This window comes from Tamandua tetradactyla, chromosome 9 (assembly GCF_023851605.1).
Source record: "Tamandua tetradactyla isolate mTamTet1 chromosome 9, mTamTet1.pri, whole genome shotgun sequence".
NCBI lineage: Eukaryota > Metazoa > Chordata > Mammalia > Pilosa > Myrmecophagidae > Tamandua > Tamandua tetradactyla.
In genome coordinates, this window is record NC_135335.1 from 1,848,275 (window position 1) to 1,984,991 (window position 136,717).

Below are 136,717 nucleotides of genomic sequence, written 5' to 3' on the forward strand. Positions count from 1 at the left end.
GCCTTCTTGAACCAAGGTATCTTCTCCCGGATGCCTTAAATTGGACATTTCTATAGACTTGTTTTAATTGGGGCATTTTCTTGCCCTGAGAACTGTAAACTAGCAACTTACTAAATTCCCCTTGTTAAAAGCCATTCCATTTCTGGTATATTGCATTCTGGCAGCTAGCAAACTAGAACAAAGCATCAAAGCAAGAAAACCGTGGTGGCCGTGCCACTGCCAGACAGAGAGGCTCTGGGAGGAGACGTGCTGCTCATAAAAGAGAGGGACATGTCATAGTGATGAGAGGGTCAATTACCAAGAAGTCACAAAACTCATAGATAATTTGTTCAGATAGTTACAGAGCTGCAAACCATGTGAGCAGCGGGCTGGCCGAATTAAAGGAAGGAAAAGACAAGTCCATAATCTCTGTTAGATATTTAAAAACTCTTCTTTTGAGAGACCAACTAAATAAAAAAATGAGCAAGGTTGTAGAAGAGTTTAAGACGTTATCGGGGACCCTGAGGTACCTGACATCTCTAGTGCACGACAGCCCCTGCAGAGCGTGCCGTCTTCCCCTGGGCACGGACGCACGGTAGGCTGTGCGGCAAGGTCACAGCTTTCAGAAGTTTCAAGTCTCATACAGTGTGTTCTCGGAACCTAACAAGAAGTTAGAAACCAATTTTTAAAAGAAATGTAGAGAAGTCTCAAATATCTGGTCTGAACAGAAATCACAGGAGGAATTAGAAAATATTTGACCCAAATAAAAATGAAAATACAACACATCAAAAATTGTGGGCTTAGTGGTAAATGAAAGCGAGGGGTAAGGGGTATAGTATGTATAGTCTTTTTTTTCTCTATTATCATTTTATTTCTTTTTCTGTTGTCTTTTTATTTCTTTTTCTAAGTCGATGCAAATGTACTAAGAAATGATGAATATGCAACTATGTGATGATATTAAGAATTACTGATTGTATATGTAGAATGGAATGATATCTAAATGTTTTGTTTGTTAATTTTTTTAATTAATAAAAAAGTTAAAAAAAGAAATAAAAAAATAAAATAAAATAAAATAAAAAATTGTGGGCTGCTTAGAAGGAAATGTGTAGCTCTAAATGCATATAGAGCAAAGAAGAAAGGTTTAAAATCAGTTATCTTAATTTCCACCTTACAAAGTTAATAAAAAAGGACAAATTAAATGAACTTTAGTAGAAGGAAGGAAATAATAAAACAAAGGGCCCGAAATTAATAAAATGAAAAGCAGAAAAGCAACAGTGAATGACCAACAAATTGTTTAAACCTTAGGTCGACTAATAGAGAGATGGAGAGAGAGAGGAGAGACACAGAGAGGAGAGAGAAAGGAGAAAGAGAGAGAAGAGAGAGAGGTGAGAAAGGAGGAGGAGAGTGAGAGGAGAGAAAGAGAAGGGAGGGGAGAGAGAAGAGAGAGAAAGGAGAGAGAGAAAGAGGGGAGAGAGAGAAAAGAGAGAGGAGAGGGGAGAGTAGAGAGGAGAGGTGAGAGAGGAGAGGGAGGACAGAGGGGAGACCCAGTCTGCCGATAGCAGGGCTGAAGGAGGGTGCTGGGAGGCAGGGTGGGCCTCTGGTGGGGATATTTCTCTCTGCTGTGTTCACTCTTTCCAAGGAAGGACGGTGCCTTCCTTGGGGTCAGAGGGTAGGTTTGTACAGACTAATACCACACCGCCTTCCTCCAGGGCAAGACTTTCAGGGTTGCTAGCAGCTCCCTAAGTAAATATTGGGGTTTCCCAAACTTGGGACTCCGCAGTGGGACTCCGCAGCCGCCCTGGGTTCTGCACCCCCCACCGTGGGGAGAGAGATGCATCCCTGCTGTGTCCACAGCGCCTTGTCCCTGGGGTCCCCGGCTGCAAGGGGGAGCCTAAGTGATGGGAGAGAGGGACCCGGCCAGCACCGGGTGGCTGAGGCTGTGTCACTTTCATGCAACCCCAGGTAAAGCACCAGTGGGATTCTCAGACTTGTGTGGGGCGGCACTCAGCTCGGGGGGAGCACGGGGCCGGGGCGGCACTTGGCTCGGGGGGAGCGGCACTCTGTGAAGCAGCTGCAGGAGCCAGGAAGGTGCGAGAGGGGAGAGGCTGGGCCGTCGAGGCCGGGCGGGACACACGTGCACGCATGCACCCACAGAAAGACGGCCAGCGGGTTTTGCTAAAATTCTTTATACGTTCGAAAAAGCTGTAAGAATTCACAGACTGCTCCCTCCACGTTTTGTGGCGCTTTTTCCACTGTCGATTCGTGGGAAAGTTCTCAAAACCAAGAGGTCGCTATTGGACACTACCCGGAACTGAAGTGCGGGTTTCCTTCAGATGTCACCAGTTTTCTCCACTGATGTCCTTTTTCTGTTCCATGTGCATTTAGGATTAACTCTAAGTGTTATATTAAAATAGACAAATATAAGCCTAGGTATACATTTCTTATGTTTTTAGCTCACATCACTATAAGATCAAACAAGTTTGTGCATTATCTTCAAGCAGAAATTTAAAACACCAAAGTTGGTACAACTCAAACCAATTTTGTAACGTGAGGGACATTGTTTTGATGAAATCAGAGGCCGATTTGCTACTAAACTACGGCTCGGCATGGCTTCTTTTGCATTCTCTGTGCCTCCGTGCCAAGTTCCCTGGGATGAGTTCATACTTTGCGCCACTGTCTTTTTTTTTTTTTAAGAAAGAATGAACATCCCTTTTCGTTCCGGCACCTTAGCATAATAAAGTTAACCAGAATAATCAATACTTGTTAAGAAGCCAGCCACATGGCCAATGGATTCCTGCAGTCATCTTGGAAAGCCTGAGCTTGCAAAATCTCCTCCTGTGGCCCCACCACCTCCGGTGCGTCTCGCTGGGTCTTTCCCACACCGAGCAAGCCCTGTCGCGAGTGGGCAGGTGGGGTCTCCACTCGTCACGCCCCAGCTTTCGTGAGGGCGGCGGCAGAGCCACTCCGGGTCAACCTTTAAACCTCTTCTAGGTGTGTAAGCGAGAAAAACCCTGTCTTTGGCTTTGTAGTTCAGCCCAGCGGTATTTGGCACCAGTTGTCAAATACGAGATTCGGGGAAGTCGTCAGCACGTGAAGCGTCATCCACGCTTCTGATTTCCATGGGACTGACGGCCGCGAGCCTGTCCCTGCGTGGCCGCAGTCTACACCTTCAGAACTGCTGCTTCTGCGCCACTATTTCCAACTCTGTTTTCAGAATCGATACAAGATCTGAGGATGAAGTCTCTGCCCCTCTGAGAGATAGGTGCCTCTGTGGAAAAGCCAGAGTTTCTTTCTGGTCCGTCACTTTTCTGAACATCTCTTGAGGTGTTTAGGTGGAAATCCTAGTAGCATTTCACGCATAATCCCCCCCGAAGGCTGCCAGCCTCACGCTTTGTTGTAACCAGCCTGCAGGAATACTTCTGGGGTAAGGGGACCTCACGTCCCAACCATGGACTCTGTCAGCCACCTCCTGTTCTGCTTCCAGGGTCCTGCTTTCCTCTCGGAATCCAGATTCTGAAGTGAGAAGTCACTTGTTGGATTGTGTGTGAGGTTTCTGTAGAATTCAGTCCTGTGCGCTTTCCTTACTGCTGAGCCTAAGCCAAAATCGGGCGATTTTACATGAGCTTGGCATTCAATAAAAGGTCGTCTGGTTTGACATCCTGATGGACAAACCCACCTGGTGGTCTGCATCTGCTGCCAGGACGGTCTCTGAAATGCAGGACCGCGTTTCTTCTTCTGTCTGGGTATCTTTCTCCATTAGCAATGCCATCATGTCACCTCCAGAGAGACACCCCAGGATTGGATGACGCTGAAACAGCTTCACCATCCAGGCACCATCTGCTTCTACCAGAATATCTCTTTCTGCTTGGGTACAGGCCGCCTGCTGTTTTTCAAGCATATCAATCTTTCTGAACATCTTCATTGCGGAGCCTGGCCTGTGACTTTCCCCTGGACGAGACAAACCTGTCCAAAATCTCCTCTTCCTGTGACTTTCAGAGACTCAAAGCCATCCAAGCTGAGTCTGGCCCTCTGGAGCCTTAGGAGCTCTCTTCCTTGGCTGGCACGTTGTGATCAGTATAACTTTTCTCTTCATCTGAGAATCCTCCTTCTTCCATGCCCACTTCCAGTTTCTTCTGCCTGGTTTCTCTCTCTTCATGCAGTAAAATTAGGTGGCTGTAAGAATTCTCCCGTGTGGGCTTGGCTACCGTCACTCTCTCCTGGGTCTGGTTGTGCAGAGGGAAGGCTGTCATAATAACAGAAATGGCAGTTATTGCATTTACCAGCGTTTGTCCGCTCCTCCCTGGGTGCTGCGCAGAGTTCCACTAGACGCCGAGTTTCAGAAGAGCTGATTTCGACAACAGGGCTCCCTCCTCTGCCATCTTCCTGCAGCCTCTGAAGTCAGTTTCTTTGCCAGGGTGTTTCTGCTGCGGCGTCTCCAGGATTGCAGTGGAATCGGGGGAAATGTGTTCAAAACTTCCAAATTGTAAAGTAGAATTGCAAGGACTCCTGCGGTCGCGCCCACTGCTGGCTCAGCGCTCATGTGGACTCCTGCCTTCTCCCAGCCCCGTGCCCAGCACCATCTTTTATTTGATCTACTGCAAAGGGTCCAGACAGCTTTGGCTCAGCCTTGTCATTATCGCGTCACTTTCCACGGCCCTCCCCTCCTTTCTCCTCCTGAGCCTAAGCCTAGACAATAAAAGCAGTGGCATTTGGCACTTCTGACCCGCAAACTTAAATGCAAACTGGCCAACTGATTTTTTTTCCCCATGCACAGTTTTATTTATTTTCTCACTAGCACTGACCTACCACACTTAAAAATTTCCGTCACACTGGAAAATAATTTTATTTCAGAAGAGAGGAAATATTTAAATACCATTTGGCATCTGTTTGTATTGTTAAGATTTTTTTCTAGGCTGGAAACACTTCTAGGCTACCCTTTAGTGGGTCTCATTTTGAGACTCATTTAGTGAGGCTGGGCAGAGCTACTCTTCGTGTCATTTTACAGTAAGAAGGAAGAGTGAAGCCAACTCACTCTTCCTCCTGGAATTTTCCCTTCGTGGGAGGCAGCGCTTTCTTTTCCCGGAACTCTTACCCCCACACACCCAATGCAACCTGTGTTCAAAAGCAGGCATGGGAAAGAACAGAAGCTCAGCTGCGGGATGGAGCTGACGTCTTAGTTGTGTAGCTTTCAATGCCCTTAAAAATGGGCTGGGGTGGGCCACGGTGGCTCAGCAGGCAGTGTTCTCGCCTGCCATGCCAGAGACCCAGATTCGTTTCCCGGTGCCGGTCCATGCAAAAAAAAAGGGGGGTGGAGAGGGAGGGCTGGGCATTGGGCTCCTTTTCCACGAGAGGCCAAGGGAGGTACGTCCAATGTGGTTTTCAAAGCTCATGGAGACACATGCCATCGTGGAGAGGCACCTGGTTTTTTCAGGCCAATCATAGCGCTTGGGGCCACTGGAAACATTTGCTTGTTTGGGGTTTGCTTGTTGCGATGTCGGTTCCCAGACCCCCCCAACCTGGCTCACCTGTTAAAGCGCCATTCCCAAATGAGAGCACGTAGCCCGCGAACATGTAAGGCTCCCGGCAAGGGCTTCACAATCTCTGCTGAGGAATCCAGCGCTTTCTCCGCCAGTCTTTCATGAGTAAATGCCCAGGCCTGGAAAGCATGAAAGGAAAACTCACGTTCACACAAAACCTGTGCGTAAATGCTTACAGCAGCGTTATTCACAACTGCAAAATATCGTGAACAACCCAACGTCCTTCAAACTGGACAATGGATAAAGAACTGAGCCGGGCCCAGCAGTGGAGATTACACAGCCACCAAAAGGGATGAAGCTATGAGACAAGCAGCGATGCTCTGGAGCTTGGAAGCACGGTGCGTGATTCCTTTTCTATGACGTTCTGGAAATGACAGAATCATAGGGACCAAAAAGCAGACCCATGGCTGCCAGGGCTGGGGGGTGTGAGCCCCAAAGGAAGCTCGGGGAATATTTTGCGGTGACCGAATTGTGTTATACTCTGATGTCGCACTGGTTTCCGACTCTGTGTGTGGGTCAAAACTCAGCACTGTAACAGAGGAGTGAAATTTACTTGTGTAAAATTGAAAAATACATTAAAAATATAATATTCATTATATTTGCTAACTTCTGCATCCTCCTCAGTGATGAGGGTGCCTTACCCTCCTTAAACTTTGATTTCTTACAACTGTTTTATGTTTTTTGTTAATTGCAAGAAGTTTATATCTACTTTGTTTTTAACTCCTGCAAATTAGCTCCTTTCTTCTTTTACAGTTATTATTTGTTGAGTTTTACCAAAATATTTACCAATGTATTAACTCACCATTTCTTCTTGCATTTATTCAAACAATCTGGCTAGATTTTTTTCCCCCCAAATAGAACTCTTAGCAGTTTCTTTAGTTGACAGTGTTTTAGGGGTACACTCAATTTTGGTACATAGGTAAGGCAACTTCCTTTTTCTCCCAGATTGAGGGTAATCATCTATCTGGATAAACAGCTGATAGCTATTATTCCACATCTTTCAGACATCTGTTTTTGCTAAGAGGTCTGAACTGTCACCCTTTGGTTGACTGATCTGTATTCTATTTCTCAGACTGATTTTACCACTTTTATTTATTGGTGGTATTTTGTTTTTCCACTTTGATGTGTGTGAGTGAATTTTTAAAATTATCTTATTTATTCTACATTTTTATAGCGAACTATAGCATATACCAAAATATACAAAACGCAAAGGCCCAGGCAACAAGACATTACGACGTGCAAATCTGTGTGGCCGCTGCCCTTCCCTAGAAGCCCTGCCAGCGCCCAGGGGACCCGGTGTCCTAGTGAGACCCTGTCCCCTCTGCAGCCAACACCGCCTTGAATTCTGGGAGAACTGTTTTCTTACCTAACTTGTAGTTACTTCACATGAGTGTGTCCCTAAACCTCAGAGCCTGCTTTCTCTTCTTTTTGCACTTTAGGGAAGCGGTGTCTCCCTCGTGCCTGCTCCTGGCCTTGCTTCTTGCCTCAAGGTCCTTCCGTCCAGGGGGCATCCGTAGTTCCTTGTCGGTCACCACCTGGTCCCGGATGGACATTTGCTTCATACTGGGGCTGTCAAGAAAACTGTTGTCCTGACCTTCCATGCCTCTGTGCCCTGACCTTTCACACTTGCATGCCCTGATGCACACTTTATGAATTCCTCAAGGCTGCCGCCCCCAGGAGTAGAATTACTTGATAGGCACAGGGTGTTGTGTTTTCAGTTTCCTGGACAGTGCCCGCTGTGTGCCCAGGCATGGTCCGTCTCCACTGCCGAGGGTCCTGTGGGAGCTCCTGAGGTTCGTACCCTTGGCAGCGCTTGGTCTTGTCTGGCATTGACCGTTTGCCTTCAGGAAGGGTGCGTGGGCTTGCAGCTTTATGGAGACACAGCCCACCCACGACGCGGTGCACAGTTCACAGAGCTGTGCAGCCGTCACCCCTATCTGATTCCAGAACATGTCATCACCCCCAGGAAGAAACTCTGCACCCAGCTGTCATTACCACCCCCCCCCAGCTCTCCCAGCTTAAATGTGCTCAAATATGTTGTTTTTGGTTTGCTAAGGCTGCTGGAATGCAGTACACCAGAAATGATTTTTTAATAAAGGGGATTTATTTAGTTGCAGGTTTACAGCTCCTTGGAGGAAATGGGAAGGCACATGGCGAGTCTGCTGGCTTCCAGCTTTCCTCAGGGCGAGTTCTTTCTACGTCTCCAAATGTCTAGATCTGCTGCAACGAGCTGCTGAGAGCACCTCTGATTCTTCCTTTAAAGCATCCAGCTGATTAAATTAAGCACCACTCATTGCAGAAAGCACCCCCCCCCAGGTCACTGCAGACATAATCAGCCATGGATGAATTTCACGTGCTGATGATTTAAGTCCAACACCTGACAACATCCCCTGGGCAAGCTGACACCGGAACCTAACTACTACATATGCCAATTCTCTTTTTCTTCCCAATACGGTTCAACAAATGTTTTCTTATCTTGAGTCAGGAAAATATTTTGCTAGAGTCTCTTCTAAATATTTTTAGGACATTAGTCCACCTACAGTAATTTTTGCGTATTTAGTTTTACCCATGTAGTATCTCCTTGTCCCAGCAGCATATTCTAAAATGACTGTCCTTTAGTGCTAGCTTTGCCGTGTATCGAGATTCAAACATGCCTGGGTTGGTTTCTGAGATCCGCATTTCCTTCTGTTCTTAGCGGTTACCACTTACCACTTATCAGATGCCTTAATTATATCTTAATTATGGCGGCTCCACGATGCCTGCTGCGTGCTTGGGGGAAGTTCTTTTGGAGTAACAGAAATTTCTAGAATATTAGGGATGTGAAAAATAGATGTGCCTTTATTCAGTAATGTGTCCATCCATCTATTATTGTGAAATACACAGAAGCAAGCATGTAGCATAGGCGCACCGTTGAATAAATAATCACAATGCAAACACCCCAGAAAATGCTTCCTGTATCTGACCCGGTCACAACTACCCTTGCTCAGTTGGTGGCCACTGGCCATTCCTAAAATTCTAAAGAAGGCTTGCCTTTCTTTGACCCCAAATAAATGGTATCATATTACATTAATCCTTTTGGACTTGCTTCTTTTTTGCAACATTGCTTGAAGGTTTATCCAGAATGGCATATGTGTCTGGAATTCATTCATTTTCATTGCCATACCTATAGTGTTGCATCGTTTATTTGTATTTATCCATTCTGCCATTGACAAGTGTTTGAGTCTTTTACGAAGAATTCTGCAAATACAGTATTGGTACAAATATTCTTGTACATGCAAACAAACATGCATATATCCAGGAAACACACCTGTATACATGCATACATATATGCATGTGTGTGTACATAGATAGATAGATAGATAGGTAGATATACGTGGGTAAATGATTAAGTTACACACATAGTTGTCAATATCTGACACATTTCAACATACACGATGGCATTTTCAGCATTCCACACTATTTTCCAAAGTTGTCCACAAGTCAACACACCTACCAGCAGTGCATGAGGCCTTCTGGGCCCCACATCTTCCCCAACGTTTTCACTTGGAATCACTGCCAATCTGATGGGTGTGTAATAACTTATTATTATAGTTGTACTTTGCATTTCCCCAGCTACCAATGAACACTTTTTCATATGCCTGTTGGACATTTGCTGTGCTATTTTGTGAGGTGCCTGTGGGAGCCATTTGCCCATTTTCAATGGAATTATCTGCCATTTTATGCTTGATTTCCAGGAGCCCTTGTTATTCCAGATACTGTTCCTTCCTCAGCTATGTGGTAAGTATTTTCTTTAGACCAACCAGATGGTCTTTTCACTGGTCGTGGGGGCTTGTTTTATCAACTCTATTGAGGCATAGTTAAAAAAAGGAAATGCACAGATTTTAAGTGTATGGTACAACTAGTTTTAAATACATATATACTCTCTTGCCTGTGATGCTGGAGACCTGGGTTCGATTCCCGGTGCCTGCCCGTGCTGAAAAAACGAAAAACAAAAAACAAAAAAGGTATATACTCACTTGGCTGTGAGTGCATTAGCACATAAAACTTCCATTCCTCCAGGAAACTCCCTGAGGCCCCTTTGCTGCCTGCCCCTTCCTTTGCTCTGGGCAACCGCCAACCTAATCTCTGTCAATTACAAATGAGATCTGCCTGGTCTAGAATTCCGTGTGTTCATCTTCTCCTATTTCCTGCACTCCAAATGATGGCTATGAGGGTCACCCGTTTTGCTGAGTGGTTCAGCAGTGTCTCCACTTTCACTGCTGAGTGTGGCTGTAGCACAATTTTTTTATTTACTCTAAGTTGACAGAAATTTGAGTTTTTCCAATTTTTGCTATCATGAATAAAGTTGCTGCGACTATATAGAAGGTTTTCGTTTTTGTTTTTTTGAGGACATATCTTTTCACATCTCTTGGGTAAATACCTGAGATAAACGGATATTAGAATAGATGTATGCATAACATTATAGGAAACTATAAAACCACTTCCCAATCTGGTGGCTCCATTTTCTGTATATGTGGCATGAATGTATGTATTTACTTGTATTTGTTGACTTAATTTTTCATTAGTCAGGCCTATACTGTAAAATCAGAGCCAGAAAACACTTTTACAAGACTCCCTGAATTCACCATTATAAAACTTCTTGAATTCTTTTTTTCAAAGAGATCACTATCAAGGTATAATTGACATATAATGAACTGCAAAATTAAAAATGCACAGTTTGACGCCTTTTGACCTACATGCAATATACACACAATTAAGATCATGAACGTATCCACCACCCCAAAAGTTTCCTCGTGCCCTCCGGTACCCCGGTTCTCCTCCCTAACCATCCCCAGGCAACATCTCACCTGCGTCCCATCACTGTAGACCGAAGGTGCCCAACCATCCAGTGTCTTAATGTTTCCCTGTAGGCAGGACATTCTATCCAGTGTCCCCATTAGCCTGAAGAATGCCTTCCTTGTAGTGCAGCTTTGCTGGCAATGGTTTCACCCAATCTTGTTTCTTTATGTTCTTCAGACTGAAGAATATTCATTGATCTGGCTGCATATTGATCAACCCCCTTGTGCTGGTTTGGAGCTGTCATGCTCCTCCAGAAAAGGCCATGCTCTTTTAATCCATTCCTGTGGGAGCACCTGTTGTGGGCGGGAACTCTGGTTTAGGTTACTTCAATTGAGAGGTGACCCAGCCCACTCAAGGTGGGTCTTAACTTTTACTGGTGTCTTTTATGAGAGGATAAAAGGCAGGACATCTGGAGAGAGCTTGGAGAGAAACACCCCAGGAGAAGCCAGCAAGGAACCACAGACACTGAAATAGCCAGAGCTTGAGAGCAGTGAAACCCGGGGGGAAGGACTGGCAGATGCCCCAGGTGCCTTCCCAAGTGACAGGGGCGTCCCAGAGGCCGGCAGCCTGTCTTCAGAGACAGTGTTGTCCTAGCAATGCCTTAACTGGGACAATTTCATGTCCTCAGAGCTGTAAATGTGTAAGCTAATAAATCCCCATTGTAAAAGCCAACCCATTTCAGGTATACTGCATTCCGGCAACTTTAGCAAATGGAAACTCTCCTCTTCTGTCGTCTCCTGACCGCTTTCAAGCCCATCCGGAAATTTTTCATTTCAGATTATTGTCCTTTTCAGTTCCAGAATTTCCATTTCATTCTTTATAGCTTTCACTTATCTTCTGAGTTTTCCTTTGTGTCACTCACTAAGACCATGCTTTACTTAAAATTTTAGAACATATTTATCAAGTTGCTTAAAGTTGCCAAATCCAACATTGGGTTGTTTGGGGTCTATTTACATCGACTGCTATTTTTATTTACTATGGATTATTTTAGAAAGTTTCTTTGCATGTCTAGACTAGCAGGTGATATAATACAGACTAGATTCTGTTATCCTTCTCTGGAAACTGTTTATTTGTGTTCTGGTAGGTAGTTTAATTGCTGGCTGATTACCTGGAATGTGTGTAGGCTTGGTATTCACTCTGTTAGGACAGATCCAGAATTTGTCAAGCTCTCTGCTTTAGAGGACTCAACTCTAGACTTCAGCCCTCTGTGGTCTTAGACAGGGTTTGCTTTTAGGCCTGTTGGGAGGAGAAGGTCTAGAGAAGGAGACCATTAAACCTTCTCTATAAAGGGCCAGATAGTAATTATTTTAGGCTTTTCTGGCTCTATATCCTCTGTTGCAACTATTCAACTCTGCTTTTATAACACAAAGCATCTATAGACGATATGCAGATGGATGGGTGTGGTTGTATCACAATAAAACCACACCCATCTTGTTTTATGATCTATAAAAACAAGTGATTGGCTCTGGTTCTGGCTGGGCTGCAGCTCTGACACAGCCCAGCTTTTTGTGGCTCTTTACTCCTTACCACCAGGTTCCCGAGAATCACACGAAGTCTAATCCTACGTAGTGCCGCTCAGTCTCCAACCAAGGCCATGCAGGGAATTCCCACACTGAATCCTAGGGTCGCTATGGTGGAGAGTCACGTGCCAACTTGCCTAGGTCACGGTGTCCAGCTGTCCACCCGTTACTGTGGAGGTATATTATAGGTGGAACTTGCATCTACAGCCACAGACTGCGTCTACAACCAACCAAGGAGACTGCCCTCAGCAAGGTGCGGAGTCTCTCGTCTACTCAGCTGGAGGTCTTAAAAAAAACAGAACGAAGGGTTTCAGAGATCAGAAGAACAATTTCTGCCCCATTTTCAACATGGGCTCCTGCTCGAATTTCCAGCCAGCCAGCTCGCCCAAGGAGTTCAGCATCACCTTCATTGGGGTTTCCGGCTTGTGGCCTGCCCAGTGGAGTTCAGACTGCCCCCATGGTCCGGCGAACGAATGCCTTATAGTAAATCTGTGTAAGGGGAGGCAGGGGGTGGGGGTCGCCGGTAGGATGGCATTCCTTATACAGCACGTGCGCCCGCTGGTTCTGTGTCTCTGGAGAACGGCTCATGCACTCGGTGAGAGCTCAGCCTTGGATCACGGGCCCTGGAGTGCTAAGCTCCTCTGTTTTCACGGCAGTCTCATGGAGTATGAACACAGCTGTGCCCTCGTCATTGGGTTCAGGGAGAAGCACGTTCCACACTCAGGAATTCTCTCCCACCCTTAAACTGCATGACCCAGAGGCTGCCGGCTGCGCGTGGAGCGTGCTTCAGGTGGCCGCACCTGTGGGGCTGGAGTGCCAGTGGATGCCCACGGAAGGGGACAGAGCCCCCTGCTTAGCTTCCTGATGGCCGGGCCTGGTCAGTGGGGGCTGTGGACGCTGAAGCTGTGTTGGGACAGCACCCTCAGGCAGCGTGGAGAGGCGGAGGGGAAGGCGGCCCAAGGGGGTTGCTGAGAGCAGAGACCCCACCATCACCTCGTGCTGGGGAGAGCTCATGTGACTCCTGGGCAGTGGGCACTGGCCTGGGCCGCTGGTCAGGAGCTGAGAGGAAAAGGACCGGAAAGGTGGACATGGGGAGGCCCGGGAAGGAGGCGAGCTGCTGGTCAGTGGGCGTCAGGTGGGGACCGGAAGCACTGACCCTGGAAGCGCTCCAAACGGCCAAGCTGGCAAACGACTGGGCCCTCGTGGGCTCTGCGCTGGGCCTCCGTGGACAGAGTGGCCACAGTGATACAGAGACAGGCTACTCGTGGGCCCTGAGATGGCCATGCCAAGGCCAGCCCAGCTGCTGCTGCCTCCAAGCGTCCAGTGCACCTCCAAGATGGCACCAGTCCCCAGGGGACCAAGCGGCCAGCTGCGGGCGGCTCAGCTCCCCTGGGCCTCTTCCGTCCCAGAAGGGCCACGGGTTCTTTTCCAGAGGAGCCCACGTCATCTCGGGATGTGAGTTTGTCTCTCCTTTGCTGTGCCCAGCACCTCCGCCGGCGCCACTGTCAGGGAGCCTGTGGGGTGCATGATCTGTGGCTGTGGAATCCCCCACCATGGAGCACCCAGCCGGGACCCACTTCACAGACGGGGAGGCGGGAGACGGGCCCTGGGAGAGGAGAGCCCCTGGCCACGGCACACACCTTGCTGGGCAGCAGACCCCTCCTTCCGGAGCCCCCATGGCCTGACAAGCAGGGGATGTGACCGTCTGTTGCATTGTGACATTTCCAGCCTCAACGGGGTGTGGGTGTCACAGCGAACCCCTCAGGTGTGACCATGGAATGACATCATCAGGTGGGCCACCGCTGTGTCCTGGGGCCGGTGACAAAGTCCCTTAAAACGCGCAGCTGACCCAACGGCAGTTCATTACCTGCAGGCTCCGGAGCCAGGAGTGAGGGTGGGCAGCCGCGCCCCATGGGGCCACCTGCCCAGAGGAGCCTCCCCGCTGTCCCCCTCCCCTTCCTGCCAGGACCCCAATCCCGCTGCGTCAGGGACCCTTCCTCCAGTCTGGCCTCATCTTAACGAACCACATCTTCAATGCCCTCTTGCAGGGCCTGGACGTGTCTTTATTTTTTTCCTGCAGAAAAATTCACTGCTGCCACTCGGTTCGCAGTGACCACGTCTTTTTTGGAGGTGGAATTAAACCACGGCGCACCTGCCGAAGTCAGGGAGGAGTGTGAAGGGGACGGGGCCGAGGAGCCACTGCCAGCCCCTCTTCCAGGTTCCAGGACGCGCAGCTCTGGGTCCCCAGTCGGGGCGGAGAAGGGAGACCTGTGCCTGTCTAACACTGCTGCCCTCTGGGTCCCCCCCTGCTCTGCAGGCTGCCCCCCCACCCCACCCCCCGGCCCCAAGCACGCGGCTGCCCTCCCATGCAGGTCACAGGGCTCTCGCCAGCGGGCACCCAAGCTCCAAGCTGCAGCCCCCCCACCCGCCGGAGGCGCCCCCTGTCCCGACCCCGTCCCCCGAACTGCCTCGTGGTTGAAGGTCCCACCTTCTCTTGCTCTGGCCACCTCTGTCCTTTGCAGGTGTGGCCCCTCCACCCTACCAGGGCACCTGCTTCTCAGAGCATCCTCAGGGCACAGCTCTGCCTGCTGAGCAAAGCCTGCTGGTCCCTGGGCATGGGCAGTGAGGGGAAAGAGTTGGTGTCCACCCGGCTTCAGCACGGAGAGACTTCCAGCTGACTCCCGCAGTCCCTCTTCCTTTCTTCCATGGTGAACAAATGTCCAGCGCTTTGCATGGCCTCCCTGGATCACGTCCACTACCCCAGCCCCTTGTGGCTGCAGATGCTCAGGGGACCCAGTTCTGGTCAGTGGGTTGCAACCCAGAGAGGACAGCAGCTACTTTGGGGCCTCCACTAAGGGACTTGGCCCTTTACCCCTTCCTTCACTGGGATGCTGGCGCGAGGGCGCAGTGCCTTGGCCCCAGTGTCTGGGCCCCTGGGGGACGATGGAGAAGCACGTGGGGTGGACCCTGGGGAGCAGGGTCTTAGGAAGACACCGGTGTCTTGACTGCCACCACTCCCATCTCAGCTGGACCTGACACCCATGCCCAGTGCAGGCGCCAGCCAGGGCCCAAAGGCAGGAGCCCCTGAAGCGCTACTCATGCCTCACTCGTCATGGGCTGGACACTGGGGAGGCCGCCCCCACTGAGGCCCAGCAGATTCCCGAGGGCTGCAGTCTGCAGAGAAAAGCCAGGCAAGGGCAGCTGACCCCACTCCATCGGCCCTGGAGCAGTCTCAACACTTGGGGGCTGCAAACAAAGGAGGTGTCAATGCCAAGCAGGCCCACGGGTGGGGGGATGAGGACACCAGGACGCGACCGGTTCCAACAGGGCAGCATGTCTTCTGACTGGCGTCCCTCTCCCAGCTTCATGGAGCACAGTCTTCCTTTCCCTGCTAGAAACACCCCCTCCTCTGCGGCGCCCACGCACGCCCGGGAACGTGGGTCTTGAGTAAAAGGGCGACGGGGGTGTCTGATGGGCAATGGAGGCCCCAAAGAGACGGTGCCTTCCCCCGGCAGCCACGGTCCAGTGCTCGGCCATTTCCGGGATTCTGTCTGCTCCCCTACCTCCCCCCCACCCCCACTCCCAGGAAGCGCCTCCTTCTCTTTCCTCCCTGGCTTGGGTCTGGTCAGTTTGTGTTACTGCAACCGGAGAGCTTCACCCATACGTACCCTTGGGGATGGGATTATCGAGCTGGGATCTCCTGATGGTGAGAAAGGGGCCATGCTGGAGGCAGCATAGGGCAGCCCTCCCCTGACAGGCTGCAAAGAGATGCCAAGAGAAGGCCTCAAAGAGCCCTGACCACTGCGCCTTCCTGCCTTCACCCCTGGGGAAGAGCCCAGCTCTGACCTGCACAGACCCTCCAGTGGCAGCAACACCCCCTGTGTGAATGCACACCCCATTCTGCCTGGGGTGGAGAATAGTGATGGGCTCTGCCTGTTCTGCTTCCAGCTCCTAGAAGGTCTTGGGGAGACCTGCTGGCTGAGCTGACCTGTGTACCCCAGCATCCAATCAAAGGGATTCCCATGGCCACTTAGCCAAGGAGTCAGCAGCAGGTTACCTAAAAAAGTTGTGTGGGAGCACTGAGGCTTTAGGGCCCCTTTTTGAGATCATGGAGGCTTGACACCTCCATGGGGCCAGCAGAGTCCTTGTGCAAGACTCCATGTGGGCCTCAAGTGGGTCCACCTTGGATGGTCCTTCGGGCATCATGTCTACTACAATTTACTTGGCCTCGGGGTGTGGGCCATCATGAGCCCCTGGTTCAGACATAGGAGGGAAAGATGGATGGAGAGGTGGAGGGATGGATGGATGAGTGGATGGATGGTTGGGTGGATGACTGGGTGGTTGGGGAGGTGGGTGGATTGATGGATGGATGATGGATGGATGGTTGGGTGAATGGATGGATGGGTGGGTGGGTGGGTGGATAAATGAATGGATGGAGAGGTGGGTGGATAAGTGGTTGGGCGGATGGACAGTTGGGTAGGTGGATGGACAGATGGATGGATGATGGATGGATGAGTGGATAGATGGTTGAGTGGATGGGTGGGTGGGTGGGTGGGTGAATAGACAATGGATAGATGGATGGATAGATGGATGGATGATGAATGGATGGAGAGGTGGGTGGATAGATGGTTGGGTGGATGGACAGTTGGGTGGGTGGATGGATAGATGGATGGATGATGGATGGATGAGTGGATGGATGGATGGGTGGATGGATGATTGGGTGGGTGGGTGGATGGCGAGAGAGGTACATAGATGTATACATATATATGTACATACATTCAAATATCCATAAAGAAAGAGACAGAGGTAGATGAGTGATTGATTGATAAAGCAGAGGATGAAGACAGACACATGGACACACAGGCTGACATAGCCAAGGGGATGTGCAGATCAACGTGCACTGCCAGGAACAGCCATGGCTGCTGTTCTTAGTACTTTCCTGGTGGTGACTCAGCTACTCCTCAAACAGCCATCAGCAGACTTTTCAGAGGAGGAAAGAGAAGCCAGGATGGCTGTCCATGCGGGCTCTGAGACCTGCAGCTTACAGCGGTCCCACAGGCACCTGGCCCAGGGAGAGCCACAGGTGAGGAGACGAGATCACTCCTGTGGGAGACCCAGAGTCCTGACAGCCCTGGGGGTGCACAGAACAAACCAGCTCCCAGAACCAGGCAAGGAAAGAAGGGTCCTTGGAGCTCCTGGGGACACAGAGAACTCAGATCCAAAGGATGCACACCAGGACACATGCCTGTTTCATTGGGACTCCAGGGAGAAGGGGGAATGCATTTGGCGGAGATACGTGGTGGGGGGAGTTTCCCCAGCCTCAACCCCGCTCCCATGCAGCTCTGCCACATTCGGGCTAAAGGGGGTGGCTTAAAATGATCCAAGCAGGCCCGGCTTCCGGCCACAGCAGGCAGCCCGAGGCGACCGACTGGTGGCACCATGGGGGTGGCTCGAGGGCATGAAGAAGCCCCTGAGCCAGCAGCACCTCCCACGCCTACCCTTCCAGGCCTCGAGCCACTGATCCAAGGACATTTTCTGCAGGACACGCTGGGCAGGCAGGGGTGCAAGGGCGGGTGTCCACCCCTGCTCTCTGTGGCCCCTGGCTGTGAAGATGTCTCCTCGGCAGCAGTGCCTCTGTTCGCCTCTTCTTGCCAACTCCGTGGCCCTGACCCTGCTGGCACCAAGCGGGCGAGCAGCAGGGGGTCCAGCGGGGTGCCTGGGGGGAAGGGGCTATGGGCGGGGGGCTGTTTCCTGCCTCTTTGCCCTGCACGTGCTCTTCCTTCCACCTGGATTGCCCACCACCACCTGCCCTGTGCATTCCGCTCCGTTCCCTTCCAGCCCCCTTACCCCCACCTCCACATCCCATCAATCTCTGCCCCTCTCCACCCACTGTCCCTCTCTGTCCCAGTCTGTCTTTCTCTGCCCCCTTCTATCCCTCTCCATTCCCCTCTCCCTGACACCCTCCCCTCTCTCCAACCCCTCCATGCCTCTCCATCTCTTCCTGCCCCTCACCATCCCTCTCTACCCCTTTCTGTCTCCCTCCATCCCCCTCCCCATCCTGTCCCACCCTTCTCTGTCCCCCCACCCCCACCTCCTATCACCAGCAAATACCCCCTTGGCCTCTGAGGTCTGACCTGGACACCACCCCCTCTTGGGGAAGCACCCTTGGCCCCAGCTGAGACTCCAGCCTGTGCAGGGTCAGCCTCCCCTGAGATCAGAGAGCCCTGTGCACCCCTCTGCTCAGCAGAGTCCTGGAGCCCAAATCCCACCTACCCCCCACCCCACCAGGGACAGAAGGGTGGCACTGGCCCTTCCTTGAGGTTCCGGGTCACTGGGGCTCCCTGTCCAGCGGTGACTGGGTACTTGGGAGGGGGCAGGCGAGGAGGCCAGGCAGGGGTGTGGGGGGGCTGGGGCTGGGTGAGAGGCTCATGTGAGAGTGACCAGTGGGCCCAGTGGCGGGAGGGGTCCAGGCTCTTGAGGGCCCCCAGTGCACTCCCACCTGAGCCAGCCTGGCCCTGGGGAGGCAGCAGGAGAGGGGGTTGGGGGCACACCCAGACCCGGGGCAAGGGTGGCTTCTGTGACTGCCACGTGTGCGTGGGTCTGCCACCGAGGAACTGACTATGTGGCTGGAAACTAGACCTGGGATGCTTCGAGGTAGGTCCGAGAGGGCAGCTGGAGGGGTCAGGGTGGGTGCAGGGAGCTGGCTGCAGAGGGGCGCCACCTGGGGCTGGCTTCAGCCTCTGCTCCTGGGCTGCAGTTCCCCTTGAAAGAGGGAGTGTGCACGTGTGTGTGTGTACAAGTGAGTGTGTGCGCATGTGCACGTGTGTGCCCCCAGAGAGGGGAGGGGTGCCACTTGAGGTGCCTGGGTGCAGAACCTACCTCCTGCGGGGGGTGCAAGAAGGAGACCCCTCAGCACCCCCTTACTGCCATCACCAGTGGCCTCCAACCCCCTCCCAGGCCTGTTGAAGCCCCCCCATCCCCGCTGCTCTCTGCCTCTCCTGCGCCCCTCCAGCCGCTGGCCGCGTCCTGCTAGTCGCCTTTGCCCCCGCAGTCCTCTGCTGACCCCCATTGAACCCGGCCGAAGACCCCGAGTTTCTCATCTCCTCCCGCGGGCCGGCCACCATCCGAAGGCGCCTGGTCTCCTTCGCCTCGCGTGCTGAGCCCTCCTGCCCTCGCTGCCCCTGGGCTCGGCTGTGGCGTGTGGCCTTCGGGTGCCTGACGCCAGGGCTTGGGTGGCCGTCCGGGTGGGGGGCGGACGGACATAGGACACCTGGAAGCTGAAGCAGACCTGGGGCGGGGGGCGTTCCAGGGCGGGGGCGGGTGGGGAAGGGGCTCCAGTCCAGAGACCTCTGCACAGACCAGGGGGCAGACAGTTATCCAGAAAGGCGGGTCCCCGTGCGGCGATGGGGCACACACGGGTCCCTGGGAGGGGCCGGCGGTGGCGGGCGCGAGAGGGGCTCGGCTGAGGCCGCGGCCGGCCGGAAGGGGGCGCCCACGGCGCGGGCGCAGGCGGAGCAGCCCCGGGCGGGGCGGGGCTAGGGGCGGGGCCGGGGCGAGACGGGGCGGGGCCGGGGCGGGGCCAGGGGGCGGGGCGGAGCAGCCCCGGGCTGGGCGGGGCCGGGGCGGGGCCAGGGGCGGGGCCGGGGCGCGCCAGGCGCGCGGGCAGACGGCAGGGGGAGCCCGGAACCCAGCTGATCCCGCCCCGCAGCCCGAGCACCGCTCCCGGGGCCGCGTGAGGATGGACCCGGTGTCACGAGTCGGACCAGACACGCCCATCACCTGGGGACCCGGGAGGAGAGCCGGCAGCCCCCGGCCCAGTCTCCCAAAAGAGGTCTGAGAAAGGAGCCGGCACAGGGCCAGTCAGCTCTGGTGTGACCCTTCCACGAATTGGCAGCACCCTCAGGACTACCGGTGGAGCTGACCCGGCCCCCAACCCACGGCCGCCAGTGCCCCCAGGCACAGGCTCAGCAGGGCCCCAGCACCCAGATGCAGGGAGCTCCTGACACCTGCTGCAAAGGGGATCCCAGTGAGCTTGCCAGAAACCGGGGCTCAGTTGCTGAACCACTTCCGGGCCTGCCACTGAGCTAGAATTGGCGGGGCACAAGGCAGGGGGCTGGCAGTGAGGGTGGGAGCAGATGGCCAGTGGACAGGCCTGGGTCTCCCGGCGCAGAAGAGAGGAGCAGGAGTGCGGCGGGACGAGGGCCGGGCTGGGCAGAGTGGGCAGGGGTGTGCTCCTGCCAAGGCCCAGGCACAGGACACAGGCAATTTCAGGGTCCACGAAGAGCATGGTCAAGGGGAGTGGTGGGGGGCAGTGGCTTCCGACCCACAGGGAAATACCTGCCCTCTGGGGACCCTGAGAGGGGCTCAGAGAGGCTCCCAGGGAACCCGAGTCAGCCCCGCTCTTTCCCTGAGACCCTGGACCACTCTTCACCCACATGGGGGCCCAGACAGTGGGTCCCGCTTCCCCATCCCACACGGGCCTGTGGAAAGCTGCACCAACTCTCCCAACACCCAGAAACTGCTGAGGGCAGGAGGGCTTCCTGTACACCCTCCTGAGCTCTGGGCTGGATTGAGGGGCCGCTGAGCCGGCGCCACCCCAAAAGGGAGTTGGGGTGGGAGTCAGCACTCCCAGAGGCGGCCCCTCCCCTCGCCGGCCTGGCCCTGGCCCCAGCTGCCCCCACCTGGGACCCTGCCCCGGGCGGCCTCTGACAAGTTGGGCATTCAGGCTGCGGCCGGTGCAGGGAAGGGGTCGGGGTCCTGCTCTGTCACGGGCGGGGCACCCCGGGCCCCTGCCTCCCTTGGCTTGAAGGGTGGCGCCACATAGGCCGGGCTTTGATGGCCTCTCCCCAAGCCGAGCTAGCCCGCTCCGCTCTGCCTGGCTGCCCTGCCCCCGGCCCCGGCTGCGCGCGCTGGCGGGCCGGGGGTTTGCTTTGGCCGCCCGCCAGCCCTGGAATGTGCCGGCCGGACAGGGCCCTCCCCGGAGCCGGGCGCACAGAGCACACACTGTCTGCGAGCCCTGGGCGGGCGAGGCACAGCCTGCCCGGCGCCGCGGTGACTAAGGCACAGAGACCCCAAACAAGGATGAATGGGGTCCACCCAGGCCCAGACGCCCGGGAATGGGGCGCGGGGCATCCAAAGACGCAGTGGAATCTGGAACGGGCCACCTGGGGGCCCCAGGGCCGGCCTACGTGAGCGCATCCACGCCGTGCCCAGCTGCCGGATGCCTCTGGGACGGGACTCCCCAGGCGCCAGGGCACAGGGAGACGTGGGGAGCACCATGGGTGGGGCTGAAGGTGCTCCGAGAATTGGGGCACGGAACACACAGAGACCCTGGAGTTGGGGAGTAAGGCAGCTGTGGGGTGACAGCCCCATGCCCCAGTCCTTGGTCTCGGGAGGGGTGGGCCGACGCTGCCCAGACTGGGAACCTTGAGGCTGGGCTCTGCAGGGCTGTGGGCCTGGGTAGGGGGCCCAGCACAGGTGGGGGGAGGTTGGGACGTGGGTGGAGCGAGGCGGATACCCAGCACCTGGTCCGTAGAGGTGCTGGGGGAGGCCCTGTGGTGCCCAGTGCCCAGCGCAGACTAGAATGTCCAGGCTTTCTGATTCCTTGGGGTACATAGCACCCAGAAATCCGGATGAGGGGTCCCAGCCATATGGTGCTGACACGAGGGGGCACATGGCCGCAAAACCCAGGCTCAGTCCCATGGGTCATGTCGCTGGCATATTCGCGGGGCAGAGTCCAGCCCTCAGGAGAGCTGAGGGGCTCTCAGGACCCCCGGGAGGGGAGTGCAGGCAGTGGGGCAGCCGGCGGTGCCCAGAGGCCAGTGGGGACGGGGACGGCGCTGGGTGGCTGTCTGGGGGCTGCCTCTCTGCGGGCACAGGGAGTGCCCCCTGCACCTGGCCAGCCCCGTGGGTGGCGGCCAGCCGAGATGAATGGCCCACAGAGAGGGACAAGGCTGGATGGGACGCCACACGGGGTGTCCAAACCGCAGGAACGTGGCGCCACCGCCGGCCAGGCAGGACACAGCCTACGTGCCGCACAGCCACGGGGCCTCGGGGCCAGGCTCGGGCTGTCCAGGAGCCTGGGGGCCCTGGAGCAGAGGCGCCCCGTGCTCAGGCCTTGAGGGCATGTCCTGCCTGGTGCTGCTGAGAAGGCTCAGGTACTCAGGTGACAGGGCGTGTCCCATACTTGTGGCTGTGGGACAAAGGCTGCTTTCCTTCATTCGTTCTGACAGCAGGGGCACCCCAGACAGACAGACCGGGGAAGGGGCCAGGAGGCCAAGCATGGAGACTCCCACGCCATGGACCAGCGAGGCGCTGGCCACCAGGGCCTAGAGGCCAAGGCAGGGACTGGCCCAGGAGGGACCCTGATGCCTGCTAGCACCCCAATCTTCCACCACGGAGCCCCGAGTACTGCCGTCCAATGGGCAGGTCTCTGGCCACGCAGGGCGTCAGATGGTGGGTATGTGGTCCCAGGCTTGAGATGAATGGGGTGTAATTTGCCCAGTTGATCAGAGGAATGGGATTCCCACCACCTGGAAATCCAGGTCAGTCAGACACACAGCCCAGATTCTCAGCATAGGAGGGCTGATGCCCCGGAACCAGCATGAAGGAACTGAGCTCCCCAGATGCCAGGTGATGGGGGCAGTGTCCCCGGACACCGGGTGATGGGGGCAGCCTCTCCGGACACCGGGTGATAGGGGCAGCCTCTCCGGACACTGGGTGATGGGGGCAGCCTCTCCGGACACCAGGTGATAAGGGCAGCCTCCCCGGACACCGGGTGATGGGGGCAGCCTCTCCGGACACCAGGTGATAAGGGCAGCCTCCCCGGACACCGGGTGATGGGGGCAGCCTCCCCAGACACCGGGTGATTAAGGGGCAGCCTCCCTGGACCGAGAGGGCATAGCCAACCTAAATCAGGGATGAATGGGTGCACACAGGTTTGGACACAGAGGAGCTCAGAGCACCCAGACCACAGAGGGCCGCGCACCCCACAACTCGGCCGTTGAACGGGGTCAGCACGGCCGAGGCACACACGTGCCACCACGGCCGCATGATCCCCCTGCCTGGGCGGCAGCCCCCTCCCCACAAGCCAGCGCGCTCTATGCGTTCCAACCGCGAGCGCTCCCCAGGCGGCCTCAAAGGAAGCACCCCCGTCCAGGAGCCCCGCCAGGGTCTCCTGCGGCCGCCGGCTGCCAAGTCCCTCTCAGGGGCCGCGGGGCTGGCCTGGGGCTGCCAGCTCCGTGTGGTTTTCTCCTTCCTGCCGGGGGGCCTCAGACTCCCGTCTCGCCAGGCTGGCGTCCCTGCCTGTGGGAGGCACAAAGCCCCCCACAGAGGGGGCCCAGCACACACGGCGCACATAGCACCCCGCTCCATTCTGGGGGACCCCATGTGCACGTCTCCCCTGGGTGCATACCCCGCCCCGCCCGTTGCCCCCCGATGGTGCCTGGGCAGCTGCTGGCCCTCTGCAAACCACCTCTCGTGGACTGGCTGGACTGGGAGACCAGCTCGTCCTTGCACAGGGGCTGCCGTGCACCCACAGGGCTGTACACACCCACTCTTCCGAGGCCCTTCGTGTGGGGGCCTGCCAGGGCATGTGCCCACTCGCCACGTGCCCGGGTCCCACCTGCCATCGCCCCAAAGCATCCTCGGGGCCTGGAGGCCTTTCCCGTCAGGTCCTGCGGCCAGGCCTCCTGTTAAGCATTAACCAGCCATGCGTCCACGTGGCTGCAGATAAGGGGTTCAGAGACACCCCAGCACAGGAGGTACTGGAGCAGGGGTGAGACTTCCTTGGAATCCAGATATACCGGCTGGAGTTACGGGTCCTGCTCAAAGCAGGGGCACTGAGGCTGGACTGAAGCCAGGCCTCTGCGCCACTGGCTCTCATTCCACCTTGGGAGAAGAGGAACTCAGGGTACCAGGTTGGCCCAGCCAGAGGCAGAGGCCAAGCTGGAATCACCCCAAGTTTCTCTGGGTGCCAGGAGCTGGGGCAGCAGCAGGGCCAAGTGGGCCCTGGTACCCGCAAGTGTAGCTGCCTGGGTAACCCCGGGGGCAGTGCCCGGTCACCCTGCCTGCCCAGCCCTAGGCCTCCCTTGGAGCCAACAGTTTCTGAGCTGCCCCCCCAAATCCAGACATTCCCCTATGACTCGGACCGCCCGCCCCGGGCACCCACCCTTCTCAGGCCAAGTGCAGGCCAGGCCGTGCCCTCTGTTCCCCCCCAAAAGTCAGCCCGAAGAGCCTGTCACCCATGTGCAAAGTCCCTGGTAGGGTTCCGGCCACCCCAGCCATGAGGGACGCAGAGGTGGGCCTGGCTCGAGTGCTCGGGTCCTCGGCCCGGGAGGGACCGGCCTCCTCCAGGGAGTTCCTGGCTCCTGAGGGCCAGCAGTTCCGGCCATGAGGTGGGGCTCCCCGAAGCCCTACCTCCCCACCCCTCGGCCAAGTGCACGCCCTGCTCCGGCCGTGGGAGCTGGGTGCCAGCGCCGCCACGGGTGCCAGGGTCCGAGAGGAAGGCCCAGGCCGGGCAGGCCCCAGGCAGCCGCTGCCGTCAGGTGAGCGTGTGGCACTGGGCAGGGGGCCGGGGTGCTGCCGCCTCTGACTCTGGGGAAGTCAGGCTCCTCCGGACGACAGCAGAGGCCCAGAGAAACCCCACCGTGGTAGCACAAAGCGCCCCAGTCAGACTTCAGGAAGGACTTTCCAGCAGGCGTCAAGTAGCAAGTCCGTAATAAGTGTCCAGCCCTGGGCCGATGGGGGCGCCCAGAGGGCAGCCAGCTTCTGGGAGTGGGGTCCAGCACAGAACTGCAGGACAAGCCTGAGGGGCCTAGGGTGATCAGGGAGGGCTTCCTGGAGGAGGCAGGCCTTACACAGGCCTTGAAGGCTGAGCAGGATGGGGAAGAGGGAGCATGTTAGACAGGGGACAGCAGAGGGGAGCTGGGCTGGCTACACCCTGGGCAGCGAGGAGGCTGCCTCTGCTCTGAGAGAGGAGGGCAGAGTACCCACTGAGCAACGGGGAAGGAGACCCCAGAGGGGTGCCCGAGCCAGGGGCTTGATGTAGGCAAGACGCCTGTGTCCCTTCCCTGGGAAAAACGGTTTTATCACCAAGACGGGGCTTCCTCCAGCAAGGCCATAGATGAGAGACTACTGAAGTCAGACAGCAGGAAGGACTTCCTGCCTTTTGTCCAAAAAGTTACTTCCCAGGAGGCAGCCTTAGGCAAGGAGGGTTGGCATTACTGGGGTCGGGGACAGCCAGGAGTGGCGTCTGGGGCCATGTGTCCCAACCGGGGCCCCTGGGCACCTTCCTGGAGCCCCCAGCCTGGAAGCTGGAAGCTGCGGTGGCTCCGAGGGAGTGGACAGTGCCACCTGGTGGCTGCCTGAAGCCTGGCCCTGACCACCACGGGGACCTGGCCGTCCTGGGGGACCCTGCGTCTCCTGGGCACCCCGCCCCCGGAGCTGGAAGCCAGCGTCCCTGGGGTCCCCCCAGCCCAGTTTCTGGGCAGCCCCTGTGGTCCTGAGGGACCGCTGTCACACACGCATGTGAAGCTGGAGGTTCTGTGTCAATGGCTTATCCCGAGTTCCAAACCGTGAGGACCCGTGGAAGCGACTCGAATTCCAGGGTGCGTGGAAGACACCCTGGGTGCCCGCGTGGGCAGCAGAGGGGGCCTGGGCTCGGTCCGGGGGCCGGCTGAATGGGCCGGGCCGGGCAAGAGATGGGACACGAGGGGCCCTTGTTTGCCAGTTCCCAGGAAGGCCAGGGCCCCCCACGCTGTGCCTGCAGCCTCAGGGCAGGCCGGTCACACGGGGTGCATCCCAGGGGTGGTGGCGGGAAGCCCCTCGAGAAGTCGACGTTGCTGGGGGCAGGACCCCCGGGCCCCTTTTTGGGGTACTTTTCTGTCCTGGGTTTCGGGGGGTGTTGCGCCCCTCCAGACCATGGGGGAGGGGCTTAGATGTGTGTATTGGGAGGAGGTCATCTCTGGAATATGCTGGAGTTCCCTTTTGCCCCTTTCCATGCTTGGGCACCAGTTGTAGGGGGCAGGGACCCTGGCTGGGCAGCTGCGCGTACCTGGAATGGGTGTTCAGGCCAGACCCCCAAGCCAGGAGGGGCTAGGAGACAGCGAGGGTCTCATGGGCTCTTGGGGACCCGAGCTGTGACTCCCGCTGGCAGAGGCCAGCCCCAAGAGAGATGCCCGTGGGCCTGGGGTCACAGCAGACGTGGCCTCCCTGCTGCAGTGGGAGGGGCCAGCTGGCCAGGTGTGCTCCCTCCCGGCCCCCCGGGCAGGTGGGAGCAGCCCCTCCCTCCTTCCCACCCGCACACCAAGGGGTGGCCGGGCAGGCAGGCAGGCGAGTCTGGGCAGCTGAGTCAGCGCGCAAGGAATGTTCCAGCCGCTCCCAGCCCCGCCCTGCCTGCACCTGCCCCCACCGCGCCCGCGTCCCCAGGCACTGCTGGCCCTGCGCCCGTGCCAGGAAAGCACCCTCAGCCCAGGCCTGTCTTGACGAGCTTCCACCTGCAGCCGGCCCCCCGCCTCGCCACCCTACCCCCCAGAGCCCCGATCCTTGGGAGTCCCCTACCCGAGCTTCCAAACTGTCCTGAGCCCTGGACCCCATGCCCACAGTGAACCTGTGTGACCTCTAGTGTGGTGGGCCCTGAGAGGTGGGGACAGGGACAGAATGGCCCCTGAGGGACCACTGCCAGTCAGGGACTGTCCATCCATGGCTAAACAGGGGCCAGCTGGGGAGCTTCCTGGAGGAGGAGGCTTGGTGCCAGCCCTCAGGCTGCTAAGGGGCTGGGCGTGTGGGGCTGTGTGGTGAGGGCTGGTGAGGACCGGGCCACTGGCTGGGGCCAGGGGTCTGATGTGGAGGTGGCCAGGAGGCCAGGCCTGCCCGCTGCCCGGGACCCAGCGCCTCCCTTCTGGCTTCCACTCAGAGCACTTGCCACTTGCCATGCCGGACTGCCTCCCTGCCCGGGGAAGTCCCCATGCCCGCTGCAGCTGGGCAGATGGGGCGGCAGGCAGGGCCCTGAGGGGGCAGCCACATAGGTGACCCCGGCTCTTGGGCTGACTCCTCCAGGCCAGGAGGGCAGGAAGATGGCACCCCCACCCGATTCCCCCGGCACCCTGCCCCCAGCTCACACCACAGCTTTGCCCGGGTCCGTTCCAGCCCTCGTCCCCTGGATCCCCTGTGAGTCCTGGGACCCCAGAGGGGCAGGGGATGGCCGGGCGTAGGGGGGTGACCGTCTGTGGGGGCAGCTCAGGCCCTCTCTGCACTCCCCAGGGCCCTCCTGGGTGCTCGCTGCCATTGCTGGGGCTGCCGGCGTCCTCATCGTCTCCTGCCTCCTCTGTGTCATCTGTCGCTGCTGCCGCCCCAGGACAAAGTCCAGAGACAAGGAGACTGTGAGCCTGGGCAGTGCCAGGGGTGCCACCACTGCCCACGCGGTGAGGAGCGCTGTGTGCCCGGCCGGTGCCAGCCAGCTGCCTGGTTGGCAGGGCTCAGGCTGGGGGCGGGTCAGCGGGCAGAAGTAGGTGCGCCAAGGGGAGGGGAGAACCGGGAAGGCGGCTGGGGCAGAGCCCGAGGGCCCTGGGCACTGGAACCGGGAGCTGGTCTGTGGGCCATGGGGAGCCATGGCAGGTTCTTGAGGGAGGTAGTGGTGCAACCGGAGCCCTGTTTGGGGCAGATCCATCCGTTCTGGCTGGTCTCCCGGAGCTGAGGTGCGGCAGTGAGCCCTGATGGTGCCCTGTGGTGGTGTGTGGGGGGGTGCCTCGAACCGCACGGGGGAGCTGCTACCTTGGAGTCTGGGACTGGACAGGGGCAGTGTCTCAGCAGACTCGGTTGCCCCTGCTCCTGCCCCGCTCCCCAACCCAGGTGCAGCCAGATGTGGATGGCCTAGAGCCCGGCCTGGGGGGCCTCCAGCAGTGGGGGCGCCTGCAGCTGTCCCTGGAGTACCAGCCTGCGAGCCAGGAGGTGAGGGCCCACTCTGCCACACTGCTGGCGGTTGGGGAGGGCGGGCTGGGGCAGGGGGCACCTCCGCTGAGACCCCCCCGTTTCTCCCAGGTCAGGGTGGGCCTGAAGCAGGCGACTGGCCTGCAGGCCCCAGGCTCCGGCCACACGGCTGACCCCTACGCTCGCGTCAGCCTGTGCCCCCCGGCTGGCCCCAGCCACGAGACGCGTGTGCACCGAGGCACGCTCAGCCCGGTGTTCGAAGAGACCTGCAGCTTCCAGGTGGGGCGCGGCCGGCGGGGGCAGCGGCCAGGCCCGGGCAGGGAACCCCGCTGACCCCCCGCACCGGCCCCGCAGGTCCCTCCGACCGCGCTGCCCCGGACCGTGCTGCTGGTGCAGCTCCTGGCCTCCCGGCGCTTCTCCGCGCACACGCCGCTGGCCGAGCTGCGCCTGCCCCTGGCCTCGGTGGACCTGCGGCACGTCCTGGAGCGCTGGCACGAGCTGGGCCCACCGGGCACCGTCGAGGTGAGGCCACGGGGGCCCGGGGGAGGCAGAGCAGGCAGGGGGCCCGGGCCGCGCGGTGGAGCCCCCCGCGCTGAGACCCCCTCGTGCCCCTGGCAGCCGGAGCCGAGCGGCGAGCTGTGCTTCTCGCTGAGGTACGTGCCCAGCGCGGGCCGGCTGACCGTGCTGGTGCTGGAGGCCCGCGGCCTGGGCCCGGGGCTGGCAGGTGAGGCCCGTGCAGCCCGTGGGGTGGGCAGAGGCCCCAGCACCCTGCGCCAGCTTCTGACCCAGTGCCCCCCGCCCCTCCGTGCCCGCCCAGCGCCCTATGTGAAGGTCCAGCTGCTGCTGAACCAGAGGCCCTGGAAGAAGCGGAGAACGTCCGCCAGGAGGGCCACGGCCGCCCCCTACTTCAATGAGGCCTTTGCCTTCCGCGTGCCCGTCGCCCAGCTCCAGGTGGGCCCCGGGGAGGCGGGCGGGCGGGGGCCACGGCCCGGGCCGAGCTGATGGCCGCCTCCTCACAGGGCGTGGACTTGGTGCTGGCCGTGTGCGCCCGTGGCCCGCAGCTCCGGACCGAGCCCGTGGGGAAAGTGCTGCTGGGTGCCCGTGCCTCCGGCCAGCCCCTGCAACACTGGGCCGACATGCTGGCCCACGCCCGGCGCCCCAGCACCCAGTGGCACCGCCTGCGGCCCCCCAGCGAGGTAGACCGGGTCCTCGGCCTGAGGCCCCGCGGGCGCCTCCCCTTGCCCCGCTCCTGAGAGCACCCAAGCCTCAGTTTCCCCTGCCAGGCCTGGCGGACCTGGTCGAATAAACGCCATCTCCGGCTGCCTCCACTGCCTGTCCTTCCTGAGCCCTGGGGGACAATACAGAATTGAGGAGGGGGCTCCCTGCAAGAACAGCCCCCTCCCAAGGGCAGGGAGGTTCTCCCTTCCAGGCTGAGTCTGCCCTGGGGCTTCTATCTCAGGCCTGACCCTGGGGTGGGGGCCGCAAAGTCCCCAGACCCTTCTCTGCCCCTTCCGGGCATGTCTGCAGGGTCTGGAGAGGCAGGCACGGCCCTGGGAGGGGGTGGGATGCCGCGAAGACGCGGGGACAAGGGGGCGGCGGCGGCGGTGGGGGGTGGTGGCGGAGGGAGGGCCCCCCCACCCAGGCGCCTGGGCCCCGCGCAGGCAGCAGGGGGCAGTAGAGGCCTTCGGAAGCGGCGCGGGGGCCCGGGGGCCGAGGCCTCCTAATCCCGCACATCTGGAAGCTTTAGGGTTTGCAGAGCCTCCTGCGCCCGCCGCCTCGGATCCTGCCTACGCCCCAGAAGCCCCGAGCCGGCAGGGCGGGCCGCGCCGCAGCGCGCAGACGGTGCCAAGTCACGCAGGCGGGGGGCGGTGGCGCGGGCCCCGGGGTCAGGGAGAGGTTCCCCGTGCTCCCAGGCTCGGAGGACGTGTCCCGAGCCGCCCAGGTGTGGGGCCGAGGCTGGGCGTACCGAGCACGGCTGGGGAGGGGGCTCAGCAGGCATGTCTGGGGGCCTGGCCCCTGCTCCCAGGGCGGGCAGGTGATATCAGCCCCCCGCCGGGGCCCCAGGCCCGAGGCCGCGTTTGGGGGTCCAGCCTGGGAGCTGGGCTTGGAGAAGGGGTCGCCGGCCAGCTGTGCTGCGGGGCTCGGTGGGCTGTGGTGGAACATAACCCATTGAGGGCCCAGGCTTTGGGGGGCGGGCCCCCCAGGACAACACGCCACCGGGAGTCCCCTGCCATGGGCCGGACAGAGGCCATGGGGCAAAGTGTGATCGGGACCCCGAGTGAGGGTGGACAGGGCTGACTTGGGGCGAGGCTGTGCGGCCCCACGTGTGTCCAGCCTCGGCGAGGTGGCCAGCAAAGCCACGTGCGCCGTGTCCCCAGGCTCCTTGGAGAACAGCGAAGGCTCCTCGGACTCGTCACTGGGCCCTAAATAGCTCTGCTCGCCTCGGCTCCCCCCACCAAGACTTCTTGGATGGGGTGGCAGCACGTGGCCAGCCCGCGGCCCGGGCAGCTGGGGGGCCGCGCGCCGGCTCTCTCTGTCCCCATTGGCCTGGGGCAGCTACATGCCCTTTCCGAGCGGGGGCCTGGCTGGGGGGAGGCCATTTATACCCTCCCCGGCCCCCCAGCCCACTCGCCACCGCCAGACCTTGCTCCCAGCTCTGCAGCACAGGCTCTCGGTGAGGCCCTGCCCGGCCGGTCAGGCCAGGCCGCGGGCGGCACTCAGGCGGGCCTGCAGGAGGACGCCCTGGGTGGGGGCCTGGGGGCCGCGGCCAGCAGCCCCTCAGGGGGCTCCCACAGAGTGGGACGCAGGGGGAAGAGACACCTGGGGATGCTGGCGGGGCGGGGCAGGGGTCCGGGCAGCCCCTGGTGGTCTGATCTCACTTCTGGGGACACTGGTTTTGAGGGTCGAGGGACCCCAAGAGCTGGGCCCCCAAGCTGAATCGGGGAGCAAGTTTCTTGTACTTCGGCCGGTAGCCAAGGAAGCGGGGTTAAAAATATCTGTTGCTCGGCGGCCACCTGTGCTGGCCCCCCCCCCGGGTGCCCCCGCCACACCCCCCTCGGAGACAGCTGCAGCTCCTCCAGGCCCTGCCCTGGGCATCTCGGGAGCACTTTCTCCTCTTACCCCCCACCCCGGGGAATTCCAAGACATCCCCCTCTGCAGAGGGAGCGAGGAGGGGGAGCACGGGGTGGGAAGGGGGGCAGCGGCACCCCCTCACTGCTGGCCTGGCGGCTGTACCCTTGTGGCCTGACACCCCTGCCTTTCTCTCCACACAGGATCTGAGCTCACGATCTCAGGATGGGGGAGTAAGTGGGGTGCCCAGCGCGATGCCCGGGGGTGGGGTCTCTGCATCTCCCCAGCAGCTACCCCTGCCCACCCCACCCTCTCCCAGCCCACCCTCTCCTGCTCCCCACCGGCCTGGCCTGACCCGATCTTTCCCTTCTCTCCTCTCCTTCTCTTACCCCGACCTCGCCGGACAGTGAGGAGGTGAGTACCTGGTTGGAGAAGGGGAGTGAGAGGTGGGGGGGCGCTGGGACCCCAACTCCGTGGAGGTCAGAGGTCAGAGCTTCAAGTCTTTGATGCACAGAGACGAAGCCAGCCTCCCCCCACCGGCCCTGACGGGACAGAGGAAGTGGCAGCCTGGGCCTTCCTGGGCAGGGAAAGTGGGGGCTGTGGCCCGGCTTCTCAGAAGGAATCGCACCCCCCCAGGCCCTGCAAGGGTCACCCCTCCCCTGTGCCTCACCTGCCTTTCCCACCCCCACCCCCCAAGTTCTTAGGACCTGGCTGTCCGTCCTAGACGGGGTCAGCAGGCCAGGCCTGTGCCCTGGAGGTCCTGGCTGGTCCTCCAGCTCAGCCGGCCCCCCATGGAGCCCCTGACCCTGCTTCCCGCCCCCTGACCCCCCACAGAAACGCAACAGGGCCATCACGGCCAGGAGGCAGCACCTGAAGGTAAGAGTGGGCTTGGGGAGGGGGCCGGGGCCTGCGGGAGGGACTGCAGCCCTCACGGCGCCCCCCACCCCACCCCGCAGAGCGTCATGCTGCAGATCGCCGCCACGGAGCTGGAGAAGGAGGAGGGCCGCCGGGAGACCGAGAAGCAGAACTACCTGGCCGAGCACTGCCCCTCCCTGCACATCCCCGGCTCCATGTCCGAAGTGCAGGTACCCCGCCCCGCGCCCAGCCCCGCGCCGCCACCACCTTCCGGCCCACTGCCTCGGTTTCCCCACCTGCCAAGGGGCAGCGCCAAGCAGGTGGCCAGAGGCTGGGGCCGGTCAGGGCCAGGGTCAGGGCCCACCCCCTGGTCTCCCACCCCAGGAGCTCTGCAAACAGCTGCACGCCAAGATCGACGCCGCCGAGGAGGAGAAGTACGACATGGAGATGAGGGTCCAAAAGAGCACCAAGGAGGTGAGGCGCGGGCAGGGGCAGGGGCGGGGGCGGGGGGTCACGGGGCGCTGGACTCAGCTCCCCCCGCCCCCCGCAGCTGGAGGACATGAACCAGAAGCTGTTTGACCTGCGCGGCAAGTTCAAGAGGCCCCCACTGCGGCGCGTGCGCATGTCGGCCGACGCCATGCTCAAGGCCCTGCTGGGTTCAAAGCACAAGGTGTGCATGGACCTGCGGGCTAACCTGAAGCAGGTCAAGAAGGAGGACACCGAGAAGGTGCGTCCGCCGGCGCCGCCGGGGCCCAGGCCTCTCACCTGGGGCTGACCCCTCTCACCTGGGGCTGACCCCCTCCCACCTGGAGCTGACCCCCTCTCACCTGGGGCTGACCCCTCCCACCTGGGGCTGACCCCTCTCACCTGGGGCTGACCCCTCTCACCTGGGGCTGACCTCCTCTCACCTGGGGCTGACCCCTCCCACTTGGGGCTGACCCCCTCTCACCTGGGACTGATCCCCTCTCACCTGGGGCTGACCTCCTCTCACCTGGGGCTGACCCCCTCTCACCTGGGGCTGACCTCCTCTCACCTGGGGCTGACCCCTTCCCACCTGGGGCTGACCCCCTCTCACCTGGGGCTGACTCCTCTCACCTGGGGCTGATCCTTCCACCTGGGGCTGACCCCCTCTCACCTGGAGCTGACCCCCTCTCACCTGGGACTGACCCCCTCTCACCTGGGACTGACCCCCTCTCACCTGGGGCTGACCTCCTCTCACCTGGGGCTGACCCCTTCCCACCTGGGGCTGACCCCCTCTCACCTGGAGCTGACCCCCTCTCACCTGGGACTGACCCCCTCTCACCTGGGACTGACCCCCTCTCACCTGGGGCTGACCTCCTCTCACCTGGGGCTGACCCCTTCCCACCTGGGGCTGACCCCCTCTCACCTGGGGCTGACTCCTCTCACCTGGGGCTGATCCTTCCACCTGGGGCTGACCCCCTCTCACCTGGAGCTGACCCCCTCTCACCTGGGGCTGACCCCTCTCACCTGGGACTGACCCCTCTCACCTGGGGCTGACCCCTCTCACCTGGGGCTGACCCCCTCTCACCTGGGACTGACGTCCTCTCACCTGGGGCTGATCCCCCCCCACCTGGGACTGACCCCTCTCACCTGGGGCTGACCTCCTCTCACCTGGGGCTGACCCCTCTCACCTGGGGCTGATCCTTCCACCTGGGACTGACCCCTCTCACCTGGGACTGACCCCTCTCACCTGGGACTGACCTCCTCTCACCTGGGGCTGATCCCCCCCACCTGGGACTGATCCCCCCCACCTGGGGCTGACCCCGTCTCACCTGGACCTCACTCCTCCCTCTCACCCTGCCTGGCCCCTGCTGGCTGAGCCCCCCGTGGGGTGGGGTCCTGAGTCGCCCCCCGTCGCCCCCAGGAGCGGGACCTGCGTGACGTGGGCGACTGGAGGAAGAACATCGAGGAGAAGTCGGGCATGGAGGGCAGGAAGAAGATGTTCGAGACAGAGTCCTAGGCCCCCTGTCTCCACCCCGCTCCCCGGGCACACGGCGGGCAGGGGCCTGCGGCGCCCACGGAGTGGCAGGGGTATCACCCCAAAAGTCAATAAAGGATGCGAACCCATGGCTGGTCCCTCGCTGCCCACAGTCCCCGCCTGCCCTCAGGGCACCCTTGCCGGCCCTGACTCCTCAGCCTGGCGCCCTGGGTGTCAGGCCTGGGCAGGCGTCAGACGCTGATCTGAGCACGGGGCAGTGCCACGCCAGGGAGGCCCCCCCATGTGGGCTGGGACTGGACAAGCCGCCGGGTCCAGGGGCGCCCAGGAAGACCCTGCAGGTGGAGCCTGCCCCTGGCTGCACCGAGCTGCAGGGGGACCCCTTCAGGCCGTGTCCACCGTGTCCTCGGCAAGGTAGCCATGGGAGGGGCTGGTGGCGTGTACCCGGCGGGCTTCCCCAGGTGAGCCCTTTGTCCATTTGCCCTGTCCATTGCCACAGGGCACAGCCCCAGGAGGCCCCAGCTGGGCGGGAGATGGCCACACGCTCCCACGATACAGGGTCCCCAGCCCCCTGCCCCCAGGCTGCTCCCCCGGGATGCAGTCAGAGGCCGGCAGCCACGTCAATGCCCCCAGCTGGAGCCCCATGCGCCCCCCGCCCCTGACGTGCTTCTCTGGCTCACTCTGCCTTTCTGTGCCCAGGCCCACCCTGTGTCCCCCACGTGAGCCCCCAGGATGTGACGAGGGGCCTGGCTGGCCCTGGCACCCCAGCCATGCACGGGGAAATGGATGCATGGGCTCCCGGCCTCCCAGCCTGGGGTGCCCACAGGGAGACACGGAATCAGTGCCCGGCTCCTCTAAACACTGTGCACCCCAGCTGGGCTCACCCTCCCCGGGGCCCCACGGGGAGCCGCTTCCTCCAGCACCCAAGGCCGCCCGTCACACACATCAGAGGCAGCGGCAGTGTCCCTGGCTGCCGGACATGGCCGTCCCTGCAAGGACGCGCTGTCAGCCCTGCGCCTCAGATCTCCGGGGGCCCAGGGGGCTGTGATGGAGCAGCTGTCAGCTGGGCCCCTGCCCTTGCCCTCCGGAGGTCGGGGCAATTGATCTGCGGGGGCCGGAGGTGGGGGGACGCAGCCTTGGGCTGCCATGAGGGCCGGATGTCAGTGCGCCCAGGATGGCCTTCGCCCAGTCCCACTCCCGCCCCCCACCTGCCTCCATCCGGCCCGGGAATGCGACCAGGTCCCCCCTCCGCCCCGGCCTGCCCCTCCTGTCTCCCTGAGACCCTGTAGGGGAATGCTGCCCAGGCCCCAATTTGGGGCAGACAGTGGGCTCGAGGCAAGGGCTCTTGGAGCCAGTCAGGCAGCTCTGTCACCGCCTTGGGGTTTGGAAGCACAGCAGGGGTGTGGGGCTCTGTGCTGTGACGGGGGACAAGGGGCACCGCTAAGGTGGGGTCAGTGGACCCTGGGACCTGGCCTGGGACAGGGTACAAAGGAAGGGGGGTCTCAGATGAGGCCTGAAGAAGGGGGAGAAGCCACAGGCGCAGGCAGACCAAAGGGGCCAGAGAATTTTCTAGACCACGTGGCAGCTATGCAGAGCCGAGTGAGCCCTGCAGGCTGGGAGCTGGGGGAGCCGATGTCAGGGTGGCCGGGGTGCAGAAGGGCTGTCTTGCCCCGTGGGGAAGGGGCCCAGACGTCTCACAGGCCATGGGCAGTGTGGAGCTCTGGACAGGGGCAGGGCCGCTGTGGCCTCCTCTGCACAGGCAGGAACAGCTGAACCGGGACCAGGCAGGGGTGAAGTCCAGGTGGGGACCCCTGGGGTGGGCCTGGCAGGGGCCGGGGAAGAAGGCGCAGAGGCCCTGGGTGGCCACGGGCTGGGGGAAGCCCTAGTTCTGAGGCTAGACAGTGGGTTTGCAGATGTTTGTTAGGGTATTCAAGGAAGGAAGCAAGAGAGGGAACAAACAAACAAACATCAAGCCATGCTCGCTGTGGAGCCAGGGCCCAGCTCGTCCTCACATAGGCCTTTCTGGACGTGCAGCCCGCTGTGACCCTGTGTGACCCTGTGCGACCCCTCTGTGACCCTGCTGTGCATCCCTGCGGGGTGACCCCACCCCGTGACCCCTTTGTGAGCCTGCCGTGAGATCCCTCCTGGGGAGTGCGGCCTCCTCGCCTGCAGTCCGCAACTCACCCTGCTGCGGTGGGGGCATGACAGGACTTCAGCTTTGCTGTGAGGCCCAGGAAACTTCCTGTGCCTGCCAGACTTGCATTCTAGAAAGATCTCTGTGGTCTCCAGGAGGGAGCTGCAGGGACGAAGCGGAGCTGCAGTGCTTGGCCATCAAAGGGGCTCGGGGAAGGGGTGGGGCAGACGACACAGGCTGCGGGGTACAGGGGGTCTGCACATAGTGGGGACGCGGTGTCCTCGGAAGTGTGTGGCCAGGACTGCCGCAGTGGCCAGCAGGCTCTGCCGGGGACGAGGGAGAGGAGGGACAAGCCGAGCCCATGGGGCCTGTCCAGGGCGCCGGGACAGAGAGGGGCTGGGGACGCGGCCAGCCGTCGCAGCTGGCCCCGGCTGGGGTGGGGGAGCACGCTCAGTGGGTTGAGGGGTGGACGTGAGACGTGGAAGAAGTCAAGGGACACAACTTGTTCCAGATTCCGGCTGCGGGAGGTGAGGATGAGCAGGTGTGCCTATGTGCCTGTGCCAATGTGTGTGCACCCAGGCTTCTGTGCCCGGCCGAGGCCGAGGGGCAGAGAGCACAGCCAGTACCCAGGCCCCCTGCGGCAGGGAACTGGGGCCCCGTGAGAAGCAGCAGATTCCAGGCGTGGGAGAGGGACAACTCGTTCCACCACAAAGCAAATCCGCCCTGAGGATGGGAACATACCACAAGGACACACATCAGATAAGAGCGGAGCTTTGCTGTCAAAAGCGCTGAGCTGATAAGGGCTGCCGTTGTGTAAGAGAACATCTCTATTTTTAGGGGAATCAGCATGAAGTCACAAGGGGTGGAAGGCCAGGGTTGAGTAATTTAGGTGAGGTGGGAGGGAGAGATGACAGGTACAGATAGCAAGACGGACGGATCGATGGAGGGCGGACGGGGCAGATGGTGGGGAGACGATATGTGACGGTGTTTAGGTAGACTGAGAGATAAAGGCTGGAAGACAGAGGCTTGGATCAGGAGATATTTAGACAGATTGACAGACGATCAATGGATAAAAAACAGCTAATGGATTCATAGATGAATGGATGCTGAGATAGTTTGATAGGTGGTAGGGAGACAGACAGACAGACAGATATATATGATAGATTTCCAGATGGATAGATGTTTAGCTCAATTGGTAGATGATTGATTGATAGAGATACATGATTGGCAAATACATGGATCAATAATTGATTTCTTTTTTTAAAAAATATTTTCATTGTAAACAAACATCAAACATTCTTGATGTGGTTACAATCAGTGGCTCAGAACATCATTGCATAGCTGTGTATTCAGCACCATGATCATTTATTTTTTAGCATTTGTATCTCTCCAGCAAAAGAAAGAAAAAAGAAAAAACTCACTCATGCCACACCCCTTACCCCTCCCTCTCACTGACCACTAGTATTTCAATCTATTCCGCTTTAGCCTTTGTTCCCCCTTATTTATTTCTCATCTGTATGTTTTACTCATCTGTCCATACCATAGACAAAAGAAGCATCAGACACAATGTTTCACAATCGCACAATCACATCGCAAAAGCTATAATGCTTAATTTCTTGACAGGTGATGGGGAGGTGTACGGACAGATGACAGAGAGACGGACGACAGACCAGGAGGGAGCTACGTGGGGCAAGCACATGGTGCAGCAAACAGCTGCTGGCAGCGTGGAGCTGCGGGGATGGTGCTCAGTCGTTCTTTATGCTACATTTATTCTCGAAACTCCCCTTGTTTCCCCCAAATGTGGGACTCTGTTAAAAAGAGTTAAGAATCACATTCTTAATCAACAATGAAAGTAGATCAACGAAACCAAAAGAAATAATTTAACAGAGGAGTCGGGAAAATCAAGGTGCAGGCGGGAAGGAGCAGCAGGGAGGCGGGAGGCGGGGCCTTCCCAGGCGGGGTTGGGGGCGGAAGCGTCCCCCACGCCAGGTGGCAGCGCCAGCCCGCCCCGGGGGCAACGCAGGGGGTGTCCGCGGCCCTTCTGAAGCCAGGCTTGGGGCCAAGGGGCCGGCGGGGAGCTCAGGACACACACACTCACAGACTCATGCACTCACACACATGCACACACAACTTTATCACAGTCACACACACACTCACAGTCACACACACACTCATACTGACACATGCACACCCATATACTCAGTTACACACTCACACTCATGTACTCACACAGTGCACACGCAACTCTCCCACACTCGTGTACTGACACATGTACTCTCACTCGTATACTTCTCACCAGTCACACACACACACTCACACTCATGTACTCACAGACATGCTGACTCACACTATCACAGTCTCACACACTCACACTCATGGACTTACACATGCACAGCCCACTTTCACACTCACACATGCAGTCACACAATGCACACTCGTGCACTCATGTGCACACAGTCATGCACACATACAATACTCTTTCACATAGTCACACACACTCTCACACACAATTTTCACACTTACAAGCTCACTTCGCCTCTCGGCTCTGGAGCCTGATGATCAGAGCTGGTCACCGCAGCCCGGTCCCCACTCCACCCTGAAGGGCTGCTTGGCCTCAGTTTAAAAAACACCCAGGTATGAAGCAGGCCTCATAATGAGAGCCCTGGCCTCACAAACGGATGGCTCGGCCTGGACTCCACGAGTACCTGCCCAGCCAGCCCCTCCCACTGTCCGCCCACCCATCTCTGGCCACCTCTAGCCCAGCAAGGCCAGGTGGTCTTTTCCCTGGCCCAGCCCTAAGGCCAGCCCTCCCCACTTGCTGCCTCCTCAATCCCACTGCCCCATCCGCTCCCAGGACCAAACCTGCCTGCACAACTGGCCTGGAAGGTTCTTCCTGGGCTCTTCTTCAGCCTCTCCACATCCTTCACCTTTTGGTGAGTCACCTCCTCCAGGAAGCCTTCCACGATTTCCCAGCAGGCCCATCACCCCACCCCCCACCCCAGGTGTCTCATTCTGGAATTACACCTGTCTTGCCTTTGCACCTGTCTAATGTGCGTCTCCCACACACACAAGTGAACACCACAAGGTCAGGGCCTTGCTACTGGGCCAGCACTGAGTGGGTCGGCAGTGTGTACCAGAGTCTGGAGCGTTATCTAACAAGAAGAGGTACACATGAGGCCCTCACATGGGGGTGCAGGGGAGCCGGTAAGGGCTCCCCTTTCAAGGTTCCCGCAGTATCCTACCGGTTCCAGGACATGTGATGCCTGCAAAGAGCGCCCCCTGGAGTTGTGCAGGGCGTGATGTGGCTGACCCTGCAGCCAGGCCTCTCCCCCTACCTATAAGAGAAGCCTTAGCCATACCACCTCTCCCGTCCAGGCTGCGGGGTCAGGGACCCCTCCCCAAGTCCCGCCCAGAGCCCCTCTCAGCTCCCCCCCCCCAAAACCAGAGACCATCAGGACAGAGGCTAACATCAGGGCCCCCGTCCCCCCAGCCACCCCCACCCAGAGGGAACTGGGCTGCTCCCCCGCCACCTGCTACCGCCTGCGTCCCTGTGACCCCGCAGCTGCCAGGTGGGTGCTGGCGTTTCGATGCCCTGGCACATCTCAGCCACACAGGGAGTGGGGAAGGCGTCTTCCCCCCACCCCAGCTGCGTTCTCGCTCTTGGCCCAGCTCCCCCTTCTCTTCCTGGCCAGCTTCTACAAAGTGCAGCCCCGCCATTCACGCAGTGGTCTCTCTCCGCATCTACGGCCTGCCTGGCCTTTCCGGCTGTCACTGTCCCCCCCCACCACCACCAGCGACTCTCACCTGGTGCTAAGTCCAACGGCCACCTTTCAGCCCTCACCTCATATCACCTGGCCATGCAGCAGTGCCCACTTCACTGGGGCCGCGCCCTCCTGGCACCCTTCTCCCCTCTAGGCCCCATGCCAGACGCCCCTGCCCATCATCTTCCTGAGCGTCCTGTCCCTGGCCCTTTACCTGCTGCCCAGGTGGGCACTTTGGCGGCCAGCATGGGGGGAGACGGGGCTGTACCTGGCTCGCAGGCTGGAAATGCCACGGCCCCACAGCCAGGGCCACGCAGCGCATCTCACGAGTGGGAAACCCGAGTGGGGGCAGGAGGGGGGCTCTGTGCCAGGCGGCCCCACCCTCCCAGGACGCTGCCCGCCGTTTGCTCCCAGCACATCAGTTCAGCTCGCAGCCATGCCAGGTGCTGCCGCTCAGATTTCCCATAAGCATTGGCAGCCCCATGTCTGGGTCCAGAGTCACATCCCACAACCCCAGGCCCCCTGCTGTCCTTCCTGTGCTGGCCGATGGTCCTCACGCCCTGGGCATAGCCTGGGCATCCTGCTTCTCCGTCGCCCCAAGCCCTGCGGGGTGCTGTGCCAGGGGTGGGTGGTTGCTGGGCCCAGCCCCTGCCGCCAGCCGAGGCCAGGTGGCTGAGCCCTCCGTGGAGGTGCCCAGGCCTGGCCCCTGCTGGCCTCTCTTTGTCCCCCAGCTGTGCCACCTGCAGGCAGAGGAAGGCTGGACTCAGAGCCCGGGTCCCGTATCGCTGAGCCTCCGCCCCAGCCCACGGCACAGAGGGGCAGAGTCACCCTTCCCAGAGTCGCGTCCCTGAGCTGAGGGCGTGTTTGTCACAGTGACTGCTCTTCCCTGACTCCCACAGCCACCAGCCGTGACCTTCCCCGCCTGGCATTTCTCTCCTGGGTCCTCAAAACACCCTCCTCCTTGCCTTTCTGCCTCTCTCACAGCGTCCCCCAATCCGTGGACCTTTCTGGAAGCTTTCTAAATTGCAAATCCAATCGAACTGTTGGCACAGCCCCTGCGCCCCGCCCCACTGGCCTCTTCCCCTCTCCTGACCGCAGACGCGTCAACTGCATGACCCTCCCAGGGCCATGGCTTCCACCCCGCCAGCCTGCTGCGGCCCTGGCCAGGCCCCCGTGACGCCCCCGCCAAATCAGACTTGTTTTGTCCTTTTCTGGCTTGGCCCATCGAAGAGCGTTGACCACTTCCTTATTCTGGAAAGCTCCGCCTCCCTGCCCGCCTCTCCTCACCAGCTCCGTGCCCAGGGCGGCCCGTCCAGCACAGGCTTCCCAGCTCCCAGGCCCAGTCGTGCCCTTGTGTCTGGCTGCGCCTTCGCTGCCCGTCCGTGGCCCTCCCCCGGTCCCCGCCTGCAGCCCAGGCCCGGGCGGGCAGCACGGGGAATTCTCTCCAGAAGGCCGGTATCCAGGCGTGGGCAGAACCACCCCTCCAGGCCCTTCGCCCGGCCCCTGTCTTTACGGGCGCCCCCGCACGCCCTTCTGCCCTCCTCTTGCTGGTCCCTCTGATCCCCTGGCTTGGCCCTTCTGGGTGCCCACCCTGTCCTGGCCATCTGCTGCCCCAGGGCTGGGATGGGTGAGTCAGCAAGCACCCACGTCGGTTCACGCTTCACGAGAAGGGCCTGCCCTGGTGCAGTGACCCACAAGGCATGCCTGCCCAGCCGTGGGCCGCGGGGTCCCGGCACAGGGAGCCCACGCAGGGGGGCAGCGGGTCCCGGCACAGGGAGCCCACGCAGGGGGTGGGGGCAGCGGGTCCCTGGGCACCCTCCTGCAGTGTTTCCCTTGCATGTGGGAGGTCTCAGCTCCTGCACTGGACACGGGGCCCTCGGAGGAGGTTGGGGAAACTGAAGCAGGGGTTGGAGGACGGTCCGTGGGTGGGGAGGCCCCCAGCTGGCCATGTCCCAACCCTCTGCCTTGGGGGAGGGTGACTGTCTGTTGTGGACACAGGGACCCAGGAAGCAGGGGAGGCCAGAATGTCCTGGCTTGGGGCGGGGTCTCCCATCTCGCGGCCCTGGCCCCAGCCTGGCCCACCCGCAGGGGCAGGGCCTGTCGACTGCACAAGGGGGCCCGGGAGGACAGGAAAAGGTGGGATTCGAAGGCCGGTAATGCCAGCCGCATTGGCACTGGGTCCTATGAGTTAGGGGGTCAGTTCTGCCTTCAGGCAAAGAGCGGGAGGGGCTACAGGGGCCCCAGCACCCATCTGCCTTTACCCCCTCTTCTTGGCAATGCCCATAGGCTCCCCAGGCGCGAGGTTGAGGAGTTCCCAGGGTGTGGCACCGGCTCCTGTACCCCCCCCCAGGGGATGTCCCAGCTGGCCGGGTCTGGCCCCCTCAGACGGGGCCATGGGGTACAACAGGGGCGGGTCCCCGAGTGCAGGCGACGGCGGGGGGTGGAGTCCTGCGACTGGGTGACATGGGGACCCGCTGCGGCCCGTGTCGCCACAACAAACACTTTCACAAAAGCCCGGCACCTTTGGCGCCTAGGAAGAGGGCTCTGTAAACCGCGGGCTCAAGGAAACAATGTAATTATAAATATCGCTTCTTCTGGCCACAAGGGTGCCACGGGAAAGCCAGATATTAGAAGGAAAATTGAGATTTTTTGGGTGGGGGGGTATATGGGAATTCTGTACTTTATATAATTTTTCTGTAAACCTCCAATTGTTCTAAAAACAAAGTTTATCCCTGCACCACCCCCCACCCCCTGCCCCTCAAAAAAGTTCCTGCGAAAGGGGGCCAGAGGGGCGGGCAGAGGGGAGGACTGGAACCCCTTCCAGGTGCCCTGGCAGGGGCTGAGGGGGTTTCTGGCTCCTCCTGGTGTGGGTGGGGCTGGCGGGGGTCACGCTGCCCCCTCGTGACCCCGGTCGGTCTTTGGGGCCCACCCACTGGGCAGGACTTGGCAGTATGGCGGCAGGGCTCCCCTGTCCTTCTCATGGCCCCCAGGGCACCCCATCCTCAGGGTCCAGCCCCCACAACAGCTGTTTCCCCCGCTGGCCCCAGAGCCCCTCCCTCCTGACACCTGAGTGTAACAAAGGGACGGGGTTGGTTTTGAATCCTGGGGGTTCCTGCAGCCCCCACAGAGGCCCTGGCGCTAACAGGTTGCAGTCGTTTCTTGGCTCCCGGAGCCCAGAGCAGGAGAGACGAGGTGGCAAAGTAGGAGTGCTGGGGACCCCAATACTGAGGGGTCCGACAGCCCTGGAGCCAGAGGCCTGGACATGGCTGTCAGGGGAGGGCAAGGCGAGACCACCAGGGCATTGAGGAGAGGTCCCGGCCCCGTAAAGACAAGCTGGGGTGCTGAGCCCTGTGTGGGGCGGTGACCCCTGGAAGAAGGGTCTCCCACAATGCGATTGGTTAGGAGAGGACCCTGGAAGGCCATGCTCAGACGAGGCCGAGACTCGGCCGGGCCCCAGTGCTGGGGCATCTTCACTTGGAAACTGGACCCCCCAGGATGTCCTGCCAGGGTGCCCACTTGCCCGAGCAGCAGGGGTGCTCCGAGCGCACCCACAGAAGGGCGTCCGCGCCCCTGCCCAGCCCTGCCCGCCGGCCCTTCTCTCTCACCCCAGGCCCCTGCCACTTGCCCAACGTTTCCTGATGGGTGGTTTTGTTTTTTCCCTCCTCTTACAGCATCAGATTCAAAAACAACACCCCGACCCGAGCCCCTGTGCACTCCAAACCTCAACCTGCAGCCGGAAGGGGGAAGTGAAACCGGTGGGGGCGGGGGCCGAGGAGGCCCCAAGAGGCGCACCCTCACCCCGGAACTGGGCGCAGCACCTGGGGGCCAGAGGCCGGACCGATGGCGGAGGCTCCGTGCGACCCCGGCTCCGAGGAGCGGGCAGAGCTGCTGGAGGGAGAAGATGCCGGGTAAGGGCCAGGGAAGGCGCCGGGACGCAGAGGGCCATGCTGACCCGGGCAGGGGGTCTTCCTGGGGCCTTGTCTCCCCACACGGCGGGAGCCCCTCTGTCTGCCTCCGAGACTGAGTCCCCACGAGCTCACGGAGCCGAGGCCCAGGACCAGGAAAGCGGAAGGGCTGGCCAGGCCTGCAGGGGCAGCCTGGACGCAAGTGGTGGGAGCCGGGCCTTGGGCTGAAGCTTAGGGGTTGGGGGCCTAGGGGAGGCGGGGGTGGTGAGGGGGCAGTGGGTGCCCGAGAGGGCCCTGGACCTGCACCCCCACTTCCACTGCTCCTGTGGAGGCCTGGCCCCAACGGGCTGCTCTCCTGGGATCCCCTTAGGGCTGGTGGCCAGCCAGGCCCCACAGCAGAGCCACTGCCCAGGAGCGGCCGTGTGGTGCTCGCGGAGCTGAAGCTGCCCGAGGGGGTGCTGCTGGGGTGGGGCGACGAGGAGGGGCCCCCTGTGCCCCACAACCAATAGCCAGAGTTGGGCAGAGACCTCTGGTTGCAGGCTGCTCAGAGGTGGCCGTGCTGGAGGGCGCTGAGGGCCCACCCCGCCTGGCTCTGCCCGGGTGACGGGCAGGTGTCCTGGCGAGCAGAGGGGCCGCTGGGCGGCTAGAGAGCAGGGCGCAGGAAGCCAGCGGGGCTGCGGCCCAGGCGTGAGGGGGTGGGGGGCCCGGCTTGAAGAAAGGGGCACGATGCCTGGAGACGCCAGGATGGCCCCTGGGCTCTTCTCGTGCCCGGGTTGGTCCCCCACTGCGGCTGGGACGGGCCTGGGGCTCTGTGCACCGCCTCGTGGGGAGGGCTCCGGGCTCGGCACCCCAACCTGCGGCAGCCACCGCGGGGCCCGCAGGCTCACGGCCATCTCCCGTCCCGGCTTGTGCGCTGGTGGCCGGAAGGCCCCAAGTTCCAGCACCCGCCTCGCTGGAGACCACGGAACCAAAAGGAACCTCTCTGGGAGGGTGAGTGTGAGCAAACATGAGCGTGTGCGTGAGTGAGACTGTGAGCGAGGTCTGTGAGTATATGCATGAGTGTGAATTTGTGAGTGTGCACGTGAATGAGTGTGAGTTTGTGAGTGAGAGTGTGGGGTGGGGTTTGCTTCGCCTTGGCCCTCTCATCCCGGCGTCCCATTGGCTGCAGGAGGGCCCTGGGGGAGCCGCCGAGGGTCCCCGGCCCGGGGGTGCGGCGGGGGGCTCGGCAGGGTGAGCCTGTGGGGTCCGCCACCTGCCGGTCTGGAGGGGAGCGGGGTGCCCGCCCGGTCAGTGCCAGCTGTGAGGAGGTCAGGGGACAGCTGCGTCCCCGCACAGAAACGGCTCCGACGTCAGCGCCCGTCCCCGCAGCCGGGCCTGGCTCCCTGTGCCCATAGAAGGGCTTAGCGCCCCGTGGTGCCCGCTGCCCCGCCTGCCTCCTCAGCTCCTTCCTGCCCCCCCCCCACCAGCTGTCCTGCGTTCCTCAGACCTCAAGGTGGCCAGGCACTGCCAGGCGGCCTCGGCGCACGCGGGAGGAGCTGGGACACAGGGCCCAGATGACCCGTCCGGGGGGGCTGATCCCGTGGCCTTCACCACACGCCACCCCCACTCCTGCCGTGCTGAATGGGGCACACGGGACCTGCCTCTAGGATGAAACTAAGACCAGGGCTGCTTGGGGGTTCCCGTTTCACGAGAATGCAGGAGCGGGGACTTCCTGCTTAGGGAGGCCGAGGCGTCCCCCGCTCAGGCCACAGGACTCTGGCCTGGGAACCCCCGACGCGGGAAGCCCAGGCGGGGGTGGAGCCCCACAGCTCAGCCACCCACAGAGGAAGCAGGGACGTGGCTGCCCCTCCCACTGGACACAAGACCGGCTGGACTGTCACACACACTAGTGCAGGTCAAACCCCCTTCAGGGACCCCAAGATGGACTGAGCCCCCACAGACCCCAGGACAAGCCGAGACCCCCAGAGGATCCCCAAGATGGACTGAACCCCCACAGATGCCAGGACAGGCCGAATCCCTGACGGGGATCCCAAGATGGACTGAGCCCCCACAGACCCCAGGACGGGCCGAGACCTCCAGAGGATCCCCAAGATGGACTGAACCCCCACAAACCCCAGAATAGGCCGACCCCCCCCCCCAAGATGCCAGACTGGCCTTGGCTGCCCTCCTTGGCCCACTTGCATGTTGGCCCCCTGCCCCTCCACTGGGGTGTTCTCGCAGTGCCCCAGCTCCCGGCTGCCTGGCCCTCCACACGTCCCTGTCCGCTGGGGCCAGGAGGCAGCTTTCCCGCAGGCCAGCGCCCAGGCTTTCCCACAGGGTGGGCGCTGCGGGAGTCCCCAGAGCTGAGCTCAGCCACCTCCCCTCTGAGCCCCTCGGCTTGACCCCTGAAACGTGGCCTCGCCCCAGCAAGTGGCGAGGGAAGTGGTCAGAGCAACTGGGCCGCAGACACCTCCACTTGGAGGGCGGCCTCCTCCAAGCCCCCCAACTTGCCCCAATCCTGAGTCCTCCCCCGTCCTGCCCCTCCCCCCACCGACATGGCTCCCTGGACCCCTGACCCCGCTTGACCACACGACCCCTCCTCATGGCCTCGTCCTCAGCAGCATCTGTCTGGGCCCCCCGACACTGATGAGGGGAATGCCACGCTCCTGGGAGGCCCCCCGAAACCCCCATCCTGCCGGTCTCCGCCCACACACTTAGTGTTCCCAGATCTTTCAGTTTTTGAAGGTTTCAGGCCTGCAGACTCGAAGCCTTCTGGGTGTGGCTCCCTACTGCTGCCTGCCACCCCGCTAAGCCGCTGGAGACCACCTGGCCACCTCCTCTGGGGGCGTCCCTGGCCCTGGGCACCTCCGCATCTGCCAGGCGCGTGGTCATGAATGAGCCGGGGCCGGGCTGCCCTCTTGCTCCGCTGGCCGGGCAGGTGTGGGGCGAGGAGCTGCCTTCCCGCCTCGCCTGGCAGGGGCGTGGGCCCCGAGTGCATGGCCGCATCCCTGCTCAGAGTGGGCCAGTAGCTGGGGAGGCCGAGGGAAGGGCTGACCACAGGGCCCATCAGCCAGGCAGGGACCCTTTCTGGACCCCGCTGAAGGACAGTGTCAGAGGGAGAAGGGGCCAAGCTGGCCTGGAGGCCGTGGCCGGACTCTCTTGGAGAACTTTGCTTTCCTGTCCCCCAGGGAGCCGAGGGTGGCAGGAGCCCCATGGACGGAATGCCCCCACGCAGCCCCCACCTACCCTTGAGGCTGGCAGGCCCTACCTGGAGTGGCATGGCAGAGCTTACACTGGGGCAGACAGAGTGGGCCGGGCTGGCAGGGACTGGGCAGCGGGGGGCACAGGGTGCCTCCCCAGCTCTGCCTGTCCTGGACCTAAGGGCAGCAGGGAGAGGGGGGCCGAGCCTTGACACCCCCCACCCCAGGCCTCCCCTCTCTGGACCCTGGTCAGAGCTTCTGGAAACTTCCCAGAGAGAAGGGAGAGGCCAAGCTTTCCCAGATGACAGCTGCCTTCCCTCTGGGCTGGGTTCTCGCCGTCCAGCCGGACCCTTCATGCTCCGTCCTCGGGTGGGGGTCCCTACCTCCCATGCTTGGGGATCTCTCCGGGTCCCACCCCTGCTGAGGCTGAGAGCCAGAAGTCCTTCCCTGCTTCCGGGAGCCGCACGTGGCAGGGAGGAGCTTGAGGCGGATGGCCCGGTGGGCAGCGCCCAACCTGAGAGCAGGGATCCAGAAACCGCTCATTTCATGGGTGGAAGCAGAGGCTCGAATGAGGCGGCCCATGGGTGGGGGCCGAGGCCGTGGGCTGGAGGCACAGGGGCAGGGCAAAGCGCTCCGGCGGGGGGGCTGGGCTCCTGCGGGCAGGTGCTGGGAGCTGCCACCACTGCCCTCTGGCCCCTCAGAGGTGCTTAGGGACCCCCCAAGTATCAATGATCCTGCATCCTGTGGGAGGCTGTTGGGGGGGGGGGTGGAAGTTCCTGGGCCCCCAGATTAAGTGGACTGTAAGATCCAACTCGGCCAGAACAGACACAAAAAGCAGAAATCGGTCTTGGCATTGCCGAGAGAAGCCGGTTTCTTCCAGAGGCATCTAGAAAGAAACCTGCAGCTACCCTCCCATCCCCACCTCCGCCCAAGCCCCAGGCAGAGCCCCCAGCCCCTTCACGTCAAGGGACCCTCCTTTTGGGGGCTATCGAGACCTTATCGGGGCTGTGGGGAGGTCAAGACCGCCGGCCCAGCTGTCCCTAGCCCTGAGTGCTCTTGAGGCTCAGAGCCGGCTCCTCTGTGGAGGGTGGGGCAGGCGTTAGAGAACACGCGCCTGTCTGAGGGTGCTCGGCTTGAGGGAGCCTGGGTTTGCGGGTCCTTGGGCCTAAGAGCACACAGATGTGGGATGCAGGCCCGAGCCGGAATCTAGGCTGGGGGCTCAGAGACCAGACCCCCTTTTCCAGGGTCAGCCCCCACCCGTCCCCAAGCCCCGTAAGCCTGCAGAGAGGGGCCGAGGTGCAGCTTCGTAGGGCATGGGGGGTTAGGGCATTGAGGAAATCAGGCCTTGCCACGCTGCCTGGCCCGCCTGGTCCTGCTGGCGCCAGGCACAGCAGATAAGAGGGGCGCAGGGGAGAGGGGGGAAGGAAAGCCCCTGGCCTTTTCTTGGAGCCAGGCCAGCCCTGCCCGAGCTCCATCTGCTGACCGCCTCCAAGCCGGGAAGCTGCGCGTTGGGGAGCTGGGAGGGGGCACTGTCCGATCCCACCGGCTAGCGGGCAGCTCGGGAGCTGTCTCCACTTCTCGCCTGCTGGGGGTCTACCTCCAGGAGCATGGGGGGCTGTGGTCTCGAAGCCCGGATCAGGGGCTGCTCAGGGAGGGCATGTGTGGGGTTGGCAAGGGTACCCCTCCACGGCATTGCCCTGTGCTGCAGGCTCTGCCAGGAGGCCCCATAACACACACACACACACACACACACACACACACAAACACACACACATGAGCGTCAGGTGTGTTTAGGACACCTGCCTGCTGGGGTGACAGTGAGGGAATCTTTCCACTTCATCTCCCAGAGCCTCAGTTCCACGTGGGATGTGAGTGAGGAAGAGAGAAAGGAGTCATGCCCCACCCCACCCCGAGCAGGTGGGATCTCAGGTGCTTCTCCTGCCCACTCTCAGAGCAGACCTGATCTCATCCCAGAGGTTTCTGGGCTCCTGTTTCCTAGATGTAATCTACTCTTTTGATCGTCTACCTTCTGAGGCTAAGTCAAGGCTGCTTCCTCATCTTCCTTCTCTTTCTCTCCCAGGTACCTTCCCTCAAGAGAAATAAGGCTGTACTCAGTTCTTCCAGAGAAATCTAGAAAGATGCCTTCAGCTTTTCACCTATCCCCGGTCCCAACTGAAATCCCACTTCACCACCACCCACCACTCCCCACGCAGGCCCCTGCCTTGGCTCCAGGGAGGTTGCTTGGACAGAGGGACACGTGGGACAGAGGAGAACCTGGAGAGTCTGTAAGCGCCTCCTCTGCAAACCAGAGGCAGCTCTCTATCAGGTACCTCCCAGGAGCCACTGAGGCCACAGCCTCATGCTGCCCCTGCCTCCTTGGGCTCTCCCACTGCTCACGGCACCTTTCTCAGGGGTAGCCTATGTGAGCAGAGCGGTGGGATCTCGGGGAAGGCTGAGAACGTCGGACAGGAGGACGGAGTCCTGCTTCTCCAGCAGCCATTCAGGTTCTGCTGCGTCCCTCAGCCTCCTGGGCTATGCGGTCTGCACTCTTGTCTTCTTGGGTCGTGAGCTTCTGAGGGCAGGAACGGTGATTTGGTCACAAAAGAAAGGAAAGAAGAATCAGGGGTGGAGAAAAGTATGAATGAATGGAAAGGTGGATAAAGAGAGGTAGGAAGAAGGAACACCCGGATGGACAGATGGATGGATGGATGGATGGGTGGATGGGTAAGTGGTTGGGTGTGTGGGTGTATGGACAGATGGATGGATGAACAAGGTATAAGCAAAAGTACTGGAGAATGGTGGTTGTATGATGGATAAATGGATTCATGGGTAGTTGAATATATGGGCAAATGAATGAATTGATGGTTAGAAAGAAATGATGAAATATAAATAGTTGACCTGTGAAAGCAATTAAAAATGGATATGTGTGACCGGGAAAATTATTTAACTTTTTGCACCTCAGTTTTCTTATTAAAGTTAGAAATTTTATGAGGGTTATATAAAAAAAGAAAGCACTTTGAAAGGTGACACCAAATTCTTCATAAATGTTAGCTAGCAGCAGCAGCGGAAGCTACATGGGCAAATGGATGGCTATTGGGCAAGTTTGGTGAATAAATATTTAGACAGGTGAATATATGGACAGACAAATAGATGAGTAGATAGATAGAGGATGGATGGATAAATGCAGAAGTGATATTAGAATGTTTAACCACAGGTATGGTATAAACATTAACCTATCAGAATGGGTGCTGACTTTAATCAGTTGATATGTGATTATACTCATATATTAAACTGTGTTGTGCCTGCAGGTATCAAATGATTATCAGCCATAGATAGATAAATGAACATGCGTGCCAAGAGATGCATGGATTTACAGATGAGTGGATAAATGGATGAATGATGGATGGATAGATGTATGAATGAATGAATGGGTGACTTTGGGGATAGACATTTGGGATTGAAGGGTAGATGTGTGGAGAGTAGTTGGGTGAAGTACGGACAGACAGATCACTGGACATGTGGATAAGATGATATCAGGAGAGGTAGACACATGAATATGGATATCGGGTGGATGGTGAGATGGCCAAATACAGCAAAAGATGGATGGATGGAAAGATAAATGCAAAATGAATAAATAGATGTATGAACTGATGCTGAATGAACTATTGTAAAGAGATCTGGGTGAAGAGACCCTAAATCAAGAATTTTGCACTCCAAGTTCTCTCTTTCTAGAATCCTTCTCCAGCTATCTATATGGTTGTCTATTTTATTTCAATCTCTTTCTAACAAAAATGCCTCTTAATAATGAGGCATTCCTTGACTGTCATATATAAAATATCAATTCCCTCCAAACTCCCTATCCCTTGCTCTGATTTATGTTTTCTATAGCATTAAGCCCATCTGACATGTGGTAGTATATATTGTTTACAAATAAACAAGTAAATACGTCCTGCTAAAAGGTCAGCAGCACAAGACCAGAAACTCTCTTTGTTAATGCTGAATACTCAGCATCTAAAAAGGGCTTGGAATCCAGGAAGTATTTAATACCAACTTCCTGAATAAATGCAGTGGCTAAATAGGCACATACATCAACAGGGAAATGAAGGGACGGATGAAGAGAGGATTGGTTGGGTGACATATGGATAGAAGGAGGGAATGGGTGGAAAAGTATAACACTGAAGGCTTGCTACATTCCAATCCTGTTCTAAGTATTGATTTATTGCAGACTGATGGGAAATAGGTACATGGAAGTACAAGCACACATGTATGTATGCACAATCAGACGCATGTCTTGCTAGATGGGAAGATGAATGGACAGACAGATGCATGAATGATATGGATAAATCATAAAATATGTGCCCAGATAATTGAAAGGACAGAATAATATTTGGAGAGATGAAAGGCTCTACAAAAAGATGGACAGATCGCTTACTGGTTAGCTAGCTGTGCAAATAGATACACGAATTGGTGGGTGAGCAGGCAGATAACAGGAGCTAACGCACTGAGAGGTCATTACACTCCAGATTTGTGGATGGCTTGCCGAATTCTTCTATGCATTTTATATGTATTAAAACTTTTAGATAGGGCGGGCCACGGTGGCTCAGCAGGCAGAGATCTTGCCTGCCATGCCCGAGACCCAGGCTCGATTTCTGGTGCCAGCCCATGTGTAAAAAAAAAAAACAAACAGCCAAAACTTTTAGATAAATAAATAGAAGGAAAAAAATATGGAAAGATGGATAGGTACTTGCTCAGTGAAAAAAATGAAAAGACAAATGGATTGGTATATGTATCCACAGATGCTTTAATGGACTGATGGAAAGACACGTTTTATTTATATGGATAGTTGGACAGATGGAGTTCTAGTTTACTAGCTGCCAGAACGCGATATACTAGAAACAGAATGACTTTTATAAGCGGGAGTGTATTAAGTTGCAAGTTTATAGTTCTAAGGCCGTGAAAACGTCTCAATTAAAGTAGGTCTATAAAAATGTCTAAATTAAGGCATCACCAAGAGGTAATCTTCACTCAAGAAAGGCCTGTGAAGTCCAGCGTTTCTCTCTCAACTGGGAAGGCACCTGGCGAACAAGGCTACACTTGCTAGCTTTTTCTCCAGGCCTCTTGTTTCATGGAGCTCTCCATGGGCATTTTCCTTCTTCATCTCCAAAGGCCTCTGGCTGGGTGGGCCCTCGTGGTTCTCATGGCTCTCAAATGGACTTTCTCCAAAATTTTCCTCTTTTGAAGGATTCTAATAAACGAATCAAGACCGACCTGGAATGGGTGGAGTCAAAAGTTACTGCACAATTGGGTGGGTCACATTTCCATGGGAATAATAAAAAAGCTCCCAGCCAGCAATACTGAGTGAGGATTAAAGGACATGACTTTTCCGGGGTCCACCACAGATTCAAACCAGCACAGATGGATATATTTAGAAACGAATGCATGGAAACACAGACAGCAATATAGGATGGACTGGTAGATAGAGGGATAGTTGTATGCATGCATGGATGGGAGAGTTGATGGATAGATGGCTGGATGAATGGACGGGTGGATGGACGGATGGATGGATGGATGGAAGTATTGGTGGGTGGACAGGTGGGTGGGTGGGTGGATGGATGGATGGATGGAAGGATGGAAGTATTGGTGGTTGGACAGGTAGGTGGGTGGATGGATGGATGGATGGATGGGTGGATGGAAGTATTGGTGGATGGATGGGTAGGTGAGTAAATGGATGGGTGGATGGATACATGGGTATACGGATGGTTGGATGGTTAGATGCATGTATGTATGATTAGTTGGTTGGATGGTTGGATGGATGGATGGATGGATGGATGGATGGATGGATGGATGGGTGGGAGGGTGGATGGATGGATGGGTGGGTGGAAGGATGGATGGATGGATGGATGGGTGGAATGGATGGATGGATGGATGGATGGATGGATGGATGGATGGATGGATGGATGGATGGTAGGATGGATGGATGGATGGATGGATGGATGGATGGATGGATGGATGGATGGATGGATGGATGGATGGGTGGGAGGGTGGATGGATGGATGGGTGGGTGGAAGGATGGATGGATGGATGGATGGATGGATGGATGGTAGGATGGATGGATGGATGGATGGATGGATGGATGGATGGATGGATGGATGGATGGGTGGGAGGGTGGATGGATGGATGGGTGGGTGGAAGGATGGATGGATGGGTGGATGGGTGGAAGGATGGATGGATGGATGGATGGATGGATGGATGGATGGATGGATGAATGGATAGAAGTATGGATGGCTGCATGTTTGGATGGATAAATGGATGGGTGGATTGATCAGTGGGCATGGGCAGATGGTACATGCATGCATGGATGGAAGGGTTGATGATTGGAAAGATAGATGGATATTTGGGTATATGGATGGTTAGATAACTAGATGATTAGTTATATGTGTGTATGCATAAGTGGATGATAGGATGGTTGCATGGATGGTTCCATGAATGGATGAATAGATGCTTGGACAAACAATAGTGGAACTGAGGCCCAATATTCTGCCTCTTTTCCCTATTAGGTAAAAGCACGAATCCTGGTCCCTACATTTAAAGATCTCTTCTCGCCATGTCTTGCCCAGCCTAAGAGGCCACCGTCAGCTTTCTAACAGATAACTATGAGGTTTTCTATTCCCTGTTCTCCAGTGATAGGAAGTCCCTCATCCCGAGGCAGTCTCCTTTCTTGTGGGAATATTCTTCCTTCTTTTGAAACAAAATGTGCCTTGGCCATGTCTTATTTCTGGCTGTGTGTAATAGGGACCCAGGACCAAAAGAGCAGGAGGCAGAGAGGAGAAGGGCATGCTGGGAGGCAAACGGAAGGCACTTTGGTTTCCCATTGGTGATCTGCTGAGCATTCAACTTAACCTGAGACCTGGCCCTTCCTTCCTCCCCGTCCATTCTCCTTCTTGTTCGACCAGTGTCCTGAAGTCTCAGTCTGCCTGGGCCCTGGGGATGGGTGGTGGCAGAGCTGACACTACAGCCACACCTGACATTCTCCGTCCCCTCCTGGGTTTTGTGTGCCATTGTGCAGGGGGTGGGGGAGATGCTGTGGGCTCCTACCCAGTGCTGGAGTGGAGTGGGAGGAGGGGGCCCGAGCCAGATTTCCTGAGCCCTGCGCCCCCTCCACCCGCCAGCCCCACCACTGGACTCGCTGTGGGCCAGGGCTATGGACGCACATGGGCTCTCTCTGACTGTCGCTGCCGCAGCCCCTTCATATCCTGGTTCACTCAGGAGACCCCCGTCCTGCCCATTGGGTTCTAGCCTTGCGTGCTTCCTAGTGCTCCCGGGCTCCAGCTGCCTGCCCAGCCAGCGGCCAGACTAGCTTGGAAGCAAGGGCTGGCCCTTCTCGGTGGACGTGGACACAGAGGGCAGGTGGTGGTGGCTCACGCGTAGGATGGAAGGGAGACAGCTGGCTGGGCATGCCCAGATGACCGTCCCGGGCGAAGGGTTGGGTGGCGTGCTGTCAGCTGCCTTGGTTCTGGTTCAGTCTCTGCCAGCCCCTCGTCCCGTGGCCTCGGACGCCAGGGTTGATGTCCGGGACTTGCGCCCAGGGACTTGGGCAGGCTTCCAGAGGCCCGCCGCTCAGCACAGTGCTGGCACCGGTGGACGCCCCGTGGGCGCAAGTGTGGTCCCTCCGCTTGTCCAGCCACTAGCCTCGAGGGTTCTCGAGTGAGTCACGGTGGCTAAGCCCAACCAGAGACACAGCGGGCTGGGCTGCTCCGCCTGGGCTTTGGCCAGAGCCCAGGGGGCAAGGGGGGGGGGCCGGGCTGGCCAGGGCCTGGGCGTCAGCCTTGTGCCACGGGCCACCGCATGGGACCACGGCTCCCCGTGATGGCAGGAGAGGTGGTGCGGGTGGAGCTTGGACTTTGGCTCTCTGTCCGGGCCCTCCGTGCTGTCCAGCAGGGGATGGGGAGGACAGCAGCCTCCCTTTGGGGACCAGAGTGGGTTCCTGGGGTGCCCTGGCCACCGCACCCCCCCTCCTTAAAGTGGTCATAGGAGCAGAGGGCTGGAATAAACAAAGGGAAAATGGAGAACCAGCAGGGACAGGAAAGGAGGAAGGGAGGGGAGAGGAAGGGAAGGGGGAGGGGGAGGGAGGGAGGGATGGGGACAGAGACTCGGGAGGGAGAGGGCAAGAGGAGAGAGGGGTCAGGGTGGGACCAGGGCAGGGGCAGGCGGGAGGGGAGCGAAGGCCCAGACCTGGGCTGGTGTGGGAGAGGGTGCAGGTTGGGGAGAGAGCCGGGCCCAAGAGCCGGATAAGGGAGAGAAGTCGAGGGGTCTCGAGGAGGGCGGGGTGGGGCCGGGGCCAACAAGGGTGACAACCACCTGGAAGGATGGGGAGGCGGGCGCCGCACTCAGGGCGCTGGCCGGGCAGGAGGCAGGGAGGGGCTGCCAAGGTGGGCCGTGGGCAGAGACGGAGGGAGAGGAAGAGGGGGGAAGGATGCAGCCGGCCTGCTCACTGTGGGCCGCAGAGGTCCGGCGAAGCCGAACGCGGCTGGGCTGGGAGGGTTTTTCTCTGACATTTTTACTAGTCTCGGAAGGAGGAGGAGGTGGAGGTGGAGGAGACCGAGGGGGGCGGAGAAGGGGGCTGGGGGGAACAAAAGGGAAGCAGCTGCTAAGCTTCCTGAAGGAGAGGGGAGCGAGACCCAGAGTCCGAGACCCACAGAGACTGAGGGACAGGGGGACCCTTGGGCAGCCTGGGGGCAGCCAGCCCAGGGGCAGCCCAGCAGACACCCCAGGAGCAGGGGAGCCGAAGCAGATGGACACACCGACAGCCAGCCAGACAGAGCCAGAGGAGGCGAGGGCAGGGGCCTGGGGGTGCTGGTGAGAGCCAGCGAGGGACCAGGCAGGCAGAGACAGGGACAAGGGTAGAGGGAGAGAAGGAAGGAAGGGAAGGGAGGGGAGGGAAGGGAAGGGAAGAAGAGAAGAGAAGAGAGAGAGAGAAGGGGTGGAGGGCAGGGGAGGGGCAGGGGGAGGGCGGCTGCGGACAGCAGGGCCGGCGGACAGGAGCCTTTGAAGAAGGAGCCGCAGCGTCCCCAGGGCTGGGGTCAGGCCAGGTCGCCGGCCGGGCGCGCCACAGGATGAGCTGCCCGGTGCTGCTGAGGCGGAGCCCGAGCAGACAGGGCCTGGAGACCCTCCTGAGGTAGGTCCCTCCCGGCCGGCGGGCACGGAGGGCAGGCAGGAGGCCCTCGCCGGATGCCGCCCACGAGGTTGGCACCGCATGACCTGGGCCAGCACCCGGGCGTGAAGGCGGCCACTGCCTCTCCCGCGGTCCCGTCCCCCAGCCCCACGGGCTCGGCTGCCCCTGAGCAGGGCGAAGGCTGTGCCCAGCTCGCCGTGGGCCGATGTGGGTGCCCGGCTCTCCCTCACGCCGCCCTGCCCTGGCAGCCGCACAGCATCCTCCCTCTCCTCCTCCCGCCTGGCCCGGCCGGGCCTCGGGCAGCAGCCCCCTACCCCCTGCCTCTGGGCCCTGCTAACCGTGGGGTCTTCTCAGACAAGGATGCTGCATTTCTCCGCCCCCACCCTCCACAAACCCGCCCCAAGCAGGAAGCACCGTGGGGCAGTGGTGAGTGTTGGGGTGCCGGGGTCAGACTTCTGGTTGGCACCCTGGCTCGTCACTTCTTGTCCTGGGACCTTGTGCCAGTGCCATCTCCTCCCTCAGCCTCGGTTTCCTCTTCCCACCCAGTGCTAACCTTGGCACCTGCCTCACAGCTCAAAGGCAGAGTTCAAAAGGCCAAGGGCCAGGCCTGGGCCAAGTGCAGCCATGGGAGAGCTGGAGCCACCACTCCTCTGAGCCGCCCACAGTGCTCTTCCTCCTCCACTCTTCCAGGCTTCCAAGGCCCGGCTGAAGGAGCACCTCCTCCAGGCAGTCTGCCTGGGTCCCTCCCCAACTAGGAGGCCTGTCCACCTTGTCCTGGCTGGTGAGCTGACAGGGGGCAGAGCTGGCATCTCCCCTCCTCCTCATACCCACCTGAGCCCTGGCACCCAGGGGCAGGCCTCTGGGAGGGGAGGAGTGACAGGGACTTGTGTGCAGGGTGGGCTCGGCCCAGGGCCCCTGGTTCCAGCCAATCCACACAGTCATGGGCAGAGGTCCCCTCCTGATGGTCCCTGGGCTCACGTCCATGGTTGGGGACGAGGCACAGGTGTTGAAAGGGCACCCTGCTCAACGGGCTCTTCACCACACCCCCCGATCAGCAAGGCGGGGCCCAGGACACCCTTCCTCCTGGTTTACACCTGTCCCACCTGGCTGAGTTGGGCCTGCCCAGTCTGGCTGCCAGGGACCTCGAGCTGCCCCTGGGGGGCTTCCTTTCTGATCCAACAGGGTTCTGCCCGCCTGGCTGGGACATGTTCTACCAGGGGACCTTGATGCCCCCCAGGGGAAGGCAGGCGTGAGCTTGCCATGAGCCCCCAGTCTCGCCAGCTCCCTTTCACGAATCGGGGACCTGAGGCCCAAGGGGGAGGCACCCAGCATCCTGGGCTCTGCATCCGCCTGTCCTGGGGATGGGGGCAGGGCTTCCAGTGTCCATCCAGCCATGTCTTCGGCTTCGTCCCCAGTCTAGCACCATGCTGTGGCCCTCAAGTGCCCAGGAGGGCACGCGTCCAGGCCCAGCTGCAGGCTGGGGGTCGGCCGGGCAAGAGTTCCTCAGGACCTGGCAGGAGACAGGCAGGAGGGGCGTCCAAGGCTGGGGCAGCAAGAGAGTTCCTTTGTACCCCCTGGGTAATCCTGCTGTTGGAGGGCAAGGAGACCCCCCATACAGAGTGGCAGGGGCCCGGGAAGCACCATCATCATAGCAGTCAGCAGCCCACCCCCAAGCCTGGCAGATAGGCCCCTCGCCCTGTCAAAAACATAGGGACCAGAGAAGGTGAGACACCTGCCCACAGTCACACAGCAGGGTGGTGGAGCCAGCCAGCCCCCTGGGTCGACGCGCTCCGCTGCAGACCATCCGTGCCCCTCACTCTCCTCTCCCACCAGCCCAGGTTGTGCCTGACCCTTCCCTGTCCCCCTTCCAGAGGGCCGCGGTGGGCACCAGCAGTGGGCTGGGGTGTAAATTGAATCCAGTTCAAGCACTTAAGTGTCCCCCATGGGCCAGTGTAGAGATAGGTGCCCCTGCCCAATCCCGATCACTGCCAAGATCTGAGGTGAGCTGGGGGTCCAGCCGTGTGGCCTCCCAAATGCCCGGTCTCCCCAGCCTGTGTCCTCTCAGCGGGCCCGAGTTTCCAGGGGGCAGGGTTGGCACCAGGCTGACCGTCCCCCGCCTTGGATGATTGGCAGCTCCCTCCAGGCCCACCTTCGGGCCAGGTCTGCGTTGGGGACGGTCAGGGGATGGGGAGGTGACTTCAGGGTCCTGGCTATGGGGGGTCAGCTGGCCACGGCACCTAGGCACCTGGCCAGCTCCAACTAGCACAGCTGAGGTAGCCTCGGCTGGATTCCTGATGGGAGACTCGGGCTCCCTAAGCCTGGGCGCTGCACCGCCTGTCCCCGCTGCCCAATGGGCTCTGTGCCCGCCTCACCCGGCCGGGGATCCCCTCAAAGGCAGGTGCCCACCTGCGCAGCCAGGCCTGGAACACTCAGGGGTGCTGAGGGCCGGGGTTGGCCGGCTGCCAGGCTGACCCCGGGGGGGCTGGAGAGCTGGGCTTCCAAACCACAGCGTCCAAAGGGGCGGGGCTGCCCGGGTCCGTCCAAGGCTCCTGTGGGGGGGGCAGAGCGGGCGCGGCAGAGCGGGCGGCAGTGGGCAGCAGGGTGCAGGGCTGGGGCTTCCGTCCGCCCCGGAGCTGGTCCTGTCGGCGGCAGGGGCGCGGGGAGCGGGCGGCCCAGCCCTGGGCAGGGTGTCAGGGCCCGAGCCCAGAGCTCTCAGGCCGGGCTGCCGTCCCAGCTGGTGACGGAGCTGGGCAGAGCCCTGAGCCAGGCCACGGCCGGCCGGGCACCTGGGGCTCTTCGCGACAGGCTCCGAGCTGCTTGGCCCAGGTTGGTGGCCAGGGCCCCGGCCGGGTAGGTCTCCAGAGGGCAGGCGGGCAGCACCCAGCCTCGGTGGGGGCTCAAGTGGAGGCGGCCTCTGGGTGACCCCCGGTGGGGGAGAAGGGGTGAGCCCCGGCCCCAGGCACTGAGTGAGATCAGAGCTGGCCTGGCAGACGGGTGCCTTGCCCACCCGAGAAGGGTGAGTGTGGGTGACAAGGGACCACTGCACTGGTGGGCAGGAGTGTTCCTGGGTGGGAAGGAGGCCAGGGCCTGGGACGCCTGGGCTGGGAATGAGATGACAGGTTGGGAGAAAAGGTGGGACCCAGGGGTTTCAGAATTCTGGGCTGGAGCACAAGGTACCAGGATGGAGGATACAGGGCTAGAGGATGCCAGGCTGGGCCAGGTGGTGCCAGGCTGGGCCTCGGGGTACAGGGCTGGGGCCTGGGGATGCTGGGCTGGGACATGGGGGTGCTGGGCAGGAGCTCTGGGTGCAGGGCTGGGGTGCAGGCCTGGGGTGCAAAGTGCCAGACTAGGGTCCTGGAGTACAAGGCTGGGGCCTCGGGTGCCGGGCTGGGATGTGGGAGCGCCAAGCAGGAGCCCTGGGGTACAGGGCTGGGGTGTAACGTGTGAGTCTGGGGCCTTGGGGTGCAGGGCTGGGCTGTGATGTGCAAGACTAGGGTCCTGGGGTGCAGAGCTGGGCTTGTGGGTACATGGCTGGGCTGCAGGGCTGGGGTGCAACGTGCAAGACTGGGGTCCTGGGGTGCAGAGCTGGGCTTGTGGGTACATGGCTGGTTTGCAGGGCTGGGGTGCAACATGCAAGACTGGGGTCCTGAGGTGCAGGGCTGTGGTGTGATGTGCGAGACTGGGGTCCTGAGGTGCAGAGCTGGGGTTTGGGGGTGCAAAGCTGGGGCCCTGAGGTTCATGGCTGGGGTGCAGGGCTGCAGTGTGATGTGTGAGACTGGGGTCCTGAGGTGCAGAGCTGGGGTTTGGGGGTGCAAAGCTGGGGCCCTGAGGTTCATGGCTGGGGTGCAGGGCTGCAGTGTGATGTGTGAGACTGGGGTGCTGGGGTGCAGGGGTGGGGCCTGGGGCGCAAGGCTGGGGTGCAGGGCTAGGGTGCAATGTGTGAGACCGGGGTTCTGGGGGGCAGGGCTGGGGCCTGGGGGTCTAGGGTGCTGGGCGGGGGCTGTGAGATGCTTTTGTGGGAACACGGTCTTACCTGATATGGGAGGAGGGGAAGGCGAGGAAAGTAAAAGAGAACAGAAAGCGAGCACGAGTGAATGAAAGAGAAAAACAGAGGAAAATGAGGAAGAGATCTGGAGTGAGATGAGAGGGGAGGGGGGAACGGGAGGGGTCGCCAATGAAGCAGAAAGAAAGGAAAGAAATGGGGGAGAGGAAAGGGGAGAGAAGAAGCCTACGAAGTTTCCAGATCGAGAACTGGGGCCGGGGGAGGGAGCCGCTGGGGGGTCGTGGGGGTGCCCGCACGGAAAGCCCCAGGGACAGAGAGGCCGGTCCTGCCCACTCCCCCAGAGCAGAGTTGCGGCCGGAGCCCTGAGGCCGAGCAGCCTGCCTGGCAGATGAAGGGGGACAGAAGGGGAAGAGAGGACACAAGGCAGGAGGCGGGCTGGGACAGGGAGAAACCCGGGCAGCCGAAGCGAGGCAGGCGGGGAGGACGGGGTGTCAGTTCCCGGCCCCCGCTTTAGGGTGGGACTGTGCACCCAGCCAGGGTCCCCTTCCCAGAGACCCCGGCCCTCCAGCCGCTCTGGGCTGCAGTCTGTCCCCACAGCACACACTGCCGGCTCCCCGACACCCAGAGCTCGGGGGTGCGGCCTTCGGACCCGCAACATGCCCAAGGGAAGCTCTTGGGAGAGCCGCTGCCCCTCTAAGCCTGTTTCCCCTCCTGCACGAGGGTTGACACGGGAGGAGGCATCTGGGACGTTTGCAAGGGACGCTGATGGTGGCGTTTCTCTCTCTGCCCTTTTGTGATCCGGGTGAGTCCCCCACTCCTGGTCGGGACCTCGGGCAGAGGGGGCCAAGGCGGCCAGTGCCCCTGGCCCACTGGGCCTCCCCTCTGGGCCCTGGCTTCGGGCATGGGGGCAGAGTTTATGCAGCCAGGAAACGGGGCTCTGGGGTTCGAACTGAGGTGGGTGCAGCCGGGAGCCCCAGGACTCCTTCTGCCAGGCCGCCCTGCACCCCTGGAAACCACCCACCATAAGAGGGGCTGGGGTTGGGGTCCTGGGGTGCTGTGCCCAGCCCTGCTGCCCCACAGCTCCCCCAAGCGGGGGGACAGCGTAGGACCAGGTAGAGGTTGCCAAATGCCAGGCGCGTTCAGCTCCGCAGCCACGGTGGGCAGCCGAGGCTTGAACAGTGCATGCTGACGGGAGCAAGACTGGCAGCCACAGCTATGGGCAGAAGTGGGCGTGGGGCCTGGGGGTGAGGCGGGGGCGGCTTCCGCCGGCCGGGAGGAGGCGGGAGGGCATGGCACAGCAGCGGGCCGTGCCAGCGCCGCTCGCGTGTCCCGGAACGTGCCAGGCCTTGCCCCGTGAGCGCTCAGCGGGCGCTGCCAGGCCAGTCCGTGCCCTGCCTGGGGAGCCGGGGCTCAGTCCAGAGGCTCGGGCCGGGCCCGGACAGGCGGCGGGAGCTTGTGGGCACTGCAGCGTCCTGCACCCCGGTCCACTCCCCGGGGAGCGCGGGCAAAGCCCACGAGCGGGCAGGGTGCAGCCCGGTGGGGCGGAGGGTGCTGGGTGTGCTGAGTCCCTGCACAATGGGGCAGGGAGGGGACTGTGTCCCTTGTGTCTGTCGGGACCTCAGCCTCGGTCCAAGCCCCTGCAAAGCTGTGGTCAGTGACTTGGAGCCAAACAGAAAGAGCCACTTCTGCACAGTGCAGACTGTGGGGGAGGGATGCGGGCGCCGGGCAAGCGTGCCCAGACCCAGCCACAGCCGCAGCCCATTGGGTGGGCAGGACGGGACCCGGGGGCTGTGGGTGCTGAGCCCCAAGCCCCAACACCGGTCAGGGTGCTGGTCTGAGCAGAAGGGGCAGAGCTGTAGAAGAGCCGCTGAGCCAGGGCTGGCCATCCGGAGCACATCATAAGAGGTAGGACCCCCAGCCCAAGGGAGGTGACTCCGAGGGCCAGTGAAAGCTGGGACAGAGGACCCCAGGGGCAAGTCCCCCCCTCCATCCCCTGCAGGGGTTTCCAGGGTCAGGGGCTGGATCAAGGCTGGGTGGAACCAAGCTGGAGAACAGGGACCCAAAATGGGGCAAAGTTCCCAGGGACAGGACTCTGTGAGTAAGAACTTGCTGGAGCCAGAGTTGCCTGCATGGACAGAACCATCTTGGGAGCAGCCTTCCCATCAGGAATCTGGGGGTCGAGGGGGTCCTTTGGGGTGGCTGGCCACCCCCACCTGCTGTGCTTCAGGGCGATGGTCGGGTCCCCTGGCTGGGGACAGACCCCTTCTCGTCCCTGAGCCGGGTGGGCTCTTCCCCATGCTGTGCGGCTGTGTAAGGGGAGCAGGACGTGGGGGGATGAGGAGGCATCCTCTCCGGGGTGGCGGGGGAGGAGTGGGGTGCATCCGGCTCAGGACGTGCTCGGTCAGGGATGGGGGGCTTGCGCACAGGACGCGGGTTGGTGGGGCAAGAAGGCACGGCTATGGAGGGGCCCCGGCTCTGTGGGCTGCACCCCCAAATCTCCTTGTCTCCCCTTGGCTGGGGCTGCTCACGGCTCCGGCCTGCTGCCCCGGGCCCTGGCGCCCCATCCTCCCCACCCCCACCAGTGGTTCCAGCCGCCAAGGGCTCACGGGACAAGGCCCCTAGCATGGGGAGGGGCTGTCTCCCCACTACTGTGTCCCCAGCACCCACACAGGGTGTGGAAAGGGGAAGGAAGGAGGGAGCAGCCCTGGAGGGAGCTGGGGACCTGGCTTCAGTTACCCTGTCCCCACTTTCAGGCCCCGCCTGAACTCCTCAGCTGTAAAAATGGGCGACGACTCAGGGCTGGCGGGGCTGGTAGACAGGCTGAGGGCCGCAGAGACCACCCAGGCCAGGCCGGTCCACAGGACAGAGGCACAGAACCAGGGTCCCTGGCTGGGGGGGCTTCTGGGTGGGGCCGCCGGCGGTCCCCCAAATAGGATACCCCTGAAAGCCATCTCTGTGTGGGAAGACGAGGGACGGCGGGGACCCCGGGGCGAGCAGTGGGCAGCAGGGAGGCGGGGCTGCTGGGCGCTGGCTGTTATGGGGACCCGGTCCCAGACCTTCACCCCTGAGCTCTCTCCTACACAGCACCCATCAGGGATGGCCGGTACGGGGGGACCTCACTTTCCTCCCCAAGCTCCTTCCCGAGGACACCCAGGTGCTCTCAGACCCTCTTTTGGACCCACGGGGGCCTGGAGATTACAGCCAGCTCAGGCCAGAGGTCTCTCCCCGTCCCTGGGCTCTCGGAGGCTGTGCCTTCCCCGTCCCTCACTGCACGGCCTGCCAGCACCCCTGGGTGCACAGTCTCTCCACATTTGTGAGCAAGGCAGCTTTTGTGGCACATGTCCAGGCTTTAGGGCCTCCCCTTCCAGGGAGGCTTCCCAGATAGCCAGCTGCCTCCCCCAGCCCGACATCACAAAGAGGCTGGGATTGGGGATACTGGCGGCTCCTCTGCACAGCGAGACCAGCCTTGGGGAGCGGGGAGTGGGTGCACGGGCAGAGAGGGTCCCCGGGGGCCAGACTGCAGCCCCCTCCTCGGCCTCCGCCCCCGGCCTCTGATGGGAATCCTGGCCCGTGGCTGCAGTTGCTCTGGCCGCAGTCCGTCCTGGAGGAGGCCTTGGTTCCCGGCCTGCTGAGCTGGGGAGACCCCATTTTACAGCTGAGGAGATGAGGCTCAAGAGGTCTCCCCCGTGGAAAGAGGGGTCAGGGAGACCAACCCCCCAGCACCCACCCTCCTCCCCACCCTACCCGGCTCACCCCAGATGGTCAGGAGCCTCTGACCCTCCCCCTCCAGCCTGCCCCTGTGGCGCCTGCAGCCCCGTGGGCCGAGGCCTGGCTGCTCTTCGCCGAGGCCCCTCGGGGTCCTGGGTCCTGCCCATCGCCATGTGCCTTCTGGGAAGGACCTCAGGCCCCATCATGACATTCCCTGCATTTCGTCAGGGTGGGCTCACTCGGCCCTCCCTGGCAGGTTGCTGAGGCCCAGAGGGGCCAAGTGACCATCCAGGCTGCCTGCGGGCGGGGCTGGGAGGGAGCCCAGAACCCGGCAGGGTCCCAGAGCTCGCTGCACTCCTGGATGATTACTAGAGGGGAGGCAGGGAGGGCCGCAGGCAGGACAAGCCCCCACGCTGACCTGAAAGAGGCAGGCAGGGCTGCAGGCCTGAGCTGAGGGCGCAGGGGCTCCTGACCTTGACCCCTAGTGCCCTGACCTTGACCCCCGTGTTTTGACCTTGATCCCCCGTGTCCTACCTCGCCCTTCCTTTTAGAGTCCCAATCCCTGCTGCACCTTGCGCCCAGCTCCCCTCTGGCTGGGAGCGCACCCTCTCTCGGGCCGCCTGGACTCCGACCCCTGTTGTGACGCCCTCGGGTGCCTCCGCGGTTGCTGGTCCCTGGGGACCGTTAGGGGCCTCTGCCACTCTGCCCACTCCCCTACACCTGGCCCTCCCTGCTGACCATGCCCTCCCCTCCGGGGAGCTCCCACACCCGCTCTCTGCATGGCCAGCTGAGCTCATGCTTGTCTCCCAAGCGCATCCCGTCCTGGGCCCAGGACAGACCCCCAAGGTCTGGGGAGCCCCTCGCTCTCCCCTCCCGCAGACAGGCCCTCCTTCTGGGCCAGCCCCAGCATGCCCTTCGCTGGCCCAGGCCTCCCACGGCTGCCCACCATCTCAGGCCCCCTCCTCCCAGCCTGTGGGTGCAGGGGTCCCTGCGGCTCAGACCCTCCAGCCACCCCAGAGACCCCCTGCTGCCCGGACCTCCCACTCACCACCCCCAGCCTCTCCCGCCCCGCCCCCTCCCTGGGCACCATAGGTTCTGTCGGCCTTCTCGCCCCTTGCAGGGCGCACCCCTTCTTCAGGCCCCCTGAGTTCCAGCTTGCTTCTCAGACCCAAGTCCAAGGCCACCAGCCCAGACCCCATCCAGGCAGCTGGGCGCGGGCCAGGGGCATTTAGCTTGCCCAGTGCCCGTGTCTCTGCCTCTCCCACCTGGGGCACTGTGCTGGCCTAAAGCTGGAGAGGAGGAGAGGCTGGCCAGGGCCAGGAGCTCAAGGGAGGGCTCCTCCAGCTTCCCAGGGGGTGCAGCTACCCCTGCCCTCCTGCCCGCCCCCCACCTCCCACCTGCTCACTCAAGGCAGCCTCTCTCGCAGGCTGGCAGCACCCACAGGCCTCCCGGGGCCTGCTCTGCACGCTCGCCCTGGGGACGCCCTGGCAGCCCCCTGGGGCCATGCCCCTGCTCCTGCCAGGGAGGCTGGCTATGGGCTCCAGCCCCTTGGGGCCCTCCCCTGGGCCTCCAGACCCTGGACTCAGACCCCTAGTTCCCCCCATAACACAGAGCATGAGCGTGGCCAGCCCTGACCTTTAGGGCAGGAAGTGGAGCTGAGGGTGGGGGCTACATGAGCCCCTGTACGGGGCCGAGCAGCAATGGGGCGTGTTCTGGCCAGGAGGAGGGGGCTGAGGTGCTGGCATGGGACCCCGGCACCCTGCTGTACCCTGGGGGAGTCGGGGGCTGAGGAGAAAGGAGAGGAGGGGTGCTGCGCAGAGTCTGGGCAGGTGGTGGTGGCCCACAGGGCAGTCCCTCCACTCGGGATTCTGGGGGAAAAGGGGAGCGGCCGCCCACCGCCCGCCGTGGGGCTGCCCTGGGGTGGGGGGACGGGGCCCCGCGGCCGGGCCGGACAGACACAGGAAATGACCGAATGGCGCAGGAACACCAAATCCCAGGCAGCTGCAGGCGGGGCCGGGGGCGCCGTTCCCAGGCCAGAGCCCCCCGGGAGTGCCGCCCCCTCTCGGTTCCCAGAACGGGGCCCAGCTGTGGCGTGAGGTCAGCGGCTGACATCCCGGATCTGGAGGGACATCAGGAGACCCCTGCCCCGGAGAGGGGGCCGTGTGCAGACGGGGGGGCGGCGCCCTGAGGAGGCGCTCGCAGGGCAGGAGCAGGCAGCCACCGGCGGGCAGCCCAAGTTGTCTGCACACATATGCAGACAAGCGTGCCTACGTGCGTGTTGGGGCGTGCCGTGTGCACGCGTGTACATGAGCTGTGGCCTGGCCTTCAGCCTCGGCTCCTTCCAGGCCTGGAGCCGGGGCCTCTCTGGGGGCTTCCCACCGGGGCCTGAGCACCCCAACTTTGTTCCGCAGACCCCTCCCCCCAGCCCCAGCGAGCATGCACAAACACCAGGGGTGAGCACACTGACATCCGCGTGCCGGGCTCCCCAGGCCTACCAGCAGGCTCAGAGCAGGCCCACTCTCACGTCTGCAGACTCGCCACCGGGTACGCGTAGAGTGCCACCCTTTGCACACGCACACACATGTGCACACTCAGGGGCAGAACCCCCAGCTCCCTCCCACGCAGGACTTGTACTAGCCCCATGGGCTCCCCACCCATGCCCACACAGGCCCACGCAGATACTCACACACCCAGTGCACACCCAACACACACACACACACCCATGCACAAAACACACACCTAGTACACACCCAGCACACACCTCAATACATACCCAACACATGCAAACACACACCAAAACACACACATCACATACCCCAATATGTACCCAAGACACAACGCGCACACAATCAACACATACACCCAACATGCACCCAACACACACTCACACACATGCACAATGCACACCCAACACATACCCAACATGAACACAGCACACACAACACAAACCCCAATACATACCCAACACACACGAACACATATCACAACACACAACAACACACACACAACACACACTCAACACGTACCCAACACACACAACACACACACACACCAACACCCCAAACCCCCAACACACCAAACACGTACACCCAACATACACTTCCAGCACACACAGCTACATACCCTGAACACACAGACACACAACATACACACCCAACGCACACAGAACACACACACACTGCACCCAGCCACACTCAACACACGCCCCGACACAGACAACACTCACAGATGCCAACACACCAAACACACATATGTACTCCCACACACTCGCACACAAACTCAACCACACTCAACACATGCATACACATCTATGCACCACACTCAGGTCTGGATACTCTAACACACTCACTCACACACACACATAGCCTCGACGTGGACGTGCAAATTTAGACCTGGGGAGAGGGAAATGCAGAACAGTCCGCCCCAGGGCCCCCCTCCCACCTCCCGGCGCAGACCCTGGGTCTGGAGGCGCCCCTGGTGTGCCCGGGGCCCAGCGACAGCCACAGAGCGCCCTGGGCTGTGCCCCCCAGGTAGAGGGGCTGGGCCCCAGCCCACCCCCAACCCGGGGCCTGGGAGGCAGGAAGCGCCATCTGCGGCGCTGATGGGAGCCAGGTGTGGGGAATTAAGGGCTTCCTCGGCCGGCAGGGGCGGGAGCGCAGGCGCTGGAGGTGCAGGGCTGTGCGTGGCTGCAGTCCCATGTGGCCACGCGGGGGGAGCGGGCCTTGAACTCGGGCCTGCGAGGGGCCTGGCTTTTGTCTGGGAGGCTTAGGGGAGACCTGGAAGGGGGATTAGATCATCCGCTGTCAGGGCTGCCAGAGGCCGTCAAGCCGGCCTCGTCAGCAGAGGGGCCCCGCGGGCGGGGGGGGGGCTCCGGGGTCACACAGCGGACACTCGCAGGCAGAGGCTCGGCCCGGCAAGGGGGCTTCCTCTCGGGGTGCGGGTGGGGGCCCCATGGAAGCGCAGGGGAGCCGGACCCCCTCTCAGGCAGGACTGTGACGGCTGAGATTCGGGGTGGCCAGACCCCCCATCCCCGCACACCCTGTTCCTGCCTCTGGCCCTCCCCACCCCTACACCCTGCGGCCGTCCAGGGGTCCGCACCCCTGCCCTGTGGCGAGAGCCCTGCGAAAACCGGGGAGCCAGAGCACCCTGCGGGCCTTGGTTTCCCCATGTTTGAAACATGTTCCTCCCCGAGAGGTGGAAGTGGGTGTCAGTGTTGGTCGAGTGGCCCTGCAGCTCCCCCGAGCTGTGTGGTCAGACCCAGACTGGACAGCAGGGCCGCTGAGCAGGCAGCACGGAGGCAGATTGTGGTGGGACCCTCTTCCGAGGCAGCGGGACACAGCCCCTCTCCCCACGCCTGAGCTCATGGGGAGCAGGAAGGAGCCCCCCCATTGGGCTGGGAGTGGGGGGACAGCTGCCACGTGGGCCCAGGTCTCTGCTCGGCCAGGCCCTTCCCACACCCTCGGGGGCCTGCCTGGGCCCTGAGCCTCCTCAGCACTGGGAGGCAGCCTGCAGGGAGGGGCGGGGGTCTTGGGGATCTTGAGCCCATGTGGGCACTGACAGCCCCCAGGCCCAGGGGCCACCCTCGGCCGCCCAGGTGCTTCCAGACCCTGGGATCTCCCTGTGAGCTGCAAACCTCTCTTTTAAAGATGGGTAAACTGAGGCCCTGTCTCTGGCCATGCATGACCGCTGTCCCTCTGGCCCCCAGGCTGACCACTCAGTGGCACGTGGAGGACGAGGAGGAGGCCGCACGGGAGCGGCGCCGGCGGGAACGGGACAAACAGCTGCTGGCCCTGGGCGAGGACCGGCACAGCCAGGCCCAGGAGCCCGAGCGGCCGGAGCAGGAGACGCTGTAAGGCGACACCTGGGCCCTGAACCCCGATTGCGGGTCCGTGGGGGCAGCCGGGGGTCTGCAGGTCACACGAGCGGTCCCCACCCTCCCCAGCACGGCCCTGGCCCCCGCTGGGATGGAGCCTGACCCCAGCTGCGAGGCCCTGGCCCCAGCGCCCCCCGCCCCAGGGCCCCTCTGTGGGTGACTCACGCAGGGAGGGGCCACCGAGATGGGCCCCTGGCCTGCTCGTTTCCTCCCCGGGCCCAGGAGGCGGCCGCGGCCGGGCTGGGTTGTTTTTCCAATCGTGCTCCCTCTTCTTCCCGGCCCTGTTTTGGTTCCATTTTCTCCGAGTCAGCAGCTTTGGGCGGGGTGGGACCCTGTGGCAGTCACAGGCCCCTGGTCCGGCCTTCAGCAGCCCCCGCCCCAGTGTGCTTCCCGGGCAGGGGCTGGGGCAGGGCAGCCTGCACCGAAGCCCACCAGCGAGGGGCTCTCGGGGAGCTCCAGACTGACAGGGGAGACCCAGCCCTGCTCTCGGGGAGCCCCAGACTGACAGGGGAGAACCAGCCCTGCTCTTGGGGAGCCCCAGACTGACAGGGGAGACCCAGCCCTGCTCTCGGGGAGCCCCAGACTGACAGGGGAGAACCAGCCCTGCTCTTGAGGAGCCCCAAACCAACAGGGGAGACCCAGCCTTGCTCTTGGGGAGCCCCACGCTGATGGGGGAGGCGCAGGCCTGCTCTTGGGGAACCCCAGACAAATGGGAGAGGACCAGGCCTACCCTTGGAGAGACCTAGACTGAGGGGGGAGACACAGGCCTGCCTTTGGGGTACCCCAGACTGATGGGGTAGGCACAGGCCTGCTCTCATGGAGCCCCAGACTGACGGGAGAGGCATAGGCCTGCCTTTGGGGTGCCCCAGACTGACGGGGGAGGCACAGGCCTGCCTTTGGGGTGCCCCAGACTGACGGGGGAGACACAGGCCTGCTTTTGGGGAGCCCCAGGCTGAGGGGGGAGGCACAGGCCTGCCCCCAGGGACTGCCAGACCAGTGGGGAGACGGGCTGTGGCCACAGGGCTCTGGTCTCCAGGCAGGCAGGATCCCCCCACTCTGGGAGACCAGGAGCCCTGTGAGAAGTGGGGGTGTGGGTGGGGGGCTGGGGCATGCGGCTGCCCGCGCCCCCTACGGCTGTGTCCAGCCCTGAGCCCCCTTTGCTGCCCTTTCAGGCTCAGCCTGAAGACATCGGAGGCCCCTGAGCCGGACGAGGACGAGGGCTTCAGCGACTGGTCCCAGAAGGCGGAGCAGCAGCAGCCGCGCTGGGCACCGGGAGACCCCTGGGGCGGCAGGGAGGCCCCTGGCGGAGAGTGCCCAGGGGAACAGGAGGAGGGGGCCGTGTAAGTAAACCCTTGCACCCCCTCGCCGCCAGCCCCCCGAAAGGCCTCTGTGGCTGTGAGAAGGGCCGAGAGAGGGAAGGAGGAAGAGCGCGAGACGGCCGGCGGCCGAGGGGCTGCAGGGAGGGTGGGAGGAAGCCTCAGCCCTGGGCCCCATCCAGCCCAGCTGCGGCCGCGCCGGCAGTGTTGCCACATCAGCGCACATCTGCGGCCCACTTACGTCATGAGGCTCCGGGCCCCCCCGGCCCGCCCTTCCTCCCTCGGGCCTGGCTGATCTCCGTTCCCACGGAGGGGTGCAGGTATTTCCAGATGTGTGCCTGGAGCCGGCCTGGGGGAGGACACGCTTTCCAGATGTGTGGACGTGCGTGCCTGTCAGCACCACGGCGGGTGGGGGTCCCGGAGCCCAGGCAGGGGGGAGCTGCTCCGGACCCTCGGCCCCCACCCCAATGCACAGACCCCTCTGATGAGGCCTGAGCCCCGGGGATGTATGGGCCCCAGCACTGCCCCCAGCACTGCCCCCAGACTCTCCAAGTTTTCCTCGAGTGGGACCCCAGCCCCTAGCCAAGGCAGCTTCCCCCTCCCGGGGCACCCCCAGACCCCCAGGTTGCGAGAGACCCCTTCCATGGTTCAGCTTCCCTTTTCCATGCTACATCCAGTCACCCTGGCCCTGGCTGGCCTACCCCACCCTCTCGGGCCTCAGTTTCCCCACTGCCCACCCCTGGGCGTCAGAGTGCAGGACTCGTCTGAGAGGGGCTGGGGTCGGCAAAGTGGCCTGTGCCTGGGTCGTGGGCTCTGCTTTGTCCTTCCCGGCCGGCGGCCCGGCGGCACTGCCCACTCCCGACAGCAGGGGGCACTTTGACTCTTCCGTGGAAGGCTCAGCCCCCGGCGAGAGCTGGGCCCCTCCGCGCTCCCGGCACCTGCCCGCCGCTCCCCGCCCCCCCCCCCCCCCCGCGTTCCTGAATGGCCCCTCTGTGTGGCTGCCCCTGGCTCGGACCCCAGCCCACCTTGGGGTGGGTCTCGGTCTTGGCTGGCGTGTACACCAAGGGGCCTGAAATCATGGAAAATGCGAGAATTTCCCATCTCTTTTCCAGGTTCAGTCCCGCTCAAATGGAGAGCCACACCCGGCGCCAGCTGGCCGGCCTCCCCTCCCCGCGGCCAGCAGTCGGCCCCTCTCCCTGGGCCGTGCAGTCCCGGCCATGACCCCCTGCCCTGGCCTTGTGCTCCAGCTAACAGAGTCCCCCAAATCGCCCACAGACTCTGCACCTCAGTTCTTAGACCCTCGCCGAGTGTGGCTGGAGCCCCAGAGGCCCGGCTAGCCTGGCCCTACAAGGCACACATGGGCCAGAGAACGGGAGGCTGGGCTTGTCCAGAAAAGCAGGCTGAACGGACCCATGCCCAGAGAGACAGTGACCCACGGTTGACAGAGGCCCACGCAGCAGGGCCTAAAGGGCTGGTGACCATAGCGGGCATCCCCTTGGGCTCTGCCAGAGGCCCTGGGACACAAGCAGGGGCCGGGGGAGAGGGCTGGCTCAGTATCCTTGGGCCTGCTTCACCCAAGAGGCTGCAGGGGGAGAGCTCTAAATTCCCCAGCACTCAGCCAGCCTTCTGCCCCCATTTTACAGATGGGGAAACTGAGGTTTGGAGTGAAATGGGACCCCAACTGCGTTGTCAAATGACCCTCGACGGCTCTGTGTCCCTCTTTCTCCCCACAGGACACGTGACCATGTCCTGGAACTGGAGGACAGTGAAGGGCTGGGCCAAGTCAACGTCCCCCTGGACACACTGCATCTGAGCCCAGAGCTGGAGCCCCAGGACGGGCCAGGGCCAGGGGAGCCCGAGCCTGAGGGCCCAGGGGACGCCGCCCAGGGCCAGCTGGAGCCAGCAGAGGCCGGGGAGGCTTATGAGGAGGTGACAGTGGGGACGGGTGGCTCCACGCTGGCGGCTGTAGTGTTACTCCAACTCCTGGGCCCAGCCGGGCTTGTCTGCTGTCAGCACCGCTGTGGAACTCGTGGGGCCGGCCCCGAGCGAGCCAGCACCCAACGCCCTTAGATTCTGCAGCTCTTCCCTACTCCTTGGCTCGCAGGAGGGGTGGGACTTGGGGACCCTCTGGGCAAGTTTATCTTCCACAATCCACAGCCGTGAGACCGCCCTGGCCTCACGAGTCCCCTCAGCAGAGAATTCCAGAACTGGAACATGTCAGGGCTGGAAAGAGCCTGAGGCCCAGGGTGGGGAAAGGTCTTTGCTCCAGCAGGCTCTGGGTGGGAGGGCAGGAGGGAAGCCAAGGGTGGCCGACCAGTTCCCATAGCTTTGGATTTTCTTTCCCTAGCACCAGAAATGTCAGCAGTCCAAGACCCCCAGTCTCCTGGTCCTGGAGGGGGCTGCTGAGCAAAGCCCCCCTCCCCTGAGCCCCACCACCAAGGTAGGCCAGCCCCAGAGCCTGCTCCCTCTCTCTCTCTCTCTCTCCCAGACTCATGACCAAGAGCAAAACTCTGAGAAAGGCAGCCATATATCAGCTCTAGGAAGATGGGGCCATGTCCACTTTGATCTCTGCTGCTTCCTCTAGTGCCTAGCCCTCAGTAGATCCTTGTGAAATGAATCCATGGGTGGTTGGGGGGAAAGATGGAGTGGGTGGGTGGAAAAATGGATGGATGGAAGGATAGATGGCTGACCATATGGATGGGTGGGTAGAGAAAAGGGAGGCAGGAAGGAAGAAAATATAGATAAATAAATGGATGGATGGACGGTTGGACGGTTAGCTGGGTGGATGGATGGATGATTGGCTACCTGAGGCAGAGAGAGCAGAAAGAAGAGGTCACCCCATGAGCATAAGTCCAAAGGAGGCAAATCTTAGCTCAGATTAGGCCCACACTTCTGCTAGGTGAAGTTGCTCCCAGATGGACCTAGCTGCTTAGGGTAGAGGATGTTCCCTCCTCCTGGAGGGTTCCAAGATGGTGGGATGTGACCCTCTTTCTTGATACCAGAAAGAGGATTTCACCAGAGTTGGGAGGTCAGTAGAGAGGCTGGTCTCCCGCCATCTTGAAGACGCCAAGGCTTCCAACACATAAGGCTCCATCAACTGGGCCCTTGCTTTGGCCACCCGAGGCTCACCTCTCTGCCCACCCCCCACCCTGCCCCACAGCTCGCTGACAGGACAGAGTCCCTGAGCCGCTGCATAGAGAAGAGGTATGTTGACCGTCTTCCAGGCCCAGACTTAGAAGGACGCTTTCTCTGAGAGGGGATTAAGGGGTGGAGATCAGAGGCTGGGTGTGCCGTGGCACAGGGTGGGGTGGGAACAGCCGGGGGTGTGGGGATGACTCTTCTGCCACCCTCTAGTAACAGCGCGAGGAAGTCCCAGACGGCTCTGCCCATCTCCAAGATTGATGAGAGGCTGGAGCAGTACACCCAGGCCATCGAGGTACGCCTGGATTAGCCTCAGCTGTTGGATGCCCTCTTCGGTTCATCCGTCCAGCCCAAACCCTCCAGCCAGCCTGTGCTCCATCATCGCACCCATCCCCCTCAGTCCCACCATGCCTTCCCATCCAATCAGCTCCTTTCTATCTACTCTTTCCCCTCCACCCAACCCACCCCTCCAACTACCCACTCTCCTCCCCCCAACTCATTCCCTCCATCTTACCCATATACCTCCATCCAGCCGTACCCCTCCATCCAGCCCACCCCCCTTCATTTAACCCATGCCCCTCACTCACCCCTCACCCCTCTATTCAACCCCTTCCCCTCCATCCATCCACCCCCTCCACTCAACACTCACTCCTCTTTTCAACCTCTGTCCAGCCCATGTCCCCATCCAGCCCACACTCTCCAACACAGCTGTACCCACACCTTGCACTCCACCCTATCACTAAGGTACCCCAGAACAGGGCTGCCAGATGAGTGCACCCCCATTTCAGTCCTGGTTAAGGAAGACTCTGGACAAAATGCAGAGAGCCAGGAGTCCCATTTGCATCCCGGGGGTCTCACAGTGGGGACCCTCTGACTGTCCCACATGTGCCATCCGCGGAGGTGAGCCTGGGGCTCTGTCTTCTCTGCAGACGGCTGGGCGGACCCCCAAGCTAGCTCGCCAGACCTCCATAGAGCTTCCCAGCATGGCCGTGGCCAGCACCAAGAGTCTGTGGGAGACAGGAGAGGTGCAAGCCCAGGCTGCAGCCAGGACCCCCTCTTGCAAGGTAGGGCTCCTTCCCGCGGACAGGGCTGGACCTGGGAGCTTGGCAGCAGACTGGCTCCCTTGGAGAAGCAAGTGTGAGCGTGTCCGGAGTGAGGGGAGGGTAGACAGCGACCAGCAGCCTCTAGAGGGGCGGGTTAGCCGGAGGGCTTCCCAGGTTAAGGTGGCATCAAGGAAACTGCTGGTCAGGTAGACGCTGCGTGGCCGCCTCTTCCCTCTCCCTGCCTGTTGCCTGGCCGCTCACACAGAGGCAGGTGGGGTAGCCCCTGGCCCCGGCCAGGCCAGATCAGGCAGGAGAGATGGGGCCAGGGCTCCAAGCTCCCGTGGCAGTGTCTGCCCCTGTGACGTGACTTCCTCTGGCTCCCAGGATATCGTCGCCGGAGATATGAGCAAGAGAAGCCTCTGGGAGCAGAAGGGCAGCTCCAAGCCGTCACCAACAGTTAAGGTAGAGTCCAAACGTGGCCAGGCAGGGGGCAGGGGTCACAGGTGAGGGCCCCCGAGGGGCACCTGGGGGCCTGGGTAACGCCCACCTCCCTTCCCTGCTCTCAGCATTGCTTTTGCACCCCTTTCCGACAGAGCACCCCAACTGGGAAGAGGTACAAGTTCGTGGCCACGGGACACGGAAAGTATGAGAAGGTGCTCACCGAGGAGGTCCCCACACCCTGACCTGTCCTGGTGAGTCCAGTGGGCAGCAAGCAGGGCCCGGCGGCCAGGCCTCAGGCTGCCCAGGGGGCTAAAGGATGCCAGGCCAGGCCCGGGGGCCGCTGGGAGCCCTCCATGGTACACCGGATGCGAACTTTGTCTTGTGGGACACAGAAGGAGGGAAGTGGTGGACATAGCCCCTGGGTGGTCCGCAGGTCTGACCAGGGCACAGGGTAGTCTGTACCATCCCCTGATCCCTGGGGATTCAGCACCCCCCCCAACCTCCTGGTGATGGGACAGGAAGGTGAAATCACTGCTGACTGAGACACACGTTTATTGGGGGGCTTTGGTCGCAGGCTCGCCGACAACACCCGTCACATCGTGGGTGGGGTGGGTGGCCGGCCCACCAGCTGTTTCCTTGCCCCCAGCCCGGGGTCTGTGCCTCCCCTCCCCAGTCCTGTCCCACGACTCCCGTCCAAGCCCCAGAGTCAGGTCCTGGCTGATGCCAGCTGGGGACCCCAAAGCTGCAGGGGGCTGGGGTCCACTTCGCCAGCCTGCCCTGGCCACGCACCCTTCCGGCCCAGTCCCAGGATGGAGGACACACTCCCTTCCCAGCGGGCAAGGCTGGCTCAGGACTCACGCTGAGAGCTGGCGCCCCCTCTCCCACCAGGGAGGCCCCCCGCAAGCTCTGCTCCTCCTCGGGCTGTCGGGCCAGGCCAGGTCTGGGAAAGGGCTGGGGTGCGGGACCACGGCTGGGCCCCGTCCTTCCCGCCAGCGCTCAGGGCTCCCTTCTCCCTCCACCCAGCCTGGGCCTCCCCGGACGCCCCCTTCTGCCAGGGCAGCTCACTGCGTGATGAAGGCGGAGCCCCCCAGCACTTCCCCCTTCCCACAACAAACATACACTGTCCCCCAAACATCTCACAGCAAAAGGGACAGCAGAGACTGGCCGGCTACAAGCTCCCTCACTGCCTCCCCATGCTGCCCGGGAGCCCGGCTGCAGCGCTTTCCCCACCACCCTCACCGAGCATGTCACCCCACCACCCCCACTCCACCCCCAGCAGACCCCCGCTCTGCCGCCTCTGGGGAACCTCTCCACCACCTCGGTTGTCCCCTGAACCCCACGTGCACCCAGCTTGGCCCATGCCACACCTTTGGCTCCGTGGACATCCCCGCCTGCTCTGTCTGCCCCAGCACCCCCGCTGCCCGGACCCCCGGGCTCTCCTTGACACCCACTCCTCCCCTCCTCGGGCTGCCTCCGGCCCCCTGCGCCCCAGCCCCGTCCCACCGTCTGCTCCTTGGTCCACAGACACCTTGGCCGGGGCCCCTCTGGCCCGGGCCGACCACGTCAGGGCAGCCTCCAGCCGGTGGCCGTGCGGTTGAAGCTCCTGGGCACCGGGAGAGTGGGGGCCGGGGGGCGGGCGGCCTCCCGCAGCCTCCGGGCGTCGAAGCGGGGCCGGCACAGGAGCGGCAGGCGGCGCAGGCCGGCCAGGCCCCCCTGTCCCTCTCCAGGCCCAGCCGGGCGCCTGCGCGCCTCGGCCACCGACGCCTGGTACAGCACCGCGTCCCACAGCCGTGAGGCCCGGGGGGCGGGGGGCCGGGGGGCCAGGCTGGCGGGGCGCGGGGGCTCCTGTGGGTCCCTCACAGGGTCCTGCTGCGGCCCCGGGGCCGGGGGCGGCTCGGCCTCCACCAGAAGCTGCTTAAGGCGCGTCCAGCCGCTGGGCCGGGCCTCGGCCGCCACTTTGGGGTGGGGGCCCGACAGCCGGGAGGAGGGCGTCTCCGGGCACCGTGCCGCGGGATCCGTGGGTGCCACGGGGGTCGGGCTGCAGGGCGCGGGTCTTGGCGAGTGGCAGGCGGGGGCTGTGGGCACCGCGGGGGCCGGACTGCAGGGCGAGTGTCTCGGCGGGTGGCAGGCGGGGGCTGTGGGTGCCGCCACCCTGGCCCCCTCCTCGCTGAGCCGCGGGGTCTGCAAGCCGGGCGGAGGCCTGGACACGGGGGTGTCCTCGGGCCGCGGCTGGGCCGCCTGAGCGCCGGCGGGCAGCAGGCGGGTGTGGGCCACGGGGACGCAGGGCGCGGTCTGCGGGTGCTGCGGGGCTGGGGCTGGGGCTCGGGGTGCCCCTTCTGGGGCCGTCCTGGGGGGCTCCGGGGTCCCAGCGCGGGGGGACGGGGCCGGCTGGACGTGGGCGCAGCTGGCGGAGAGCATGGGCTCCTGCAGCGGCGATGCCACGTGGCGGGTGATGAGGACATGGGGGCCGCAGGCCTTGGGGGCCTCCTGGTCGTGGCTGGCCTCGCTGACCGGTGACAGGGAGGTGCGGAAGGGGCCCAGGGGGGCAGGGGGCCTCCGGCCTGCCTTCCTCAGAAGCTTCTGCAGACGCAGGTTGTCCTTGCCAGGCTTGGGCAGCAGGGGCGGCGGGCGGCGCGGGGGGCCCTCTGCGGAGGGCAGCGGCAGGGCCGAGACCAGCATGGCTGTGCCCTACGGAAGATGCACGTCAGGTACCCATCCTCGCCACCCCCGGGCACCACCTTGGCCCCCACCTGGCCCCCACCTGGCCCCACTCCGGCCCCAGGCCAGGACAGTGGCGAGTGGTTTCTGCGCTCAGGCACCTGCTGGGCATTCCCATGGGCACCGGTCAGTGACAGGAGCGGCACAGTCATGGGCAGGCGCGGGGCCGGAGCCACGCTGGCACGTGGGGGTGGGGGGGGCGTTGGGGTGCCACGTAGCAGGCCTGGGCCAGACCACCCGCCACCGCGGCCCGGGCAGGAAGACGGGAGGGGCGGCGCCGTCGCCAGTACGACCACAGGCGCGTCCGCCGCAGGCCGGCGGTCAGGGGTGGCGGCCAAGAGGCCCGGGGGGCTGGGGCTGCACGGTCGGAGATGCAGGGTCCGGAAGGCGGGCGCCGTTTCTGCTGAGCTCCGCTGAATGGGACACCCCGTGGACCTGGCTGCGGTGGTCCTGGCAGAGGCCCCCCCGGGTTTCTGGGCGCCACGTGTGTGCAAGGACATTGACAAATGGCGTCTGGGCCGAGCAGGGACTGCGGGTGGGGGAGGAGGGAGCGTGAAGCTGCTGGGGCCGGGCCGGGGGGCTGGCTCTGCCGAGGCTCTGCTGACGGAGGACGGGGCCACCTCTGGGGTGCCGGGACCCCAGGAGCCCCTGGGCAAAGGGGTGGACCCAGCAGATGCCTTGTGGGCAGCCGGAGCCAGGCAGGGGACAGCGGGACGAGGCCACCCAGCGCTAGCCTGACTTCCACGTCCCCCTCGCCCTTCCGTGTGCAGCCTCCCCAGGCCACAGGCCACCACCGTGTCCTCTCCTGCTCCGGACGCCAGCTGTCCCTGCGAAGACGTCGTCTCTGCCCGCTCGTGCCCTCCGCTGCCCTCCACCATACCCCGCCTCCCAGTTCTCCTGGACCCTCTCGATCCCCCTCCCTTGCCCCTCAGGCCACCCCCGAGGGGCCAGGAGCTTCCCCGGAAGGTGAAGACAGAGACCCCGAGAGACTTCCCGACGCCCACGACCCCTGCCCCCACCCCCCGTGTGGTGTAATAAAGCTCCTTGCGTGTCCCGTGCAGCTTGTCTCCATGGTCACTAACGGGGGCAAGGGTCAAGACCACCCGCAGGAAAGGCCCCGTCACTGGTCAGCTCTTCCCCACTGTGTGGGGGACCCAATCCTCTTGTCTCCAGATGTGGGGAGCTCTCTCCAGTTCCAGGCCCTCCAGAGCCTCGGGTCTGGGATCCAAGGGTGTGGTGGCCCCGTTGAGCATACACCGCGTGGAGCCCAGGTCCACAGCTGCGCTGACGTCCTCCTCTGAGGCCCTGAACCTAGGGTCCCCCACGTGAGTGTGGATGCACTTCAGTTTGTGCCTCAGACCAAGCACCCCTGATGACTAGACTGCTGTAGGGCTCACCCCCTACTCAGCCCTCAGGAGGTGCTCAGGGAAGGCCTGGTGGATGGACAGGACAGAAGACAGGTACATGGGCAGAGGACAGTTGTGTCAACAGAAGATGGGAGAATGAACAGGGGGTGGATGGGTAGATGAATGAATTCATGTCCAAGAGAATGGGTGGGTGGCAAAAGAGGGAGAAAGAGAGGCAAGTAGGGAGGGAAGATGGATTGCTGGAAGGATGGTGCTAAATAGAGATAGATGGATAGATAGATAGATAGACAGATGGGCAGACAGATAACTAGATGGGTAGATAGAGGACAGGAGAATGGATGGAGGGGTGGTTAGGTAGGTAAATGAATACATGCCCAAGAGGATGAGTAGGTAGGTGGTAGAAGACAAGGAGGGCGGGAGACACGGAAGGAGGGAGAGAGAATGGATGGACAGAAGGAAGGGAGATGCTGGATAGACAGAGATACTTTGATGGATGGGTGGATGGGTGGATGGATGGATGGATGGAGGATGGGAGAATGGATGAAGGGGTGGATGGGAAGAGAATGAGGGAGGGATGCAAAGAGGGAGGGAGGGAAAAAAGATGGATGGATGTATAAAAGGAAGGATAATTCTGGGTAAATAGGTGGTTGGACAGATGATGCATGAATGGATGGACAGATAGACGATAGGTAATTGAAGATCGAGGATGGGAGAGATGATTCACGATGTATAGATGGGTCAATGATGACTGACTAAGAGGGCTGGTGTTGGGTGGGAGAGTGGAGAGAGGTGCCCTCCCAGGCCCCCTCCTTTCGTTGGAGCCACACCCAGCTCTGATGCGTCTACCTGGGCTGCCTTGTCCTGGGACGCTGTCCGGAGAGCAGTTGCCCAGCAGAGCCCACCTCTGCCATCCACCCAGTCCCCAAAGCCTGTCCCCTGAGGCTCCACCGTCTCAGAGGGACAAATAAAATGGGAGGCCCTGGGAGGCTGGAGGCCAACTAACACGGCCAGCAAGGCGAGGTCTGGCGCAGTTGCCCACTCTTTCTTGCCCACGGTCCACCTGGCTGGTAAGCCTCTCCCAGGTGGCATGATTCTCCCTTCTCTCCATGTGCCAGCTTCTCCCAGGCGGCACAGTACCCCCTTCCCTCCACATGCCAGCCTGGATGGGAAGTTCACCAAGGGCCACCAGCAGGCATAGTCCCAAGGTTTGCCAGCGGGTGGCAAGGCAAGCAGCCAGGACAGAGACCAACGTGGATGGCACCTAGGGCCAAGGGAGAGATGGGTCCGCATTGCCAAAGAGACAGCCAGCCTTGCTTAGTGCTGTCCCACCCAGCCACTCGCAGGGGACTCAGCACCTCCCGGCCGGGCCGCGGGGAAATGGACACACGCTCTATCCCCTCTGACGGGGCGAACGACCCCACCTGGGCTCCTCAGTGGTCTCTCCCCCTAGGCCGGCTGGGGTGGCATAGCCCCTGCCTCCAGTTCCTAGAGAGGTTGAGGGGCTCAAAGGTGCCATTCCCCAAGGGGTACCTGGCAGGGACCCCAGGTCCTGCCCCCCAGGCATGCTCCCTGCCTGCCTGAGCCCCACCTGACACCCCATTGCTCCCCTGCTCTGGACACAATGGGCACCCCACAAATGCCTGCAGGACCAATACACGGATTGATGAGATCCCACGGGAGCTTTCAGGACACCCAGGATGGGCAGCCGGTCCGGGGTTGGGTGAGGCCACATACCCTCTGCGGGGAGCCAGCCGCTCCTATCTTAGGCCTGGCAGAAGCTGAGCTCCCGGGCCTGGCGGCTGCAGGCGGCACTCCACACCAGCCCAGCGCTGCCCGGAGAGAAGCCGGCTCTCAGGGCTCCGCCACCCCGACGGCGCACCCCGACGGAAGCCAAGACCCCGGATCCTGCCTGCCCGCCCCCTCGCAACCGCCTGCTCCCAGCCCCGGGGCTTAGTTAGCCGCAGAAGCCCCCCCGGGCCGGGCCCCCTCTCAGTTCCCAAGTTCCTTCTGGGGTAGAGTCAGCCCCGGGGTCGCCCTGGGACCCTCCTTCAGCCCCGGGCAGAGCCTCTTGGCCCAGAGACCACGGTGTGTGCAGCCCCCCGATGCGGCCTCTCCCCACTCCTCGGTCCCCCCCAGCCCCCCCAGGCCAGGCGCAGCTTACCTGTCCCAGGCCCTCAGCGCCCGTGGCCTCACAGCACCCGCTCTGCTGTCCTGCTCCGCCTCGGGCCTGGTGCCCAGAGGGAGGTCACTGAGGCCCAAAATAAAACCTGCCCCCATCCCTGTGACCTCAGCGTCCGCCTCCCGGCGAGCCCACACCCGGGCCTGGCTGCTGGCGAGCACCTGCCGAGGCCGCTGTGCCCAGCGGCCAGTGCCCTCCTCTGCTGGTCAAGCAGGGCAGTGCAGCAGCCGGCCGGACACCTGCGGGCACCCTGGTCCGGCCCAGGGGGCAGCCACATCCTCGGAGACCAGCCCCACTGTGGAAACAGGGGCCCCGTTCAGCCACCCCCAGGGAACCTGCCCTGACCCCAGAGGGCCCCCCACGTGGGCTCCTTTGGGGTGGCTCTGCAGACGCCAGGCTATGGGTTGGAGCTGCCCAGGGGTCTGGGTTGTTTGTGGGGCTGGGGCAGCCAGGCAGGCCGGGAGGGGCCCGACAGTTCTGAGCAGAAGGACGAGGCTGTCCCCAGCAGTTGCAGCCTCAAGGGGATGCCCAGGGGCTCGGGGAGGGGGGTAGGTGGGGCGGGGACTCGGTCCTGGGAGCCAGCAGCCCGGGGCTCTGCCCACACAAGCAGGTGAGCTTGGGCATGTGCCCACCTGTTTCCATCCTCTGGCTGGCTGGTATCAGGAGGTGCCAACCAAAGCTGTGCACAAGGCTTGTGAGGACCCAGCCGGGGGGTGAAAACGGGGCTGCTCGTGAGCCTACTGTCTGGCCACGCTGAGTCCCTGAGGCCATTCACTGGGGCTCGCATCCTGGGCACTGGCCCCTGCAGGTGCTTTTTGCCAGCTCTTGCCCCCAGTGGACAACGCCCCCGGCAGCTGTGCCCCTTCCCCTGAGCCTATGGGAAGAGGCACAAGGCTGTCACCAACTCAATGCCTCGGTTTCCCCAACCCCCAGGTTGGGGGCATTGGCCGGCATGGGGAGCCTGTGCTGGCCCGAGTGGGGTGTCTAGCGGATGGACGGTGCCACCTGGAGTCCTGGAAGAAGAAGGGCTGAGGGTGCGGCCCCATCCCGGCCTCTGAGCAGAGCACGCAGCTGGCCCCGTGGCCGGGTAGGGAGGGGCGCTCGGTCAAGCCCCTGGCAGGGAGGCGCTGATGGAGTGGGGGGATGATGCCAGGGGCCCAGAGACACCAGGATCCGTTGTCACTTCTTGTGCCCACTTCCTCAGCACCCTGAGTGGGATTCCCCTGCCCCCCGAGAGCCAGGCCTGGTCCCCAAGGAGGTTGAAACGTGTTAGGGGTCTGGCCAAGCCTGTAAAGCTTCCCATCTCTATGGGGGTCTCTGGGGGCTGGGCTGTCCACTCTGACAGGGGTCGGGGGGGTCTGGTGCCCTGTGCCCACGGGTGCAGGAGCCTCAGCCCTGCGACGCGTCCCCTCCAAGCGCACCCCTTGGAGGGGCATGCTCCTTGGGACCCTCCCTTCTCCCCCCTCCTCAGCCTACCAAGAATGTGCTGCTGCTGGGGGAGTAAAAATAGAAGCTGACACCCCCGGGAGGGGAGGGAGGACCTCGGCTCCTTCTCCAGGCACGTCCGTCCATCCTTGCCTTTCGGCCACCTCCTTAGCCCTTCCTATACTTGGTAAGGGGCCTGGAGGGGCCTGCGCCCAGGCACCCCGCGGGCCAATGGGCTGCTGGGAAAGATCAGATGTCACTATAAGACACGGGCGTGGGGGCCGAGCGGGCAGAGCCTGCAGCTGGTCCCGTCCACGCTGAGCGCCCGGCCCTGCTCTCTGGTCTCGCCACCCAGGTGGGTACGGGCGAGGCGGCCAGGCCAGGCTGGGGCCTCGGGCTGCGTCATGGGCACGTGCTGGGCGCCTCGAGGACGCTGTGGCCCGAGCCCTGAGTCTAAGCATGGCGGGAGGGTCCCTGGGGCTGCCGTGGGGTGGAGGTCAAGGCGCGAGGGCCTCGAGGGGTTGATGCCCGGTCTGGGGACTGGAGAGTGGCCAGGCCTTCCAGAGGGTGCTCAGAGCACCGAGTGACCTGCTCAGGGGTGGCTGCATATCCCGCGGAGCGCCTCCCTTAGCATGTGGGAACCCCCACAATCCTGGGGTCTACCGCCCCAAGTGGCCATTGCCGCCAGGGCCATCTTGGAGGGGTGGAAAGCCAGGCTGGGAGGGCGGAGGCCCAAGGAGGGTCCCCCTGGCCGGGATCCTTGGGCAGCAGTGGCCAGAACCCACGAGGAGTCTGGGTGCTAGAGCCTTGTGTTCCCCTCCAAGGTCAAGGGCAGGGGCTGGACGGGCTGGGCTGGGGTGGCTGAGGGAGGCCTGAGGAACTGGGCATCTGTTCTGGCACCCAGTCCTGCTCCCAAAAGGTGCTCCCCCATACCTCCTTGCCCCGAACCACTCCCCTTCCATGCCCCCCCCCATCTGCTCAGGGCCAGCGGGGCCCTCCCAGGCAGTGGGGCCTGTCACCCCAGGACTGAGCCCACCCCCCCGCCCTTCGTGGGTGCCCCTGGCCTCCTGGAGCCGTTGGCCGATGGGTCAGAGCCCCAGAGTGAGTGGCAGGACCACCTGCTCCCCTCCGGCCCCCCCACCCGACACCTGGGAAGGAGGCCCGCATTCCCAAGGGGCTGAGCTCAGAGGCTATTTTCAAACTCTCCCTCTGAGGGGCAAGTGTGACCTGACACCTGGCCGCCTTCTCAGCTGTCGGGTGGCACCTCCACCCCCCCCGGCCCCCGCCCCAGGCCCCCGCCGCTCCACCACCCCATGCGGAGGGTGCAAGGACCAGGGCTGTGGCCCAGAAGGACAGGGCTGTTGGGGGACAGCGGCGCCCGGAATGGGGGCCAGGGTGGAGCAGCAGGGGGGGCTGGAGCTGGCCGGGCTGAGACGGCAGCTGCGCCCAGGGCCTCCCACCCCCACCCCCAGCATCTTGGGTTTCTGGGCAGAGGCGTCCTGGCCGGTCTGGGTACCTATTCCTGGCCCCCGCAGCTGCCCCGGCTCCTGAAGGAACCCCACCTGGGTGCAGCCCCACGGCTGCCCCCTCGCGGCAGCCGGCAGGTGTCCGGGGCTGCGGCCGGGCCCGGGTGGGCACCTGCCCTGCCGAGGGGCGGCCGCGGGGGGCGCGGGGGCAGCCGAGTGGAGGAAGGAGCCTGAGATGGAGCCCGGGCAGCTGTAGCGTGAGGGGCCTGCAGAGCCCCGGGAAGGGTTTTCTGGCTGGAAACAGCCGCTGGCGGTTCCTGGAAGGGGATTTAGCAGATATCTGTTGGTTAATTTTGCATGGAGCTTAAGTTGCTCTGGGAAAATTAACATTCTTGAAAGAGAGCTTGGAAAACAGTTCCCACCTTAGAACTGCGATGCGAATGCATTTTTCGGGGATGAACGTGTGTTTTCGCTCCAGAGGCTCCCTGGGGGGACCATAAGTATTGTCTCCGAGTGAGCTGTGATGTGCTGTCAGGAACTGGGGTTTAGGACCCCGAGCCAACATGCTGATGCAGCTGCATGCTCCCAGGCCCCGCGCGGGTGGGTGTGGGACCCCTGCCCGAGAGAGACGGGGTCGGTGGTGGGGCTGGGGGAGCCCCTGCGCCCAGCAGACGCGAGGGCCCGGGGCCTGGGGGTGCAGAGGGGGCTGACACCCCGTACACGAGCCTCAGGCAGGCCTGGGGAGGGCCGAGGGGTGTGCAGGCAGCGTCCCTTTCAGGAGGAAAGGAGACCCCCCCCCCCGCGTCGGGCGCCTGTGGCTTTGACAGAGAGGCTGTGGTGGGCTGGGGGTGCACAGGGCATCCAGGGCTCCCCCTAAGAGAAGTGTGGTCCCCACAGGAGGAGCCTGGAAGGGAACTTGGGGCTTGCACAGGACAGTGGGGCTCTTGTGGGGGGCTGTGGGGGGGCGGGCAGAGAGGGAAGAGCCGGACCGTCCAGGTCAAGGAGGCCCCCCCAAGGGGTCCCGGGGGTCTGGGCACTCCAGGGGCATTCCTGATGACTGTGGGGGTACTCCACAGAGGGTGGGCTCCGGGTGCCGTCGGGGAAGGCTTCGGCCTTGGGATGTCCCTCCAGGACGCAGGTCAAGGACGAGCGGACCTGTCCTCCGACCAGACCTGTCCCCTCCCAGCCCCCAGCCCCCAAGCCCTCTCCTGTCCCCTCCCTGTCTCCGCAGGAACGACCCCCCTTCCACCATGTCTGACGAGGAAGTGTAAGTACCAGCCGAGCCAAGCAGCCCCCCACCCCTCTGAGATCCCACCTGGGGGGCTGCAGGGCCTCTGAGCAGACCCCTCACCTCCTCCCTCCTCTCTCTCCCACAGGGAGCAAGTTGAGGGTAAGTGCCCAAGCTTTTCCTCTCTTCGTCCTCTTTGCACCCAAAAAAGGCCCTTGGGGAGGGGCGAGGTGTGGACAGCTCTCCTTGGGGACCCCTCCCCACGCCTGGAAGCCCCTCTGGAAGCAGGTTCCCCTTTCTGTCCTATACCTGGGCCTTCCTCAGGACAGCCCCTGGGGACGAGGGGGGTGGGCCCTCGGATGGGGTGGGCCTCCAGGGGTGTCCGGCCTCCCCGTGAGTCTCGGCCACTGCTGGGCCCTCAGCTCGCTGTGGCCTGGAGGCCCCTCTAACATGGCGACTCTCTCCGTTTCTCTTCCCGTGCAGAGCAGTGCGAGGAAGGTAACTGGCTTCTCGGAGACCCCCAGCCCTCCTCCCCTCCTCCTCCTCCCCCCCTTCCCCCTCTCAGGCCCAGGGACCCACAGGCCTGGGGACCCTCAGACGGGCCCTTCTCTGTCCCTCTCATCTGCCCCCCTCCTCTCCTTGCCCCACGCTGCTGCCCCCATGTCTCTCCCGTCACCCCCCTCCTGCCCCCTCTGCCTCCACTCTCTCCCCCTCCCTGCGCCTCTCTGTCTCTTTTGCTCTTTCTTCTCCCTCCTTCCCTCCCTCTCTTCCCTGGCCTTTCCTCCCTGGTCCCTGGACTTTTGTTCAAGGTGCCCCGCACCCTCGGCCAGGTGTCGGCAGCGGGCGTCGTGCCCGGGCAGGTGCGGGCGGCGGGCGGGGCCCCGGGAGTATGGACGGACCCCGCTGGGCCTCAGGCCTCGGGCAGGCCTGACCCACTGGCAGGGCCGGGCTCTGAGCTTCGAGAATATTCTGAAAACACTTGGCCATCACATGAACAACGTGTTTCTTTTGCTGATGGGAGGTGGGAAGCGCACCTGTGCGCAGCCCGTGGCAGGGGGGCCACCCCTTCCCAGGGGGTCGTGTGCCCTGTCCCTCCCTCCACAACCCCGTCCCTGCACCCAGGAGCCCCACAAGCTGCGCTCGGCCAGGACTGGGGCAGGCTGCACCGAGTCCCCGCTTGGTCAGTGGACCTGCCCAGCCCCCTAACGCTGCCCTGTCCCCTCTCTCCCACCTGCCTGCCACCTCCTGCTCCTGTGTTCCTCTGACCCTCAGAAGAGGCCGAGGAGGAAGGTAAGGGGTCCAGGAGCCCGGCCTGGGCCCTCCCAACGACCCTCCTGGCCCCCTCCAATGCTGGATGGCCCCCCACCCCACCCGGCCTCTAAGGACGTGCAGTGTGCCCCCTCTAACCCCTCCCTGCCCCCACGCCCCTTCGCCTGCAGAAGTCCACTGGAAGCTCAAGGACTTCTGGTCCCCATGGGGGGTCCGGCCGGCTGGACCCAAGCAGGGGTGGGGGCGGGGCGGGCAACGGGAGCGTCCAGCCGGCCGAGGGGCCCCACATGTGGCCCCCGAGTAACCCACTAACCACGGCCACCGCTTGGCCAGAGGGGCAGGGGGCTGCACCTCCCCACCCAGGCCCTCTGGGGTCCCCACAGCCAGGGTGCCCAGAGCTGACCACCTCTGTCCCCCACAGAGTCTCCGTTTGGGGCCCTGTGGGACAACACGTGGCCCCAGGCCCCGTTGTGTCTCCAAGCGCAGGGGCTGGGGCCTGCAGGGGCGCTGGGTGACATGGCCCCTCTGTCCCGAGACGGACTCCCAGCCCAGCATGGGAGAGCGAGAGGGATGGAGGGACGCTTGCGCCCCGCAGAACAGCCCTGCCTCCCTCACACGGTGCCCCCTTGGGGCCTCCTGATCCCACCTGTGAAGCCCCCTCCTCAAGAACTGGGTCCAGAATGACTTGGGATGGGAGGTGAGAGGTAGAGGGGCTCCCCAGGCCTGCCTCCTTGCACCCCCTCTTTGCCTGCTGTCCTCTCCCTGGGCCCCAGGCCCTGGGCTGGCAGAAAAGGGCAGCTGGCAAGCGTCGGTCCACGAGTTCTGGAGCCTGAGGACAGACGGGCATGGGGGTGCAAAGATGCCCCCCAGCCCCAAGGCCCCAGGGCCAGAGCAGCGAGGAGTGGCTGCAGCCAGACAGCAGCCGGGCTTCTAAATGCCCCCTGTAGCCTCGGTTTCCCCATCTGTGAGGCAGTGAGGGGAGGGGCAGGGACGCCAGTCCCCATGGCCCTTGCTTTAAGATGCAGGGTGTGGGGTCAGGGGGATGGTGTCCACTCAACCCCTGCGTGCTCCTCACTCCTTCGGCCACTGACCCTCCCGCGTGGCCTCTGCTAACCTCGGATCCTTTCTCCTCTGACCTCTGACCCGGCCTTGCCTCTTGTCCCGTGGCCCTCTTCCCCCGTGAAGTCCATGCTCCAGGTATGTGACATGACTTCACCTGAGTGGACGTGTGTGCACGTGTAAGGTGCCAGGGGGCTGCGTGACTCTCCCTACGGCTCCGCTCGGTGCCCTGCAGCCCCCACTCGCTCCCTCCCCGGCTCTGACCCAGTCTCACAATCTTCTCCCCCTCCCTCTCTCTCTCCCCATGTCCCGCCACCACGATGCTGTCTGCAGAGGAGGTTCAGGAAGGTATGTTGTGAGCTCTGCAGAGCTACTCTGAGCCCCCCAAGCACACCCCACCTCCCTTTTCTTTCCTCTCTGCCTCTCCTCCCATCCCCAATGCACACACACACTCATGACCGATGACCACATCTGGCCCATTCTGGACTGGGGGCTGGGCATAGAGTATGGGCACGTTAAACCTGGAGTGCTGGCTCTACAGGACTGGGTGATGGGGTGCAGGCTTCCTCCAGGCTCCCCCCTGCAAAAGAGACCACCAGCAAGAGGATGTGTGGGGTCCAGCTTTGAGGAATGTAAGGTCTCCGAGAGAGGTGTGGGCTCTGGAAGAATGGTGCTGGGGTCCACTAGGACCCTCAGTGTCTGCCAGGGCGAGGCAAAGAAAAACAGAGAAGGGAAGGCAGGGCAGGCAGCCTCCACCCTGCCCCAGATAGCAAGCCAAAGCTGAGGCCGGGTGGAGGGGCAAGTGGGATAAAGCAGAAAGCAGGGCTGAGCCCAAGGTGGGGACGGCTGGAACCCGGAACCGCCAGGGGCCGTGCGTGCCAGAGAGCAATCAGTCACCTCCCGGCCTCCCAACCAGTGCTGGGCTGGAGCCAGACATGCCTACCCCAAGGAGGCCCCTGGGTGGGTCTCCTTCCTCCCACCGCCTGCAGGGCCTGCTGTACCCCTAGGTGGAGGTAAGGGAGCTGCAGGTTCTGGGGCTTGGGGCCCGAGTTGGGGAGTTCTTCTCAGCCTCCCCTCAGTCACATGGTGCCTGGGGGGCTTTGGTCCCCACCCCTACCCACTGCTGGGCCTTGAACCTGTGAAAAGACATGCAGGCAGCACAGGTAGAAGAAGTGGGGGGAAACGGGCCTGCTGGAGGTGACAAGGCCATCGTACAGCCAGTGCTGGGCCGAGGGATAGACAGGAGGCCAGAGCCCAGGGGCGGCCTGGGGGCTGGGGGGAGCTTGGCGCCTCTCCTGCAGCTCGGCCTCCCACCCCCCCCACCCCCCCTCCACCCCCTCTGCCGGCCCCTGGCCCCCCGCCCTCCCGGACTCCCCGGGGGTCCCTCGGCCAGGTGCTGCTTCCAGCAGAGCTCATAAATAAGGACACGTCCAGCTCAGCAGCTCATTTATTTTCTTGACCAAACAGTTCCTTCTGGGCCCCTCGGCCAGGTTCCCGCTCCCGAGGCGCCCCCTCCCCTCACTCATGCCCCCTCCCCCCAAGGTGGAGGAGAGAGTGACATCAGCCCCGACTGGAAAATCTGGGCCGCCAAGGCCAGGGGTTGTTGGCGGGAGTGTGTGTTTGGGGGGGTCCAAGCCGCCGCATGATCTACGAGCTGTGGTGATGTGCGAGGGGGGCTCCACCCGGCCCCCACCCCCACCCCAGGGCACACTCAGCCCGGGGTCTGACGGAGGCCCCCCAAGAAGACCCCCCAGCCTTGCAGAGGTCAGAGGGTGGCTCCCTGGGCAAGGAAGGGCACTCCCACCCTCAGAGGTGAGCCAGCCTGGGCTCCGCAGCCCGTTGGTGGGGGTCTGGGGGACCCCCAGGCCTAGGTGGGGGGCCTAACCCTCTCCCCGGCTCTTTGGATGAAACACAAGGATCCAAACTGAGCCAGGCCCAGGGTTTGAGCAGCTCAGGGATCCATGAGCCCCATCAGCCCCGCTGGGGAATGACCCCTGGTTCCAGCCCCACAGAGCCACCCCCAGAACCCCTCAAGGCAGCCTGCGTCCCCGCTCAGCGGGGGGGGGTGGTCTGGACTTGCCGTGGAATGGCCTAGAAGAGGCCAGAACCCACGGCTGCCCCACCAAGGCCCACGCCTCCCACCCCAGCAGGCCGTGCCTGGGCCCCGGCTCACAGCAGCCCTGACCCCACTCCTTCCGTGCCTCCCCAGCAGTCCTCTTGGGCCCACCCCACACGCACCCAGGGGTGAGAGGCACTGCCAGGCTCCCCTGCTGCCCACTGCCCGCTGTCCTGGCGCTGCCCTGCCACCCGCGCTGGCCTTTGTCTTGCATGTCTGCTTGTGCCCAAGGAGAGGTCGCCGAGGATGAGCAGAAGTTGGAGGGAGGTGGGGGCCAGCCTGCCCCGCCCACGTGCCCCCCCGGGTCCCCCACTGCTGGCTCTGCCTCAGCCCTCCAGTGCGGCAATGGAGACGACTGCTCACCCGTCTGTCCCTGCATGGCCCACAGGCTCTCCCGCCTTCTCCTTCTGCCTGTCTGTCTGTCCAGCCTCTGGCCTCCCCTCTCCCTGGCCCTGGGGTGTTGGAGACCCAGGTCCTCCTGCTCTACTCTGCCAAGAGCTTTGGGCTGCGGGGTCTCACTGCACCCTGGGGGACCCAGCGTGTACTGCCCAGCACGGGGTGGGGGAGGCCAGCCGGGCCGACCCCAACACCGGGGCCTCCTTCCCTCCTCTTCCCTCTTTTCAGCTTCCCCCACAGACCCCTTCCTTCCCGCCTCGGCCCTCAGTCCTCTTCTGTCCGTGGCCTTCTCTCCTGTTCCCAGATGGCCGGGTCTCTCCTTCTTACTTCCATTTCTTGCTTCCTCTTTTTGTCCCCCACTCCCCTCCACACCCCCGGTGCTTTCCCTGTGGCCCCACCCAGGGTCTTTCTGAGGCCCGCAGTGGGCATGAGACCCTGTCGCTCCTTATGGGCTGGGCCGGGGCCCCAAGGGCTGTGTGGGGAAGCAGGCAGCCAGGGACACCCTACCAGGGGCCCCAGCAGGCACCAGCCACCCCTTCTCACCTGTTCTCTCTCTCTCTCCCCTCTCCCCATGTTGGTGCTATGGTGACCAGAGGAGAAACCAAGGCCCAAGTGAGTTGAGGGACTGGGCAGGGGGCCGGGAAGGCTGGGCAGCAGTACTGGGTCCCACACTTGGAGGAAAAGCCCCTGATGGCCGGGGGCCTGGGACAGTGTGTCGGGCAAACAGCAATGCCAAGGGGCCAGGGTGTAGGGGAGCTGGCCTTGCGGCCACAGGTGGGACCCCAGATGTCACAAATTGATAGCTCCTTTCTGCCTCTCTTTGGCATCTAAAATTGTAGGTGTCTGAGCCTGGAAGGATGACAATGGGTGATCTGGGGTACATACTGGGGTGAGACAGCCTCAGTTCCTTAACCCCACATGTGGCAGAGATGGACGACCCTCCCCAGGGCCATGGGCCAAGGCAGGAAGGGGGGCAGCAGGGTGGGGAGAGAGCCAGAGAGAGGAAAAGAAGGAAGAGGGGTACAGGGTATTGGGGGAGAAGCAGCAGAGAGAGACAGAGGAGACGGGCGGCTCTCCCTGCCCACCCTTGCTGGGCCCTGCTGGGCCCTGGGAGTGAAAGCAGACATGAAAGTGGGCTGGGGGAGGGCTCTTCATGCCAGAGGCCACACCAGAGTGATCCGGAGCCTGAAATTCACACACATCCACTGGGCCCACTGAGCCCCTCTGATCCTTTTCTGGAGGGTCTTTCCCCACATTTGGCTCAATTGTGAGCATTTCAGGGATAGTTTTCTAATCCCAGCATTCTGACTTACAAGCCCACAGCTCTTTCTCATGATCCCTCTCTTTATCCCTTTGCGTATTCTTGCCAGCTTTTTGCTCTGCACGATAAGGAATTTTAAAGCAAATCAGCACACGCCCAGAGTTTGTTCCCCCTTGCTGAGGTATTAGGGATTCTCAAAAGCAGAGCGAAAACGCGTTCAGGGTCGGCTCGGCGTATTTCCATCATTTGCACTTTATTTTTCAGCAAAGTAAAACCAAGTAAGTCAGGATCACAAGATATCCTCTAGCCTTAAAACACTGTTTGTGCTTTCATTATAAAAATACAACACCTCATTAAAGGAAATTTGGAAAATGCTTAAAAGTCTAACGATGAAAAAATCACCTACCATTCTCTCACCCACCCAGCTGGTCTGTGGAAAGGAGTGGAAAGACATTTTTTCAAAAAAAACTTCAGTTCTTTCCACTCTTTTTTCCATACATATGGTTCGTAAGAAAGTTTAAACGCAGTGCTGTTTTTCAAACTGCGTGCTGCCCATACAACCTTGAATTCTGCTTTTTTAAAAAACTTAGCACTCTTCCTAAGTATTTTTCCATGTTTTCACATAGTCTTCTTAAATATTTTGAATGGCCACATAATATTCCATCCGTTGGACAAACCATAATTTTCCTAACCCCCCCCCCATTGTGGGACAGGAAAGGCTTTCCCCAATATTTCACGATCATAAATAACGCTGGGTGGAAAGCGTCTTCCGTCTTTAGGCTTATTTCCCTAGGCCACGTTCCCAGAACTGGAATTACTGGGTCAAAGACTACAAGCTTTCTTAAGGCTTCTGACATCCATTGCCAAATCGCTTTCCACGGGGGCCCCGCCAAAGTGCTCCCCTCCACGCAGCCCGAGCACATCTGGGCTTCTTCACCCGAAGACAGCACCGTGTGTTTTTCAACCTCGGCCGGTGATGGATGAGAAACCGCATCTCAGGGTTGTTTTCGTGCGCATTCCTTTCATTACGAGGAGGGCACACCCTCAGCCTTGTCTGCTAACAGGGCTTAAGCCGTGGTGGGTGCCCACTGCTCATTTATCTGACGAGGCGTCTCTGTGTTTTCCTTCGTTGTCAGTTTGCATGAGGTTATGAAGTCTTCTCCATATTTGCTGAAAATATTTTTCTAGTCTGGATTTTTTTTTTTTTGACTTTCGATTTTTGCCTTTTTTCACATACATAAGTTTTTCATTTGCACTTCGTCATCTGCTCATCTTTCCCTTTGAGGGACCTTCTGCTGAAGGCTCTGAGCTTAGAGAACCCTTTCTCCGTCCAGCAGCCGCGCCGAGCTGGGCTCCACTTTCCTTTATGGCTGGTTTTAAAAAATCAGTCGTTGTTGTTTTAACTCTTGAATCCATCTGGAATGTCTTGCAGTGAGGAGGGACTGGGCTGGTGGCTGGCGGATGGCAGGCCCAGTGGGGACCTCGTTCACTCTTCAAAGTGATCCCTTTCCAGCCCCCCTTCTCCCATTTCCTCGGGCCCTGCAGTAGGAAAGATGAAAGAGTATCAGAGAGATGCAAAGGGGCCTTCCCGGACAGGGGCACCTTCAGCCCACCCCTTTTCTGGACCTGTCTTCTGATCTAACTGGCCGCATTTGTTTGTTTGTTTGAGAAAGAAACAGAGGTTGCCCTTTCTTGGATAGATGGGTTAAAACAACCCTTGAAATGTTCAGAAGTTGGTAAAGCAGAGAAGGACACTAAAAGATTGAAACCTTCTCAAAGGGGTCAGGCCACTCTCTGGACAGCGGGTGATAAATCAGATAAGAACAAAGTACAGGCAGATGCGTCATCAGGCAAAGGGCCCTCAGCCAGGTGTGAGGGCCTGAAGGCCAGCCCGGGGCCCGGGTCAGGGTGGGTCACGCCAACCCTTTTGGTAGGGTCTCCAGCTGTCTCTCTCTCTTCTTCAGACTCACTGCTCCTAAGATCCCGGAAGGGGAGAAAGTAGACTTCGATGTAAGTTTTTGGGACCCAGTTCAGCCCACCTTCCCTCCTCCCAAGCGCTCAGTCTCCAGGCTCCAGGCTATTCCTTCTCTGATAGCCAGAGCTGGGCTTCCTACTTCCAGGCTATTACACCTTAATTCAGCCCTGGACCAAAAGAAGCCCCTCCAAGAATAGACATCTCTCTTCCTTCTTCCCCATCCATCTTCTCATCCATCTGTCCAGCCATCCACGCACCCACCTAACAACCCAATCACCCATCCATCCATCCCTCTCCATCCTTTCTTCCATCCACCCAACAATTCATCATCCACCCATCTGTCCATCCTTCTATCCACCCATCCACCAATCCCTGCATCCATTCATTCATCCATTCATCTATCCATCTGTCCATTCCTCTTCCATCCATCCATTCATCCACCCAACTGTTCATCATCCATCTATCTACCCATTCCCCCCTCTGCCTCCCCATTCATCCATCTCCCCATTCAAGCACCCATCCATGAATTCATGAGCACATCCATCTGCATCTCCATTCATCCTCCATCCATCCATTCATCCATTTGCCCATCCATCATGCATTCTTCCCTCCCTCCATCCATCCATCCATCCTCCCATCAGCCTACCCATCCATAACCATCCATCTGTTCACCATGCACCCAACCGTCCATCCATCCACCTGTCTACCGTCTGTGCATCCAGCCAGCCAACCTGCCAGCCGGCCTGCCATCTAACCATCTCTCTATTCACCTTCTACCCACCTACCTATCCATCCATTTACCCACCTATCCAGCTGCGTATCTGTCTGTCCACCTGTCTAGCCAGCAAATTAGTTTTCTGGCCAGTCTTTGCTCTGCCAGGACCACGTAGGGCAGCACTGATGACAGGGCCGAGTGAGAGCCCCTCACGGGGGTGCTGCTGACCTCGTGGCTGGGCAGGGCCTGAGCGCCCCTACAGGAAGGGCATGACTCTTACCCCATGGGCCTCAGGTGGCCAGTGGCCATGGGGTGTGGCAGGGGCTGTGGGTCCCTTCCAGCTCTCAGCTTCCACAGGGACCCAAGGAGTCAGGGCTCTTCTCTGGAGCAAAGGGCGGTGCTGCCAGCCCCAGGCGTGCTGGGGGACGGAGGTCCGAGAGGGGTGGGCGCGGACGGGCCTCTCCCGCTCCAGGACATCCAGAAGAAGCGTCAAAACAAGGACCTGATGGAGCTGCAGGCGCTCATCGACAACCACTTCGAGGCGCGGAAGAAGGAGGAGGAGGAGCTCATCGCCCTCAAGGAGAGGATTGTGAGCGTGGGCACCGCCCCTGCCTCGGTTTCCCCGTCTTCAGCCTGGGGCGTGCTCCCGAGGGCCTGGCGAGCCGGGCTGACTGGGTCCTCTGGCCGCAGGAGAAGCGCCGCGCGGAGAGGGCCGAGCAGCAGCGGATCCGCGCCGAGAAGGAGAGGGAGCGCCAGAACAGGCTGGCGGTGAGGCCCGGGCAGCCCTCCCGCCCCGCGACCCTCGCCCAGCGGCCACAGGCCTGCGGCGACACGCGGGTCTCTGACCTCGCCGCCTCTGGGAATTCCATCGAGGCTGGGTCCTGTAGAAGCCCTTCAGGAGGGCAGACCCCGGCCGGGAGCTTCCCGAAGCTTCCAGAAAGTTCCAAGCCTGGAGCGGGGCCAGCACAGCCCTGAGGGTGGTGGGGACGGCTGTCCGCAGGAGGAGAAGGCCAGGCGGGAGGAGGAGGACGCCAAGAGGAGAGCAGAGGACGACCTGAAAAAGAAGAAGGCGCTGTCCTCCATGGGTGCCACTTACAGCAGCTACCTGGCCAAGGTGAGCTGCGCCCCGGCGCGGGGGCTGCCCGGCCTCGGTCCCGGGCACCAACCCCCGCCCCGCCGCGTGCCCGTCCCCTGCAGGCCGACCAGAAGCGCGGCAAGAAGCAGACGGCTCGCGAAATGAAGAAGAAGATCCTGGCCGAGAGGCGCAAGCCGCTCAACATTGACCACCTCAGCGAGGACAAGCTGAGGTGAGGGGCGCCGGGGGCGGCCGCGGCGGGGGGGGGGGGGGCGGTGCCCCGAGCCCCGCAGACCCCCCCGGCCAGGCCTCACCCGTCCACCGCCGCAGGGACAAGGCCAAGGAGCTCTGGGAGACTCTGCACCAGCTCGAGACCGACAAGTTCGAGTTTGCAGAGAAGCTGAAACGCCAGAAATACGATGTGAGTCCCGGCCGGACCCCCGCCCGCCCGCCCACCCCCCACCGCAGCAGCCTCGGCCTCGCCGGGACCCCCACTACCCTGCGGCCTTCCCCTCGCGCACCCACGCGGGCTGCCCCGTCCCTGTGCCATGGGGCCGGCATCTCTGCCATGGGACTGTGCAGCCGCAGCCCGTGGCACCTCAAGTAGTCGGCCGGGCCCTGGGGTTCACGGGGGGCAGACCCGGGGGCTTGAGGAGCATCCCCGTGTGACTGGGGACAGGAAATCCCTGGCACCCGGACGTCCCCCCACAGCCTGCTCCCTGCAGCCTGGCCCCCCAACAAGTCCACTTTCTCAGAGTCCAGGGGATGACGACCTGGGGGTGCCCCCTCTCTGCCCAGGCAGGGACTTCCTCCTGACCATCGGGGTGACGGGGCCTCCGCCGGTCTCCAAGCACCCAGAGGGCAGGGAATGGGGACTGGGGTCCGTCCACCTGGAGTTGCTTGAGGGGGGCCTGAGCGTGAGGCTGGGGTCCCCAAGGCTGCCTGGGCGCCCGGGGACCGGAGGCAATGGGGGAGGAGAGCCCTGGGTGCAAACACAGACGCCCCCAAAGGTGGAGACCCGCCCCCTTCCCTGGGTACCCGCGGTGGGGCTCTGCTCCCGCCTCTCCACGGGGCGCCTCGGTTTCTCCCGCGCCAAGAGAGGACGCCTCCTCCCGGGGCCGTCCCCAGGAGCGGGGGCCTGTCCAGCGGGGATGGGCCGGTGGGGGTCGCGGGGCCAGGCCGGGAGGGGTGCCCCGGGGGGGTACTGGGCTGGCCCCGCGGCCGTAACCGCCTTGATCCTTGTAGATCATGACCATGCGGGCCAGGGTGGAGATGCTGGCCAAGTTGTAAGTACCCGAGCCCGGCGGGGCCTAGGCTGCTCTGAGCCTCTGGCATGGGGAGACGCGGGCGAGCAGGGCGGCCGGACGGGCACGGACCGGGAAGGGCCGCCGGGCCCTCCTGCCCCCCGGGCACAGGCTGTGCGCCTGCCCCGCTCCGTGCCCGCCCCATGGCCCGCGTGGTGGCAGGTAAGTGGCCAGCGGGGGCCGCCGTGGGCCTGTGTCCGGCAAGGCCCCGAGGCCGGTCTCGAGAGAAGCCGTGGGCGCGGCCGGGTCGCAGTGAGTCGCCTGTGTTGTTTGCAGATCACCAACCTCAGGAGCCGCATTGACCAGGCCCAGAAACAGTGAGTCGCCCGCCACTGCCCGCTCCGCGCCGGGCACAGGCGCCCCCGCCCGGGATCCGGGACTTGGGCCGTGCCAGGGCTGGGGCGCGCCCTCGGCGGATCAGTAATGAGACTAACCCCCCGCGGCTGCAGCACAGAGGCCAGGGCCGGGGCAGGCAGGGGGACCCCAGCACGGCGGCTCCAGGCAGCCTGGCAGCTGGCCTTGGGACGGCCCCTCTGCGGTGCTGGGCACACACCCGGGTCCCCAGTGCCACCAATTCACAGGGCCACTCGGGTCCCCGTGATGGGTTGGGCCTTTGCATGTTTTGCCTGTGCAGGCTCCATTCTCTGGGGGTCTTTGGGTGGCGGGAGCTCGGCGAGGGTCTCCTGGGCTCAGTTGCACCTGCCGCTGGCCCTGCTCCCTCACAGCTCCCCGGAAGGTACTGGGGAGGAGGATGCATCCCTCTGCCCTGGTCTCTGCTGAGCATGGAGCCCTCAGAGGCCTGGCACGTGCATGTGTGCATGTGCATGCGTGGAAGCCTGTGCACCGATGGGGAGCCACTCCCAGGGCTGCAGACACCCCTGCACAGGGGCTCGAGCCACGGCCACAGCCACCGGACACAGCCTCCTCCTAACTGGCCTTGCAAAAGGCAGCAGCCTGGAGGGGCCTGAAGGGGGGCATGGGGTGGGCACAGGGCCTCGGACCAGGTGGAGGCCACAGGCTGAGACATGGTAACCAGGACAAGTACTGAGGCCAGAGCGCACAGGGGAGGCGGACGCCACCTGAGGCGGGCCTTGCAAATCTGAGCACAGCCACTGGCCGGCCTGGGCAGGTCCCTTGGGCCCTGGTGGCCGCCTGTGTCCCGGCAGCCCTTGGGCAGGGAGGGGGGTGCCCAGCTTGCTGCACCAGCACCCCCCCATAACACACTAACCCCTTTGGCACAACTGTCCGGGCCGGGCAGGCCCAGCACACAAGGTGAGTGGAAGTTGCTCGGCCAGGGGCTCAGTGTTTGCAGCGGGGGGCACGGCGGACATCGGGAGGCCCAGACCCCTGCCCTGAGAGCGGCCCCTGTGGCCAGTGCGGTCAGGGCTGGGGCCTGCGGCGGCTGGGAAGGGTGGGCAGGGTCCCCGCTACGCCCCAATGCTCAAGCGCACCTTCCTTCCCGTCTGCAGTAGCAAGAAGGCTGGAGCCACAGCCAAGGGCAAGGTCGGCGGGCGCTGGAAGTAGAGGGCCAGGGGCCGCCGACAAGGACCCCCGTGGCAGAGACCCTGCACCCAGGGGTCCCCCACCGCATCCTGCACACTCCATACCGAGGCCCCTTCCCAGAGCCCACAGTGGGCTCACCCTGGGGACCCCACCACGTCTCTGTCCTGACCGTTCCCCTCCCCCGGGGTCTGTGAATAAAGTGAGACCCCCTCACAGGCTCGCGCTCACGGATTCAAGGGTCCCACGGCGGCTGCGTCAGGTGGGGACGGGCGGGCCTGGGAAGGCAGAAGCACCGGTGGCGGCCGTGCCATGGGGGGGCCCCAGGAGACGGGGCTCCACGTGGGCTCAGCTCAGGAATGAGGGCGCCAGAGCCTGTACCACGTGGGGGGCGCCTGGGGTCTCCATCGGGGAGTCTGCAGCCACCTCTGCTCCCACCCAGCGGCCATTCTGGGGTCTGGGGGCCCCAGGAGCCTCTGCCCCTTACGTCCACCTCTGGAAGCCCTTGGGGGCAGAACGGCTTTGCCCAGGAGGGAGCAGGGGTGCGGGGGCCAGCGGGCAGTGGGAGATGGGGCAACAGGGAGACCCGGCCAAACCCGCCAGCCCCCCGAAATATAGAAGGCAGCAAGGGCTCCCCCACGCCAGGGAGAGCCGAGGTCCTCTGTAAGGAGCTCAGCAAAGGCACAAACCTCCGGCACATGAGGGAAAGGGGTGAGAAAGAAGCGGGGCAGATGCAGCGTTTTTCTTACGCTGGACAAGAACACAGTGTAACGGACTTCCTTGATTTGAAAACCCTGACAAAATAGAATCACGGAAAATACAAATCATAAAAGTCAGATCCAGGAACACAGCTCTGCAGAGGCCAGGGTGCTGAACAGAGCGTGGGTCAGGGGCGTGGGGTGTGGCGCGTGGGGTCCAGGGGCGCTTCCCCAGGGGGCACTCCCCACACGCGGTCCATGCACACGTGGGCAGAGCTGGGAGAGGGCACTGCACTGTAGCACCATGACCCCAGTGCAAATGCAGGCCAGCGAGCACACCCACATGCATGTGCACACCCATGCACACCCAACTACCACGTGTGTGTGCACTCCCAACACACGTGGCTCCCACACATGTGAACACCCAACTCCTTACATGTGTGCACACCCAACATGCACAACTCCCATGTGTGTGTGCACTCCCAACACACATGGCTCCATACATGTGCACACCCAACATGCACAACCCCCACGTGTGCACACCCAGCACACATGACTCCTATATGTGTGTACACACCAACACACACACACAAGCATGCACATCCAATAGGCATACATGAGTCCCATATGTGTGTGCACACAGACACAATTCCCACACATGTCTGCCAACAGCACACAATCCCTGCACTTCTGTGCACATCAACACTTAGAAACATGACTCCTGCGCATGGGACTCCCCCCAAAACACACCAATAAACAACCCATACACACACCACACAATCGCACATAACACACTCGCCCCCCTGCATAACACACACACACACACACAGAAGAGAGCAAAATGACGCACTTCCCAGCTCTGTCCCTCACCAACGCTTCCAACCACCAGCAAAAACTGGAGAATCGTCTTCCCCAAAGCGCCAGGGAACGGGAAAGGGCGGTAATAACAGGGAATGCGCCGGATCAGGGAAAAGGCCACTTAAAAGCAGCAGGACCTCGTGGCCAGCTCCCCTCCCTGGCTCAGTGCAGAGCCGACCTGGACCCCCTCCCAGAGGGAGAATGTATGTCTTGCTGGTGAGGGACTCGCCATCCCAGAGCCTGCCTGCATGTAGAAGGCAGCTCACCGAGCTCTCCCACAGGACGCAGCCAGAGACCAGGCCGGCGGCTGCCTGGGCAGGGGCTAGATGGCTGCTGGACAGAGAAGGCAGGGCCCATGGCCATGAGAAAAACAACTGCTAGGGAAGTGGGGACACTCATATCCACGGAATCAGGAGAATTTCCCAGCCACCAACACATGCCAAGACAAGACACACGCAGAACCGGCTGGGAGCCCCTGTGCTTTGGCCTGGAGCTGTCCTCTAAGCCTGTTGTATGGTAAACCCTGCCCAGGTCAACGTGCAAAACCTGGGAGGGGGTTTTCTCTGTTTCCTCCTTTATTTATTTTTGTGTTATGTCCTGGCATTCAAGAAGGCTGTGTCATAACATAATTGGGTACAGGCCTGAGGAACAGACGTCTCAGAGTCTAAATTCCAGCCATAACACCTTAAAACATCAGAATGTCCAGATCTGACCTCCAGATGGCTCCTAGGCCAGATAAGCCCTGACACCCAGGGGCAACTTCTCTCCCAGTGCATCAGCCAGGTTCACTCCTCCACCCCATCACGAGGATACCCTTTTCAGCACAAAGAAGTTAGAATGGTCATTGCCCAAATATCCCTGAAGATTGAGAGAATGATCAAATGAGAGGGAGGAGGTGCCACTGAGAAAGTAGGACTTACATGATCATGACTCCTGACTCACTATACAGACAATTCTTTTTAGCTTCTAGTGTATGGGAACAGCCAGAAGCAAATACCTGAAATTCCTGAGCTGTAGTCCAGCAGCTTGGATCGTTGATAAAGTCTGTGTAATGACACAGGTTTATCATGCGACCGTCTGACTGTGGAGGCCTTGTGAGTGACGCCACCTTTATCTGTGTAGAGTTAGATAAGCAGTAAAAGAAAGGCATGCATGGGGAAAAACAGTCCAGGTTTGAGAACAGATTACAGAACATACAGAGAAACAGGAAGGAATGGCCCAGAGGCGACTGAAGCACCAGAGCCATCAGCAAGGTTGGGCCGAGATGGGAATTTCAGACAAAGACTTAGAAAAATGGCCCTAATTACAGAGCTAAAGGAAAACACAAAGAGCTAAAGGAAATCCAGAAAATGGTAGATGAAGACAAAGGAAATATCAGAGAGATGGGTAACTGGGTGAAGAAACCAAACAGAGCTGAAGCCTGCAGTAACGTAACTTAAAAATTTCCTGGAGGGGTTCAGCAGCAGACTGGACCCGGCTGTGGAAAGAATTCCTTTGGAGATAAGACCACTGGAATCATCCAGTCTGAGGAGCAGAAAGAGGAAAGAGTGAAGATGTGTGATCAGGGCCTGAGGGAACGGTGGGAAACCATTAAGTGTACCGATGCATGCATTGTGGGGGTCCCAGCAGAAGAGAGAGAGAGAGAGGCAGAAAGAAAATCCAAAGAAATTATGGCTAGAAGCCTCCCAAATTTAACGAAAGACCTGAATATACACATGAGATGCTCAGGGCACTTCAACCAGGACAACAGGTCCACTCTGCAGCATAGTATAATCAAACCACCAATGCCAAAGATCAATAAAGGATTCGGAAAGCCGGAAGAGAAGCAACCATGTCACACAGAAAGCAGCCCCAACAAGATGAGGTGCCAGTTTCTCCCGGCCAACCTTGGAGGTAAGAAGGCACTTGGAAGACGTTTAAACGGCTGAAAGCAAAATACTACCAACCAAGAATTCTATACCCAGTAGGAGTGTCTTCCAGAGCTGAGGGAGCGATTCAGATATGCCCAGATTTACAAAAGCGGAGGGGGTTCACCGCCACTAGGCCAACCCTAGAAGAGATGCTAAGGACAGTTCTGCAAGTGGAAAGGAAAGGGCTGAGAGGGTAGGTGAGGAGAAGCTCCCCAGTGAGGGTGATGGCACAGGTAGACAGACGCCAGTGCTGCTGTGGTTTCTGTTTGCAACTCCCCTTTTTACTTCCTACACATCCAAAAGGAAAATGCATAAGATGCAATGATGAATCAGTGGTTTGGGACTCATAACGTAAACACATCTACTCGTGTAAGAACTTCACAAAGGAGGGGATGGAGGGCTGCAGGGGCATGGGGTGCGCACTATTGGAGTGAAGCTGGCCTCAAAGTAAACGGGATGGTTGTAGGTTTAGGATGGTGTATTTAAACTCAAGGGCAACCACAAAGAAAACCCGGGAGAGTGCACAAACTCAGAGAGACAGGAAGGGGCGTGCAGGTCCCAGGGGCAGGGAGAGGGGAAAGGGGGATAATGCAGCAGGGGTGCAGGGATTCTCTCCGGGGGAAGCAGGAAAGTTCTGGGAATGGAGGCTGAGTCCTGGGTCCCACGGAGGGGTGCTTGGAGTGGGGAGAGGGAAGTTCACCGTGTTTTAGGTTCCACAACTAAAAAAAAAGCAACCAGAGATATGAGGGCAATTAAAGGCAATACCCAATTCTGGGTAGGACCCACCAAAGAGGAGAAAAGGCTCAAAAGGATGTCGTTGGACGATGAACTGTAAATGTTTTATCAATATTCAATTTCTTGAAATCGACAACTGCCCTTAGTGATCGCATAAACGAACACCCTTGTCTTAGGAAATGTGCCTGGCAGTATCAAGCATTCTAGGAACATACATATATAACCTACACTCGCGTGTTCAGAAAATGGATTAAATTAATGGATAGATGGATAGATAGATGGATAGACAGATAAATGGATGGAGCAATACAGCAAATGTGGAAAAATGTGGGTTCAGGGTTTAGGAGTACGTTGGCATTCTCTATACGGGACTTATAATATTTGGTAACTGTTCTATAAGTTTGAAAGTTTTTCATAATAAAAAGTTTCATAGTGAATGTTAAAAGCCCATGCGCACACACCCACTCACATGCACACACATTCCCCACACATCCTTGCACCACCAGCCAGGCAAACACACACAAGCCACGCCCGCTGGTCGCACACCCACCTCCACACTCCCCGGACAAGCACAACAGACCTGACACTGTCAACGGTCGATGGAAACATCCCACGTAAGACACACGCAGAGCACCAGGGAGCTACCAAGCCTGGACACTTTTTCCCGGAACCGCAAAGCTGGACGTCCTAACCCAAGAGCGGTGAGTTCATTGGTCCAATACGACCACCAGGGTCTGAGGGGCATTTGGGTGGGGCAGAGTGGATATAAGGCAAAGACCTTCGTGGGGGCTAAAGAAGTTGCCATGCATAGGCAGGGGGTCCACGCCAGGAGTTAGGGCCCCGCGGGGAGCCGGGCTCATGGCAGACGGGATGGCACGGCGCAGAGGTGACAGCCCACAAGGGAGGCGGGCACACCTGACGTCCGAGGGGTCCTGAAGCCGGCCACGTGGGAGCGGCCAGGACGACGAGGGGAGCAGAGCCACCTGGCTTCACCGAGTGGCCTCTCACGGAAAAAAGGGGATTGAGCACAAGCTGCAGAGACTTAGTATTGAGCCGTCATGAAAGGGCCCCGTCTCAGCTCTGACCTGCAGCTGCAGCAGAACCAGGAGGGAAGTATTGGCGTCTCAGGGGGTACATAAGGAAAAGAAAAAGAAAAGGCGGAAAAAAATGTAGTAATTGCTGTAATCATTCATATCTATATAAATTAAGTAAACATTTGATTCAACAAATTAGAAATGGAATGAAAAACTAAGTCATGAGAAAGAGAAGACAATCAAATAAAACCCCAAAATATGATGGAGAAGCTCAACGAAGCCAAAGCTGGCTGTGGAGGCCCCAGGGAAGAGCGAGATCTCCCCACAGAACTCAGCAGAAAGGGGAGAAGATACAAATAAACAACATTGGGACCAAAAGACACATATCGTTGAATCAGATTTATGGCAAAAGAATACTCCAAGGGACTTCAGACAATCAATTTGAAAACTAGACAAAATGCCCAATTTCCTAGAAGACTCTTACCTTTTGAAACCAAGATGAAGCACAAAACTTGAATACACAGTTCGTCTAAAAGACATTATAATTTTAGAGCTCCCCTCCAAAAACACTAGGTATTTTTTTTATCATTCCCTTGTGTCTCAGGGGGTCTTCTCTGACATTTTGCATTAGAGAACGGACTGGTATAGCAATTCATGCTCACACATGTGCTGGTTTGAAACTACTATGGACCCCAGAAAAGCCATGTTCTTTAATCCTCATTCCATATTGTTGGGCGGGAGCTTTTTGATTGTTTCCATGGAGATGTAACCCACCCAGTTGTGAGTGGTAACTTTTGATTAGGTGGTTTCCATGGAGATGTGTCTCCACCCATTCAAGGTGAGGTTACTTACAGGAGCCCTTTAAGAAGGAACCACTTTGGAAAAACCTCAGAGCCCACGCAGCCAGAAACCTTTGGAGATGCAGAAGGAAAATGGGCCCCAGGGAAGCCATTTGAAGAAGCCAGGAGAGAAAGCTACAGACATCGCCACATGTCTTCCCAGCTGACAGAGGTGTTTCAAACCCCTCGGGCTTTCTTGAATCAAGGTATCTTTCCCTGGATGCCTTAGACTGGACATTTTAGTAGCCTCAGAACTGTAAACTTGTAACTTAATACACTGCCTTTTTAAGAGCGACTCCATTCTGGTATATTGCGTTCTGGCAGCTTTAGCAAACTGAAACAACACACAAAGAGCTTCAGGGGGAAAATAATAATAATAATAATAATGACAATAACTACAATTGAATAGAGCACAAAGCTGTTCACGAAAAACCTTCTCAGCCAATTAAGAACAGAGGGGAACGTAGTAACCTGAGAAAGGCCTATCCCAAAACCTGCAGCAAATATTAGTGAAATGTTAAGAAGTTTCCCCTTAAAATTAAGAATGAGGAAAGAGCTCTGCAGGTGAGCTTACTGCCGTCCCTCCTACCTGGGATGTGGCTCCCAGGGGTGTAAATCTCCTGAGTAACATGGGACAGGACTCCCAGGATGAGCTGGGACCCGGCATCAAGGAATCGAGAAAGCCTTCTGGACCAAAAGGGGGAAGAGAGAACTGAGACAAAATTAAGCGTCAGTGGCTGAGAGATTCCAAACAGAGTCGAGAGGTTATCCTGGACATTTTTCTTATTATATAGCATTGTATAGATATCCTTTTTTAGTGTATGGTGTATTGGAGAAGCTGGAGGGAAGTCCCTGAGACTGCAGAGCTGTGTTCCAGTAGCCTTGATTCTTGAAGATGATTGTATCATGATACAGCTTTTACAATGTAACTGTTTGATTGTGAAAACCTTGTGTCTGGTGCTCCTTTTATCTAGGGTATGGAAAGATGAGCAAAAAAATAAGGACAAAAATAAATAAATAATAGGGGGTGGGGATAAGGGGTTAAAAATGGGTAGATTGCAATACTAGCGGTCAATGAGGGGGAGGGGTAAGTGCTATGGGATGTATCAGCTTTTTCTTTTTATTTCTTTTTTTCTGAAGTAATGCAAACGTTCTAAAAAGGATCATGGTGACGGACACACAACTATGTGAGATGCTGTGAGCCCTGGTTGTGTACTACCTATGGATTCTGCATGTGTAAAGATTTCTTCAAAAGAAAAATGAAGGAGGTGAGAATGTCAGCTTCCCAGCTCCCGCTTTGCCTTGTCCGGGTGTCTCAGCCATAGCTAGAAGACAAGAAAAACAATTTTAATAGGGAGCTAACAGGGAGGAAACAAATGCATCACCATTTGCAGACACGCATAAGGAAGCCTGGGAGAAACTGAGCAGGGTTCAGTGTGGCTGGAACTGCATGCCGTGTAGGAAAATTGAATGCCTCTCTACACGCGAGCAACAGGGAGGAAGAAACCATGTTTAAAAATACCATATAGAATGTCACTTTGAAAACATGTCAACAAAAGATGGGCGGGGCAGTGACAGAGAAAGTCTAAGACGGCTCTGAAAGACACTGCAGGTGGCCCGGAGAACTGGAGACAGCCACTGCATGCTCTCCGCGAACACAGGGCAAGTCTGCCCCGTTCCAACCGCGCGTCATACGGCAACTCACGGACGGACGGACCCCGAAATCGCTTCCGGAAGGGATGGAGCAGTGGTTCGGAAGGTGAGGTGCAGAGAGCCCGGGGTCAGCCCCTGTCCCATGACGCGTCCTCTCCAAGGTGGCGGCATGGCGGCACCTGGAAGGGGTGGAAGCGCCTCGCGTGCACACGGGCACTCGGCGGACGGCAGTTGTGGCACTTTGGAAAAGATGATGTGCAAACAGCTGCAAATCCACCGAGCATGAAGAAAATAAAATCACTGCCCCGCTTCACACCATCCGCAAACAAATCAATTCCAGGTCATTTAAAGGCTTAAATATGAAAAAACAAAGAACATTCAAAGTCTTAGAGGTAAATGTAGGAGCGTGTCATAAAGAGCTCCTAATGGAGAAATGTCTTAAACAAGGCATTAAAAGGAAAAGCACAAACCATCAAACAAGAGTTGATAAACTCAACAAGAACAAAGCGAAGGTTTAAAAAGGAAAATTCTCTGCCTCAAAGGACACATAAGGCAGGAGACGAGCCAAGGAGCTGCACTGCAGTGGTGAGCTGGACCACGCCGTCGGGAAGAGGGCCCGCGGCCAGCTAGGACAGCGGGCAGCACCGGCCAGCACCTCATGGGGGAGAAAGCCAAAGGCTCAGAAATACACGAGAGGCGGTGCCTGGGGAATCAGCTCAAAACCACCATGAGGCTCACGTCTCTCCGGCTGGACGAACACCGGACTGTGCACCAGGGCAAGGACAGAAGGATCCTAGCGGGGGCCTGAGGAGGGGCGAGAGGACTGGACGGTCACCCTGTGCAGGGGGGCAGGGTCCCCGAGGATGCCGTGATTGTTCAGGAGAGGTGACTGGGTGTGCACACACGTGCGTGCACACGTCTGAACACACATGCACACACGCGTCTGCACACCAAATCTGCACACACACACAAATCTGTGCACGCACACACGTGTCTGCACACCAAATCTGCACACACACACATCTGCACACACAAGTCTGCACGGGCAAGTCTGCACGCACACAACTCAGTGCGCGTGTGCACACACATTTTCACAAGCACAGAATTAACGGGGGGGTCGACTATTCAGTCCCTAAGAGTCACCGACTGATACTGATAATGTGAAAGGTCCCTGAAAGCGGAGAAAACCAGAGCACGCCAGTACCCTTGCGGCTACCTCCATGGGATCTCCTGAGGACACGCCCCACGGGCTGAGACGCTGGCCCCAAAGTCCACTCTGAGTCTAGCACGAGGAGACTGCCCCACAAGCCAGGTGGTGGGCCGCGGCCTAGCACACCTGCTGTGCACCCCTGAACCCTCACTGGTGTAAGATACAGAGAAAGGAAGAGAGTAGGGCGTGGGGGTTACACTGTGGGGTGGGGTAACGTCCTCAGGGACACTTGGGGGAGAAATCCGGCCACACGTGGGGAGTGCGGAGGCGTGTCTGTCTGTCCGTCTGTGCCCCTGGTGCAGTCCAGCACAGAGGGACACACAAGGACGGACGTGACAGCCCAGCCTGGAACCACCCCAGAACCAAGGACCCTCCAGCGGCCGCGGAGGGGCACAGGCCGGGTCTGATCTCGGCCCTGCAGCCGCTGCAGTCCGGGAGCGGGGAAGAAGGCACAGCCGGCCACCGCTCATGCGAAGGCTTAAAAGACGCAGCAAACCACAAACCCCCCGTGCTGGAAACTGGGGGCAGGCAGCTCGCCCGTCAGCGCTGGCAGGGCCAGGGGGCCCGGCAGGAAGGGGCTGCAGCTTTTCATGGGTCATTTCATGAGCTAACGGGGAAGGGGGTGGGGTGTAAATGGTGATGTGTCTTCTTTTTAATTCTACTTGTTGATCTGTATACTAAGCAGTTTACAATCTTAAATATGGGGGGAAAGGGTGTTTGCTAAGATTCAATCCTTATGTATCAGAACAAAACAGAAACGCAAGAAACTGAAAAAAAACCCTATAAATACATACTTCCTCTATCTGCCGTTTACTGTTCAACGTTGAAGCCTTCCCAGGAAAAGGCAGGAACTGAGCAAGGAGGCCTGCTTTTACCATCACCGCGAACGCTGCTCTGGAAATGGAAGACAATGCAAAATGTGAAGCGGAAGTAAGACATATAACTTCTGGAAAGAAGGAGACCAAAATACCACATTCCTTGGAGCCCCAACAGGGTCAACGGAAAGGTTTTCAGAATGAATGAGAGAATTCAGGAAAGCAGCCAGATGCAAAATACATATTTTAAATCGATATTTTTTTTATTGTTTTCCAGTAACAACCGATTATTAGATAAAGGAGGATTGAAAATGCATTCTTGCGGAAGACAAAGAACATAAAAAAAACTTAGCCACAATCCTCTTACTCTTTACTTGGAAGACTTATTCAGTATCTGTATGAAGAAAACTGCGAACTTTACAGAGAAATATTAAGAGGAAATTTGAGGGGAAAAAAAAAAAAAGAAAGAGAAAGCACACCACAGTCTGGGTCAAGTGATTGTTAGAAAAATCAGTTCTTTCCCAACCCATTTATACGTTTTCCATATTTTCCATCAAAACTCTAATAGGATTTTTTGGGTGGTGGTGAGGGGTGGGCCCAGGGTGGAGAAAGCACTTGGCAAAACGATTCTAAAATTCATATGGTAGAAAAAAAAAAACCAGTCACAGTTAGCAAAGTAAATTTCACAAATTTAAAGTAAATTTCGAAAATTAAAATGATAGTTAAAACACATCAAGTAATTGGAGCTGAAGGCACACAGATTGTACAACAGGACCGAATGTAAAAACTCAGAAATGGACAGCACAATACTACCTAACTGCAATACAATTATGTTAAAACACTGAAAAAAATCCCCAGAAAAACCACATCAAGTGCTGCTGGTCTCCAGCAGGCATCTTTTTTTTTTTTTTTTGAGAGATCCTCGCACACACAGCCCATTCATGGTGTAAATCAGTGGCTCACAACATTATCGCATAGTTGTGTATTCACCACCATGATCACTTTTTAGAACATTTACATCACTCCAGAAAAAGAAATAAAAAGAAAAAAGAAAAAACTCATATATCCCCATAGCTTTACCCCTCCCTCTCATTGACCAGTAGCATTTCCATCTACCCAATTTATTTTACCCCTTATCACACCTATTATTTATTTCATTTTTAGCCATATATATATTTTTTATTCATCTGTCCATACCCTGGATAAAAGCATCAGACACAAGGTTTTCACCATCACAGTTACATTGTGAAAGCTCTGTCATTAGACGATCATCTTCAAGAATCGAAGCTACTGGAACACAGCTCAACAGTTTTAGGTAATTCCCTCCACCCACTGCAATACACCCTAAACTTAAAAGGGATATCAATATAATCCTCCAGGATAATCTCTCCACTCTGTTTGCAATCTCTCAGCCACTGACACTTTATTTTGTCTCATTTCTCTCTTCCCCCTTTGGGTCGGGAAATCTTTCTCAATCCCTTGATGCTGGGTCCCGTCTCATCCTGGGATTTTCTGTCCCACATTTCCAGAGGGGCCAATCCCCCGGGAGTCATGTCCCACGTAGGTGGGAGGGTGGTGAGCTCACCCACAGGCATCTTTTGCCTTTGCCTCTTGCAAACCCTCAGCAGCCCCGGGAGCCGGGTGTGCTGGCTGAGCCCATGATTCCATTTCCCAGAAGGACAAGCTGAGTTAACTCAGGAGTTAAGCCAAACCCCACGGTGGACACGGATGGGTGGTGAATGTGGATTCCACCCAAGAGATCAACTGCAGACCCTAACCCACAACTCCCAGACCCGCCCTTTGTGGTTCCTAAAAGTCACTCCTATTCCACAGCATTTACCAGCACGAGGCCATAGACGTGTTCAATCTGGGGCATCACAGCAGTGCAAGAGGGATGGGTTGTTTGATAAAGGAGGCTGGAAAAATGAGATAAGGATTTGGGAGAAAAAGAGAGGGCAGTGGGGTGTTTACTGCCCACCCAATGCCAAGTACGTGCAGGGCAATTAGGGAGCAGCATGTGAAAAAATTGTTCAAACAAAACTAGAAAGACATTATGTGCGTGTTTATCTGCTTTAACAATGGGACACAATTTTATAAGCTCAGAAACCACAGAAGAATCAGGGAGGAAAAGGAAACGCTCAGTAAATTTCACTACTTAAAATTTTTAAGTTTCTGTATGTCAAAAGTGTCCATTGAAATTGAGGCGCTGACGTCCACATCGGGACAAGGTGGGGTAGCAGGGACCGGATTTACCGCCTGCTTGAAACAACCAAAAAAGAAAACACAGACGAAACAATGGTTTTCAAGACACCGGGCATCGGGTAAAGTATGACAACGATGCCGAGGGGCAGGAAACCCGGAGATGAGCCGGACACCCCAGCTCACGTCCCTGAGACAGTTTACAGGCCCCGTGCAGGAGGGGCCCAGCAGATACCGAGTTGAGGAGATGGCACTGTGCATGTGGGGACACCAAGGCAGCTGGGGCTCAGGGGCAGGGGGCCGGAGAGGGGAGAGCTGTCCAGAGGGGGAGCCCCAAGATCAGCAGGGCAATCCTCGGAGTACTTGGTCAAGACTCACCCGTCCATGCCAGCGAGACCTGGGAAAGACTCTCTGGAAAGGCTGGGAGGGACCAGAGCCGAGACCCACCTCAGGCTGGAACACAAACCCCATAACGGACGGGGCACGGGACAGGGAGCCCAGGACTGAGAGTTCCAGATGGCCCAAGGCATCATTAGAGCAAGACCTGGAAGAGCAAGCTGGGTCCAAGTAACCCCACTGCATTCAAAAGAAAGCTCAAGAATATAGAATATCTAAGGAAAGCACCCACCCAGGAAAAATGCACAATGTCCGGCACCCAATCAAAAATTATCAGGCAGGCAAAGATCCAGGAAAATATGGCCCAAAACGAGGAGAAAAAAATTGGTCAGTAGATTGATAAGTTAAAATTGTAAACTAAAAACTTGAAATCAACCACCAAAATAAAAAAACAAAAGCAAAACAAAACAGAGTTATAGCTAAGATGCCAACAAAGAAGATAAAATGGAATTAAAAATTCTTGATTAATGCATAAGAAGGCAGAAAAAGAGAAAACGGGGAAAAGCACAGATGGGACAAATGGAAAACAAATAAGATGACAGAAAGATTAAATATGCATGGTCTAAACATATCAGTTCTAAAGAAGATCTTTTCAGGTTGGATAAAAGCAAGCTCCAACTACACACTGTCTATAAGAAATACGGTTTAAGTAGAAAGATACTCACAGATTAAAGGAAAAAGGATGGGGAAATGATATACCAGGATGTCATTAGTCAAAATAAAGTGGGAGGGGCTAGATTAGTATCCTATAGCTGAAGCAGATTTCAGAAAAAAATAATTCTGCCAGGGATAAAGAAGGCAAATTCATAACAATAAAGGGGTGAGTTCATCAAAGACATGACAATCCTAAACTTTTATGCACCTAATAACGGAGCTTCAAAATATATTCGGCAGAAGCTGACAGATGGAAAGGAGAACAGACGAACCCGCGGTGACGGCCAGAGCATTCGATACCCCTCTCTCCAAAATTAATAGACAACCTGGCAGAGAGTTAGCAGGACCGAACATATTCGCAGAGTAGACCAACAATTGTAGGACATTCCACTCCGTAAAAACTACACATTCTCTCCAAGATATAGACATAAAATGAGTCTCGCTAAACCGAGGATGATTCAAGCCCTATAAGTTGTATTTTCTTTACCTCTTCTTTATTATTATTATTTTTTTACATGGGCAGGCACTGGGAATCGAACCCCGGTCCTCTGGCACAGCAGGCAAGCATGCTTGCCTGCTGAGCCACCGTGGCCTGCCCAAGTTATATTTCTTGACCATAATGGAACTAAATTACCGATCAGTAAAAAGATCCCCCAGAAAGCCCACCAAATATTTGGAAATCAAATAACATGCTTCTAAATAATCCACAAGTTAAAGCGAAATCCAGAAGGAAATTAGGAAGTATATGAAATGAACAAAAATGAACACACGACCCACGGGAACTGACTGGGTGTGTCAGGCAGGCCTAGGAGGGAAAGTTTCAGCACTAACCGCCTGTATGAGAACACAAGCAAGGTCTTAAATCAGTGGCCTCAGCTTCCAGTTTAAGTTACTAGAAAAATAAAAGCAAATTAAGCCCAAAGTAAGCAGAAGAAAGGAAATCTTCACAATGTGGAAATCAAATAGATGGAAAAGAGAAAAACAATAGGGAAGATGGAACCCAGACTGTTACTTTGAGAAGATACTAAAATTGATTAAAAAAAGTAAAATAGACAAGACATGAATGAGAGAGGGGTCATCGCAAGGGCTTCTATGGAAATTAAAAGAATAATAGGGGAATATTATGAACAACTTTATTCCAGTAAATCCAACAACGTAGATTAAAATGGAAACACTTCTCGAAAGATACTAATTATCAAAACTCATTCAAGAAAAAACAGATACTGTGAATAAGCCTAGTTTTAAAGGAAATGAAAGGATAGTTAAAAACCTGGCTGCAAAGAAAACTCGAGGCCCAGATGGTTTCACTGGTGAATTCTACCAGACATTTAAGGAAGAGATATTAGAATGCCGTGGGAATTCTTCAGGAGACTTGAAGAGGGGGCACACAGGCTATGAGGCCAGCATCACCCGACACCATTAATGGAAGACATTACAGGAAAAGAGAGCTACAGACCCTCATAAACACAGGTGCAAAAATTCCAAAGAATTCAAAATAAAATGCTCTAAGTAACATTTTAGCAAATAGGATCCAACAGCACAGAAAAAAAGTAAGACACCACAATCCAGTGTGATTTATCCCAGCAATGCAAGGCTAAGGTCCCACCCCCACCCTTCCATTCCACATGACCTGTTCCAGCTGGTGCAATCGGCAAGAAAGGGACAGGTCCCACAGCTGGGCAAGAAAGAAGGAAAACTGTTTTATTCACATACAGTATCTGATCAAATCAAACCTACATTTCAAAAGAGGCTGCAAGAAGGAATGAGTTTGGCCACGTTGCAGGATACAAGATCCACACACGAAAAAGCAATGGTATTTTTATATATTAGCCATAAACAGTGACATTTAAACAGCATCAAGAAGTATGAGATGTTTAGGGCAAATCCGACAAAAGACGTGAAAGGTCTACGTACTGAAAGTTACAAAACGCTGCCAGCAGAGTGCAGGGCGGCCTGGCCCAGTGGGGAGAGGCCAGGTGTAACAGGGCAGGGGCACACCTCCGTCCCCTCAGTGCTGCCAGTCCTGGGTCCAGCAGGCCTTTTACCCTAGATAGCTGCAAGCTGGTTCTGAAATTCATATACATGCAAAGAACCTACAGGAACCAAAACAGAACAGACCTGGGGAGAAAAAAAAAGTTGGAGCACTGACATTTCAAGAGTCGGTGTAAGTCTCCAGGGTGTATTGGTCAGAGATATTCGAACAGATTAGTGGAATGGAATAGAGAGCCCAGAAAGAGGTCTGTCCACTCGTGGACAACTGACTTGAGACAAAGGTGCAAAGGCAGGTCGTGCAGAAACGACACTTTGAACAAATCATGCCTGAACAAGTGTACACGCAAAAGAAACGAACTTGCATCTCTGTTCCTCACGTTATATACAAAAAGTACTCAAAAGGGATCACAGACCTAAATATAAAACGAGATCTGTAAAACCACTAGAAGAAAACTTAGCAGAAAGTCTTCGTGCCTTTGTTAGGTAAAGTTGTCTTAGCTTTTGAGACCCAAAAACACAATCTCTGAAAAAACACGATACACTGGACTTCATTGAAATTTAAAGAACATTTGTTTTCCAAAAGACACTGTAAAGAAGATGAGAAGGCAAGCCACATACTGGGAGAGATCTTTGCAAAGCATCTATTTGATAAAGGACGGGTTTCCAGAACATAGAAAGAACTCTCAAAACTCAGTAGTAAGAGAACAAATTTTTAAAAAGGCGGAGGGGGGTGGGGGAGGAAAGCAAATGATTTGAACAGACACTCCACCAAGGAAGACACACAGACGGCAAACAAGCTTGTGAAAAGACAGCAGCATCCGTCGCTGGGAAAATGTAAACTAAAACCACAAGGAGATGGGCTGCACACCTATGCGAATGGCTAAAATTAAAGAGCTGGGCCATGCCAAGTGTTGACAAGGTCGCAGAGAAACTTCATTGCGGGGGAAATGTAAACCCATACCCCCGGGAGGTTTTGTAAAAAGCCAAATGCACGCCTCCCCTGGGGTGTAGCTGCCCTGCCTGTAGGTACTGACCAAGAGGAGAGGAAGCGCTTGTCCTCATAAAGATGTGTACGTGAATGCAAACAGTGGTTTCGCCCTGAATAGTCAAAAGCTGGAAACAACCCAAACGTCCATCAACAGACGAATGGATAAACAAACTGCTGCGTCCGCACAAAAGAGCCCAAGTGCGATAAGCAGGGCTGAGCCAGCAACGGTACGGGTACATCTCAAAATAATTATGTGGAGTGAAAAAAGCCAGACCCAAAACGAGTACATACCATGCGTCTCCATTTATACAAATCTCTGAAAAATGCAAAGCGACCAGGTCACTCTGCCTGGGGGTGGCGGGCGGGCGGCATTTCCCAGAGGGGCCTGAGGAGACTAATGTCTTGGAGGTGGGGACCGGTCCCAGGTGGACACATTTCAAAAGGGATCAAGATGTACAACAAAATATGTGTGGCGTATCATGTGCCAGTGACACTGCAGGAGAGGCATTTTTAAAAACTAAAAGGCATATGACAAGCCGGGAAACTATCCTGGGCCCAATCTGACAGAGAAAGGGGCCCTACAATCAGCTTGTTAAACGCACATGCAAACCCAGAAGTAAAATGTGAATGTCCCGATAGAACAAAAATGATCAGAGCCGTGCATGCAGGGGTTGGGCCATGGCCGCACTGCTTGGGCCATTCCCCCTGGGCTGGCGCTCTTCAGGGTCCCCTGGCTTTCCCGTTGCGTGGGGTGCACAGGGCAGCTTCACTGTCTTTCAGGCCCTACTGGGCCCCGCGTTTCTCCTCCCACATGCCGTGTCCCCCACCTGCAGGGACCCAGGCCCCACTCGCTGGTGCTGGCCCCTACCTCATACCGTCATCAAGATGTGTTCGCGGAGGGGGTCACTTTTACAGGACGTGCCTTTGGGGGGGCCCGTGACGCAGCCCCCCACAGGACACCACCAGGATCGCACAGGACTAGAGCTGCCAACGACCAGTACAATGAACAAAATGGTGCACAGCTGGCGAGCAAACAAACCCAGACAAGAGGAGCCCTGGCCCATGGCCTCGCTGGCCAAGGTTGACAGCTGCCATGGAAACAGCCACGTTTCATCCCTGTTGGAGGTGAGCACACGGGAGTGGGGGCTGCCTCTGGGCCCTGCAGGCCTGGACTGGGCGGCCAGGGATTGGGGAGGGGGCTTGCTTGGAGCCCCAGACCCAGCCATGCGTCCCTGGCCGGCTGGCTCAGCAGTCAGGTCCAGGGTAAGGTCCTGAGCTCCCTGGAACCCACGACAAAGAGGGGCAAACGCGACCCAGACAGGGAAGTGTGTGGACATGAGGTGGGGGTGGGGGGTGGGTTGGTGTCCCAGGGCAAAGCTGGCCGAGGAAGGGGCAGGGTCCGTGGGAAGGGGGCAGCAAGAGGCCAGGGGGCCCAAGCCGCGAGGGTGACAGTGAGAGATGCTTGGTGCCTCCCGTGGGAAAAAAAGCCCAGCAAAGAATGTCCCGCCCTTTCCAGAATGTTCTGTCCCTCCTAGGGGCGCCTTTGGCGGCGCATGTTGATACAGCCCATGAGTGCCCGAGCTCCTCTGCGGGGCCGAGGCTGGCGTCCATCTCGGGATCCAGCAGAGTCCGGCCCTGCTCGGGCCCCTGCAGAGTCTGTGTGCAGCCCGCCGCCCTTTCGCAAACCAGCTCTGCGTCATGTGCGCTTATCAGGAGAGATAAGGCGGAAAAGAGGGGGAGAGAAGGTTCTCAGGCGGCGGCCCCACACCCTCTCCCAGCCCCCCACCCCCACCCGCGCCGCCCCTTCCCAGCCCCGGCGTCCTCGCCCCCCCACGCGTGGCCCTGGGGGACCCTCACTGCTTGACTGCTCATCATGAGGGGAGGGGGCGAGGGGTGGGTACCCCACGCTGTGGGTGGTGGGGGGCCGCTGAGGGGGGGCCCCGCCCAGGCCTTGGCAGCGACGGCCCCTGCCCTTCAGCCTTATCTCCCCAGCACGGCCTTCCCTGGCCACCATGGTGGAAACCCCCACCCCCGACAGGCACGGACACACTTAAGCTAAAAAATGGCTCTCTTATCTGAAACGTGACTTTCACTGAGCGTCCTGTATTTTATTTGGCAACCCTGGCCCCAGAAAGACATGCTGTTGATCTGGAGAAGGGGGGTCTCCAAGGAGAGCTGGGAAGCGGGTCTGACCAGAGGCGGGGCGGAGGGGAAAGGGGGGGCTCGGGGCTCCCCAGCCGTCGCAAAGCCACTGGATCTGGGGGGGGCTGAGGCTCAGCCTGGTGCTCAGGACTCCCCCTACCACCACCACAGGGCAGGACAGAGAAGCAGGGAACCCGCCCTCCAGAACCACAGCACCCGGCTCAGATGCCCCAACCCGCTGGCCGCCCTTCCCAACGGCCTCAGGCCTGAACCCCAACTTCCTGCCATGTCTCCCAGCACATCCTTGCAGCCATGCATCAGAACGTGGACAGCCGCCAACCAGGGGAAAGAACGACCCCTGACCTGGCCCTGGACACCCCACCCCACCCGGGCCTGCCATGCAAAGGCCTCAAGAGCCCCCAAGGGCCTGGTGTCCCACCCTTCCACTGCAGGGACACCCACCCTAGTCTCAGGGTCTCTTGCTCCCCCCCCACTCCGGTTCCCTGCCCTTTCCTGTCCGAAGGCCGTTTGCAGAGGAGCCTCTCGCTCTGTGGGGCACAAAGGGGTGCAGTCAGCTGACGGGGGATTCAGGGACCCCTGGCCAGGTCCTGTGCAAGCGGAGGCCTTGCACAGCACAGCAGGGAGAGGACGGGAGGGCAACGGCCAGATTCAGCCCCAAGGAGGGTCCCGGGGTCGGTGGCCTGGGGAGGAAACTGGCTGAGTGTCGGGGGTGGGGGGAAGGGGAGTCTGGGAATGGGGAGGGAGGTCGCGGGGGTCGGGTGCCTGGAAGGACTGGGGAGGGGGCCGTGGGGCTCCGCAACCAGGAGGGGAAGCCGCCCCGCCGGTGGGGAAGGAGGCCCCGCGCCCGTCCACCCACCCCGTGGAGAGAGGGGGATCCTGCCCACGCCACGACTGGAGTATCATCGCGGCTCCGAGGCCCGGGCGTGCCGGGCGCGGTGCAGGCGGCATGGTGCGGGACAGCTGTGGCGCGGGCAGAGCGTGGCAGGGCGCGGTGTGGGCGGCCTAGCGCGGGCGGGGCGCAGTGCGGGGTGCAGGGCCGGGCGGCCGTGGAGCGGGCGTGGCGCGTTGCGGGGTGCGGTGCGCATTGCGGGGCGCGGGGCGGGGTGCGGTGCGGTGCGCGTTGCGGGGCGCGGGGCGGGAGGCCGTGGCGGGGAGCGGGGCGCGGTGCGGGGCACGTGGTGGGGTGCGGGGCGGTGCGGGGTGCAGTGCGGGGTGCCGGCTGCCGTGGCGCGGGCGCCCGGCTGCGGGGGGCCTCCCGGAAGCGAGGGGGCGCTGTGCCAGCGGCGCGGGGCGCGGCCCGGGCGCGTTGCTCCTTCCGCCCGCCGAACCCCGGAAGCGCCGCCGCAGCCGCCATGGCGCGGAACGTGCTGTGAGTAGAGCGGCCCGTCCGCCCGCAGCCCGCAGCCCCGCGCCCCTGCCCCGCTCGGCCCCTCGGGGGCGCCCCTCCAGTGGCACAAACAGACGCACATGGCCCGGGCGGGGACCCGGGGGGCAGGCCTGGGGGTAGCCCGGGGGGGGGGGGGACAGGGACGCGGGTCCTCGGAGAGTCAGGAGGGCTGGGGTGCCCTCTCCCCACTCGTGGAGGGATCAGGGCCGCCAGGCAGGGCAGGGAGGGGGCCCCGGGTCTGGAAGGCATGGCCGGAGAGGCTCCCACCCCAGGGCGCCCGATTGCGGCGAGGTTGCGCCTTGCCCGCCGGGTCCAGCGGGAGGCCGGGCGGGCTGGGAGGAGGCCGCCCCCAGGCCGGGGGAGGGGAGGCGAGTCCCCTCGGGGGCTCGGAGGCCCCCGGGAGGGCAGCGCCCGAGCGAGGTCGTGAAGGCCGAGAAGCAATTAGGCAGATCCGGGAAGGGAGCCGGGTGGTGGGAGCAGACGGCGAGGCACCAGCGAGTGCGTGGGGCAGGAAGGAATGCGCCTGTGCGCGGAGCTGCAGGAAGCGGGGGTCATGGCCTTTTGAGGAGGGGGGCGGCAGGATGAGGCTGGGGCCTAGGAGGGGGTTAAAGGTGGGTTTCAGGAGCGCAGGGGCCACGTGGCAATGTCTGGAGACGTTTTGGGTGGTCGCAAGTGTTGGGGGAGGGGGCCCGAGGGCTCCTGGCCTCAGTGGGTGGGGGCCAGGGGTGCTGCTGGCCGTGGGGGGGGCGGGGCACAGCGAGGAATGAATGACCTCACCCCAAACATCAATGGCGCCTTCCCAGCCAGAGAAACCCTGATTTAGTGGAATCCGGACCAGATTAGATTTGAAGAAGAAAGGAGAGTGGCCAGTGTAACTCTGCAGGGATTTTTTTGAGGGGTGGGGGAGGCCCATTAGTGCTCACCCGCGGCTCTGCTCAGAGGCTCCCTGTTCTGGAGGCTGCTTCCCAGCCGCCCCCACGTGTGAGCCTGCTAATGTGTGCTCCCTGAGGTCAGGGTCTTGTCTTGTCCTTTTTCCCCCGAGGTTTAAGCAGGAACTGCTTCATGTTTCTTGTCGAACAAATGATTCAAGGAATGAGTGAGTGGATGGTGGCCCCTAGGTGCATGTAGGGGAATAGTGACCAGCCTGGATTGGAATGGGCTGAGTTGATGCATCCTCCAGGAGGTGGGGGGTGAGGGGACGGAGAGAGCGTGGTGAGGCAGGCGGCCCCTCAGCAAAACCCAGAGAGGGGCTGGGGGCTGTGCTGCAAAGAGGGGGGCGGCCCTCTGCCCTTGAGGAATCAAAACTTGAAGTGGACTGGCGACCCAGCAGACTTGGGGTTAACTCAGGGTTCACCCCTTCCCGCGGAGCTGCCAGGACTTGCTCAAGGGTGGGATACCGGCTGGGTGGGGGCGAGGTGGGATCAGGGCTGAGTCACGCAGGGCCGTGGGGGAGGGGCCCCTGGGCTGGGCTGGAGCCAGGGTTTCGTGTTTTCGTGTTTTCAGGGAGGGAGGAGAGAGTGAGAGTCCCACTTGAAATATGTGAAGTTTGAGATGCTCCTGAAAGATCCCAGGGAGTCAGGGTGGCCCTGGGGGTGAGCGAAACCGTGAAGAGGGGGTGCGGCCCATGACGCTCCCCTGAGGAGAGGGAGGGCTCCAGCTCAGCCAGGTGCACAGGGCCGTCCCCGGGAGCGGGCGGGGGCCAGGAGAAGAGTGTTCCAGAACTCGGAGAGAGGGCCCTGCAGAGGGGGTAGGCCAGACGTGGGGGGTCTGCGGGCTGGGAGGCCCAAAATGGGGAGAAGAGACATGCGCGTCACAGACCTCTGTAGACCCCTAAACTGGGGCCTTCTGGAGGCACAGAGAAGAAGGGATCTGTGAGACGGCCCCCCTTCATCCCCAGGGTCATGGCGTTGTCCCCACACTGCCCACCTGCAGTGCCACAGATGGTCGCCAGGGGGAGGGTGGGGGCCCCTTAGATACCTTTCTGCCAGGAGTGCCCGAGCGCCCGCGGACAAAGCCTGGCAGGCCCCCATGCCCAGTGGCCCTCAAAGCCTTGGAGCCTGGAACCTGTGGCCCAGAGTGAGCCCAGGCGGTGCTGGACCGCTGGCCCGTGGGTACTGGGTCGGGCAGTGGCCAGGCGATGTCATGTGCCCATCAGCCTTTGCTACCCGGGCCTCCAGCACCCCCTGACCACCTCGGCCTCTCCCCAGCCCTCAGGCCGTGGTCGGGTGCTCTCCAGGGCACATGTGGAATGCCTTGGATTGGTCAGTGGGTGGACAGTGAGACCTGGGTGGTACCACAGCTGTTCTCTGGGCTCAACCCCCACCCTGCTCCAAGGCTTAAGAAGGGGCGGGGCAGACCCCAGGCAGGTTGGATACGGGGCCAGTGCTGCCACAGTGGTTGATCCCACTGTGGCTTTTGGGGGGCAGCAGGGGTGACATGTCATCTTGTAGCCAGTGACTTGCCTTGTTAAAAGGAACCACCAGTTTATTGAAAACAGTCCTGCATGGCTGTGAGCCTGTCACGTGTTCCTTATTCTTTCTCCTGGTCAGCTGGTGCTTCCCCTCGGGCAAAGCACAGGAATGACCTTTCTGAGTGAGCTTGGGTTTGGTGCCTCTGGAGCCCCCACCGTGGGGGCTAACCAGGTTTAGGGCATGGGCTCGTCCTTTTCAGGTCACCTCTCCTGAGCACAACGGGCCCTGTTGCCAGTGGCCAACCCTCTGGGGGTCCACTAACAGGGTGCCCGAGGGACTGTCGCTGAGAAAGAACAGGCGTTTCTGAACCTTGCCACCCCGTGGCATGGAGGGCACAACCTCCACTGGCCTGCACTCATTTGTTGTCGTTGGTCAGGCGTCTAAGGCTCGACCAGGGTGAGGGGCTTGGCACTTGCCACCCCACGTGGATCCTGGGCACCAGGTTAACCGGCCACCCGCACATTCCCTACCCGCCAGCCTTCTCTGGGTGCTCCCTGCTCCAGGTCCTGGGTGGTGACTGGGCCCCCCCCAATCCCTGTTGGGAGCAAGTGGGTAGAAGGCCCTCGATGGGGTGGGTGTGTCTGCTCCGTGTTCCGGTGCTAATGCAGAAATGAACCTCTGCCTCCCAGGTACCCTCTGTACCAGCTGGGCAACCCCCAGCTCCGTGTCTTCCGTACCAACTTCTTCATCCGGCTGGTAAGGCCCGGCATGGCCCAGCCCGAGGACACCGTGCAGTTCCACATCCCCATGGAGTAAGTGCCCTGTGGCCCCAGGGGCCCGGCTGCGGCGTGCGCATGTGCCTGCGGGCACCCAGGCCTGGGTTCTCCCTGCTCTGACGACACCGCAGGCGCTTCCACTGGCAGACATCAGTGTCTGCGGAGCAGGCGGAAGTCCACACTGGGCCTGCGACCTTGCTGCTCCCCCTGCCTGGGGAAAGCCAGGACTTGGGTTTCTCTTCTCACTCAAGCCTTTGGTTGAATTCCTGGCCCATGTCTCCCCAGGAGAGGCTTGGTGGGAGTGGTCTGTGACCCATGGGGTGCCCAGGGCAGCTTCCAAAGTGTGGGTCCTGCAGTCTGTTTCTTTGTGCTGCTGAGTTCAGGGTGCCCCCCACCTTTGGCAGTGTTGCCACTGGGTCACAGAAGGGGACCCCAATGTCCCTGTGGCAAGAACTGCAGGCTGCTGCTCTGTGTTCTTAGGATGTGACCACCACAGAGGGTGTCAGTGACTTTTGCGTCTGGACCAAGGGTCGGGACGTTTGAGTCTTTCAAGACAAGGCGGGAGGAGGCCTGGAGTCTAGTAGCAACGGTTGTAATGGCTGTGGGGAAGGAGGGGTGGGTCAAGGCCAGCAGGCAGCCACTGGCAGACCTGGTGCCAGCCTGGGCCCTGCAGACAGGGGGCACTCAGAGACTGTCCCTTCCCTTGGGAGTGGCTCTGCCTGGGGACGGGGCTCCGGGGTGAGGGCAATGGCGATGGTGCAGCCGTGTCACCCCCATGCTGCCTGGGGGTACACGTGGCCCAGCAGCCTGCAGCCCTGAGCTTTTTGGGCTCTGCCTCCCCCTGGGGTTCCCTGGCCCTCCGGTCGGCTGTCTGCCCACATGGTGGTGCTCACTGCGGCCCTGTTTAAACTCCCTCTTCTCTCCCGCAGGATGACCAGAGAGGACGTCAGGAACTACCTGCAGAGCATCTACAGCGTGCCTGTGGCCGCCGTGCGCACGCGGATACAGCATGGTGAGCGCGCCTGGGCTGGGCTCTGACCTGGTGCCCGCACGGCTACCCTGAGGCCTCTGCACCCCAGGAAGCCAGGGCCCTCCGAGGGCCCGTGTTGTCTGCCTGACAGAGCCGGCATCGCGTCCAGGGGGACTAGCCCCTGGTCTGCCTGGGGGCCGGTTGAGGCACATCGGCAGTTTGGAGAGAGCCTCTTTCTTGCTCCTTTGCTGGTGACCCGTGCTGCCTCTGTGTCGTAAATCTGACAGCCCTTGGCTGGGGGAGGGTGACAGGGTGCCGTACGGGCACACGGGCCCTGCCCAGGGCTTCCTGGGGAAGTGGGGCTCTGGAGTGAGCTTAGAGGCACTCAGGTTTTCAGCAGAGGGTAAAGAGAATCTTTTTAAGCTAGCCCCTCTTCGGGGGTCGGGGTGCTGTGCCGTGCTGTCAGGGAGAGTGCCCGCTCTGTGCAGGGGTGGGTTCCTGGGTGGGCTGTGCAGACAGTCACTGTCCCCTTCCCCTCAGGCTCCAACCGGAAGCGGGACCACAGAAACGTCCGGGTAAAGAAGCCCGACTGCAAGGTGGCCTACGTGCAGCTGGTGAGTCAGCGGCCAGCGGCCTCGTCTCCCACGGCCGCGGCCCTGAGGGGTGGGGCCCCAGGGGCCCAGGCGGCCTTGAGCGAGAGGGCCCCCGGCCCTCCCGAGGCTCGCAGCCAGGAGACAAGATCCCCATGAATAGTTGCAGCCCTTGAGGAAAGGCAGGGAAGAGTACTGGAAGCTGTTAGTGGGGTGCCCCAGCTGCTGGCAGTGTGGAGGCTGGGGGGCGCGGGCACTGCCTGCCGACGGCCCGGTTACCATTTGGTGATGTTCGTGGGCAGAGGCCGGCCTGTCCCACCTGGGACGTGGTGCCCCCATTGCCTCCCACCACTGCAGACCCTGCCTGAGGCCTGGCCTCAGGGGAGGGGCCGTGCCTGGGGCACCGTTTAGTACCCTCTGCGAGCAGAAAAGTGGCAGCAAAGGGGGCCTCGGGCTCTGAGCGGCACCCTCGGGGACGGGCACAGCCCCACTCACCTTGCTCCTGCCCTGTCTTAACACCCCTCCTGCTCTCAGGGCCTATGGTAGAGCCCGGGAGAAAGGGCCTGCGGGCCGGGTCAGCCTTTGTTTGTTCAAACACAGCCCTGCTCAGGCCCCAGGCAAGGGGGGATGCCGGCCCCAGCCCTAGCCCCAGCCCCCGCCCTTCCTGAGCCTGGGAGTGCGGCCTGCTGTCCCCTGCCGTCGCCGTCAGGGGCCTGCTGTGTCCCTGGGCGAGCCGGACGGGCGTCAGCCACTAGGTGGCAGTGGCGCCATTGCAGAAACGGCGTCCCAGACCGGGCACCGGGTTTGGGGGGAGAGATCCAGCAAGAACGACTGTTTTTCTGGAAAATGGTTACATTTGTTGGGCCCCATCACTGTTTGAACTGATATTTGCTGTCCCTGAAGGCAGCCGATCTGCCCTAAGGACGCTGCCGTCCACCTTACACTGGCCCGTGGGCCCCAGCCGAGCTGGGTGGCCACCTGCCCCTGGCACGGTGGCCAGTTGACGTCCCCACGGCCAGCATTCGCCACGGGCACTGCAGGCAGCTACGGTTACAAGTGGCTTTTGAGTCATCTGAGCTCTCACATTTTTCCCCGGGCCCCACCTCGGTCCTGAAAACGGAACTTAGCAGGGCTTAGATGTGGCGCCTGCAGCTGCTGCCCGGCACGTCTGAAATGGAGGCAGAGAGACGAGGCAGGGCAACTGGACGCAGGAAGCACCCTGGCTCGGCATGGTGCCTTGCTGCACCAAAATTAAAATTCGTTATGCTCCCCTCCCTCCCCCGTGAACTCCAGTAAATCTTTGAACCGCCTCAGTCCAGCCAGGCCATGTGTCCTTGCTCCTGGGGGGTCCCTGTCCCACCCCAGAGGCACCTGGGAGCCGTGGAGACGCCCTCTGCCTGCGTCTGTCCCGGCCGGGGTGGTGCAGGCCCTGCTCCGGGGCCCGTCACAGAGCTCCCTGTGAGAGCGCAGAGGGGCCGGCGGGCGCGCGGTCAATGGCGGGATTTGTTTTTGAGCTGGCTGTGGCGGGAAGTCCTGGTCCCACGTCGTGGGAGTCCCACATTTTTTCTCTGACAACCTGACAAACGTCTCTTTGGCCCCACGTCCTTGGAGCACCAGCGAGCGCCTCAGTTCCCCAATAACAAAAGGAGCATTGACCTGCAGCCACACCGGAGAGGCCAGCGTGTTTACACAGACCCCCCCCTGGGAGGCCGCCCGTCCCGCTCCACTGCGAGGCGGGAGGGATGGTCGCAGGCTGCACACCGCCCCGTGCCGGGCGGGGGGCTTAGGAGTCGGGGCAGGCCTTTCTGTTTTTCCCAGTGATACTTTTCTCCCTCTCTGTTCTTTCTCCCCCATTGGCTTGCTTTCTCCTCCCTGGAAGGCATGAAGCTTTTAACTTTTGTAAGTGCCAGGTGACTTTTCTAGAAGAGGGGAGGCCGTGGGGACCTAGCATCTGACCACAGCTTCGGCACCCCAAATGGCTGGTGTCTCTAGTGAGAATCGCAAACTCTCACCAATTGCAGTCATTGTAGTTGTGTTTTAAAACGTCAACAGGTTCCCCTCGCCTCAGAAAACTAGCAAATTCACCTCAATATATTAAACTTAAATCCCCCCTTCTGGGCAATCAGCCCTGCGTGTAAGCTATTGCCCTCCGGTATTTTAAAGGAGAAAAAACAAGTTTGAACAGTGTAAGCTAATCCCCCCGCAGGCTGGCTACTGAGCTCGCAGTTGCTGCCTCTTGCCTCCCGGCCCCTGCTCCCTGCTCCGTGGGACAGAACGTGTGAGCCTTCCGTTCTCAGGGCCGAATATGTGGCCTGTTTCAGATCAAACTTGGCTGCTTGCCCAAAGCAAAATTTCTTTACAAAACAAGGGTCTCGGGGAGCCAACTGTGCTTTCCTGATCTCACTTGTTAAAATGTTCCAGACACAGCCGCCGTTTCTCGAGACCCCGTTCCTGACCGAGAAACGGAAAGGACAGAGGCCTGCTTGGCAGCTGCCGCCCCTGCCCCTCACCCTTTCCCCTCCACCTCTCGCCCCTTATCTCGAGTTGCTAAACAGGAGTTAGCAAGCGTCAGCTCAGATCTGTTCCCCGAAGAGCAGTCTTCCCACCCCGCCCCGGGGACCCGGCTTGGACCTGGCCCCCCTGCCTTGGGGTCTGGGTTGGGACTTGGCCGACGCTGACATGTTCTGAACTTTTCCTGAAAGACGCAAACCCAGTTAATTTGCAGAGCCGCCCCTGATTTATGGACTGCCGTGTATGTGCGTTTCTTTGTATGTTCTGTGCATTTTCTTGGCCAAGCTCTGAGCCGGGAGGAGGGGAAGCCTTTAATGTGGGTGGAGGCCTTTAGGCATTTTGGATGGAAAAAGTCTTAGCGTGGCACCAGGCGTGATTTGTGTCGTGTTTTTCTGTGTCGTGTTCCTGCCCGGACGACGAGGCTGGGTCGGCTGGTGAATGGGCGCCTTTTCTGGGCTGCTTTTAACGAGGCCGCGGCCAGCACTGCTGCTCCATAAAGGAGGAATGTCCACGGGAAGGGCCGGCCCGGGGCCTCGCTTTCCTGCTGCTGGACGAGAGCCGGAGGCCGGGATGGGGCGCAGACAGAGGGGCCCCACTTGCCCTCCTCCTCCTGTCCTGCCAGGCGGCCGGCCTGCCCTGGGGGCCCCTCCATTCCCCACAGATGAGCCTTTCTAGAAGGCTCCAGGGCACACGTGGGCAGAGGCCGCCCGGCCGACGGTTCATGTGCTCTCTCTAGGCTCACGGGCAGACCTTCGCCTTCCCTGACCTGTTCCCCGAGAAGGGGCCGAGGGCTGGCGGCGGCTCGGTGGAGGACATCCAAGCCACGCTCATGGAGGACGAGCAGCTAAGACAGCGCCCCGACCCCCGCCGGCCTGGCGTGCCCAGCTGGTTCGGCCTGTGACCGGGCTGCGGCCGGGGCTCTGCTCAGTGCTGCACGGCCCGCACGCTCAGCCTACTCCTCACACCCTGAATAAAGCCCCGCCACGTGGACAACAGCCTGGAAGGTTCTGTGTCCTTCTGTGCTGCGCAGGCCGCTGGCGGGCACCCTCTCAGGAGTTTGCGGGCTGGGGACCTCAGCTAGCCCCCCAGGGAGGAGGTGAGAGCAGGGAGGCCTCGTCCCTACCCACCTGGGGTGCCCCGCCCGTTCTAGCTGGGAAAAGGACAGTCACATGGAAAGCAAGGAGAAAAACTTTCTGAGATCCTGCATTTCAAAAGCTGGAGCTCAGAGGGGCCTTAGCTGGGCCTTGGGGTGGGGGGATGGAGGACGGGTGACCCTTGGGCTGGAAAGGCATGGGGCCCCTTCTGCTCAGCCGGGACAGTGGCCCTTGTTGGGAACACTGAGGAAGGAAACTTCAGGCTGGTGTTTGGCTTGGGTCCAATTCATGGAAAAGATCCCTGCGGTGGTCTTGAGTGGGGTGGGGGCTTCGGGGGGCCCGGGGACCGAGGTGTTTTTAGGGAGGGAAACCTGGGTAGCAGGAGCCTGCAGCTGAGGGTGCTGGCACCAAGGGTGTAGGTTTCTGAAGCCCGGAGGCGCCGAGGAGAAGGTGCCAAGGTGGCTTCCTCTTGAAATGAGTGTTCCCTTGGGACAGAGGGGGAACTTGGGGACCACGCAGTGAGTGGGGTGCAGGCCTCTCCTGACAGCAGCGGCCACCGTCCTGTGGGGTTCCCGGTGGCCGTCCTGCCTGCTGCCCTGCTGCCGAGGCCGGGCCTGGGTGGCATTTGCAGCTCCCTGCAGGCTGGCCAGGAGCCTCTGCCAGCAGCCCGGCCAGCCCTGCCTGCGGGAACAAGTAGGGGTGCACAGCACCTTTTCTGGGGGACCCGGGGGGTTGCAGAATCTGTGGGAGGGCATCTGGGCTTTGTTTCCAGAATGGAGGTGGGAGGTCCACAGAGCCCCCTGGGCTGCGTGCAGGAGGGCAGTGGGGAGGGGCACTGGTCCACCCCTGGTTGTCTTAGCCTTTCACTGCCTTTTTGCACCTCCCCCCGAAGAAGCAGCAGCCCAGAGGGAGCACCCCCGCCTTCCTCCCGCCACCCCAACTTTGTCATGGGCCACAGCTCCAATCTGGAGAGTCGAAGCTTCCAAGCTGGGAGTGGCCTGAGTTCCCGGGCCCCAAGCTCTGCACCACAGCCTGACCCCAGGGGCGCGGGACTCGTGGCGCCGCAGCGGCCAGCACACTTGTGCACACCCCAGTATCACAGACCACATTGTGCGCATGGTTGTGTTTTATTTAGGCCTTCACACTGAGCCTGGCACTGCAGGGCTTTTCCCCAGCCAGCCTCGCGCCAGCCCCTAGCCCCGTGGGTGCGGCGGCAGAGCGTGCTAAGGGCTAAACTTCATTGTGTTTGGGGTGCCGCTCATGTGGCCCCGGTGTGCAGGGCAGGGCAGGGGCCTGGTTGGGGCGCAGGTGTGGACGGGCAGTACCTGGGCAGAGAGGAACTGTGGCTGGGGGCCCACAGCACACACAGCAGAGCTGCGACCTGAGTGGGTAACCGGGTGTGGGTAGAGCCAGGCATGTGCCCTGGGACTGACGAGGGGCTCGAGGGCCAGTGGGGCATAGCAGGTGGGAGGGGGCCTCGCCGGGGTCCCCACGGAGTAGCTGTCCCATGGCCATTTGCACAGGCCGCCAGGGACCTCCGAGTGGCAGGTGTGAGTTGTGTGAGCGCAAGGCTGTGGGTGTGGGTCTGGGTGTCCACGGTGTGTGCTCTGGTGTGTGTGCATGTAAGTTTGGGCCCCTCCGCGGGCTGGGTTCATGCGGCTTGGAGCAGGACCCAGCTGCCTCGGGAGGATGGGGCCGGCTCCTGGAAGAGGGTGCTGTAGGCAGGAGGTCTCTCAACAGTGGCGTCACCCCGTGTGTGGGAGGGTGCAGGCCCAGGAGTGCACCGTCCTGCGCCGATTCAAGTCTCCAGGGAGCCAGGAAGTTACGCCGAGGGAGCAGCCGTCGGCTTTCCTTGGAGAAATCTTTCCTGCAGCCCAAGGTCCAGGGCGCCTGATGCCGGTCGGGGGGCCCGGCCGTGAGAACAGCCCACCTGGTGGGGGCCCAGCAGCCCCAGCCAAGGCCGGCGGACAGCCCCAGGCCCTGAGCTCCGTGCCTGGCCCCAGCACAGCCCTGGCTTTTTCAGCCCGCCCTGCTCTGCTACCCCCACAGCCCCCACTCCTTGCAGCCCTTCGGCTCCCTCCTTCCAGGGTAGGGGATGGGGCATTGAGCACCCAGTGCACCCCCACAGGGCAGTCCCATCCTGGCAGCTCCCTCCGCTCGGCTTCTGGAAGGGACTGAGGCATACGGGTGGGGGGTACCTGGCCTCCAACGAAGTGCCGGAGGAGGGGACGGGTGTTGAGGGCGCCCCTCGCTCCAGTGGAAGCCAAAGACGAGCCCTTGTGGTCCAGGGGCCCCAAGCATGTGGGCTCTTCCTGCCACCCTCCCCCACTCCCCCAAAGCAAGGTTTCCAGCCTGCTGGCCAAGCCCCGGCTCTGATGCCACAGCAAACCCCTCCTGGGATGCCCGCCCCCATGGGCCTACCATGAGGGCAGGTGGGTGCTTCCCTGCAAGCTGGAGAAGTGCTTTGGTGTTCCAAGGCTGGGGCCCACTGTGACCCCCACAGCTATGTATGCCCCTTGCTCTTGCACCCTCGTCTGCTGGGGCCTCACACTCAACAGAGACACACCAGAAGGTGACAACTGAACACGTGGTGGGGGTAGTTGGACCGCGGGGAGTGGGGAGGGCAAAGGGGCGACAAGGGTAGAGGATGTTGGGACGAGGAGGGCACTGTGGCCTGCAGGTGGGGAGCCCCCTTCCCAGGCACAGACACACTCAGGACTGAGACAGGCGGTGGGAGGCCCCTTCTCCCCCCCAGGATGAGCCCCATGAACCTGCTTCTCTGTGACTGAGCTTTACCTTGCAAAGCTGGAAGATGGCCATTCGGACATCTGGTTGCCCACCTCAGCCCCCCGTGCCGGAGCGTCCACTGGGGGTTCTCTTCTGTCCATGGGTCCCAGGGAGGGACTCCCAAGGGTCCCTCCTGGTCTGAGCATCAGGCTTGTGCCACCCCCACCCTGGTGCCCGGGCACAACTGGCCACGTCGCCCAGTGTCCCATTGTGCTGGCTAGGGCCACCTTTGCCTGGACGTCCTTGCTTGTGGCATGGTGTTATGCAAGGCCTTGGCCACGGAGCAGGGGCAGGGGCAGCTCAGAACCAGCTCCCTGGGCATGTGTGGGGCCAGAAGTGGGCCCCATGCCATTCTTGGGCCTGGTTTCTCTGCCACTCTGCAGGTGTCTGCTTTGTGGAAGGCAGGGGTACCCCAGCAGAGGCCGCGCGGCACCCTAGGAGCCTGTGCGCAGAGGGGCGGGGGGCTGCAGGGACTCGGGTCCCACTGCCTTTGTGTCAACTGGTAGAGCTGTGCCAGCCTCTCCTGTCCACCTCTAGCTGCCTTTCTCTGGGCGGCCTTGCGCCTGCGTCGCATTCCTACTGGTGCCAGGAGCCCTTGGCCTGGCTGCCTGCCCCTTCCCAGCCTCACCCGGGCCCTGTGTCCGCAGCTGGCTGGCACCCCACACTACGGCCTGGAGCCCGGACTCGCAGTTGAGTCAGGGGCTTCCCAGTCCTCAGGTGGCTGTGGCCCGTCGCCGGGGTCCTCTTGCCCTCCCCTGCTGGTCCCCCTGGAGGGTAGCTGGGGCGTGCCACAGTCTTGGGGTCCCCCCACCCGTTGGCTCCAAGTGTGACTAGCTGGAGGAAGGAATGAAGTGAACCACCCCCGGGGCCGGAAGCACCAGCTTCCAGCCCCAACACACGGCCGCACCGTCCCTCCCCGCGGCTGCTGCCTGCTCCTGGGCCCTTGAGTGGCCCTGGGCCCCGTGAGGAGCTGGGCGTCCAGGCCCCGCAGAGCTCTCCCCACCTGACACGTCTCGGTAGCGGCTCCCCGTGCCTCTCTGCGGTGACCTGCTGGCCAGGACACCCTTCCTTTCCTCCTTTATCAGGTTTCTTGAGATGAAACTTGCATGCCACGCGGTTCACTCCAGTTTGTGTGGCTGTCCCACCTCGTCCCCCAGCCCTGGTGGCCGCCCTCCCAGGGCTCAGGTGAGTGGCCTGTTCTGGACATTTCACATCAATGGACTCGAACAACGTGTGTTCCTGGTGTGTGGCTTCTTCCACTCAGCATCGTCTTCTGGAGGTTCATCCATGTAGTAGTGTGGGTGCAAGTGAATGTCGTGAGTGTGCGTGAATTATGTGAGTGCGTGGGTGTGTGCAGGTGTGTGTTGTGCTAGTGCATCTGTGCAAGCATGAGTGCAGAGTGTGCAGGTGTGCACAAGTGTGAGTGCAGTGTGAGTACATGGTGTGTGTGCATGCAAGTGTGAGTGCATGCAAGTGTGAGTGCAAGTGTGTGCATGCACACGTGTGAGTACAAGTTGCATGAGTGTGTGCAGCTATGAATGCGAGTGTGAGTGAGTGTGTGGCCTTTCCTTCTTGGGCTCAAGCGACGTCCCAGTGTATGGACGGAGCGCGGTCTGCCCCCCGTCGTGGACGGGCACTGGGCCTGCACACCCTTGCCCAGCGCAGAGAGAGTGCGGGGCTCCTGGGTGTGTCTGGGTGGGCCCTGCTTCCGTTTCTCTCGGGCACACGCAGCCCCCTTGCAACATGGATGCTGAGCCTGGTGAGCCGTTGCTGTGAAAGGGCATTTCTAGTCCCTAAAAGCCCCCCGAAGTGGTCAAGAGGCTGGAGCGTGGGCTGGGGCACCGAGGAGGGGCTGTGGTCGGAGGGTAGTTCGGCGGCAGGGCCTGCAGAGGGCCCTGGAACCTTCCCCTCATCCGGGGTGCCCCACGTGTGGGACCCCTGCTCCTGCCTGCGCCTTCCTCCCGATTTGTCCTCTCCTTCCCTAAATTCTGCACCTCACTGGCCCTAACCTCCCCACGCCCAAGGTCCTGTTGAATCTGGCCAGCTCTGGGACTGTTTGTGCCAGTCCCCGAGGGCGGCAGCCGGGGTCTCAGGGTCAAGTGACGCCAGCAGCATTTAGGGGCACCAGGAATGTCCCCCATGGTTTGCCCCAGCTCAGCCCACCAGCAGCCACTCCGCCAGACCCTCGCCCTCGGTCACCCCATGGGGACCTGGGAGTGTCTGGCTGAGGAGGCAGCCATGGGGGCACCTGAGCTCCCCACGGGGGCGCAGGCGAGTGGCCACTCTGCCCCACGTCTCCCCTCATCTTCCCGCGCCCCAGCCGGGCCTGGGGCTCATGTGCAGGCGGGTCTCCTCCCGGGCAGCTGTGCGCGCTCCTCAGTCGCTCCCACATCTGGCTTTGATTGGCCCCGGTCCCTGTGGATGCTGGGGCCCCGCTTCCTCCCACACACGCCAGCTCGGCGGGGCGGGGCGCAGCCCGTTCCCCGCTACTCTATTGCAGAGTTGGGGTCTGGGGGGGTGCGGCCCAGGGCTGCGAACCCCCTCTCTGGCCACCCCAGGAAGAGGCACTCCATCGTTCCCGCCAGAAACTCCTTCATCCCCGTTCACTCAGAGACCCCAGGTGGGGCGGCTCCCCAATGCCCCAGCTCCTCCGTGCAGAACCCGGGGAGTCGTGGGGCTTGGGGTGCCCCTGCCGGCCTGTCCAGAGTGGCTCCGGCTGGATGGACAGACCCAGGCTCCTGCGTGTGTGGGAAGCGTGACGTGGGGGGGCAGGGGCTCCCCCACTGCTGTGGGTCAGGCTCACGGCGCCCTGAGGACCCCCGAGAAGGCCCTCGAGGCCCAACTGCAGCATCCATGGGCCCCCGATGGCACGCCATTGCACCCCTCACCCCGGCCGCCCGAAGCCCGGGGGCAGTGTCCACGCGCAGACCCCACGTGCCGCCCCCTCTTGGCCTGGTGCTGGGGGCCACGCGTTCCCACGTGGAGAGGGCTCCTTGGTCCCAGGGGTGTTACAGCTGGTGGGAAGCAGGGGGGCCTTGCCCGAGCCATCAGCACTCAGGACCCCAAATCAGGCTGCTCACAGGCCGACCCTTCCTGCCCCCCATGGGGAGCCGCCGTCCGCCCAGAGACCCCTACCCCTGCTCACACCCAGTGAGCGAGTCACAGACATCGAGGGGCCTGGCAAATGTCAAGTGACGCCAGCAGCTCTTGGGGGCCCCGTTGTGTGTGTGTGGGGGGCATGCTAGTGGGCACACCCACGGACCCCGAGATGTGAGCCAGGCGTGGGAGAGATGTGGCCTGGGGGCTGGGGGCCACGCCCCATCCTGGGCAGCCGGGGGATACCCCGGGCAAGGGGCTGCTGATGGGGGCCCCAAGGCCTCCACGACCCCCACCCCGCGTTTGCTGGGCGCCCGGGACCCCGGCGCCATGGGCAGGCCTGCGAGGAGCCCCCACCGAGGCCCCTCCGCCTTCCCAGCAGCCCCCGCGCCGGCCCAGGGCAGGGGCCGCGTCCCCTTAAACAGAACAAGGTGTGCGGCCTCCGAGCCGCTCTCTACCAAGTGTTTGGGATTCCAACAGCGCTGGCAGCTGGGTGTCCCCGGCCCCGTGCTCCCGGGACTTTACTGGCGGCCGGGCCTTAAATTACTCCTGCAAACGCCGCGTCAGCCCAGGCTGTGCGATACCTGATTTGTAGCCCTCATAAAACCCCACGCCTGCTGCCAGCGAGGGGGCACGAGCCCCGCTCTGCAGAGGCCTCGTCTCCTGCGGGGGCGTGTGTGTGCATGTGCGTATGCCTGGGTGTGCGTGTGCACACGCGGGAAGAGTGACCCCAGAGACCTGGGCTCAGGCTGCCTCCCCCTCCATCACTCCACCTCCCTCCCCCTCTCTCCTCCTGTCACCCCACTTCCCTCCGTCCCCCCATCTATCACCCCACCTCCCTCTCTCCCTCCTCCTCCCCCTTTCTCCCCCTTCTTTTTCTCTCCCCCCGACCCCTTCCTTCCCCCTCCCCCTTCCCTCTCTCTTCTCTCTCTCCACCTTCCTGCTTCCCTATGCTCGGAGACACAGGCAGCCCCCGGGCCCCTCTTTCCCTGCCCTTTGCAGCGTGCACCCCCAGATGCGTCCCGTCCCCTTTGCCCTGTGTGCTGACAGAGGCCCTGCCTGTCAGTCAGGTCCTGCTGCTTATGGAGTTGAAGCGGTGGGGGAGCCCAGGCCCCTGGAGAGAGGCTCTTTCCTGGGTGGGGGTCGATGTGGGGGTGAGACGGCGCAACTGCCGCAGCTCCTCGGGGGAGAGGCGCCCATGGGCAGAGGAACCTCACACCTCGGGCCTCCGAGCCACAGGGGTGGAGGGGCAGCGAGGGCTGCGGGGGGCTGTAGGCCAGTGCGGTCAGGGTGGTGGCCCGTGGGGCCGGAAACGTCAGCCTCAGTTTTGGCTCTGCCATCCCAGCAAGCTTCTCGGCAGGGGGTGGCCATCAGGGCCCCAGGTCCAAGGACCCCTCGCACACGCGCGGCCCCCTCACACATGGGTGCTCCCTTGCACATGCATGGCCTTCTCAGCAGGCTCTGCTGCCCACAGGCCGCCCGGGCTCGGACCTCGAGGCACCTGCCGCGTGCTCCCACCACACTTTGCCGGGCAGCTTGAGGCCCGGCCCCTGGCCCTCGCAGGTGGTGCTGCAGTTTCTGAGCAGAACAGACGGCTGCTGCTGGCCAGCAGGACCTCGCAGTCGGGGTCCCAGTGGAGGGTTCAAGGCTGGGGGCCAGGAAATGGTGTCCCCCTCCCACCCTTGCCCTCAGTGTGCGTAAAGCAGCCAGCTCTGGGCGGCTCCCCGGGAAGCCGCGGGGGGTTCCACGGCAGGCCCGGGGGTGCTTCCAGAAGGGGCAGGGGCCGCTGGCCTGAGCCCCGGGGCTGCAGGCTGCACGAGCCCTGCCCGCTGGACCCCGCCGCCCGGGACTCCCAGCACTTCCTACCAGGCCTGGGCCTGCCGTCCCCCGCGCCCCACGTATGCCGTGTCCTGGCCCCGTGCCCCGACTGCAGGCTGAACGCCCCTTCCAGAGCCACAGGTGTCAGAGACCCTGGCCAGCAGCTCCCAGGGCAGCTCTTAGTTGAAGCGTCATGTCGGGGAGGGCTTGTAGGTCTGTTGGGGTGCAGGAGGGGCCCGGAGTGGCCGCACACCTTGCCGAGCACACTTTAGCCCTGCCTGCCGCCGGCCAGGAGAGCAGCTCTCGGCCCCCACTGGCCAGGACGACACATGACCCTCATCCCTGCCCAGGAAGCCGCATCGCCTCCAGCTCAGACCCCTTCCCAAAGGGCGGCTCAGCTCCGAAAACTCCAGAAGCTGGCGCCGCCCCCACCTCTGCTGCCCGGGCTGCTGTCCCCACGCCCGATGTGTCACGTGGCACCGTGCTGCTGGGGACGGTCGGGGTGTCCTTGCGGGTGATCCTACCCCTGCCCTGGGGAACTGGCAAGGCCTCCCTGCGTCTCGGGGCCTGGGTCAGGGGCAGGATGCTTTGTGTGGCCGCAGGGTCTGGTTTTCTTTGCACTTAAGCAAACAAGCCCCACTGTCGGGTTCCTTTCTGCCTCGTGTGCCCTGGAGCATGCAGGCCGGGCTGCTGGCGCGTGTGTGGCCACATCCTTGGGCCCCAGGCCTGCCTTTCCAGTGGCTCCGCCGAGCAGCCCTGGGGGCAGGGGGCCTGTGGGCCACCCCGGATGGACCTCGGGAACCCTTATCCCCAGAGCCCCACGACCGGGGCCCTCCGCGGTCTCCCCTTTGTCCCTAGGGAGGGGCAGTGTGCGCTCTGTAATGCACCCCTAGAAATAACCACTGCACACGCACCCTGGGGACAGGGCCAGCTGCCCGCCGGGCCGACCCCGTCACACCTCCCAGAATACCGCCCCACTGCGAGCGCCGCCCCAGCTAAGCGCGCCATGACCCCTCGCTGGCCCCTAACGGGAAGCTGTGCGTTCCAGAGCCTTCTTTGGGCTTGGGGACGGCATGCCCAGTTGTTGGGGGGTAAGCGGAGCTGCAGCTGCCATGGCGCGTGACGGAGGGCTGCTCGGAACTCCCTTCACCCGAAAATATCCTTGTACCCATCCGGATGCCGGCAGTCCGCAGCCAGCCCGGCTCCTGCCGGAATGGAAGGAGCAGCTGCCACCATCCGTCAGGGCGAGCCGGCAAGGGCGGCTGCGTCTCAACCCCCTTCACCCCCCGAAGCAGGGATTTCAGGGGGGCTGCTTTCCAGGGGTCCCGAGGAACGGGCCCTGCCTGTCGCCAACCCGCTCGGAAGACGGCGTGGGGCTGAACCCAGCTCTCTCCCTGCCCGGGGCTCCCCTCTACCAGCTCAGCTGTTTAGGGGGTCCCCACGCTGAGGACCCCAGGGCAGAGGGCTGGAAAGGGGGTGCGGCCGGAGGACAGTGGGGTCCAGGAGAGGAAGCACCCCCAGTTCCGGGCACCCAGGGGGCAGCTCACAATGGCAAACAGAGCCGTGGTTCTGGGGCCCCCTCGCCTGCCCCTGGGTCCCCAAGGTGAGAGGCAGCAGGGCTGTGGGGCGGGGCGCCCGGGCTCCGGGTGCATTCCTGGCGGCCGGGCCGAGACTCCGGGCGCTATATCTGTCGGGAACAGTACGCACCCAGCAGATTTAGTTGCCCCGAGGTAGGGCTGTGCGCGCGCGGACTCTCATCGCCACGGTAACGCTGGGAGGGGCAGGAAAACACAGGACAACAGAGTGGCCCCCGCCTTGAGGTCGGCTCCTCATCCCTGCACGGGCTGGGGCCAAGCTTGGGAGAAGCAGCCGGCCGCTGGCCCCGCTCCAGCCGGCCTGGACGTGGGGCCCCCCCCACCCCCTTCCCACGCAGCCGGCCCCCCACGCCCCTTGGCCCAAGCTGGGACACCAGAGGGACCGTGCACGGGGACTGAGGGGCTGGGGCAAGGGCTGCAGGATTCTCCAGCCTGGGCTTCCCGCACCCCCAAGTTCTGGAGGCTCATGTAGACGTCACCCCAAAGGCCCCAGCCCCCTTCAGAGCCCCCCAATCACCTTCATTTGAAAAGGGGGAGACGGGAGGCCCAGAGGCCCTGTACCCCACCTCCTAGAATATCTGGGCCTGGGCTGGAAGGCGGGCTGCGAGGGTCTCCAGGCCCCGGCGTGGCCCCCGCCTCTGGCCGCCGGGTGGGGGCAGTAGCGTTGCGCAGCTGGGCACATGGGCGGCACTTTACGCAGCCGGGGCTCCGCGGGGCAGGTCTGGCCTTGGGGGCAGCCCCGGCCGCGGGTGTGGCAGGCCAGCCAAGCCCCAGGACAGCAGCTGGCCCTTTTTCCACCAGGGCTGTGGGCAGGCGGGGACCACGGGTAGTGGGGGGCCCAGGGGCAAGGACCCCAGGCAGCATTCTCAGGGTGCAGAGCTTTTCCCAACGTCGTGCGCTAGAGGCCCTGTTCATGTGGGGCGACATGGTGCAGTCTAGAGAAGTCATTTGTGCATCACCGGGGGTAAACCGAGGCAGAAGCTGACTGCGGGGTCCCTGAGCGTACTCAGTGCAGAGCCCTGCAGCCAGCAGGCGGGGATGGCCCCCTGAAGGACACAGGCCTGGGGGCAGGGCTGCATGCGCGCTGATGTCCTCGAGCCCCCACCAGGGCCGAAAGGTCACCACAGTCCTAGCCAGGCCGTCCCTGCCCGGCTCAGCTGTCAGCAACCCGAGCCCCGGGCCCTGGCCCCGCAGTCGGGAGGCTAAATTAGGGTCCAAGAGGAGCGGGGGGGGGGGGGGGGGGGCAGGCGCTGGGAAACCCGAGCCCCCGCCGCCCATCGTTACCGCGGGGGTGGGGGGGTGCCAATTCCCACGCGGCCCGTTCGCCATCGCCCCCTCCCCAGCCCAGGCACGGGCGGGCGTCCCGGCCCCGCAGCCCTCCCCGCCTCCGGCGTCTGCTTTCTGTGTGGGAGCCTGAGCCCCTCCTCGCAGGGCTGCCTTATCTCTGGAAAAGAGATTACCCGGCCCCTGACATTAAATTCTCATGCTGAGGTTTCCAGCATGTCGTCGGAAAAGTATGTTTTTCACCCAACACCTGGAGGGGAGGGACAAAAGGGGATGGTAAGTCTGTTCCCATAAAACTTTGAACTCGCTTGTCCCGGGGGGGCACCGCCCCCTCCCCACACTTCTGCCAGCGTCTCCCCCAGCCCGAGTCACAGCCGCTGCCACACTGCCCATGCTGGGCTTTGTCCTTGGCCGGCTGCAGCGCCCCCCGCCCCCATCAGCTTGCACAGCACGCAGCCAGCTGCGCTCCCCCCCCCCCAGGAAAGGCGAGCAGGGGCCGTAGCGGGGGGCTGCCTGCGGGGCGCGGTAATGGCAGGGCTGGGTAATTGGAGGGGCCGCTTGGGAAGCCAGGCCTCAGGCTCTGCTCTCGGGCCATTTTGATTTGGGGATTTCCAAACATAGGGAAGAATCCAAGGCCTTCAGGGGCCTGGTAGGGTCACCCCGCTGACCCGGCCTCACTCATTATGTCCCAGCCACGTTGCTGTGACGCCTGATGGAATCCAGAAGGCCCTGAGGGGCTGGGGGGGCCCCGGCTCCGCTCCCTCACTCCCCCCTCGCCACCCCAGGCCCACCGCCCTCCCCCCAGGCCAGCCCACCCTCCGCCGAGCCCTGCTGACTCCGTC

General features: G+C 60.9%; 6 protein-coding genes, 1 long non-coding RNA gene and 1 pseudogene across 8 annotated transcripts; 6 read left to right on the forward strand and 2 right to left on the reverse strand.

The window, feature by feature from the left end:
• Positions 1-3,037: 3,037 nt before the first annotated feature.
• On the reverse strand, positions 3,038-7,078 carry LOC143646741 (serine/threonine-protein kinase 38-like; annotated as a pseudogene).
• Positions 7,079-24,338: 17,260 nt separating this feature from the next.
• Positions 24,339-29,388, forward strand: SYT8 (synaptotagmin 8). Its single transcript, XM_077115344.1, has 9 exons — positions 24,339-24,420; positions 26,933-27,043; positions 27,137-27,297; positions 27,725-27,823; positions 27,914-28,081; positions 28,157-28,324; positions 28,421-28,526; positions 28,620-28,753; positions 28,822-29,388. The coding sequence occupies exons 2-9, from the start codon at positions 26,950-26,952 to the stop codon at positions 29,053-29,055; spliced, it is 1,164 nt and encodes a 387-aa protein (XP_076971459.1). The 5' UTR covers positions 24,339-24,420; positions 26,933-26,949; the 3' UTR covers positions 29,056-29,388.
• Positions 29,389-31,615: 2,227 nt separating this feature from the next.
• On the forward strand, positions 31,616-33,814 carry TNNI2 (troponin I2, fast skeletal type). Its single transcript, XM_077114928.1, has 5 exons — positions 31,616-31,747; positions 31,828-31,956; positions 32,111-32,200; positions 32,277-32,453; positions 33,612-33,814. The coding sequence occupies exons 2-5, from the start codon at positions 31,834-31,836 to the stop codon at positions 33,705-33,707; spliced, it is 486 nt and encodes a 161-aa protein (XP_076971043.1). The 5' UTR covers positions 31,616-31,747; positions 31,828-31,833; the 3' UTR covers positions 33,708-33,814.
• A 9,463-nt stretch (positions 33,815-43,277) lies between these two features.
• On the forward strand, positions 43,278-78,137 carry LSP1 (lymphocyte specific protein 1). 2 transcript variants are annotated; one of them, XM_077115346.1, is made up of 11 exons: positions 43,278-43,486; positions 68,251-68,394; positions 69,591-69,758; positions 71,468-71,663; positions 72,082-72,174; positions 72,895-72,938; positions 73,089-73,170; positions 73,805-73,939; positions 74,303-74,380; positions 74,512-74,610; positions 77,848-78,137. In XM_077115346.1, exons 1-10 carry the CDS (start codon positions 43,419-43,421, stop codon positions 74,599-74,601), a joined length of 1,098 nt encoding a protein of 365 aa, XP_076971461.1. In that variant the 5' UTR covers positions 43,278-43,418; the 3' UTR covers positions 74,602-74,610; positions 77,848-78,137. The 2 variants fall into 2 exon arrangements, with proteins under 2 accessions (XP_076971461.1, XP_076971462.1); XM_077115347.1 differs by lacking the exon at positions 43,278-43,486 and adding an exon at positions 55,689-55,837.
• Positions 74,895-80,645, reverse strand: PRR33 (proline rich 33). The gene is made up of 2 exons (XM_077114820.1): positions 80,606-80,645; positions 74,895-77,047 (listed from the first exon to the last, which is right to left on the reverse strand). The coding sequence occupies exon 2, from the start codon at positions 77,036-77,038 to the stop codon at positions 75,923-75,925; it is 1,116 nt and encodes a 371-aa protein (XP_076970935.1). The 5' UTR covers positions 77,039-77,047; positions 80,606-80,645; the 3' UTR covers positions 74,895-75,922.
• A 1,649-nt stretch (positions 80,646-82,294) lies between these two features.
• LOC143646457 (uncharacterized) lies at positions 82,295-84,905 on the forward strand. Its single transcript, XR_013157472.1, has 3 exons — positions 82,295-82,403; positions 84,746-84,781; positions 84,891-84,905. It is a non-coding gene; the product is annotated as an uncharacterized LOC143646457 (long non-coding RNA).
• Positions 84,906-86,014: 1,109 nt separating this feature from the next.
• TNNT3 (troponin T3, fast skeletal type) lies at positions 86,015-97,628 on the forward strand. The gene is made up of 11 exons (XM_077115348.1): positions 86,015-86,032; positions 87,404-87,418; positions 90,176-90,194; positions 92,808-92,853; positions 94,006-94,122; positions 94,224-94,301; positions 94,534-94,647; positions 94,731-94,840; positions 94,939-95,029; positions 96,189-96,229; positions 97,382-97,628. The coding sequence occupies exons 5-11, from the start codon at positions 94,039-94,041 to the stop codon at positions 97,434-97,436; spliced, it is 573 nt and encodes a 190-aa protein (XP_076971463.1). The 5' UTR covers positions 86,015-86,032; positions 87,404-87,418; positions 90,176-90,194; positions 92,808-92,853; positions 94,006-94,038; the 3' UTR covers positions 97,437-97,628.
• Positions 97,629-116,858: 19,230 nt separating this feature from the next.
• MRPL23 (mitochondrial ribosomal protein L23) lies at positions 116,859-125,196 on the forward strand. Its single transcript, XM_077115349.1, has 5 exons — positions 116,859-116,925; positions 120,044-120,166; positions 121,060-121,142; positions 121,641-121,714; positions 124,938-125,196. Exons 1-5 carry the CDS (start codon positions 116,909-116,911, stop codon positions 125,100-125,102), a joined length of 462 nt encoding a protein of 153 aa, XP_076971464.1. The 5' UTR covers positions 116,859-116,908; the 3' UTR covers positions 125,103-125,196.
• The last annotated feature ends 11,521 nt before the right edge of the window (positions 125,197-136,717 follow it).

Coding starts and splice junctions, on each gene's coding strand:
- SYT8 (XM_077115344.1), top strand. CDS start 26,950: ATGGCACCCCCACCCGATTCCCCCGGCACCCTGCCCCCAGCTCACACC. Junction 28,325..28,420: donor GCCCACCGGGCACCGTCGAG/GTGAGGCCACGG, acceptor TGCCCCTGGCAG/CCGGAGCCGAGCGGCGAGCT. Junction 28,754..28,821: donor TGCCCGTCGCCCAGCTCCAG/GTGGGCCCCGGG, acceptor GCCTCCTCACAG/GGCGTGGACTTGGTGCTGGC.
- TNNI2 (XM_077114928.1), top strand. CDS start 31,834: ATGCTGCAGATCGCCGCCACGGAGCTGGAGAAGGAGGAGGGCCGCCGG. Junction 31,957..32,110: donor GCTCCATGTCCGAAGTGCAG/GTACCCCGCCCC, acceptor CTCCCACCCCAG/GAGCTCTGCAAACAGCTGCA. Junction 32,201..32,276: donor TCCAAAAGAGCACCAAGGAG/GTGAGGCGCGGG, acceptor CGCCCCCCGCAG/CTGGAGGACATGAACCAGAA.
- LSP1 (XM_077115346.1), top strand. CDS start 43,419: ATGGCGGAGGCTCCGTGCGACCCCGGCTCCGAGGAGCGGGCAGAGCTG. Junction 68,395..69,590: donor CGGCCGGAGCAGGAGACGCT/GTAAGGCGACAC, acceptor CTGCCCTTTCAG/GCTCAGCCTGAAGACATCGG. Junction 73,171..73,804: donor AGTACACCCAGGCCATCGAG/GTACGCCTGGAT, acceptor TCTTCTCTGCAG/ACGGCTGGGCGGACCCCCAA.
- PRR33 (XM_077114820.1), bottom strand. CDS start 77,038: ATGCTGGTCTCGGCCCTGCCGCTGCCCTCCGCAGAGGGCCCCCCGCGC.
- TNNT3 (XM_077115348.1), top strand. CDS start 94,039: ATGGAGCTGCAGGCGCTCATCGACAACCACTTCGAGGCGCGGAAGAAG. Junction 94,302..94,533: donor AGCGCCAGAACAGGCTGGCG/GTGAGGCCCGGG, acceptor GGCTGTCCGCAG/GAGGAGAAGGCCAGGCGGGA. Junction 94,648..94,730: donor ACAGCAGCTACCTGGCCAAG/GTGAGCTGCGCC, acceptor CGTCCCCTGCAG/GCCGACCAGAAGCGCGGCAA.
- MRPL23 (XM_077115349.1), top strand. Junction 120,167..121,059: donor CAGTTCCACATCCCCATGGA/GTAAGTGCCCTG, acceptor TCTCTCCCGCAG/GATGACCAGAGAGGACGTCA. Junction 121,143..121,640: donor GCGCACGCGGATACAGCATG/GTGAGCGCGCCT, acceptor CCTTCCCCTCAG/GCTCCAACCGGAAGCGGGAC.